Source organism: Oryctolagus cuniculus, chromosome 1 (genome assembly GCF_964237555.1).
Source record: "Oryctolagus cuniculus chromosome 1, mOryCun1.1, whole genome shotgun sequence".
NCBI lineage: Eukaryota > Metazoa > Chordata > Mammalia > Lagomorpha > Leporidae > Oryctolagus > Oryctolagus cuniculus.
In genome coordinates, this window is record NC_091432.1 from 205,692,635 (window position 1) to 205,836,813 (window position 144,179).

At 38.0% G+C, this 144,179-nt stretch overlaps 3 pseudogenes; all 3 read left to right on the forward strand.

Annotated features, from left to right (window-relative positions):
* The first annotated feature begins 3,653 nt into the window (after nucleotides 1-3,653).
* Nucleotides 3,654-55,270, forward strand: LOC103348004 (cyclin-dependent kinase-like 3; annotated as a pseudogene).
* Nucleotides 55,271-92,367: 37,097 nt separating this feature from the next.
* On the forward strand, nucleotides 92,368-92,462 carry LOC127485378 (U2 spliceosomal RNA; annotated as a pseudogene).
* Nucleotides 92,463-93,124: 662 nt separating this feature from the next.
* On the forward strand, nucleotides 93,125-94,457 carry LOC100340717 (L-lactate dehydrogenase A chain-like; annotated as a pseudogene).
* The last annotated feature ends 49,722 nt before the right edge of the window (nucleotides 94,458-144,179 follow it).

A 144,179-nucleotide genomic window follows, 5' to 3' on the forward strand; every position in this document is an offset into this window, starting at 1 on the left:
GAGAAAGGTGTAGGGACAGAGACAGAGAGAGATCTTCAGTCCATTAGGTCACTCCCCAAATGCCCATGACAGCGGGCACTGGGCCAGGTTGAAGCCAGGGGCTCAGAACTCAATCCAGGACTCCCATATGAGTAGCAGGAACCCAAGAACTTGAGCCACAACTGCTGGCTCTCAGGATGTACACTAGCAGGAAACTGAAATCAGTAGCTGAGCTGGGACTCAAACCCAAGCACTCTGACATGGGATGTGGGCATCCTAAGTGGTGTCTTAACCACTCTATAAAATGCTTGCCCCTGAGAAGGTAGCTTTTAAATAAAGACTTATAAGGAAGTGAGGGAGTGATCAATGTAAATATTCAAGAATTTCCAAGCAGAGAAAACAGTAAGTACAATGTGGAATATTTGAGGCATAGTGAGAGATCCAGAGTGGCTGGAACAAAGGAGTTAAGGTATCCAAGGATGAGAGTGGCGGCAGGTCAGGTGGGAAAGGCAATGGAGGTGTGACTGACAATATAAGCCATTGAAAATTTTGGTTTCTACCATGAATGTGTTAGAAAGACATGAGGGCAGGGAGATTGAGTAGAAGAATGATAAGACTAATGCTTTAACAGAGCTACCCTAGCTGTTCTAATAGGAGAAAGTGGATATGAGTAGAAGTCAGAAGATCAGGTGTGAGATTGTTAGAATAATCCATGTGAGAGGTACAATTGGGCCAAATCATAAAAAGCAAATTTATTATGGTAATATTATTGTGATTATTTCCATTCTAAAGAATAGGAAATTGTGTTTAAGAACAAAATGTTATTTGCAACAAGTCATCACATAATGAGTAGCAATGTGGCTTCAGAATTCTCAGTTCATCCAAGCTGCATTGTTTGTAGCAAGAATTAGTCAAATTTTAAAATTGGCCCACCCAGAGAAGATGAAGTTTTTTTTTTTATTACCGGATTCAAAATTAAAACTACTCATCTAAAAATTGTGCTGGAGCTTCAAACAAAAACAAATCCAAATGCTCCATTATTTGAAATGTGCTTTGTGCACATCTGTGCTTTCTGGTACCAGCAATGAGTGGACTAACAGATGCGATATTCTGGAAGGAGCCTAGAGGAAGGCTACAGTGAAGGAGGCTATGGGGATTAAGAAATGGGAGCCTCTTCTCAGCACTGTTTCCCTGTGAGCATGACATTTAAACTCCCAACGCTTGAGCTTCCTCCTTTGTACAGCGCTTGTAGTGACAGCTCTTGGCAGTTGTCTACATAGACATGGCAATGTGCAGCCTTTAGTGAACCTTTTCAAGTTCCATGGGAGTGGTGCGGCTTCTTGTGGTGGCATCAGTTCATTAGAACAGCTTGGCAAACTGTTCTATCCTTCCCCTATATGCTGACATGTTTCAAGTTGTACCCACATTTAGCTTATTTTTTGTAAGTGGCAATAATATTAAATGTCATGTCCCCAATTCTGGGTCAGCCTTTTATATAATCATAACTACTTACATTTTACTAATAGTCGGATGAAAATGTGTTTTTGCCAAGCTAATGCATACTTGTAAGTTCAAATTGTGTTCTCTCACACATCAATTTCTTTGCTTCTATTGCCAGAAAAACAGTTGTTATGGGAATCTTTCTGGAAAAGACAAATAAACAAAAAATATTTGTAACTTTGAGATAATTGATAGTAGCAGAATTATAGGAGGGAATGAGTCCAGAAAAAATCAGATGCATTTAGAGAAATAAACCCTGAAGATTCTTGTATCGAAAGTCAAATTATTCTTTACACATTCTTCCATTTTTTTTAAAGCCTACATTGACTTGCTACTTGGTAACATTGTCCTACATTACACTAATTGGGCATTAATTTTGGCACCAAATACTCTCTTTTAAAATGCAAGCAAGTCTTATGAATATGGGACTGTGAGTCCATCACATGTAATTTTATCCTGATTTTTGTAAAATTAATATCCTGTTGGAAAAGTTTTGGGAAGGGAAGGATAAGAAAGAGTTCATTTTGCATTATAAAGGAATTTGGGGATATAAGAGGTTGTAATGAAGACTTTCAGCAGATGTGCAAGAATTAGGAGATCTTCATTATTCTAGACCTTTCACTTTGAATGATGTCTACATGCCAGGCACATGCAATCCAGGTGGTATTTCACTGAAAAAATTGTGGGTGTCCTGAGGGACTAGAAAAAGTAGAGAAGAAGCACTGGAAACTAACGAAATGGGATAAAGAAAGAGAAGCAAAAATTTGTTCTAACATGTCCAGTTCAAAACCACTGCCTAGACTTTTCACTTTTGTTGGAAAATATAAAGGAAAAAAATTTTGTACAATGTGACAACCTATGCTCAGAAAACTGAATTCAGGCTAAGGATATTATCTATCTATGAATTAGGAACTGCCAATAGTTGTTTACCTTTCAGCTATGAAAAAGGACATTGTGGTGTCCTCATTCTGGTTGTTGTCAAGGGAGTAAGTTATCAGTTATGACATAAGTGCTTGGCCTTTTCAACATCTACCAGGATTATTAGCTGAGTGTTTGGATTTTCTGATTCCTCGCATAAACCACACACTACAGGGAACTCAGATAGGACTTGGAGAGGCTAATATGGAAGTCTCTATCAATTTTTCTCCCTTTTGTCTGATAATCATTCCAATTTACTGTTTATACAAATGGCTTATGGAATAAAATTTGGCCCATCACAGATTGCAACATTTTTAAAGGACTTTTTGGTGCCCAGTTTGTAATAAGTAATTTGATGACTGTTGCCAGAAAAATTTGGGGACTTTCTAAAAGCTATTTGCTTTTGTGAGTCTCTTGCCTTGTTTCTGTAAAGCATTCTGTTTTTAAGAAAAATGACTATTTCTTTAAAGACAATGAAGACTTTCAGAAGATGTTCGAGAAATGTAATCTTTATTGCTCTGTAGGTTTTCCCTTTTGTCTTGAGTGACTTCTATATGCAGACATTTTGTAAGCATGATCTCCTAATTTCATGAGTAGACTGTTAACCTTATTTTATAGATGGTGAAATGAGGGTTGGGGAGGCTATGTCATTTGCTAAGAATTAGGGTGTAAACATACAGTTAATCCTCCTTCTCCAAAATCCGTGGTCATTTCATTTCCACTTCCAACATGAATGGAAGCATTATGATCAGATCTGTCTGAATATAGAACTATTCCGTGGTTGGTGTACAGAGTTAAACATAAGGACAAAGTTGCTTATCTGTTACTTATGAGAATATATGGATGAAAACTCCAAAAGTTTTAATATTTAAAATCATAGGAAATGGTTTTATTACTTTTTAATAGTACACATACATAGGCATAACTCACTATCATTTTCATTCTCTTTTCAGGACACAAAATATCCATCCACCTTTTGTTTATGACATGTGAAAAGATTTCTTCTTGGGCTGCCACTTTTAAATGCCATTGGAAACATGATTTTATTGTTCTGTATCTTTCTTAGGGTCTTTGTGGAACAGCCACAGTCTCAGGATATCAAGGAATATTTTAATATGAAAATATCTGGATGATTTGGGGTGGTGCTTCTGGAATGTTTTCCTTAGAAAAAGTTAAATTCTGGAGATTCTTTAATTTCTATAAAGCAGACTGGAATGTGTCCTCTCATACTCTCATTGATGAGTATCTTGATCAGAATGATGGAAAAATTTGCATGGCAGAATCTGGCTCGATCAAAACTGAGTTTGACTATACTTCATATTGTGATGTGTGAGCTTTTGAGAAACAGAGTTGTTGTCCTTGAATATCCAGATACTACAACTGATGGAGGTAGAAAAAAAATCTTATGAGTTTGCAAAATCTTTTGGGAACTGAAGTATTCTTTGAAATGACAGTCATGTAGATATTGTCATCGAAAGAACATCTTCCTGAATCTGAAATCCTTTCAAATAACCCAGAGCCTTTTTCATCTGGGGTGCCATCACTGATTTTAAAGCCCCACAGTTCTCAGCCCTCCCAATAGTACTGTCATTGCAATATAAACTATTTAGATCAGAAGGAGCAAGACTGAGACAATAGTGGGTATGATTAGCTTATGATCACATGGAGCTCTACCAAGAACTCAGTGGGAAAACATTGTCATCCATTAAAAATGCTGTTATACTAAGAACTGATTTAGATGAAGGAGGATGTAAATAATAATCAGTGTATTCTGAAGTGAGATGACACCTTTCTTTTAAGAGCGTAATGCATCTTTGCAAATTTTTTTTACCTCATTTTCTTTAAGGTAAGAAGACAGTAGAGATATTAATATATTTCTATAGTTTTAAATCAGTAATGAAGAGCTGATGCCTAAGACAGAGTCAATAGATGGACAGCCAAGATTCTATAGCTGATGGTAGATACAATGCTAAAATTCTGTTTCTATTGTAGTAGTCACAACTGGGAGATGACATAGACTACTACTACCACAGATGGAAGAGTGAATGTTCTGTAGGCTTGTCTTTCTTTGTTCTGCTCCTAGGCAAGGCTGACATTTAATATCATTGAGTTGAAGGCTGAGCTTTTCTGATAGTGAAAACACTCCCTGCACACTTGTTTATAATGGTAATATCTGGCTCAACCTTCATTCATGTTTTCAAACTGGGACATTTGCAATTTCCTCCCACCTTGGTCTGGTTTATTCCTGAAGTTCTTCATCTGGTTGGTGGCACAGTCATGCGGGGTTTCAAAAATGGTCTTTGGTGGAAGTAATTTTCCTTTTCTATTGTACTAGCTATTCAATCTTCCTCTTTAAGTCTTTCTATTGGCTCCCTGCTGCTTTCTAAATCAAGCTATGATTTTCTTGGTTTATCAGTCTCTCCATCATGGGGTTTAAATTTTCTATTACCATTTTTTTTACTGGTATCTTTTCCTGTGCCAACATACATCACCTTCACTACAGAAGTGGGTGGCCAGGAATAGGTACAAGGCAGCATCTACAGTTGGGAGTGCAGGCACCAATAGTTGTGTAGGATAGGAAAGGCAGCTCATAGATTTTTTTTTTGCTTTGCACTCACAGGTTTCAAGTGACTTATAACAGCTATAGATTCTGCATATTTCATTTCATTCTGATTTAGCTAATGCTAGCAAGTCTTATATATTTACATAGCCAAGGGATATAGTTTAAAGAAATAAAATTGATATAAGCTTTGGCTCTATTTTTCACAATAACAGAAATTATTATGATAATAAGATCACACAGAATCCTATGAGTGTTTTAGGAGATTTTAATAATGTATTTATGAATATTAAAATAATATATTCATATTATTATGTGTAATGAAAATATAATTTAGCAATATGTACATGCTGAGTTATTATTCTCAACTCTTTATTCCCCTGTAGTAATAATATGACCTTATGCTAAGGGGAACGTGTATCTCCAGTCCTTTTTGTGGAGCTCTGCCAATCCATTGCTGTAACCAGTGGGATTTCAGTGGATATCATGCAAAGAAAGGCTTAAAATTTACATACACAGTTGCACTTGCATTCTTGAGCTCCTGCCGTTCATTCAGAGAACATTATTTGGGTAGCTGTTGGTTCAAGGATCATGAGTTGCCTGTGAATCAGCATTGGATCCAATCTGCACTTAGAGCCAAGTCCAACTGATCTCAGTGAACAACAGCCTGGTGAATGAAAGATTAATTATATATTTTATGTCCTTGAGATTTTGTGGTTATCCACTACGCAGCAAAGTGACATAGGACACTTTGTGAGAAGTGGGAAGAAACTGAGTAGGTACAGCCTGGTCACTTTCAAAGGAATTAATCCAAACATAAATTAGTTTTAAGGGTTAAGAAAAAGCCCTGTAGCCTTTCTAAAATATATGCTCATATCTACAGCCTCATGCAATGAAGATTTACCCTGTTTCTATGACACAGCACAATAAGGATTTTGAATCATCAAGAAATGAACATACTCAGCATGTTGTATTTACTAAAAATCATTCCATACACTTATATGGTGACTATAATAAGTGGTAGTAAGCTTAAGATGAACACATTTTGTCACAAAATAATCTTAAAATAACAAAAACTTTATTTTTGTTTTTCAAACAGCATGAAGAGAGATACATTCACTCAGTAATATTTAATAAATTTGTCTTACATCCATTTTCCTTATTCATTACAACAGCTTTCACATATCTTTCTTTGTTTAGAAAGACTTTCTAGTTTGAAGATTCCATACCCATAGCCTGTGGCCTGCTAGTCTTCCTCTGTTTCTAGCTTTCTTTCTGATTCTAAATAACAAACCTCAAAGAGCAGGTCCTGTCCAATGGACAGCAGACTGATTTCACACCAGAATCTCCAGTGGCCTGGGTTAGGATGAAGGCTGGGAACAATCATTACTTCGTGACTGTTGACATACCACTTTGGGAAACAATGTCAGCCCTATGTTGGGAACATGGTAGATGTTTGGTATAGAAAGCAGAAAAAAATAAAAAGCTTCTTACTTTGAGATTTCCCTAGTGTTGCAGAATTCCTTCATTTTTAACAGAGCATTAAACAAATGTGAGGAATGAAACTTAAAGAAGTTTTCTTGATAGCAGTTGTGCTCTTTGAATGGTTATCAAACATAAAGGAATTGACTGAAGAGTGTCAGATAATAGAAAGTATAGTGTATGCCAGAAAACAGAATATGAAATAATGGGATAAAATAGACCTAAGTAGAATATTTGTATATATATACACACACATATAAATGTATATTTTCTATTTTTCATAGTAAATACATTCGTTTTCACTATATACGATCCTGAAGTCAGTGACATTTTTGATAACAAGGATGTCACTTTTTTATAACAAATTTAATTCAGTTTTCAAGTTTCAATTTCTACTTATGGGAGAAAATTCGAACAGACAATTTTAGGACATTCAGTCCATTTGAATTAAACCCTTAGCATTCTTTCTCTCTCATTCTCCTTCTCATTTTCCAGGATGGCTTTGGGTTATGAATTGTCCTGGTGCTAGAAGAAGGGAGTGCTCTGTGGTTGCTTCTCTCTCTGCCAACACTGGTGGCCCTTGATGTGGGCCTGCATCCACTGTTGACACCTTAAGGGTCACGCCTTCTGCATCTTTCTAGTTCCATCTGCAGGTTTCTTTGGGTCTTTGGCTCTTTCAGCCACTTCTGCACTTCTCTTAGGGAGCTGTGAGAATTTTCTGTCTCATCTTATAACACTGGGAAGTGTAGAACTTAAAAAAATGATTTACTTATTTATTTGAAAGGCAGAGTGAGAAAGAAGAGACAAAGAATGGGAATGTGGAATTTAAGAGGGCTGCCCTCAAACCTCTATCTATGCATCTAAGTTGAAAGATCCATGCTGGATTTGAGACTGCTCCACAAGACTTCCAGTATCATAGGCTAAGCTCCAAATTGATAGAGAATAATTTCTTTTGTTGTGAAATCCTCATAATCTAATTAGCCACTCATATATATATATATATAATTATTAAATTATAAAATATTATATTATATATAATATAACTACTTCCCCCTTGAAACTGTCTTCTTTAAAAGAAAAACTTTATTTATTTAAAAATCACAGTGACAGGGAGAAGGGGAGAGAGAGAGAGAGAGTGAGAGAGAATCTTCCATGCACTGATTCACTCACCAAATACTCACAAAGCTAGGTCTGTGCCAGGCTGAAGGAAGGAGCCAGGAAATCCATCCAGTTCTCCCACATGGGTGGTAGGGGCCAAAGCACTTGGGCTACCATCCAGTGTGTTTCCTTGCACATTGCAGGGAAACTGGATTAGAAGTGGAGCAGCCAGGCCTTGAAATGGCACTCTGATATGGGATATTACAAACAGTGGCATATGAGCCTGTTGTGCCACAAAGCTAACGCCCCCGACCCTGATCCCCATGATTTCAAACCACTGTTAGTTTAGTATGGATGACAATAGCAAGTTATTACAAATTTGGCAACGTGAATTAACATACATGTATCATCAGAGTTTCCATGGGTTAGGAGTTTGCCTGGACCCTCTTCTTAGGGCCTCACAGTCAGTCTATTGTTCAGGCTCTGTTCCCTTCAGAGGTTCAACTGGAGGAGAATCTACTTGCAGGCTCATTCATGTTGTTGGAGGAATTCAGTTTCCTTGGGTCACAAAACTGCGAGTTGGAGCTTTTTGCTGACTGTTGATGTTGGCAGCCCTCAGATCCTAGAGACAGTCACCTGCAGTTCCTTCATGTGGGCTTCTCCAATACATTCACTTATTTCATCACATCCTCAAGTGGAGGCTCTGCTAATATAGAGCCTTATGGAATGTAATATGATCACAGGAGCAACGTTTCATGGCTTTTGCCATAAAATGTAACCGAGGAGAGTGATGTGCTGCTAATTTACCATTTTCTGCAGGTTAGAATCAAGTCATAGGTCCAGCCTCAATGGCATGGACACAGGGAGGTGGGGAATATGGGGGTCACCCTGAAGTCTGTTCAGCACACACCTCCAAATGAAATGAGAACTATGCATTTCAGAGCCCAATGCAGAAAAGTGGTAGTCACATTCCCTCTCTCTCTCCTTTTTTTTTTTTTTTTTTTTTTGTGACAGGCAGAGTGGACAGTGAGAGAGACAGACAGAAAGGTCTTCCTTTTGCCGTTGGTTCACCCTCCAATGGCCGCTGCGCTGCGGCCGGCGCATCGCGCTGATCCGAAGGCAGAAGCCAGGTGCTTCTCCTGGTCTCCCATGGGGTGCAGGGCCCAAGGACTTGGGCCATCCTCCACTGCACTCCCGGGCCACAGCAGAGAGCTGGCCTGGAAGAGGGACAACCGGGACAGAACCAGCGCCCTGACCAGGACTAGAACCTGGTGTGCTGGCGCTGCAGGTGGAGGATTAGCCTATTGAGCCGCGGCGCCGGCCACATTCTCTCTCATTTTCATTCCTTCATTTCCCACCTCATCATGTGTCCTTTTTCAATCTATGTATGGATGAATTTTACAGTATTTCCAAGAATTGGACTCCATGTCTTTTAAGAATTTTAGAATTCCAAAGCAAAACAAAGTAAAAATTTTCTCTCCAAAGGCTGGCTCTTGAAAATCTGGCCTTTAAGACTGATTACCTCCCTTTCTCTCTGTCTCTCTCTTTCTCACTGTCTAACTCTGCCTGTCAAAAACAAACAAAACAAAGAAACAAAAAAGACTGATTACCTCTGCTGTGATCCTGCAGAAGTCTACTCAGGAACGAAGTCAATACGATCCCCTCTGCTTTGTTTCAATAGTGCAGTGGTTGCATAATTAAAAACAAATTAAATATGTAGAATGAAAAGTATGTCAGGTGCGGCAGGTGCCATTGTGCAGTAGGTTAATCCTCCCCCTGTGGCGCCGGCATCCCATATGGGCACCGGTTTTAGTTCTGGTTTCTCCTCTTCCAGTCCAGCTCTCTGCTGTGGCCCGGGAAGGCAGTGGAGGATGGCCCAAGTGCTTGGGCCCTGCACCCGCATAGGAGACCTGGAGGAAGCACCTGGCTCCTGGCTTCGGATCGGCAGCTCCAGCCGTTCACTCCATTTAGGGAGTCAACCAACAGAAGGAAGACCTTTCTCTCTCTCACTGTCTGTAACTCTACCTGTCAAATAAATAAATAAAATCTTTTAAAAAGTTAAAAAAAAGAAAAATATGTCAGGTGATATTTGAAAATATAATTTTGTACATCAGCACAAAAGTAGTAGGGAATGCTATTATTATTTGATGGTTGCTTTTTGTAACTGAAAAAACTTACTTTTATCAAATATACTTGAACAAGATTAACAAGCCAACTATAATAATTTCAGAAAATTCAAGTATGTTTATCATAGTCCTTAAAGTTACATTGTTGATGCTTTTTTTAAAAAAAAAGATTTATTTATTTATTTGAAAAGTAGAGTTACAGAGAGAGAGAGACAGACAGAAAGATCTTCCATCTGCTGGTTCACTTCCCAGATGGCTGCAGCTGGACCAGGCCAAAGCTAGGATCCAGCAACTTCATCCAGATCTTCCACATGGGTGCAGAGGCTCAAGTACTTGGATCATTTTTCGTTGCTTTCCCAGGTGCATTAGCAGGGGGCTGAATCGCAAGTGGAGTAGCCGGGTCACAAACTGGGGTCTATCTGGGATGCTGGTGTCACAGGCTGAGGCTTAACCCGCTATGCCACAACACTGACCCCTGTTGACGTTTGAAGAAGCAGTAATGTGCCTATGCTCTTAAAAAATTCAAGTTATGTGATCATACTGAGGGCCACACAACCGTTGATTCTTTTTTGTAAACTGATCAATTCATGGAAATCAATTCCGTTAAACAGGACAGAAATAGCAAAGACAGAAGGAAAGTGAAAACGAATAAAAGTATACAAAGATATTCATAGCAGCACAATTCAAACATTGGCAGTAACTGGAAAGAAATATAAACACTCAACAGTAGAAGAATAATTATTTATGGTATATTAGTTCTATGTAATGTCATTCAGTCAGTTAAAATGATGAACATGAAAATTTTAGCTTTTGGTAAATTATGCAAAAAAAGCTTGGTTTGTATACCCTTTTATTACAATTTGGTGTATAAGATCTTCATTTATAGATTGTTAGAAATTGGAGATCAGATGGCTGAAGAGCCGATGAGAGTATTTTAGGCATGGAAAGCCAAGACACTCTGGAAAAAAAAAAAAAAAAACCTAAATGGAAGATCTCTGCGAGTGAGATCTCAGTGGAAAGAACAGGGCCATCAAAGAAGGAGGTACCTTTCTCTGAAGGGAGGAGAGAACCTCCACTTTGACTATGACCCTGTCAGAATAAGATCGAAGTCGGTGAACTCAAAAGGTTTCCATAGCCTTGGCAACTCATGACTAGAGCCTAGGGTGATTGCTGATGCCATCAACAAGAGTGTCAAATTGTTAAGTCAACAACAGGAGTCACTGTGTACTTACTTCTCATGTGGGATCTGTCCTTAATGTGTTGTCCAATGTGAAGTAATGCTATAAATAGTACTGAAACAGTATTTTACACTTTGTGTTTCTGTGTGGGTGTAAACTGATGAAATCTTTCCTTAATATACACTGAATTGATCTTCTGTATATAAAGAAAATTGAAAATGAATCTTGATGTGAATGGAATGGGAGAACAAGCGGGAGATGGGAGGGATGTGAGTGGGAGGGAAATTATGGGGGGGGAAGCCATTGTAATCCATTAACTGTACTTTGAAAATTTGTATTCACTAAATAAAAAAGAAAAAAAAGAAATTGGAGATCAGAAGAATACTAACATAAAAATCATGGTTATCATTTTTATATCTTAGCAGGTTAGAAGAGACAATCAGAAGAGAGGAGACACACCTCAGAAATATGTAAAGTAAATATAAAGTTCATAAAATATAAAATATAAAGTTCATTACATGCATTTATTCATTTGATTCATACAAATGCATTGCATTTAAAAAATTAGAGAAGCAGACAGTGAGAGAAACTCCCTTCTATTGATAGATTCCTCAAATGCCTGCAAAGGTCAGATCTGGGCCAAAGAGGGGAGCCAGAAACTCAGTCCAGGTCCCCTGTGTGTGTGGCAGGAATCAAATTACTTGAGTCATCTCTGCTGCCTCATAGGTTTGTATTTGAGTGAGCTGTAATTGGTCAGGAGCCAGAGGCAAGTATGAATCTCAGGTATTTCAATGTGGGATGCAGGTATCTTAACTGACATGTTAACTGCTAGGTTCATTGGAAGTCCTGATTTTTTGTTGTTGTATTCATTGTATGGAAGAATATAAGGATCATCTTCAACAATTCACAGAGAATGCATATTATTTAAAGAATGTGTACATAGGTTTCAAAAATTTTTCCACCAAATCAAACATCTTTTGATACCCATTTTCATGAACTTTTAAAAATATACCTGTCCATGTGGTTAAATAGTTTGAGATCATACAACTTTAACTTGTGTTCTAAATTTAGAATCTTTAATGTCTTCACCTTTGCTGAACCTTCTACGCTGTAAACTGAATGGATAGCTTGCTATCCATTCACTTTAGGATTTGACATTTTATTTCAAGGCAAAACAGATGTAATAATCATGCATTTGTATAATTGTTGGTTTCTTTCTTTTAGAACAATCTTGCTGTTATCAATCTTCACAGATCTCTTAGTTTCCATGGTTTTTACTCCAACCATGGAATAAAAAGCACAACTGGGTTTTTCATATAAAAGTTCCAATTTTGACTCCTGAGAAGCCTAATGAATGGAGATATATAGAATTCTATATGATGCTTCTTTGTTACAATGATTTCAGAAAGAAGAAAAGAGTCTGGAAAAAAAATAGACTTTAAAAGTGTCCATCATGAGAAAAGACTTCTGTGATCTATATTTGACCTGGGTCAAACGGTACTTCTTTGAAATGAGCTTGAGACATATTATTCTTTCTCATGTTGTTTTTCAGCTTCTTGAGGTACTCATGTTTTCTAAGTTTCTTTTGTCCATATTAAATTTTTTTTATGTTACCTGGGATCTACCAAACACTGCTCAGAGAAATAGTTTTAGTGTTAGTAATTTTTTTCAGCACATGTACAATATATCTTTAGCATTTACTTTTTTTTTTTAAAGATTTTATGTATTTATTTGACAGGTAGAGTTACAGACAGTGAGAGAGACAGGCGGAGAGAAAAGACTTCCTTCCGTTGGTTCACTCCTCAAATGGAGTGAACGGCCGGAGCTGCGCCGATCTGAAGCCAGGAGTCAGGTGATTTTTCCTGGTCTCCCACAGGGGTGCAGGGGCCCAAGCACTTGGGCCATCTTCTACTGCTTTCCCAGGCCATAGCAGAGAGCTGGACTGGAAGTGGAGCAACCAGGACTAGAACCGGTGCCCATATGGGATGCCGGCGCCACAGGCGGAGGATTAACCCAGTGCGCCATGGCGCCGGCCTCCCGCATTTACTATTTTAAACACATTGTATTATATTTCTTGCATGTCTTTTTCTTAATAAGTGAACCTTTAAATACAGGAAAACAGATGTGATTATATAAAGAGATAATGGGATTCTTTCTTCATTGGATGATACATAAAACTGTATATACCTCCCTAAACATTTTTACATGGAATACCTTGTGGCAAACTCAGACTTTCCTACTTACAGAAGACTAGGTAATAGCTGAATTAATCATATTTTACCTGTATCTTAGCAATTAGAAAAATAGATTTATCACATGTGAACTGACCAATGAGTAATTACCACTAGAGATTCAGCTCTGTCCCTCCCTTCCATCTTCAAACCTTGATTTGCAGTATATAAATGTGTTTCCTAACACTCACATGCACACATACATGCACACAACAAAACAATAGCAGCAACAACAACAAAACAAAAATCTTCCCCCACAAAAAAGACAAAGAAGCACCTGGTAAAAGCTGCCTGTACTGGAGTCTACGTATGTAGACTTTCTCTACAAAATTACTGCCCTTGTCTTTATGAGGTATTGATGAGTTTATGACTGTGGCCAAATAGACAACTGAACCACAGCTGGTACCTGGCCTTAAGCTGGAATGTTCTATTTATTACATGTCTTTATGTTAAAGTGACAGGTGATCAGGAGTTACTGGTGCCTTTGGCAAATTCAGAAAGAAAAAGTTAGCCCATGTGGTAGGTAAGCCTGAAAGAAGAGTAAAATGTCAAAAGTAGGATCTGGCATCTGAATAGGAGAGAAGACCTGAATTTTTGAATAGAGAAAACTTTCTGAACTCATGAATTGTCATATTGGCACTTAGCATGCTCTCAATTAATACTGACTTCAACAGAAACCATGTGTAACATAAAAACCAATATAATGAACTTTAAATGTATAGGACATCAATATTTAGGAAAACTCTATTACATAACTTAAATTCTTTGAGAGCATCCCTGCATTTCAATGGAATGAGATAGAGGGCAAAGATCAATCTATTTTCTATTTCATTAGATTGAATCACCAAGCTTACACACTTGGATTGTATTACTTATTTCTTTGAAGAATTTCTACATAATAAATTATAGGTAATATTTTATTGTGCTACAACAAAATTTTCATAAACACTTGTTTAAAATAATACTGAAGATTTTCTCTATAACCAAACATAGTCATGCTTATATAACATTTTCTATAAGAAATTCTTTTAGAAATTTATAGAAAAATCCATTTATCCTTTAATAACTTTGATTCTTCCTCCTTTCTGGAGATGATGAATATAATTGATTCTAATTATACCTTTCAGTGTCTTTACCAGGAAGCTCAGTGCCAACTTGGAAAATTATCTAAAACAAGTATGCTGACATTGTTTTCTTCTTTTGCCTCTTTTGTATTAATTTCTTGATTTTGTATTTCACATCTATATATATCCTTCTATTGCATTGCTTGCTTTTCTTTACTGCCAGCTGCCTCAAATCCTTGATGGAAAATAGCACATCAACAAATTTCAACCAACAAATAAATCAATTTCAACATGCCCTATGTGTTATGTGTTAATGACATACTCTACACTTTTCCAAATTTATTAAAATTGGACCCCATGGGAGACCAGGATAAGCACCTGGTTCCTGCCTTTGGATCAGCGCGGTGCGCCGGCCACAGTGCGCCGGCCGCAGCGGCCATTGGAGGGTGAACCAATGGCAAAGGAAGACCTTTCTCTCTCTTTCTCTCTCACTGTCCACTCTGCCTATAAAAAAAAATGATGAAGGAAATACCCAACCAGAATGCAAACAAAGAAGTTTTAAATGTTAGTCTGCTAGGGTTAAAAGCATTTTAGAGGGGTGGGCTTTATGCTGTAGTGGGTTAAGTCACTGTTTGGGACACCCACATCTGAAACTTGAGTACCAGTTTAAGTACCAGCTGCTCTGCTTCCAATCCAATTTCCTGCCAATGCTCCTGGCAAATCAACAGATGATGGCTCAAGTGCTTGGGAATATTCCAAATGGCATGGAAGACTGACTCACAAATGACATTCTTTGCTCCTGGCTTTGGTCTGGCCTCCTCTGGCTTTTGTAGATATTAGGGTGTGAATTAACAGATGGAAGATCTCTATCTCTGTCTCTCTCTTTCCCTCTTGTCTCTCTCTCCCTTTATCTATCTTTCAAATAAATGGAAAATAAATAAACATTAAAAAGAGCTTCAGAGCTGACCAAGTTATATCTTTAATATGATTCTTATCTTTTGCATTCTCATTGACATCATATTTTCTTAAGATTTTGTAGAGATTTTATATCTTGTGAGAAACAGGCATGTTAAAAACAGGTTTATTTAAATTAAGATAGGAATGCCTTAATGATAATGTGCATCACAGTATATCAAGAAATTTTGATTAAAATATTTTGATACTGTTTATTTTTCTTATACACTTATAAATATTCCAAGATTCATTCAAGTCACTTGCTGCTGAATAATTTACAACCATATAAATGCTGGTAAAACTTCTCTTTTATCTAAAGGTTACATCTAGGGGCTGGTGTTGCAGCATAGTGGTAAAGCTGCTGCCTGTCATGCCAGTGTACCATAAGGGAGTCGGTTCCTGTACCAGATGTTCCACTTTCCATTAGGCTCCCTGTTAACAGCCTGGGAAAAGCAGCAGAAGATGGCCTAAGTGTTTGGGCCCCTGCTACCCACGTGGGATACCTGGAAGACTCCCTTTGCTCTTGGCTTTGGCCTGGCCTAGCCCTGGCTGTTATGGTCATTTGGAGAGTGAACCAGTAGATGGAAGATTTCTCTCTCTCTCTCTCTCTCTCTCTCTCTCTCTCTCTCTCTCCCCCCGTGTGTGTGTGTGTGTGTGTGTGAGACTCCCTCTCTCTGTAACTCCAACTTTCAAATAAATTAGTCTTAAAACAAGCAACATCCACTTTGTGCCTTTGTCAACTTCTCTAATATCATCTGCTCTAAAAAATATAAAGCAAATTTCATGAGTAGTTATATTTCAGTCTGAGCTCAAAAATGTAGTAAGTTTTAAAAATTTAGAAACTTGGTCAACAGTTGATCTCAAACACAGGGACCTACGTACCTTAATCGTAAAGAACAGCAAAATTGCATGGAAGTTCTAGTAACTTACAGCCCACCTCCCCTGCCACCCAGTCGAGCTGCAGACAATATGTAAAGATTGGTTACCAGCCCTGCAAAACCTAACTGGGGACACCTGAATCATAAAAGTAGCTGCCAACGAAAATAAAACTGCTGGTTATGGTTGGTTCTGTGATGGAATGGGCAGTCATCACAGCTGGGTTTGTTGGACTGTGTTGAGAAGAGACTCTGTTAATTGCTGTGGTGGAATCCTGCCCTTGAGTCATCCGAGGCCTGGGGGAGCCTCACCAGAGGAGCTGCCTTGTAGGAACACTTCATTTGAAGAAATCTTGAGGTCTGTGTAAATGGTTGTGATGTTCTGTTTCCATAATAGGAAAATGCAGGAAGGCTTCCTTTGTTTATTTTGGGTGGACTTAAACTACTCCCTCAGAGAACTTCTGTGGATTCTCAGAGAACAAACAGCAGAAGTGAGAATCCTTTACAAAATGTTCCTAGTGTATCTCAATTTAAACTTATATCAGTACCAAAAATAGGTTGTTGAGAGATACCCCAAATGCGAGACGATGGGCACTTCTTTATGGGCAAATGACTACCACATGCCTCTGAGGACTGCATCAAGAGATGGCAGTGTGTGTTTGCTCTTTTTGTCCTCTTATGTTTGTAGTTCATTAATATCACTTCAGTACATCACATGTTCAGCTAGTCAATTAATGCAAAAAAACCCCTTTATTGTCATATGTGGAAATGTTTGGATGTAGATAAAAATACACAGGCTTTTTGTTTTCAGAATAATGTCAATACAAGGTCACTCAAAAATTAATATTCCAATCAGGCTTGATAAATTGTTAAAGGAGACAATATCATTTGCCAGAGTGTCAGTTAACCTACATAAATCTTTAGCCATAATTAAGAGAAAATCACTGTTTCTTTTTGATAATCAGACATTGAGTAATACTGAATGTTTTACTCTAGTTAATTCCATTATCTTCTACAAAACTAGTGTACAATCTGATGGTTGTATGTTCTGGACACAGATCACGGAAGCTTAGTTCAGCCAATCCAAAGTATATAAAATATTTGGGCTTCATCAAGATGTAATCTGACAGTAAATTTCTGTTCTAACCATGCAAGTTAGGAATGTTGCAAAATTTACCAACTTTGGGTTAATAAATTGAGTTTTGAAGTTATAAATACAATGGCTGATAATTACACATAAGTCAAACCAAGTCTGTTTCAAAGATGGTGTTCCAATTTAGGCAGCAAAAATAAGAGACAAATGTAAGAACATTTCAAATTGGACTAAATTTTAGATACCCTTGGAAGTACTAATTTTGGCCCACTTAATTTAAAAAAAGATTTATATATTTATTTGAAAATCAGAGTGATAGAAAAAGAGGGAGGGAGGGGGAAGAGAAAGAAAGAGCCGAGAGAGAGAGAGAGAGAGAGAGAGAGAGAGAGAGAATATCTTTCATTTTCTTGTTCCTTGTTCACTCATCAAATGGTCATAATGGCTAGGTCTGGGCCCAGCCAAAGTCAGGAGCCAGAAACTCCATTCAGGTCTCTCCTTTAGATGGCACGGGACCCAAGTACTTGGGCCATTTCAGCAGCCTTCCCAGGGGCATTAGCAGGAGCTGGATCAGACGTGGAAGAACCAGGACTTGGGATGCTGGTGCCACAATTCTGACCCTTGCTTTAAAGTTTTTGATTCTCATTATAGTAGATTAATTGATACTATATTTGTTAGGTAATTTCATATACTCTTACTATCAGTACCTCAATGGGAAGATTTATGACAGAGTCAATACAGAAATAGGAAGATAAAGTTGTGTGTAAGAAATGTATCTGGGTAGGAATGCAACAGGGAAAGAGTGTTAGAAACTGAGTGGGCCCATCATGGGGGAGTCCCACTTTCCATGGTCTGTAAGAGATCTGGGATACAATTCTCAGTGAGAAGCCAAGCAATCATGGTGCAACTAGTAGCTTCTGGAAGCGGGAGGTGTTGTGACATTTTCTTTTATAGTTTTAGGTCAGGTTCTGCAGAAACAGTCTCTGACATGAAAATTTCTGTGCAGGAAGTCCACTGGGAAATATTCTGAAGAACAGCATCGATTGGTGGTGAAGGAAACATGATTGTGCAAAGAGAGAAGGTGATGCAGGTGTAACAGGGGCCTCTGCAGATCCAGCAAAGAGCTCTGAGCAGGGATGGCTTTTCAAAATTGTCCCCAGTTGAGACAAGAGGACAGGGCCTTGGGCTCCCTATTCCTAATCTTCCCTATTAACCAGACACTGGACGTGTGTTGCCTTGAGAGGGCGTGAACCTAGGATAGTGCTGTTCCTTTTAGCAGAGTACATTCTCAGAGAATGACTTGTTCACGAATTATCCGCCATCAACATTCCTGGTAACTGGGTGTGATGGATTGTTCTATATATCAGCTTGAATAGATAATTATCCAAATATTTAAATAATCATTATTTTCAAGTGTGTCTGTGAAGATATTTCATCACAAATGAGATAATCATGTTTTAGAGGCAGAATGGCAGAGACAGAGAGAGAAAGAGAGAGAGGTGGGGGAAAGAGAGAGAGAGAGAGAGAGAGAGAGAGAAGCTCTTCCATCTGCTGGTTCACATTCACTTCCCAAATGACTGCAATAGCCAAGGCTAGGCCAAGCTGAATTCAGGAGCCATCTTAGTCTGCCATGTAGGTGACAGGGACTCAACCATTTGAGCCATTGCTCACTGCCTCCCAAAAACACATGATCAGGAATCCGGATTGGAAGTGCTGTAGTCTGGACAAGCACCAGACATTCTGATATGCGATTTGAGTGTCCCACGTGGTGTCTTAAGCTATCCACAATGCCAGTCTTGAGACCAGTCTGTTAATCAGCAGACTGAGTAAAGCAGATTGCTTCCCCAGTGTTGGTGGGAATCATCCCATCTGTAAGAGCCTGAACAGAAGAAAAAAGGAGAGGAAGGAGAACTTTATTTCTGCTCAATTGCTTGAGCTGGGACACTGGTCTTCTTCTGCCCTCAGATTAGGGCAATTGGCCCTCTAGTTCTTAGGCTTTCAGACTCATACTAAACTCTATCATCAATTTTCTTGGGTCTCCAACTTACAGAAGGAAGAGAGTAGGTCTTCACAGCCTCCATCACCACATGAGTTGATTTTTCATAGTAAATCTGTTTATCTACATATACACTATTTATTATGCTTCCCTGGAGAATGTAATGAATACACTGGGATCATTAATCTCTGTTTTTAAGGGGATTGAGTGTGACCTGAGCACAGAATTCTCTGTGCTTACCATGACCAATTCAATTCAGGGGATACAATTATTATATTATCATGGTTATAATTAATAATCAAAGCTAATGTATTTAGAGATTTATTTATGCATTTTATTGTACTTCTTTATGCATTGAACACTGTAACGAATGCTTTATGAGGTTGACCACTTTAAATATCATCACCCTGTGAAGTAATGCAAAGAACTGGTTACAAATACAGGCTTTGGCATCAAAGAACTTGCATAAAATGCCAGTATATCTTCCTGTCCTCTAGTTGTGCAATCCTGAACAAGACCCTTAAACTTATAGCCATCATCTCACAAGGCATTTGGAATGTTAAATGAGCTTAACTGCATAAATCATTTAGGACATAATAACATATTAACTGTCATGTAATGTATATGAATATACTTAAAAATTTCATGAGAAAATGGAATTAAGAATGCTTATTCTGATGCAAGAAATTGTTTTGAAATACACATATGGATTTTTAATAACACATATTTCCATGAACTTTTTGAAGTACCTTCATACATAGCATGATTTATTTATAATCTTTTTTTAAAAAAATCATTTTACAGATGAGGAAATGAAGGTTCAGAGGGCTAACCTAGGTGCCAACCCACATAAACTCAGACATTTGATGGCTGAGTTCATTATTTTACACTTTTTGAACATTTTAAGTGCTAAATAGGTAGAGGTCCAGGAAGTTGAATATATTGTTCTTCCCATGCCTTCTGGATGAGAAATGCACACCAAAAGAAGATTAACTTCCTAAGATGATATGAGTTCTATTGACATTATATTTAGATTCTAACTTCAGTTTTTCTTAGATTTTAAAAACATTATTTGTAAAGTAGAGTGACAGAGAGAAAGGGAAACAGAGAGAGAGCTTCCATTGTTGACTCCTCAAATGTCTGCAGCAGCTGGGGCTGAAGCCAGTAGCCAGGAGTTCTATCTGAGTCTCCTAATCTCCCAATGGGATTTCAAGGGCCCAAGTGCTTGTGCCATCCTTCATTGCCTTCTCAAGCACATTAGCTGGAGCTGGATTGCAAGCAGAACAGCAAGGACTCAAGCTGGTGCTCCCATAAGGGATGTTGGTGTCAAAATGGCTGCTTAATCCACTGTACCACATGCTGACCCCATTAACCTTAATTATTATTTAATTTATTTGAAAGGAAGAATCAGAGGCAAACAGACAGACAGACACACACAGAGAGAAAGAAAGAGAGAGAAAGAGAGAGAGAGAGAGAGACGGTCTGGCTTGTGCTAGGCTGGAGCCAGGAGTTTGGAATACAGTACAGACTTCCAGTGCAGGCAGGGACCCAACTAAGAGTCTAGATCTCCCATGTTGAAGGCAGGGACTCAGACTACTTGAGCCATTACTGCCTAGCTTCCCATGTGTACATTTGCAGGAAGCTGGGATTGGGAATGAAGCTGGGACTTGAACTCAGGAACTCTGATATGAGATGCAGATGAATCAAGCAGTATCTTAATCCCTGTGCCAGGTACCTTCTTTAGATTCTAAGTTAAAGAGAACATAGTCATTTTTTCATTATTCAATAAAAATCTTAGCAGTTGGGCTATCATATTCTAGGAACTTTCTGGATTTAGGGATAAAGTGGTAAACAGGACAGCCGTTGTTATTATACTTAAGAACTTATGATCAATAAGAAAAGCACATTAAATCTGTGAAAAAGAAATATAAGCTATGTGGGTATGAGAGAAAGATTGAACTTCAGATTTAGTTAATATTTAAATACCTACTAGAGTTATGGTGAAAACTGATACTCTAGTACTCATAACCTACAGGAGTCACTGGTAATCCTATATCCCCTGACCTTTGATGTGGTCTCATAGAATGCAGAAGAATAACATTATATGTGCTCTAAAAAAATTAAAAAGAAAAAAAATTAGTAATACAAGTAAGCCATTTCACTCAATAGCTCTATGCCCTGGAGAAAGCCTGAAATGGAATCTATTACTTTGCTATTCAGTCAGTTGACTTCAGTTTCCATTTACTTCTTATAATATGAGCATTTTATTGGGCATGATTCTTAAGTTAAAGATACTTACTTCTCAAAAACATGCCCTCTAAACATAAACTATTTCATCTTTGCTGAATTGAAAGCAATCTGTTCCAATCCTAAAGGAAACATTTCTGGTGTTAAATTTATTGGTCTCCAACATAGTAGAGAATATGACCACATGCTTGGTAGGTGATTAAGGAGATTTTTAGTGGGAGTTTTGATTATATATAATTTTTGCATTATGTGTTGACTTTAGAACTTAATCTTCAAGTAAGATGGAGCTCTCTATAATTTTGTCGTTACATGAGTGGACCTGGGAGGCAGGTAAACTTGAGATCAAATCACAGTTCCTTCATAACCAGCTGTGTGATATTGGAGAATTCAATTAACTTCATTTTTCTCCTCTGCAAAATGGAGATAATCTGATAACATTGGGTTATTATGAGGATCAAATAAAAATATTTGTGAAGCATTTAGCATAATGATTTATGGAGAAGTAAGAAAAATCTTGTAGATAATAGAACTCTAGAGATGCGGAGGGGGCCCAACAGCTAAAACTTAACTTTGTGCTAATATGTTTATTAGGAGGCAGTAAAACAGAAGAAAGAAGTATACAAAACAGCGATTAGGTGTAGTTTTGTGGTTAGGGTGGTTTGAAATTCTACATATAATTACATTGAAAGTTTGGGAAAGTTATTTAGCTTCGCTATGTTGTTCATTTATAAAATAATGAAACTAGTAATTCATATTTTATAGGGCTATTGTGAAGATGAACTGAAATGATACATGTAATGCACTTTGCTGAGTTCCTGGCACACAGTGGGTACTTCAAAGTTTTAACTTTTGTTACAAGGAAATTTTACATACTTGAATTTTTTTTTTTTTTTTTTTGTTTATTTGACAGGTAGAGTTATAGACAGTGAGAGAGAGAGACAGAGAGAAAGGTCTTCCTTTCGTTGGTTTAATCCCTGAATTCCTGCTACGGTTGGCACTTGCTGATCCAAAGCCAGGAGCCAGGTGTTTCTTCCTGGTCTCCCATGTAGGTGCAGGGGCCCAAACACTTGGGCCGCAGCAGAGAGCTGGACTGGAAGAGGAGCAGCCAGGGCTAGAACCAGTGCCCATATGGGTTGCCAGTGCCGCAGGCAGAGGATTAACCAAGTGAGCCACAGTGTCGGCCCCCCATGATTGAATATTTTAATTCTCCTCATAGTCACTCATATTTTAAATATAAGAAAGGAAGTACAGTGATTTATCTTTCTGGTAAGTGGTGATACTCATCTCAATGATGAAACATTCAACTTTAAATTCCTTACAATCTGCTTCCTGCCCATTCCTCCTCCCACTTCCAGACAAATATGGGTAATATACTGTTAAAATTTATGCTGTTATTATTTTATACCTGCATAGACTTGATACTCAAAATTATTCCTACAACTAAAATCATTCCTACAACTAAAATCCGATTTATAGAACATGTCCTGCAAGGTTGCTACCAGACACAAATATGTCAAATTGTAAGAGGTCACAATACCAGAACAAATGCACAGAAATAATTCAGAAGAGTTCCCTGGTTCCTGAGGCCATTCACATAATGACCGTGGAGCCCCATTTTACTTTGAGGTTAAGCTCTAAAATTGATATATAAGGCAAAAATTGCATATAGTCAAAACTTTTCCTAAAAATTTATTTAATTCAAGCTTAAACATCAAGACTAATTTTGAAAAGAAAACAAAAGGTACCTTTCTGTGAATTCATATTATGAACTATGAGTGGTAGGAAAAGGCAAGTATGCAAACTTTCCATTGTGGTGGTTTAGTTTAGGGAGAATTCATGATTAATTCATTTCATGGTCTAAAGGAACAAGCACTATCTCATATCATTTTCATTGATGTCAGTTCTTTTTTACTAGTTAGAGGAATATTTTATTTATAACTCTAAAATAATTTAAATGTTTACATTTACCCACACAGGGTGGAGCATGTGTAGAAGAAACAAGTTAATGTAGAATATCCATTGGTCAAACTCCTAATAAAACTGAATCTTAGACTATCATTTGACAGAAAGATATGAATACTTAGCATTATATTCTGAGTCATTACAGTCCTTAATTCAGAGTGTTTGGTGCATACCATATCTTTTAGATAAAGGAACAATGTACAAATCCAAGGTAATAATTGTTTTAATCTAATCAGTCTAGGTTATGATCATTCATTGTCTGCTCGATTTAGGTGAAAATTCTGTCTTTTGCTTTTGAGTCTCCTAAGACCAATGCACTCATAAATGTGAGGTATGGATCAGGATTGATGCAGTTACCCTGCTTCCTGTTCTACTACTGCCTGTTCTCATTCTGACTCTGCTCCTGTCCCATTCCTGACAAGGCACTGAGTCTGCTACTCTTTATGTTATGTATGAGGAGCTCCTGACTTTCATGTCACTCTCAAGTATTTTGGCTTAGATGTGTCATTGGCTTTTCCAGCTTTTAATGTCCTGTAGTAGGATATCCAGTCTACTTGGCTTTCCTGCCCCTTACCTACTTAACTACCTGTAGCCCACAAGGATAAATACAGCCAACATGACTGGTTGACAGCAACAGGTAGATTTATTATATATCTTTCTTGGGGATTTCATAATTATTGCTCACCACTCCATTCCCCACTTGCAAAAAGAGAATTTCATATATATTATATAAATTCATATTTATCATTATTATATTATTCATGCACTGCTTTTTTGTTTTACAAATAATTATTTAAAATTTTGCTTATGTTTGCTTGTCAAATAATTGCTGTATGTATTTATGGAACTCAATGTGATGTTTACATTGTAGAAAGAGTCAATCAGTTTTATTAACATATTTGACACCTCACCAATTTTTTTTATAGTGAGAAAAGAACAAATCTCATAGAATAGAGAATATAAAGTTGGTTACCAGATACTGGGGTGGGAGAGATAGGAGCAGGGAAACAGAAGACCTTTGTCAAAGGAAGACCTTAATCAAAGTTTCAGTTAGAGTGGAGGGAGGGATGGTGAGACAGAGGGAGAAAAAGGGAAAAAGAGGGAGGAAAGGGGAGAAAAGGGGAGAGGAAGGGAGGGAGGGAGGGAGGGAGAGGAGAGGGGAGAGAGAGAGAGAGAGAGAGAGAGAGAGAGAGAGAGAATCTTCTATCCTCTGGTTCACTCCCCCAAAACCCAAAATAACTGTTCAGGCCAAAGGTGGAACTGGAATTTGGAAATCAATCTGAGTCTCCTATTTGGGTGGTAGGGATCCAAATATTTGAGCATTCATGTTTTTCCTCTGGAGTATGCATTACCAGGAAGTTGAAATTGGGAGTGGAACTGGCACTTGAACCTTGGGATTCTGATGTGTGAAGGGAGCATCCCAAGTGGTGTCTTAACTGATGGGACAATTGCCTGACCATCTTTCATTGTCTTTTAGATAATAATTACAAAAAAATCTCCGTTCAGATGCACATGTGCAATGAGTAATTTACACACTATTCCTTCTGGAATTTATACTAGTAATTAATAGTTATATAGCACTTATTAGATGACAGGCACTATATCAAGAAATTTATATACATCAAACTCATTTCCTCTTCAAACCAACCCTATTATACAGGTAATACTGTCTCTATTTTACAGATGAGATAACTGAATTGCAGAGATGTAATTTGTCAAAGGTTACCTGAAACACTATTAAATGAAACTTAAACAGAACTCTGTCTTATATTGGTGCATTAAATCTACTAAGTCACTGGTAACATTGATTCTGCTTAGCCCCAGGTGGATAGAACATTCAGTAACACTATGAAAAACATTTGTCTATATTGTTTCTCTTTCCTTTCCTTGAATTCATTTCTCTGTTGAAGCATCATTCTTTCCCTCAAAACTTAGTTCTTTAAATTGTCTTCTCAGGAAAACCAACCTTAATTGAGGATATACAGCAAAAATAACATGCCTCAGAAGGAAAAAAGACAAGTGCTCCAACCATCTGAAAAGATGCCCAATCTTCATTTTTTTTTTTATTTAATGAGCATAAATTTCCAAAGTACAGCTTATGGATTACAATAGCTTCCTCCCCCCCATAACTTCCCTCCCACCCACAATGCTCCCCTCTCCCACTCCCTCTCCTCTTCCCTTCACATCAAGATTAATTTTCAATTATGTTTATATACAGAAGATCAATTTAGCATATATTAAGTAAATATTTCCACATTTTGCTCCCACACAGAAACACAAAGTGTAAAATACTATTTGAGTACTAGTGATAGCATTAATTAAACACCTAAGAGTAATTGTGTATTAATTACAGAGTTCAACCAATAGTTTTAAGTAGAATATAAAATGCAACTTTTGTATTGTTGTGGCTCCCTTCCCCCCAACCTCCCTCACTCCCATGGCCCTCCCCTCTCCCACTCCCACTTCCTCTCCCATCCCGCCCTTCATCACGTTTCATTTTCAATTACCTTCATATACTGAAGATCAACTTAGTATATACTAAGCAGGGATTTCAACAGGCTGCACTCACACAACCGATCCGGGTTTAGGGTATTGTTCGACTAGTAGTGTTGTTTTTGAGTTTCATAGTTAAACACATTAAGGACAGAGATCCTGCGTGGGGAGCATGAACCCAGTGACTCCTGTTGTTGATTTAACAATTGGCACTCTTATTTATGATGTCAGCAATCACCCGAGACTCTTGCTATGAGCTGTCTAGGCTATGGAAGCCCCTTGAGTTCACCAACTCTGAATTTGTTTAGTCAAGGCCATATCACAGTGGAGGTTCCTTCCTCCCTTCAGAGAAAGGCACCTTTCTCCTTGATGGCCTGATCCTTCTGCTGGGGTGTTGTTCACCAGGATCTTTCATTTAGATTGTTTTTTGCCACTGTGTCATGGCTTTCCATGCCTGTGAGACTCTCATGGACCTTTTAGTCAGATCCGAATGTCCCAAGGGTTGATTCTGAGGCAGGAGTGTTGTTTTGGGCGTTTGCCATTCTGTGAGTCTGCTGTGTGTCCTGCTTCCCCCGCAGGATCATACTCTCCCTTTTGATTCTATCTTTCATTATATGCTTTCACTGGTCTTATTTGTGAAATCTCTTCAACACTTACCCTATCTTTTTGATCGGTTGTGTATTTATACTTATCACTTTACCAAGTGTGCTGGCATTGGTACCTGCCTCCTTGGTAAGGTTGAGTTGAAATCCCCTGGCACATTTCTAGTTCCACCATTGGAGGTGGGTCTGAGTGAGTATGTGCCGTCCTATATATCTCCTCCCTCTCTTATTCCCACTCCTATGTTTCACAGAGATCATTTTTCTGTTAATTTTTAAACGCTTAAGAATGGTTGTGCATTGATTGCAGAGTTCAACCAGTGGTCTTGTGTAGAGCAAACCGAGCAACAACAACAACAACAAAAATACTAAAGGAACTAAATAGTATGTTGTTCCTCAACAGTCTAGACAAGGGCTGCTCATGTCATTGGTCTCTCATAGTGTCCATTTCACTTCAATGGGTATCATTTTAGGTGCTCGTTTAGTTGCCATTGATCAGGGAGAACATGTGATATTTGTCCCTTTTGGACTGACTTATTTCACTCAGCATGATGTTTTCCAGCTTCCTCCATTTTGTTGTAAATGCTCGGATTTCATTGTTTTTTACTGCTGTATAGTGTTCCATAGAGTACATATACATTAGTTTCTTTATCCAGTCATCCCTTGAAGGACATTTAGGTTGATTCCATGTCTTAGCTATTGTGAATTGAGCTGCAACAAATATTGAGGTGCAAATGGCTTTTTTCCCCCCTTTAATTCTATTTGGGTATATTCCAAGGAGTGGGATGGCTGGGTCCTGTGGTAGTGCTATATTCAGGTTTCTGAGGATTCTCCAGACTGTCTTCCATAGTGGCTTTACCAGTTTGCATTCCCACCAACAGTGGATTAGTGTCCCTTTTTCTCCACATCCTCTCCAGCATCTGTTGTTGGTTGATTTCTGTATGTAAGCCAATCTAACTGGAGTGAGGTGAAACCTCATGAGGTTTTGATCTGCATTTCCCTGATGGCTAGGGATCCGGAGCATTTTTTCATGTGTCTGTTGGCCGTTTGGATTTTCTCTTTGGAAAAATGTCTGTTAAGGTCCTTGGCCCATTTTTTTTTTATTGGGTTGTTTGTTTTGATTCTGTGGTGTTTTTTGATCATTGTGTAGATTCTAGTTGTTAATCCTTTATCTGTTGTGTGGTTTGCGAATAATGTCTGCCATTCTGTTGGTTGCCTCTTCGCTTTCCTGACTGTTTCCCTTGCTGTTAAGAAACTCTTCAATTTTAGGTAATCCCATTTGTTTAATTTATCTTTGATTACCCGTGCCTGTGGGGTCTTCTCCAGGAATTCTTCACCTATTCCGATATCTTGAAGGGTTTCCCCTATGCTCTCAATTAGTTTCATGGTGTCATGGTGCATCTCTAGTTCTTTGATCCATGTTGAGTGGATTTTTGTATAAGGTGTAAGGTAGGAGTCTTGCTTCATACTGCGACACGTGGACATCCAGTTTTCCCAGCACCATTTGTTGAAGAGGCTGTCCTTGTTCCAGGGGTTGGTTTTAGCTCCTTTGTCGAATATGAGTTGGTTATAGATGTTTGGATCGATCTCCGGTGTTTCTATTCTGTTCCATTGGTCTATCCATCTGTTTTTGTACCAGTACCAGGCTGTTTTGATTCTAACTGCCCTGTAGTATGTCTTGAAGTCTGGAATTGTGATGCCTCCGGCCTTGTTTTTATTGCTTTAGCTATTCTGGGTCTCCTGTTTCTCCATATGAATTTCAACATCGTTTTTTCTAGGTCTTTGAAGAATGACTTTGGTATTTTGATTGGTATTGCATTGAACTTGCAAATTGCTTTTGGGAGAATGGACATTTTGATGATATTGATTCTTCCAATCCATGAGCATGGCAGGTTTTTCCATTTTTTTGTGTCGTCTTCTATTTCTTTCTTTAGTGTTTTGTAATTTTCATCATAGAGGTCTTTGACCTCCTTGGTTAAATTTTTTCCAAGGTACTTTATTGTTTTTGTGGCTATCGTGAATGTGATTGATCTTAGTAGTTCTTCCTTGGCCCTGGCATTGTCTGTGTATACAGAGGCTGTTGATTTCTGAGCATTGACTTTGTATTCTGCTACTTTACCAAACTCTTCTATGAGTTCCAGTAGTCTCTTATAGGAGTTTATCAGGTCCCCTCTATATAGTACCATGTCATCTGCAAATAGTGATAGTTTAACTTCCTCCTTTCCCATTTGTATCCCTTTAATTTCTTTTTCTTGCCTGATGGCTCTGGCTAACACTTCTAGGACTATATTGAATAGCAATGGTGAGAGTGGGCATCCCTGTCTGGTGACAGTTTTCAATGGAAATACCTCCAACTTTTCCCCATTCAATATGATGCTGGCCATTGGTTTATCATAGACTGCCTTAATTGTGTTGAGGAATGTTCCTTCTAACCCCAATTTGCTTGGGGTTTTCATCATGAAAGGGTGTTGTATTTTGTCAAATGCTTTCTCTGCATCTATTGAGATAACCATGTGATTTTTGTTTCTCTATTTATTAATGTGATGTATTACATTGATTGACTTTCGAATATTGAACCATCCCTGCATACCAGGGATAAATCCCACTTGGTCCGGGTGAATGATCTTTCTGATGTGTAGTTGAATTCGGTTTGCCAGAATTTTGTTGAGTATTTTTGCATCTATGTTCATCAGGGAGATAGGTCTGTAGTTTTCTTTCTCTGTTGTGTCTTTTCTGGGCTTAGGAATTAAGGTGATATTGGCTTCGTAGAAGGAATTTGGAAGGATTCCCTCTATTTCAATTGTTTTGAATAATTTGAGAAAAACTGGGGTTAGTTGTTCTCTAAATGTCTGGTAAAATTTGGCAGTGAAGCCATCCGGTCCTGGGCTCTTCTTTTTCGGTAGTGCGTTTATTACTGATTCAATTTCTTCCATGGTTATGGGTCTGTTTAGATTTTCTATATCTTCACGGCTCAGTTTAGGAAGGTTGTATTTGTCCAGGAATCTATCCATTTCTTCCAGGTTCCCCAATTTGTTAGCATACATATCTTTGTAGTAGTTTCTGATGATTCTTTTTATTTCTGTTGTGTCTGTTGTTACATTTCCATTACTATCTTTGATTTTACAGATTTGGGTCTTCTCTCTCCTTTTTTTGGTTAGTTGGGCCAATGGTGTGTCGATTTTGTTTATTTTTTCAAAGAACCAGCTCCTGGTTTTGTTGATCTTTTGTATTGTTTTTTTGGTTTCAATTCTGTTTATTTCTTCTCTGATCTTTAGTATTTCTTTCCTCCTTTTGGATTTGGGCTTGATTTGCTGCTGTTTTTCTAAATCCTTGAGGTGCATGGAGAGTTCATTTGTTTGGTTCCTTTCCAGTTTCTTGATGTAGGCACCAATTGCTATAAACTTTCCTCAGCACTGCTTTTGCTGTGTCCCACAGGTTTTGATAGGTTGTGTTATCATTTTCATTTGTTTCTAGAAATCTTTTGATTTCTCTTTTAATTTCTTTGATGACCCACTGTTCATTTAGGATCATGTTGTCCATTCTTTTGCATATGGTGTAGAGATTCTTGGGTTGTTGATTTCGAGTTTCACTGTGCTATGGTCTGAGAAGCTGCATGGTATAGTTTCAATTTTTTTTGAATTTGTTGAGGCTCCCTTTATGGCCTAGTATATGGTCAATCCTAGAGAATGTTCCATGTACTGGGGAGAAATACATGAACTCTGTGTCTGTGGGGTGGAAGGTTCTGAAGATATCTATTAGGTCTATTTGGTCTATGGCACTAATTAGCTTAGTTGTTTCCTTGTAGAATTTCTGTCTGGTTGATCTGTCCATTGGTGAGAGTGGGGTGTTGAAGTCCCCAGCATATAGATGGATTCTCTTTCTTTATCCAATCAGCTAGTCTATGTCTCTTTGTCGTGGAATTAAGACCATTCACATTCAATGTGATTACTGTTAAGTACTGTCTTTTCCCCTTCATGTTTTCTGAAATGAGCTGTTTATGTATTTTGAACTTTGTTTGTTGGTTACACTACATTAGCTTTTTTTTGCAGTGAAGTTCTTGTTTTTGTATTTCTGTGTGCAGCACGTCTTTGAGCAAGTGTTGTCAGGTTGGACGTGTGGATACAAATTCTTTCAGTTTCTGTTTGTCGTGGAAGATCTTTATTTCCCCTTCATTCATAAATGATAGCTTTGCAGGGTATAATATTCTAGCTTGGCATTGTTTGTCTTTTAAAACTTGAAATATATCATGCCATTATCTCCTTGCCTGTAGGGTTTGCGATGAGAAGTCTGGGGTGAGTCTGATTGACTTATCCCTGAATGTGATTTGTCGCTTTTCTCTGGCACATTTTAGGATTTGTGTGTCACTGAACTGAGTGTTGCCACAATGTGTCATGGTGAATTTCTCTTCTGGTCTACTCTGTTCGGAGTCCTGGCTATCTGTTGTATGTGTGTGTTGTTATCCAGCTGCCTTTGTTAAAGTTTTCTGATATTATTTCGTTGAAGACACTTCCAATCCATTCTCTTTCCACCCCCTCAGGGACTCCTATTATGCAAACATTACACCGTTTGATTGAATCTTGTAGGTCTCCGACCGTATTTTTTAATTTTTTAATTTCTTCTTCTCATTGCGTTTGAACTGACTGTATTATTTCTGGAAGTTTGTCTTTGAATTCTGATATTTGGTCTTCTATTTCATCTGTTCAATTTCCGAGGGATTCCACGGTGTTTTTTATATGGTCAATTGAGTTTTTCAGTTCTAGTATTTCATTCTGGCTTCTCTTTAGGATCTCTAATCCTTGGGCTTGTTTTTCATTCAGCTCTTGACACTGTTTCTCATTATTTCTAAGTATTCTGATTATTAATTTTCTGAATTCTTTTTCTGGCATGGTTTCAACTTCTTCTTCTGCCTCTGTTATGGTTGGTTTAGCCTGCTCCATTGGCAAGTTTATATGTTCTTCTATATTCTTATTGTGGGTTTTTGTTTTGTTTTTTGGCATTCCATCTTGGTGGTTTTTCAGGTTGATTTCCCTCTGCTATAGGCTGCTGTGAGTCTGTACCAATATCCAGTGTAAGCAGGCTGCTCTACACAGCCTGCACGTAAACAGACAGGATGGCTGCTCTCTGCCCGCTGCAGCTCTGATTATGGGTTGGGCGGCTCCTGTTGATCCCTCAGTTCTGGATCCTGCCCTTTTCCTGCAGTAGCTATTCAATTTTTTTTCTTGTAACTTGAGTAGACGGGCATCAGGGCTTTGAGCTGTCCTCCCTTGATGCCCGCCCCTGCGCAAGAAGTGTCCTGTCGCTCCACTCCACCTTTGGGCTCCACCTCCGAAGGTTAGTGCCGAGGCAAAGACAGTTCTCCTTTAAGCCCGAATGTAAACAGACAAAATGGCTGCTTCCCGCCCACTGCAGCTCCGAGGAGGCGCCAAGAGATACTGGCTTACTAGGTCTCTCAATTAGTACCCCTGAATTGCGCACTCTTTCTGCAGGCGCCACTCACTCTGTTCCATTTTCTATTTCCTCTCCCACTCAGTCGTGTGTGTCTCAGTGTCCGTCCCAGGGTGGGTTGGGGGAGGGGTGGCAGTGGCTGTAGCTGTGGTGCTGGGCGAGCGCCCCGTCTCATTTCAGCTTCCAGTGCTGGTGCGTACACACTCGTGCTGGTGTCCTGCGCCTTAGGCATCCGCGTCCTCCTCGTGGATCCACCCTGTCTCCCCCAGTTTCGGGAAGAGCTTCTCATTCCCCAAAACTACAAATTCTCACCCCTGTTTGAACCTTCCCTTCCTGGACCTTCGGTGTGCTCCCTCCCTATTCCGCCATCTTCCCTCCACCTCCCAATCTTCATTATAACCAGGAAAATTCAAATAAAGCAATAACAAATTTTCATCTGAAATTGGAAAATTGATATTTATGAATTTTTAAATGACTGAGAAGTTCCTTTTGTTCTCTACTGTGGATGTATATATTGCTATAGCATTTGGGATAACAATTTGGCAGCATCTAATAAGAATTTGAATATGTGTAATCTTCAAAGCAGCAGTTACACTTCCAGGTAGTCTATTTTAGAGAAATATTCAAATGTGGATGTAGTAAGTAGCAGGATATTTACCAAAGCATTATTTGTAAGAAGAAAATCCATTGACAATCAGTTGTGTCCTGTCTGCATTGGTAAAACAGCATGTATGTGGCAAATCCAAATGATCCAAAAGGTAATCTGAAAAGCCAGTTTTGGAAAAATAAATAAAGGCACAAGTTTACCTAAAAAGAAACACAATATTCACAGTTCTGTATGAACATGCACACGCAAGCCAAATAGAGTAGAGGCTACTTTGGGGCAAGCATCTGGCAAGTGGAGACACTTGTTTCAAGTTTTTATATATACATATGTAATAGGCTCATAGCTTTCTTTTAGCTTGTACATTTTAAAAATCACATAAATGTGTCTTTTTTATAAAAATAATCTTTGTTTTATTTACTTTTAAAGAGGCCTATACAAGAGGATTATTCGTTGATTATTTCTGGGTACTTAGACTATTGTGTCATCAAGGGAGATTAACATCAAGGACTTCCTGGTGCTTATCATATTCAAGGCAATGTGAACTTAAATAATGGAAAACAGCAACAATCATTTAGCACATTTCATTTGAATTTCCCATGCAGCAAGTCCCACCATTCCTGTCTATGTTACTTAGTTGCCCAGTATTGCTGCCTTTTTGGCTCTCTAAATGTTGGTTCTACTTTTTTCTCTTCACCTGGAGATCTCAGTGGAGAGTGAATAGGCTTAGCCAATGGGCTTCAGGTATTCCAATCCTCTTTTCAATCTTTCTCAGTGCTCCCTCAAATAAGTTCATTGATAGCTCCTTTGATTGTCCATGATATGGCATTCCTGATCTCAGACCAAATCACAATCCTAAAATGGAGCAAGAAGATCTCTGAACACTGTACACTTTTAAAAACTATTGGAAAGGACCTCAACTATTTGGAACAGAGTGCCAGTCATCTGAAACTGAGATAGAAGATCAATATTTAAGAAGAAATTTATGTACATTGCATTCTACTCTTTCCTTTCTCTCTCAAAAGCCAATAAGCATGATTTAGGTTCTATAAGCACTGAAATCTGTCTAGGTTCCCCTGAGGATCTAGGATTATGGATGCAGAAGGAAGAGGTGACAGCATCAGTTTAGGCTTGGTGTGAAAAGGGCAGGAAAAGCACTGGCTCTAAACAAAGTAGACTAAAATCTTGGTAGACTAGCAACCTTGGTAGACTTTATGCTGTTTGTCTGCTATACTCAGAGTTTTTTGAAATTCCATACAGCTCAGCTATCCTAAAGAGATTGAAGGGAAGAGTTGCCACTTCCTCCTGAGCCAGACCCTTATTGGGAGAGTACAACCATCTTCAAAGACTGATATGATGGTGACTGTAGGAGTCCAAGAGTGAAATACAAGAAGGAAAGGTAAAACCTAGTTACAATTACTTAGTTCTCTTTGGATATTCTTTATTCAAAGGTAACCTTTGGATGTTCTGGGATTAATTGTGGGGTGAGTTTTCAGATATAGCTATCTTGAGCAACAGTAATTTCTTAACTTTTGTTAAAGGGGCATTTCAACAACTCCTCACTATGTTGTAGAGAACATTCCAAATAAAATAAAAAATACAATGGAAATTCTTAACAACAGACTTGGTGAGTCAGAAGAAATAATATCCAAGTTAGAAGACAAATATACAGAAATTTTATAGTCAGAGGGAAAAAAAAAGGAGAAAAAGAAATTAGAAAACTAAAAATCAATGTTGGAGATTTTTGGGATACTAACAAATGACCCAACATATGGGTTTTAGGAGTTCCTGAAGGTGTGGAAATAGAGAATGGATTAAAAAGCCTTTTTAGTGAAATAATTATAGGAAATTTCCCTTATTTGTAGAAAGAAAGGGATGTCCAAGTACAGGAAGCACATAGAACTCTTAATAGACATGATCAGAAAAGAGCTTTACCATGACACATTGTAGTCAAACTCTCCACAGTAAAGCATAAAGAAAATATTTTAAAATGTGCATGACAGAAACACCAGATTACTTTCAGAGTACCTCTAATTAGACACACAGTTGACTTCTCATCAGAAACCCTACAGTCTAAGAGAGAATGGCAAGATATACTTCAAGTCCTAAGAGAAAAAACCTGTCAACTCAAAATACTGTACCTTGCAAAGCTCTCATTTATGAATTAATTTGAAATAAAGACCTTCCATAACAGACAGAAATTGTAAGAATTTGTCAACACTCATCCAGCCTTACAAAAGATGCTTAAGAATGTGCTACACACAAAAACACAGAAACATGGTCATCACGATGAAAGAAGGTGAAGGCAGAAAATCTCCCAGTAAGTACAAAGCCAATCCAAAGAAAGAAATAGAAATATTTATGGAAAAATGGCAGTGCCAAGTTGTTATTTATCAATAGTCACCATGAATGTAAATAGCCTCAACTCTCCAGTTAAAAGATACAGACTGGCTGAATGTACTAAAGAGCAAAATCCATGGGACTGGCACTGTGGGGTAGTGGGTAAAGCCACTGCTTACAGTGTCAGCATCCCATATGGGTGCCAGTTCAAGTCCTGGCTGCTCCACTTCTGATCCAACTCTCATCTATGGCCTGGGAAATCAGTAGAGGATAGCCCAAGTCCTTGGGCCCCTGCACCCACGTGGGAGACCTGGAAGAAACTCCTGGCTCCTGGCTTCAGATCAGTACAGTTTTGGCTATTGTGTCCAATTGGGGAGTGAATCAGCAGATGGAAGACCTCTCTCTCTCTCTTTCTCTCTCTGCCTCACCTTCTCCCTCTATAAAACAAAACAAAACAAAACAAAATTCATCTATTTGCTGCTTGCAAGAAATATATGTTACCGAAAGACACATACAGACTGAATACTATTACTATTGTTTTGGACTCAATTCAACAGGAAGATGTGACTATATAATAAATATATATGAACACAATTACAGGTCACCTGTCTATTTAAAAGAAATGTTAATGGATCTAAAGGGAGATATAGAGTTCAAAACAATAGTAATGGAGGACCTCAACATTCCACTTTCAGCAATGGACAGATCAAACAGACAGAATATTAGCAAAGAAATGACAGAGTAAATTGACATTGTAGACCAAATGGACCTAACGGATATCTAGAGAACTTTTAATACTACAGTTGCAGAATATACATTCTTCTTATCAGTACATGGAACTTTCTCTAGGATACATGATATTCTAGGTCATAAAAACTCTCAGGAGATTAAAAAAAAATTGAAATCATACCATGCATCTTCTTGGACCACAATGAAATGAAGCTGGCAATCAACAACTCAAGAAGCTGTAGATAATATGCAAATACATGGAGACTGAACAACATGCTCCTGAATGAACAGTGAGTCATTGGAAAAATCAAGAAATTTCTGTCTGGGGCCGTGGCTCACTAGGCTAATCCTTCACCTGCGATGCCGGCACTCTGGTTCTAGTCCCTGTTGGGTTGCTTGGGTACCAGTCCCGGTTACTCCTCTTCCAGTCCAGCTCTCTGCTGTGGCCCAGGAAGGCAGTGGAGGATGGCTCAAGTGCTTGGGCCCCTGCACCTGCATGGGAGACCGGGAGGAGGTATCCGGCTCCTGGCTTCAGATTGGTGTAGCGCCGGCCATAGCAGCCATTAGGGGAGTGAACCAACGGAAGGAAGACCTTTCTCTCTGTCTCTCTCTCACTGTCTATAACTCTCTCTCTGTCTCTCTCACTGTCTAACTCTGCCTGACAAAAAGAAAATTCTGTAAATGAATGAATAAAACAATACAAAATATCAAAACTATGGGATACAATAAAAGCAAAGTTAAGGGGAACATTTATAGCAATTAGTGGCTATATCAAGAAATTGGAAAGACACAAAATATATGAGCTATCACTATATCTCAAGGATCTAGAAAAACAACAAACCCAACCCAAAACTAGTAGGAGAAAAGCAATAATCAAATGTAGAGAAGAAATCAACAAAACTGAAACAAAAGATAAACTACAAAAGATCAGCAAAACAAGGAGTTGGTTTTTTGAAAAAATAAACAAAATTCACACACCATTGACCCAACTAACTGAAAAAAAGAGGGAGAAGACCCATATCAATAAATCTTAGATGAAAATGGAAATGTAGCAACAGACACCACAGAAATAAAAAGAATCATCAGAAATTACAACAAAGAGCTGTATGATAACAAATTGTGAAATCTACAAGAATTGGATAGATTCCTGGACACAACCTACCGAAATGGAGTCATGAATACATAGAAAACCTAAACAAACCAATGACCAAAAAAGAAATTGAATCAGAATTAAGATCCCTCCATCCAAGGCAAAGAAAAATCCCAGGACCAGATGGTTTCACTGATGAATTCTACCAGATATTTAAGAAGGACTAGCTCTAATTCTTCTCAAGATATTCAAAACAATTGAAAAGGAAGGAATCCTCCTAAACTCTTCTTATAAAGCTAGCATCACCTTAATTCCTAAACCTGAAACAGAAAGAGAACTACAGATCAATTTCCCTGATGAACATAGATGCAATAATCTTCAACAAAATACTAGCCAATCAAATACAACACATTAGAAAAAATTATTCATGAAGACCGAGTGGGATTTATCCCAGGTATGCAGGGATTCAATATTTGCAAATCATTCAATGTAATGCATTACATTAACAAATTGAGAAACAAAAACCATATGATTATCTCAATATATGCAGATCTCAATAGATGCTGAGAAAGCATTTGATGAAAACTATTGGTTATAGAGGAACATTCCTTAACACAATCAAGGCAATTTATGACAAACCCACTGCCAGTGTCCTAATGAATGGGGAGAAGTTGGAAGTATTCCCACTGAGATCCAGAACCAGACAAGTATTCCCACTCTCACCATTGCTATTCCATATAGTACTTGAAGTTTTAGCCAGAACCATTAGGTAAGAAAAAAATCAAAGGGATACAAATTGGGAAGGAGGAAGTCGTACTATCCCTATTTGCAGATTATATGATTCTATATATAGGGGATCCAAAAGACTCTACTAAGAGACTATTGGAACTCATAGGAGAGTTCAGTAAAGTAGCAGGATATAAAATCAATAAACAAAAATCAATAGTGTATATACAGATTGATGGAACAAGAACATAAGCTTCAGCTATTCTTGCTCATTGCCCAAAAGATAGATAAACATTGAATTGTATTTCTTGCCCTGAATCACAATTGGGTCCCACACCCTATTGCCTTCATATCCCACCCTGCATTCTTTTCCAGGTTCCCAAGGCCCTGCCCAGTTCCAGGAATTCCCCTCTGCTTGCTGCCCACTACCTCCATCCCCATTGCTAGCCCTCCTTAAAAAGACCAGGCCTCTGGGGGTTGGTGCTTTCTGCCACATATTCCATCAAATGCACATGGGCAGTTGGTCATCCACCTCTATGAATTTATTTTCTCTGAATAAATTTGGTCTGGCTGCAAATGCAAACACTGCCTCCTCTCTATTCAATGACTCTTTTCCTAACATTTTCATGCCCTATGTGAGGAGGCACCAATCAAACTCTTTTCCTAACACAGACAATTCCACAGCTGAGAAGAAAATTTCTAGGACCAATCACATTCACAATAGCCACAAAAAAAATCAAATTCCTTGATGTAAATTTAACCAAGGATGTCAAAATCTCTATGATGAGAATTACAAAACATTAAAGAAACAAATAGAAAAAGACACAAAAATGGGAAAATCTTCCATGTTCACGCATTGGAAGAATCAATAACATCAAAAAGTCCATACTACCAAAAGCACTTTACAGATTCAATGTGATACCAACCAAAATTTCAAGGACATTCTTCTCAGATATAGAAAAAATGATGCTGAAATTCATATGGAAACATAGGAGACCCTGAATAGCTAAAGCAATCTTATGCAACAAGAACAAAGCTAGAGCCATCACAACATCAGATTTCAAGACTTACTGCAGGGCAGTTATAATCAAAATAGCCTAGTACTGGTACAAAAACAGATGGATAGACCAATGGAACAGAATAGAAATGCCAATAATCAATCCAAGCATATGCAGCCAATTTATACTTGACCAAGGAGCTAAAATCAATTCTTGGAGCAAGGACAGTTTCTTCAACAAATGGATCTCCACATGCAGATGTATGAAGCAAGACCCCTACCTTACACCTTACACAAAAATCTACTCAACATGGATCAAACATCTGAATCTACAACCCGATACCATCAAATTATTAGAGAACACTGGGGAAACTCTGCAAGACATTGGCATAGGCAAATAGTTCTTATAAAAGTCCCCTGAGGTTCAGGCAATCAAAGTCGAAATTGAAAAATGGAATTACATCAAATTGAAAAACTTCTGCACTGCAAAAAAAACATTCAGCAAAGTGAAGGGGCAACTGAAAGAATGGAAGAAATTATTTGCAAACTATGAAAGAGATAAAGGATTAATAACCAGAATATATGAAGAAATCAAGAAACTCAACAACGAAACGAGCAGCCCAGTTAAGAAATGGGCAAAGGCCTTAAATAGGTGTTTTTGAAAAAGGCAATCCAAATTGTCTATAGACAAGTATAAGAATTCTCAGGATCACTAGCTGTCAGGGAAATTGAAATCAAAACCACAATGAGGTTTTACCTCACCCCTGTTAGAACAGTTTTCATACAGAAATCAGCACATAACAAATGCTGGTGAGAATCTTGGGAAAAGGTGCCCTAATCCACTGTTGGTGGGAATGTAAACTCCTTCCACTGTGGAAGACAATATGGAAATACCTCAGAGATTTGAATAGAGTCCTATCATATGACCCAGCCATCTCACTCCTGTGAATTTACTCAAGGGAAATAAAATCAGCATATGAAAGACTTATCTAAGCTTATCATTTAATTGACTGATTATTCTGAAAGATTCCAAGAAATCAACTTCTATGGAAGCAATATTTTATTCATATGATGTCTTCTTAATTTTGAAGATTTTATTTTTATTTATAAAAGTTTTTAAAATCATTATATATGGCAATATCCAATAAAGACATTTTTATCCTTTTCACACCAGTAATTTGAGATCATTCATGTATAAAATATCTTGACATTTGTCTGTATAATCTTTAAAATAAGCAAAAGTGTTTAAAATGTTTTGTTTTTCTAGCTGTAGTCATTGAACTTTGCTTTCTTTCTCATTTAAATTTATATGATTTGGCCCAATGCCCAAGTCTCTGGGTTCACATGTTAACATGATTTGGAGGCAATAGAGTGCTTAGAAACTATAGTGATTTGTGTTGTTGAAACAATTTTTTTATAAAGTAATAACAACCCTTGAACTTAAGCTCTACTCTGGCAAAAGCTAGATTAAAAAGAAACCATTTGCAGTTTGAAAATCAACTTATTATTTGTGCTTAAGGATAATGAAAAGGAGCACTCAGCATAACCAACCAACAATCTTCCAAGCTTAATGGAATGCAATGAGAGTGAAACAAGAGTTATTCAATGCATCACATTCTTGGAAATTTAAAAACAAGAAACAGTCATTGTTTTTACAAATATTACTTGTTTGGTCATCTCCTTTTTGTCCTTATTGTTTCTATCATGCATTTACAGGATAATTTTCAAAGGCAATAAGGGGAATATAAATGATTTTGTAACCACTATTAGGAGACATCTTATTTTAGGTCTCATTCGATTACAATGTGAGTCAAATAATTTGCTCTTTGTACATAGTTTGTATAGCAGCTTCCTTAATATACTGTGAAAAGTCCCTAAATGCCTGGCTTGGTTCTTCACTGTGGTGTCATTTTTACTGTCAAAAAACAATAACAACAGCAATAATACTACAAATGATAGCTACCTTCAAGTGTTTGCTTTATACCTATCACTTCCATTAATAGAATACACACATACACACACAGTGTTAGAAGAAAGCTATTGAAGACATGTAGTGTAGTGTTTGAGTATTCAAATTCTTTTTTTCTTTTTGACAGGCAGAGTTAGATAGTGAGAGAGAGAGAGAGAGAGAGAGAGACAGAGAGAAAGGTCTTCCTTCCGTTGGTTCACCCCTCAAATGGTCGCTACGGCCTGCGCGCTGTGCCCATCCAAAGCCAGGAGCCAGGAGCCAGGAGCCAGGTACTTCTTCCTGGTCTGCCATGCAGGTGCAGGGGCCCAAGCACTTGGGCCATCCTCCACTGCTTTCCCGGGCCACAGCAGAGAGCTGGACTGGAAGAGGAGCAACCGGGACAGAATCCAGTGCCCCAACTGGAACTAGAACCCGGGGTGCCAGCTCCGCAGGTGGAGGATTAGCCTAGTGAGCTGCGGAGCTGGCCGAGTATTCAAGTTCTTAATCTGAAAATACTAACTCTTATCTCTGAGGTATTTTACTTGATATTTTGACCTATGCTTCATCATTTTCATGTCCTTTCTGTTCATTCTTTCCAAAATAGATGCCCAGTGGATTGTTATTTTATTTGAACAACTGAGTCTTTGTACTGGCATCTGATTTGACAAAGGTTTTCTCTCTGATATTCCCTTATCCCAATTCCATATAGGACTATATCCCTATCCTGACAGATCTCAGAAATTTGAATTTATTAAACACATATCCATCTTCTGGTAGATGACTGGACTGTGTTGTCTACTGGAAGGAGTAGTGGTAACAAACTAGCCATCCCATACATAGGTAGTTTTTATTGAGGAGGACATAAGCTTATCACTCTATATGGCTATGGATTTTTGTTGTCTATCTTTTGAGATATACCGTAAGTCCTTGTGTGCAAAAACTGTACTATGTTTCTCTGTTGCATATCAAATTTCTGGCATAGTACCTGCCTTTATACTAAATATTTGTCATGTTAATGGTCTAATAGACCATTTATACTAATAGACCTTTATACTAAATATTTGTCATGTTAATTGTCTAATATGTCTGTGTTGTATGTTTTATATATGTATATATACATATATATAAAACAGAAACAAGAAAGGAAGATGATGCTGAAAGAGGAACTGAAGACCATAAGAATTTTCCTTCTCCTTTAATAGGTTACAGCACTATGGTAGAATTCTGTTGCTATATCTTAAATTTTATAATAGTAATGCACATTTTAGTATTAATATTTTAATAATACCTGAACAATTGTATGTGACCTTTAACTTTTTTTTATAATATGTCTCATTTTATAATCATAGTATCTTTTTGAGGGAGGTAATGAGGAAAGTGAAGTAGAGTGTTTTAACAACAAAAGCAGTTCTTTCTTTCTTTTATTTTTTGCCAGGCAGAGTTAGACAGTGAGAGAGACAGAGAGTTATAGACAGTGAAAGAGAGACAGAAAGGTCTTCCTTCCATTGGTTCACTCCCCTAATGGCGGCTGCGGCCAGTGCTGCACTGATCCGAAGCCAGGAGCCAGGTGCTTCCTCCTGGTCTCCCATGCGGGTGGCAGGGCCCAAGCACTTGGGCCATCCTCCACTGTCTTCCTGGGCCACAGCAGAGAGCTGCACTGGAAGAGGAGCAACTGGGACAAGTACCTGGCACCCCAACCAGGACTAGAACGTGGGGTGCTGGTGCAGCAGGCAGAGGATTAGCCAAGTGAGCCATGGCACCGGCCATCTTTCTAAGAAGCTATGTTGTGGATACAATCTATAATGAATAAACAACCACCTGACAGCAATGTTTTTGATATCAATCTGTGTCCTTGGGACACAGGCGATGGGATTAAGGGATGACATTGATCCCAAATCAACCAATAAGTGAATTGGCGTGATGAACAAAGTGAATTGAGCCTGTTAGATACTATATCTGCAGAAAACTAGAGAAAATGGCTGAGTCATGCACAGCCTAAGTTGTGAGGGAGCAGAAGCCATGAGGAGTAGACAGAAGGTAGCAAAGGAAGGAAATGTGGTAGAGGCTGGCAAATCTGGCAGAGAAGTGGGAGAAGAGAGCTGAGTAATATAAAAGGCATGAGGTCCATAACAAGTTCCCTGCTTCTGCTGTTCCTCTGGCCCAGATGTCCAGGTTTCATGCGCCATTCCTGTTGCCTGCAGAAACATGAGTGAATTGCTGTTTCTTAGGTCTCCAGACATCAGAGAAAGAGTGCTCAGCCATGATGCAGAAGTTTGATGACTAACTTAAGGCTCTGCCAGAGCTGAGCTGACCTCAGGTCTAGCAGAATTGGGATTGATGGCAGTTATGATTATAAAGACTCTGGCAATGGAAAAAATAACAGATGACTCATTATTCAAACTGGGATGTGAGATTGAACTTGTGTTGATGGGCATGTGAATAGTGTGAGTCCAGCAGTCAGACCATAATCCTTGACAGTGGACCAGTGAAGTGTGCTCTGGGGCCTCTCATTCTCTTAGACCAAACAGAACAGTGGCTTCCAAACCTGGAAGATTGAAACAACTACTGAGATCTGTCTGGTCCAAATGTATTCTCCAGTCTCATCTCATCTTCCTTACTCTTACTTTTTATACTTTCTGCCATATTAGACTTTTTTAGTGTCTATTTTTCTACTAAAATGGTTTCTTTCTGTTTATTTATGTCTACTCATTCTTCAGAGTTTAGGTTATGTGTCCTGCCCTTTGAATGTCTTCCTTGACTAGTAATTCTAAAAGTATATCACTCTACTTACTTTATTTCAGTGCACTTGTAATTTTTTCTCAGATTTGTTAACATAATTTGTAATTATTTATTTGCATGTTTATATATTAAATACATGTTTTACCTGTGGATTATTACATTCAGGGTTTAAAGTTGGCTTTGTAACTTCTATTTCCCAAAGACAGAGCTTTGTTGGTACAGAATTAGCTTTAAATAATATCTGAAGAGTGAATAAATGCACACATTGGAGTTAAAGATAAGTAGGAATAGAGAGTTGGGCAGATTGTTATTGAACCAAGTGTTTGCTTTCCTTCAATACAAGATCGTTATGGTTATCTAACGATAATTTTCTTATTACAAAATTGTACCTCATTGTTAGTGATCTTAATGTCCCTGAATGCCTTTTTAAAAAGCTTAACATTAGGAAATCTTTTTTTTCTTGGCTGGATTTTCTTGGTGTTATGTGATTAACATGTACTGAGCGATAATGTTAATGACAGTCTTAAATTGTTGTCTTTAAATTAAGTTTTCAAAAAGCTTTCAAAAATAAAGCACAATGTCACTCTTTCCTTGTAAACATTTTATGTTTGTTAATTTCTATTGGATATTTAAGTGTCACAAGCAAGAATGACCCAGACGCTTTTATTCTTTTAGAATTGAGTCTAATCCTGAGAGCTTAGTTTATGTTTGCCTTGTAGAATTCAGCATGTCAGGAAAATTTTATTCACTTTTTAGAAAGATTTATTGAGAGGCAGAGAGAGCGAGAGCTAGAGTGAGAGCAAGAGTGTGCACATGCACACGAGTGAAATTGTCCATCTGCTGATTCACTTCCCAAATGGCCACAATGGCTGGGGCATGACTGGACTGGAGCCAGGAGCTAGGAGCTTCAACTGGGTCTCCAACGTTGGTGGCAGGGGCACAAGTACTTGGGACATTTTCTGCTGCATTTGCAAGTGCATTAGCAGAGAGCTGGATTGAAAGTGTAGCATCCGGCTGGCGCCATGGCTCAATAGGCTAATCCTCCACCTTGCGGTGCTGGCACACCGGGTTCTAGTCCCGGTCAGGGCGCCGGATTCTGTCCCGGTTGCCCCTCTTCCAGGCCAGCTCTCTGCTGTGGCCCGGGAGTACAGTGGAGGATGACCCAAGTTCTTGGGCCCTGCACCCCCAGGAGAAGCACCTGGCTCCTGCCTTTGGATCAGCACAGTGCACTAGCCGCAGCGCGCTGGCTGTGGCGGCCATTGGAGGGTGAACCAACTGCAAAAAAGGAAGATCTTTCTCTCTGTCTCTCTCTCTCACTGTCCACTCTGCCTGCCAAAAAAAAAAAAAAAAAAAAAAAAAAAAAAAAAAAAAAAAAAGAAAGTGTAGCATCCAGGACTTGAAAAAAGTGCCTGACTAGGGTGTAAACATTATAGGCAGTGGTTTAACTGTCTGTGCACCACAACATCAGCCCCTATCCATTTTTAAATATCAGATTCTATACCAAATTCACAGTTGGATCTAGTAAAAGGGAAGACAGAGATGTCAAAGAAACAGATGTTGGCATAGCAAAAGCAGATGTTGTATGCTTAATTTTATATGGCAAAAAAATCCATTATTAAAATTCAACATCTGTCTTTTTAGAGGAATTTTACACTCTCAACCATGTTTAAAGTAAGTCCTAATATTCAATCAGGAATTTTCTCTTGGCTTAGAATGTTACAGATTTGAGAATCAAATCAATAAACCAGACACAAACCCTTTTGAATATTAGAAAGAAGGCCTTCACAGTGGTTATGCCCAAGTAGATTCAGACATCAACATTCTTTTACATGAACTGCACTTCATTTTTGCCTCCTAAAACTCCTTTCTTCCATGAAAGGTCTTGGCAATGTCAGGGATGATGGTGTGAGACTCTCCTGTAGAAGGAAGCACCAACAGGCGGCTTTGGTTTCTGAGGAACCTAAGTCTGAGCCCAGGACTTTTCCTGGGGACACTTTTGATCAGTAATGAAGGGAGATCTATCTAAGCCTGTGCTTTGAAAATCCAAATCCTTGATAAGGTCAAAGATACAGAGCTAGCTGCCCTAGGAACCTAATTAAAGCCTTGACTCTCTGAGAGAAATTAAACATTGGCAGAAAGGAAGGCACCAGCAGCTGTCAGGAAGCCATTTCTTCAAGGACAGCCGCACCTTGACAGCACTTTAAAAGCATGTTCCTCATCAGTTCTGTGAGCTCCTAGAAATCAGCCCTTTCATCTCCGACTTGACAGCTGGCCCTGAACAACTTGGTGAATCTATGATGCTTTGGCTCTGTAGGGAAATGTATTCATCCAAAGGCCTTCTCATTTGTGGCAATTCAAAGTTGGAATGACTGGACAACGAGGCCAGGGATAGCCCATTCATTAGAGGCAAGTGAAGGTAAAGCATGGTATTAATCAGGGTTCCTGAGTTTCCACTGTAACGCTTTTCTAAATTAGACCTTAAGAGTTTCTGCAGCTTTTCACTTGGTTTTGAAAAGAGAGGGTTGGAGAATCCCTTTAACCCCACAGAATCTGGCTGGCAGGAAGGCACTTAGGCACTCAACATGTGTTGATTTGTTTTCAGACATTCTGAAGGCTTAGAGGAAAGGGTGTAATGTCTTGTAGGTTTTCATAATACTTCCCAACATGAGTTCTAGTGACTTCACTGCAATTCCCAACAGGAAACTTCAAGAGGAAATTGCTTTTTATCTGTGGGTTTGGCATCCAGATATTGATGTTTGTAAGAAGGATTAGGGTTTGACAATGGCTAGGGGATGAGAAAATCCACAGGGGAATATTCTGAGGACAAAAAAAGAGATAGAAAAATTATTAAGAAAGGTAAAGAAAGAGTGCATATTTCTATCACTTCTTGCTGAAGACTGAATTAGAAAGTTGGGAAGTACAAATTTTTAAAATATGCCAATCTTCTGCTGTACTTTAAAGAATACACTTAGCAATGACTATAGTGGGGAGACTTTTGCCTCAGATCCACTGGGAGGATTTAATACAATAATTTCTATAAATGTCCAGAATACTATCTGTTACATAATACTGAGACTATGCATTAAAAGCAACAAGAAAAAATTTATTCCACAAGTATTTCTTTCAGTACTTGATAAAGTAGACCTGTCCTCCTGTGTATGATGAGCTTTAGAAAATGTTGTGGCATGTTGGTTTTTACTGAAGTGATTAACTCTTTTTTTTTTTTAAGGGAAATAGTTTATTGGGGAAAACACAGCAGGCCAGAGGGAAGGGGCAAGGAAGGAAAAAGAGGGAGAAGGAGAGCGTAAGAGAAATCAAGAGAGAGAGAAACGGGGGGGGGGGGGAGGAGAGGAGATAGCCAGGAGAGAAGAGAGACAGCAGAAGAGAGGAGCCAAGAGAGAAAGGCGAGGAGTGCCATGTGTTCAGGAACAGCTCCTTTAAAACTTTGCCGGAGGGTGGGCAGGGAAGCAGAAGCAGCAAATCCCATTAGGATGAGGGTGGAGCTTGACACCGGTGGTTGGGCCATGTGGCCACCTGGTTTCCAGCAATGGTGGTAGGGGCTAGAGCCTAGGATGGTGTCAGGGTGTAGATCGTGCCATAGATAGAACTGTGCCATTTTCCTAACATTACCCCTTTTGTTTTTTATAAAGCAGGAGCTGTATGGGATTACGTTAGTCCCAAAAGTCCAGGAGGGGTAGAGGGATGATGATCTGTCTTTAGAGCTACTTCTTGCTGACATGGGGTGATGAGGTACTCTTCACTGGCATGGGGCGATGTCTCAAGCTGCTGTCTCCTGGGTGGGAAGCCGAGTATATCCCTGTAGCAGCATTTGGTTGACTGATGGTTGCTGAAGGCCTTGGTTCGTTCCATTATCATTTACTGTAAACACTTAAACAGACACTGTAGTATAAAAGACAGGGTGAGAATAGTAACCAATGATCCTAAGAGTGGCATTAACCAGGTAAGGAGAGGATTTCATAGAGGAGAGGAAATGAGGGAGGTCTCTGGACCCTTGTGAGGACTGTTTGATGGACGTGGTTTAAAGCTGATCCCAATCAAGACCAGGAGAAAGGCCACTAAACTTTTGTAGAGGAGTTTGTCTGTAGAGAAATTCTGAACAATCATACAACATTAAGTGGGGAAGAGGACCAACAGTACATGCAGGTTGAGAGTAGAGCCATTGAAGTTAGAGTAGAGGCTATGATTATAAAGGAATAAGGCCCAAGTAGGCTAGACAGGGTCTAGAACGAAGAACAGAGTTATTATTAGAGGATCTAAGAAGGATGCTGTCTCAGTCAAATAGAAACTGACTGAAGGGGGCCTGATAACAATCTGGTGGGCTTTAAGGCCTTGTCAGTTATGAGGCCCAGTCCTATCTCTTCACATGGGGTGCATCATAAGGGAGGTGTGACCCTCCTTGGGGAAGGTACCCTGTTGACTTCCATTACCTAACTGGCCTGGGAGGAGAGTTGGCCAGGTAAAGGCAGGTGTCATCTCTGACAGGAAATTTACAGTTCTGTCCGCAATGTTGCTGACCCTATTTGGCCATCCACTCTGCAGCAGTGGTTACTTTGGAAGTGGGCAGAGTGAAGAGTTTTTCAGTTTAGAGCCAGCAAGATCTGTGGCTCTGACCTGGGTGTCCTTTGACTCCAGGGCAACTCCATTTCTAGTGATCCAACTTTTGGCTGGCAGAGCTGCCAGGGCTCTCCATAAGCTGACTTCTGCTGAAGCCTTAGGCTTTCCACATCGAAAGTCACTGCAGTGGACTGGCCTGTTGGGTCTCCTTGAGGGCAGATCATTGTACAGAGCTACATTTAGTAGGCCTGCCACCTATCTTTATGTTTCTTCTGACGTCTAGCTTTCTTTTCCCCCTGGTTTTTGTTAAAGCAGATCAGAGAATGCAAGTCAAGGGGGTGCTCAAGTCCCATCTCTAATCTTTGTGGCCTAAACTAGAAGTCTATAGTCACAGGCATGTTCAGGTAGTGGTTTTCTGAGGTAGACATGCCCATGAGGAAAGTCGTGTCCTCACTTAAAACTTTCTCTCCCTTTGTTTGGTCTGAAAGAGGTTTTGCCTATTTACTGTGCCCATGGCAAAGTAAATCTAGCTGTGAAATTATAATTTAAGCTCTTATTTTGACTATGCTATTACAGAAAACATTAGCCATCCCTTTTATAAGATATAAAGATCAAATTTTGCATCTTGGAGAGTCCTTCAGAATAGAATTAGTGTCCTACCTCAAAGAGAATAGAGAAATGAGAGAATCAGTTGGGCTTAGAAAAGACAACAGCAATATCAAATGAAAACTTAGCAAGCAATTTCAACTATTAGATAACAATTTAGGAAAACATTTACCAGAAGGTCCAATGCCTTCTATAAATTTTAAGAATACATATATTTGGAAACATCTTTAATTATCTAACATGGTGTAGCTTATTTAACCAGCAAATTCAAGCACAAGCATATATAATGGTTTTTGTTTCTTTCTACCAACAGATTTAAAACATCTGATACAAAGATTCAGGTCACTTAAATCAAAATTCATCTTTTATTAATTTTAGCTGTTTAAAAATTATGGGCAATCTTTTATCTAAAACTTAATAAATTTTCCCATGTAGACATACAATATGTATACACATATAACATAACATGCAAGATAGAACACTAAAGCAGATTCAGTAACAGCTTTTTTAAAAATCTGTAACTCCTTTTTGTAAATTGCCAATTGATTACTATGACTTTCTTAGTAACTTCAGTTAATCATACTTTTTCACAATTGATACCTGTAATACATTATTGGCTTCATCTGTTTACAGAGCCATCCCAAAGTACTGAATACAATAGATGTGGCTGGAAAAAGTCCATCGGAACCTATACAAAACTGTGGATGACAAAAGACTTTAAATTGCCATGTTTAAAATTATAAACTTATTATAAAGTCAATAAGAAGCACTTGTTTACTTCACACAGCATTTTTGAAAGCACTTGTAAGATTTTACACAGCATTTAACCTTTAAGGCCTCTGGGCTTCCTCATTAAGATAACCATCATGTCTAGTAACACAAGATCATTAGACTTTTTAATTCTCAGACATTTGTATCAATATCATTTTATACTATAGAAATTTAAAAATTTAGCACCATTTCACGTCTTGACAGTACATCTAATATAATCCAAATAACCTGATTAGTTGGTGTCTCTACAAGATGAGAGACATATATGTGTCCTTCAATTTTTTTCCAGATGGGCCCAAACTGGAAAAACCAAAGTCCAAATTTACTGGAAATTTCAGAGTCCAAATTCTTGGGAACTTTGATTTTTGACTTTTTGAATGCCTCCTTCTTTGATGGCCTATTCCATGAACTTTTTTTTAAAATTTATTTATTTATTTATTTGAGAGATAGAGTTATGACAGTGAGGAGGAAGACAGAGAGAAAGGTTTCCATTCACTTTGTTCACTCCTCAAATGGCTGCAATGGCCAGAGCTGTGCCGATCCGAAGCCAGGAGCCAGGAGCTTCTTCCCAGTCTCCCACACAAGTGCAGGGGCCCAAGGATTTGGGCCATATTTTACTACTTTCCCAGGCCATAGCAGACAGCTGGATTGGAAGAGGAGCAGCTGGGACTAGAAATGGCGTCTCAATGGGATGCTTGGTGCCACATGCAGAGGATTAATCCACTGAGCCACAGCGCTGGCACTTCATTATTTTAACTTCTACATATGAGATAGAGCATATGTAGATTTATTTGTCTTTCTGTGTCTGCTGTGCCTGACTTATTTCACTTAACAGAATAATCTCCAATTTCATCCATTTTGCTGCAAATGTCAGGATTTTATGCTTTTGATGGCAGGATAATACTACATTTTGCAGAAATACCATAATTGCCTTACCCACTCACCTATTGGTGGACACCTAGGCTCTTATGAATAATGCTGCAATGAACATGGGAGGAGTGTAGGCAGTTCCTCCTTTAATCTGTTAGTTTTACTAATTATCTCACTAAAGAATATAAGTTTAACAACAAAAAGAATATTATCTAGCTTTAGGAAATTCCTTGTTATTATAACAGAAATATCACATGTGGTAGGTGTTTCACAAATGTGAAAGGATGAGGGAAGAATGAAAGGACAGATATTTTTATAAAGCTGAAACATAGTGGACATGCCAGGAAATAAAGACTGAGAGGTAGATAGAGACAATGAGAGTTATACACTGTATTAGCGCTTTAGATTTTATTCTGAAAAAGTGCAGAAGGGATTGAATAATATTGACAAAGGTATTCATAATTATGGTTCAGACAATGTTATATAGCTTCTGTATGGAGGGGTGGATTAGGAAACAGTGCTCGGAGTTAAGAAGCTATGTTCCTTTGATACCTTTGAGTTGCGATGATGGGAGGAACTTGCATGGCAGTCGGTTGTGTGACTTGTGAAGCCATACTGTGTGAGTTTGGATAATGGCTTTCTATTCTTTCATCAGTGAAATTTTGGCAAATGACATTCTCCAAGGCAGTTGTGAACACATACCTCTCAGGTCTTTTTGACTGCAGGGTGTGTAACAGCCCCAAATGCTGTGCTCTGAGCTCCTTTACTGAAACTCTGCTGAGGTCACATATCCTGGGGCTGCTACTGGCCCATGACTGGGCATAATGGGGACTAAAGTAGGGACCCTCTGAATAGCGAATTTAGGATGAGGACCCCCAGTTTGCTTTATGAAACTTTCTTAGAATTGCACTGCAGTCTAGGAACTTCCTATTCAAATCCCATTCCTCCCTCCCTGCTTTATGGAAGTTAGAATTGCATCTTGGTCTCTCAGCCTCCTCTGACTCCCATACTGTATTTCCCTCATTGATGTTTTTCCATTAAATCTCTTACCAACCCTGTTTTATGCCTGTTCTTTGGGGACCTGAGTTGACATGCTCTTTCAGTCTTAATTCCCTCATTTATGAAATGTGAGTGATTTATACCCTTATCATAAATTGCTATGAGGATTCAATGAGATAATAGTATGTCAAAGTGCTTAGCACATTTTATTGACTTAAAGCTCAATAAATATTTCTATTGTTGTTTTTATTGTTTGAAAAGCAATTAGAGGGAGAATAGATAGAAGTTGTGATTGCTTGCATGTTTTTAATGAAGCACAAGGAAGAGCTTGTCCCAGAGTTTCTATCACTCAGCTCTCAAGAAACTGAATTGAAGTTGCTATCTTCCACAGACAAGAAATGTGGGAAAGGAAATATTGCATGAAAAAAGGGAGGGATATGGATTGTATTTGGATGTGTTACTCCTGAAGCTCCTTTAGCTCATATTGAGTAAATGCTCTGCCATTTGATGCAAGCACGTGGATCTCAGAGAAGGATTTGGGGTAATGTAGGTTCTACCAGGGTATGATTGATAGTACACACATGGAAACGAATGGCATTGCAGGTGTACAGAGGAAATTCCAGCAAGAAGAGAGAATGCATGGTTTATTGCAAAGTTAGAATTAAGTCCTAAAACTGAGATGCAGATCAGTAACAATAACATGCAAAACTAGGGGAACAGCCTTGATTTATATTTTTTGTGTTAAAGTACAGTAGAATTTATAAAAGCCAAGGAGTCTGGGAAATACTATAATTCAAATTTATACCTCACTTTGTAAACATGGTAAGTAGAGATATGAAATAAGCAGAAAAGTCAAATAAAGAAGATATAGATTACTATCCACTTGGATTGATTAAAGTTGAGAAGAATTAAGGAATTTTAGAGAATTGATACTTTTCAAGCTATTACTTGGAAATACGTAGTCAGACTAAAGTATATAAACATTTTAAACATTTGTAAAATTAAAATTAACATAAAGCAAAATGGAAATCAACAATATTATTAAGTTATGCAAAATGAGACAAAGGATTCACATCAAATTATGCTACAAAATGTTAAAAGTTCAATAAAGAAATTGGCAAAGGAAATAGATAATTCATAAAAAGAGAAATGCAATTATAAACAAGCATATGGAAGATTTCTACTTCATTAGGTATGAAACATATGGTAGAGTGTTCAGCCTCTTTCTTTATCCAGGTATAAAAACCAAACCCAAATTGTATACAGGCTTAATTTTTATATCTACAAAAGTACCAAAATGAAAAAATAACTTTACCATCATTATATATTCCATTTTTTTATTTCTCACTCTTCTCAATCATTAAATGTGTTTACTATTTTAGTAAAAATGTATTAAATGTATACTGTATAATAGATACTACTCTAGGTACTGAGGATTAAGATACACGAAGTCTCCCTATACTATACACGAAGTCTCATATACTGGAGTGTCCCCTCTTTCTTCCCTTGTTAGCATTGCCTTAAAGAATTTGCTCATTCATTGTTCCTTTTTTTTTTTTTTTTGACAGAGTGGACAGTGAAAGAGAGAAAAAGACAGAGAGAAAGGTCTTCCTTTTGCCATTGGTTCACCCTCCAATGGCTGCCGCGGCTGGCGCATTGTGCTGATCCAAAGGCAGGAGCCAGGTGCTTCTCCTGGTCTCCCATGGGGTGCAGGGCCCAAGCACTTGGGCCATCCTCCACTGCACTCCCGGGCCATAGCAGAGACTGGCCTGGAAGAGGAGCAACCGGGACAGAATCCGGCCCCCCGACTGGGACTAGAACCCGGTGTGCCGGTGCCGCAAGGCGGAGGATTAGCCTAGTGAACCGCGGCGCCGGCCCTCATTCATTGTTTCTTACTTATAGTAGTGAGATGCTGAATCCTTGTTCTCATCAGTTCTTTGCATTTCAACAAAGGCAGTTTAAAAAGTAAGATTTTTTTTGAACTTCATAGTACGTATCAATGAGTACATAAGATAGGAAGTTTGGATTTGTGATTTTAATTTGAGATTTATTATTACAAATGAAGTGGAGCTTTTTTTCATAATTATGAGATATTTGGGCTTTTTTGTGAAATGCCTGTTCAACTGTTTTAATGACATCCCCTAACAATTCAGTTATCTTTTTCATAACGATTTGCAGATAATTATATTTCATGGCTACTAATCCTTTAACACTTGTGTGCAAACACACACACATTTTTTCAACCTATCAGAAATTCTTAAATTAATGTAATTAAGTATAGCATTTATGATTTGTGCTTTCTGATCTTTCAATGAATATTATCATACATTCATAAAGATACTTTTATATATTATTTTCTCAACATTGTATGATTTTGCTTGTCATGTTTATTTTTAATACTTCAGGAGTTAATCCTTATGTATGTCATAAGGAAAAGATTCAATTTCATTATTTCCATGTTAATAAGCAGTTGTCCTAGCATCATTTATTAAGTAGTCTATCTTTCTTCTACTGCTTTGTAACACTGCCTCTGTGATAAATCAGTGTGTTTGTTGCGGGGGGAGGTCTGTTGGAAGGCTCTTTATTGTATACCATTGGTCTGTTTCTCTGGCTCTGCTGAAGTACCACACTGCCTTAATATCTACAGCTTTATAATCAAGTATTGGTTTGTCCACAGGGAAAATCCTTTAATCTTGTTTCATTCCCTTAGAATGTCTTGTGTAATTTGGGCTTCTTGCTTTCTCATAAGTTAGAATCAGCTTGCTAAATTCCATGAGAAAAAATCCTGTTGGGATTATAATTGGAATTGTACTGACTCTATAGATCAATTTTAGGGAATTAATATCTTTATGATTTTACATATTGTATCCAAGAATATGGTTTATTATTTCACTTTTCTTGTCTTTAACAGCTTTTATTTCTTTCTTTTCTTTTTTTTTTTTTTTTTTTTTGACAGGCAGAGTGGACAGTGAGAGAGAGACAGAGAGAAAGGTCTTCCTTTTTTGCCGTTGGCTCACCCTCCAATGGCCGCCGCAGCCGGCACGCTGTGGCTGGTGCACCGCGCTGATCCGATGGCAGGAGCCAGGTACTTATCCTGGTCTCCCACGGGGTGCAGGGCCCAAGCACTTGGGCCATCCTCCACTGCACTCCCTGGCCACAGCAGAGAGCTGGCCTGGAAGAGGGGCAACCGGGACAGAATCCGGCGCCCCGACCGGGACTAGAACCTGGTGTGCTGGCGCCGCAAGGCGGAGGATTAACCTAGTGAGCCGTGGCGCCGGCTCATAATGTTTTCTTTTTCTTTTTTATTTACATTTTTAAACATAATATAAAAAGAACAGATTCAATGTAGTTTGTAGACGCATGCTTTAGACATTTATGGTTAAATACATTAATTGATTTCTAATATATATACTAGTTTACTGTCTTAAGGAAAAGAAATTTGATTATGATTAGTAATCCTGGGCAGCCATCATGCTTTGCAGGTCAGGCTGAGAGGGTATAGGGCCGACACCAGCCAGGGAACTACGTTCTCTTAAGTCGCAAGCAATTTGACACCTCACTTGCAGAATGTCTTTTCCAAGAATCCCATTTTTGCTGGTGTGGTCTTTCCTCAAGTTCAACACACCAGAAATGCATGAAAAAAATACCCAGAGCTTAATGGATTGCTGGCAGATATAGTTCATGCTTGTTTACAGATTGATCCTGCTGAGCGGATATCATCTACTGAACTTCTGCATCATGAGTATTTTAGTAGAGATGGATTCAGTGAAAAATTCATACCAGAACTGAGAGCTAAGTTACTACAAGAAGCAAGAGTCAACTCATTCATAAAGCCAAAAACATATTGTAAAGAAAATGAATTTAAGGAAGATGAAAGAAAAATAGTGTATAACAATACATTGCTAAGTAGTTCTTTTTGGGGAAAGGAAATGGAAAAAGAGAAAAAAACCCAAGGAACTCAAAGTCAGAGTTATTAAAGTTAAAAGAGGAAATGGAGATATCTCAGAACCGAAAAAGAGTATGAAGTGGAACATTATCAACAAGATGGAATGGACATCACGCTGTGTCTGAGGACACCAAACCTGTAACCCGCTAACCAGCAAACCCCGTCAATTCCAGCACTAATTCCAGCGGCATGAAAGAAGATGTGCAGTCTGGAGGCTGTGTGACAATGCCACCCATCAGTCTAACTTGCGGTAATTTCATGACTGCAAATCTCAACTCTAATCTCTCCCTCCCCAATCCAAGGTTAGCTGAAAGTGCAAAAAGGAGACATGCTTCTTTACAGTATGTTGGACAAGCTGTGTCTGACAGCAGGCAGGACGATGGAGGTGCCGCGCAATTAAGCAGGTAAAAGTGCTGAAGAGAGATTCAAAGAGAACAGATTCATCTAAAATACAAACTTTACTTCACATGGACCATAAGCAAGAAAAGGAAGAGTTGTGGGCATTCTTTCACTGTGCCATTGACTTGGTTTAAAGACAAGACAGATCAATGCATCAAGGCAACCGATACTCCGATGTGGGGAGACAGCACTGAGACTAGGTAGGGCAGTTGCTTTCAGAATTGTTGGGTCTTTCTTCTTTTCTTTGCTTTGTAGGCTGAACACACTTGGCCTCTGGCTTGAGGAGGATCTCACTGGCAAACAGAGTGGCTGGGGAAGGTGCAGCTCAGGGACCAGCAGTGTATTCTGAGTGCCAAAAAAGAACTCAGATAGTGCCTCTGCTCATGCAGATCCTGGAGGAATAGGAGAGAAAGAAAGGGAAGGAAAAGAAAAGCACATAGACAGAAAAGCCAGCACTGTGCATGGAGTGGGCAGAAGATAGTGGAGGGGAAGGATACGCTTAGGGAGTGATGAACTGACGTGGACCAGGCCACAGGCCGCTCTGCAAGCTGCAGTCTAAAAACACAGCATCTGTGCTGTGCTCTGGGTGATTGCTAAGCATTGCAACTCTTGGACAGCTAGCTCCTCCTGTGAGGAGAACCCCTTGTGATGTGATGCTTCAGGTTCAGGGTTTGGGCATTGAAGCCAGGCTTTCTAAGTATGGACCCCAGCTCCTCTACTGAATCTCTATTTCACTTTAAGCAAGTTGCTTCGTCCCTTTGTGCCTCAGTTCCAGTCCCTGTAAAATGAGGATAGTAATGGTTCCTATCTCATAAGCTGTGAGGAGTAAGTGAATTAGTACACATAAGGCACTTAGATGAGCACCTAACATATTCTGTAAGTGCTTAATAAATGCTGGACCTTATTACCACTAGCTGAAAAAAATTAGCAATCCTTTTTAAGCATTATTGTATTTAGTTTACTAAAATTTAAATTTTTTTTGTTTGTATGCATGTTCCTTATGAAATTTTCTATTTTATCTTCTGTTTCCCTAAGGTTTTAGTGTCAAGTCTATAAAGTGAGTTGAGTTCTCCTTTTCTTTGTGTCTCTGGAATAATTTGTGCAATTTTGGATCATATGTTTTTGCATGTTTGGTAGGCATCACTTGAACGTCTACCTGAACTTCCTATTTTCTCTTTTGAAAATTTATTTATTTGAAAAATAAAGTGACAGAGAAAGAGAGGCAGAGATGGGTCCAGAGAGAGTGGAGGAGGGGGGAGAGAGAAAGAAAGAGAAAGACCCATGTTCCATCTGCTGCTTCACTATACAAATGCCTATAACAGCAGGACTGGCCCAGTCCATAGCCAAAAGCCCAGAGCTCCATCAGGGTCTCCCACATGGGTGACAGGAACCCAATTACTTGGTCTATCATCTGCTGTCTCCTAGGTGCATTAGCAGGAGCTAGATTGGAAACAGAGATGGAACTTGAACTAGGCAGTCAAAAAGGGGTGTAAATGTCCCAAGCAGAAGTTTAAAGCATAGCATCATAAAACCTGTACCCTATTTTCCTATTTTCTTGATAGAAGAATTTTAGTTGATTTGATTTTTTGGTCATAAGATTATTGTGCTATTCTAGTTCTTCTAGAATCAAAGTAGGCAAGTTTTTTTTAAGGAATTCTACCATTTTGTTTATTTTAAAAGAATATTTATTTATTTGAAAGGAGAATTACAGAGAGAGAGAGAGAGAGAGAGAGAGAGAGAGAGAATGAGAGAGAGAAAGAAAGGGAGAGAGATATCTTCCAAGCACTGATTTACTTCCCAAAGGCTATAACATCCAGGGCTGGGCTAGGCTGATGCCAGGTGCCAGGAGCTTCATCTGGATCTCCCACATGGGTGCAGGGGCCCAGGTTTTTGGGCCATCTTCCATTGCTTTAACAGGCACATTAGCAAGGAGCAGGATCAGAAGTGGAGCAGCCAGATTTGAACCAACGTCCACATAGGGTGCCAGCACTGAAGGCACAGCCTTAACCTTCTATGCCATAGTGCTGGCCCTCTGTTTTAAAATATAAATTTAAATTTTTAAATTTTTATTGATATAAATAGAACATATTTGTGTATTTCATAGATACAGTTAAAACATGATAACCATACTTACCTCTCTCTCCTTCTCCTCCCTCTTTCAACCCCCTCCTTCCTTCCTTTTTTAAAAAAAATTTTTTACAAAGACATAATTTCAGTCCCCTCTATGATCACAGGCTTCATGAACTACTAACCATAAATTTCAACAAGCAGAAAGTAGGAAGACCATAGTTCCACAGGATTATAAACAAAGGCTAAAAACAACTATATCACAAAATGTCTGTTTTATTCCTATACAGTTTTTGATATTCTGTGTTAACTGGCAAATATCAGAGAAAACATAGATATTTGTCTTTTTGATTTTTTAAAGATTTATTTATTTATTTGAAAGGCAGAGTTACCGAGAAGCAGAAGCAGAGAGAGAAAGAGAGAGAGAGAGGTCTTCTATCCTCTGGTTTACTCCCCAGATGGCAGGAACAGCTGGAGCTGCGCCAATCCAAAGCCAGGAGCCAGGAGCTTCTTATGCGTCTCCCATGTGGGTGTAGGGCCCCAAGGAATTGAGCCATCCTCTACTGCTATCTCAGGCCGTGGCAGAGAGCTTGATTGGATGTGGAGCAATTGGGACTAGAACCAGCACCGATATGGGATGCTGGCACTGCAGCCAGCAGCTTTACTTTCTACACCACAGCACCAATTCCAATATTTTTCATTTTGATATGAGCTTATTCACTAAACATAATGGTTTCCAGTTGTATCTATTTTGTTACAAAATACAGGATTTCATTCTTTTTTATGGCTGATTAATATTCCATAGTGTATATATATCACATTTTCTTTTTTCAAGCATCAGTTGATAGACATCTGTGTTAATATCATTTCTTAGCTATTGTAGATTGAGCTTCAATGAATATGTGGTACAGAAAACTCTTTTATATGCTCTTTTCATTTTGTTTGGGTAAATTCTCAGAAGTGGATGGCTGGGTCGTATGGTAGGTCTATATTCAGATTTCTGATATATCTCCATAATGTCTTCCACAGAGGCTGTACCATTTTACATTCCCATCAGCAGTGGATTAAGGTAACTTTTCTTCCACATCCTCACCAGCATTTGTTGTTTGTTGATTTTATATGAGAGCCATTCTAACTGGGGTGAAGTGAAACTTCATTGTGGTTTTAATTTGCATTTCCCTGATAACTAGTGATTCTGAGCATTTTTTCAGGTGTTTTTTTGCTATTTGAATTTCTTCTTTGAAAAAAAAGGCCTATACAAGTATTTCACCCATTTCTTAACTGGATTGTTTGTTTTGTTATTGTTGAGTTTCTTGAGCTCTTTATAGGTTCTGAGTATTAATCTTTTGTCGGTTTCATAGATCGCAAATATTTTCTCCCATTCTGTCTGTTGCCTCTTCACTTTGCTGAGTGTTTCTTTTGCAGTGCAGAAGCTTCTCAATTTGATGTAATCCTATTTGTCAATTTTGGCTTTGAATACCTGCACCTCAGGGGTGTTTTTTAAGAACTATTTGTCTCTGCTAATGTATTGCAGAGTTTCCCCAATGTTCTCTGAAAATTTGATTCTATTGGGTTGTAGATATAGATGTTTGATTCATTTTGAGTACATTTTTGCGTAAGAAGTAAAGTATAGGTCTTGCTTCATACTTCTGTACATGGAGATCCAGTTTTCCCAGCACCATTTGTTGAAGAAATTGTCCTTGCTCTAAGGATTGATTTTAGCCTTGTGTCAAAGATAAGTTGGTTGTAGATGCATGGATTGATTTTTGGAATTTCCATTCTGCTCCATTGGTATGTCCATTGTTTTTGTGCCATTACCAGGCTGTTTTGATTATAAGTGCCCTGTACTATTTCTTGAAATCTGATATTGTGATGCCTCTGGCTTTGTTTTTGTTGTATAAGATTGCTTGAGCTATTTGGGGTCTCTTCTGATTTCATATGAAATTTAATGTTGTTTTTTCTAGATCTGAGAAGAATGTCAGTGATATTTGGTTGGGATTGCATTGCATTGCTTTTTGTAGTATGGACATTTTGATGATATTAATTCTTCCAATCTACAAACATGGAAGATTTTTTTTCATTTTTTGTGTCTTCTTCTATTTCTTTCTCTAGTGTTGTGTAATTTTCATTGTAGAGATCTTTGATATGTTGTATTGTCATCTTCATTCATTTCCCAAAATTTTTGATTTCCTTTTTTATTTCTTCTGTGACCCACTGTTTATTCAAAAGTATATTGTTCAGTCTCCATGTATCTGAATCTATTCTAGAAATTCTTGAGTTGTTTATTTTCCAGCTTCATTCCATTTTGGTCAGAAAAGATGCATGGGATGATTTCAGTTTTTTGAATTTGCTTAGCCTTGCTTTATGGCCTAATATATGTTCTATTGTAGAAGAAGTTTCATGCACTGAAGAAAAGAATGTGTACTTGGCAACTGTATAATGAAAGGTTCTGTAGATATCAGTTGTCTATTTGGTTCATAGTGTAGATTAGTTTTGTTGTTTCTTTGTTGATTTTCTCTCTAGTTGATTTGTCCATTGATGAATGTGGGGTGTTGATGTCCAACTTTAATGTTGTATTGGAGTATTTGTATCCTTTTAGATCCATTAACATTTATTATAAGTAACCAGGCATCCTGTAATTGAGTACATATAAATTTATTATGGTCACATCTTCCTGTAGAATTGAACTTTTAATCATTACATAGTTGCCTTCTTTGTGTCTTTTAACAGTTTTTGTGTTAAGTCTATTAGGTTAGGTACACCTTTTGGTTTTGCTTTCCCCTAGCATGGAATACTTTTTTTCATCCTTTCACTTTCAGCCTGCATGTTTCTTGTTGGTGAGTTGTGATTCTTGTAGGCAGCAAATAGGTGGATCTTGTTTTTTAATCCATTCACCTAGTCTGTATCTTTTAACTGCAGAGTTGAGGCCATTTATATTCAGGGTTATTAGTGATAAGTAATTATTTGTCCCCATCATTTTTCTGTAAATATTCGATTGTTTGCTTTAGATTTCCTTTGTACTTTTACTGGGAGAATTTCTGCCTTCATGTTCTTTCATAATGATGACTATCTTTCTGTGTTTCTGTGTGTAGCATATTCTTAAGCATGGTGAGTGGTGACAGATTCTCTCAATTTCTGTTATGGAAGGTATTCATTTCACCTACATTCATAAATGAGAACTTTGCAAGGTACAGTATTCTGGGTTGAGTGTCTTTTTCTTTTAAGACTTGGACTATGTCTTGCCATTCTTTCTTAGCCTATAGGTTTTCTGATGAGGAGTCAGCTGAGAGACTAATTGGGGATCCCTTAAAATAATCTGGGGTTCCTTTTGTGAACATTTTAGAATATTTTCTTTATGTTTTACTGTGGGAAGTTCGACTACAATTTGTTATGATGAAGATCTTTTCTCATCATGTCTACAGGGAGTTATGTGTGCTTCCTGTACTTGGATTTCCCTTTTTTTTCCAAATTGGAGAAGTTTTCTGTAATTATTTCACTGAATATTACTTCTAATCCATTATCTCTTTCCATACCACCAGGAACTTCTAAGACTTGTATATGAATCATTTGGTATTATCTCATAAATCTCCAACACCAATTTTAATTTTTCTAATATCTTCTGTTATGTGTGTGTGTGTGTGTGTGTGTGTGACTGAGATATTTCCAAAGATTTGTCTTCTAGTTCACATATTCTTTCTTCTGCCCCAGCAAGTCTGTTGTTAAGGCTTTCCACTGTGCTTTTTATTTGGCATGTTTTAATCTTCATTTCTAATATTTCAGTTTGATATCTCTTCAAAACGTCAGTCTCATAGGAGATGTTTTCTTCTGTGTCTTGCATGCATTTCTTCATCTGGTGAATTTGCTTCTTTGTAATCTTGTGATTAATCTTTTGAATTCATTTTGAGGCATTTCATTAACCTCTTCATTTTCACATTCTAATATTGAAGTGTTGTGTTCCTTTTTGGGGGAGGAGGTCATGTTGTCTTCCATGTTCTTGTTTCTTGAATTTCTGCATTTACTTTTTTGGCATTTTTTAATTACTTATTGGTTTTATCCTCTGACAGCTTTAATCTTTGAACTATGACTCTGTGACTTAGTGGAGTCTCTGCTCTTTCAGTGACTACCCAGAGGTGTGTCTTGTTGTGGCCAGGGAGCTCTGGTCAGTGCTCCAGGGTTGGGTGAGTATCTGGGATGACACCCAAGTTGGACACAGTAAAATGTTCACTTGTTTGTTATCCAAGTGAAGATAGGAGAAAGGATGTTTAACTCTGCCAAATGTTTGGAGGACTATAATAGATACCTAACTATGAACACTAAATTTAGCAATGGAAGGTCTTCAGTGAGTGACTTAACTAAAAGTAGATTTTGTGGAGGGCTAGAAATGAATGCCAGATAGGACAATTGTAAGAAAATAAGAGAGGGTAAATGAAGAACTTGGTGTGAAGCTTTGCTAGAAACAATTGTTACCATTTGGGGCAATTCCTTTACTCTGGGTACATTTGGCGAAGTATGGAGATATTTTTGATGGTCACATTTAGGGTCAGGGTTTGGTGGTGGCCACTAAATAGTATAAGGATTGGAATGGTGCTAAACATCTTACAATGCATAGGGAAGCCTTCACTGATACATCCATACCCTTCTTCATCTCTCCTTACTAAAACTCAGCTGTAAAGCTATTGTCACCTATCACTAATACCCACTGTGTCTTTATGCTCTGACATCAACATCTCATTACCTTCATTTCTGGAAAATGTCAGCCCTTGGTTCACTGTTATTCTTTCCAACAATTCTGGTCTTAATTTTGTTGATTGCATTTCCAAAAATCCTATTTTGTTTTTGTTTATAACATGCTAGTCATTTTTGAGAGATTTTTACATATTTATTTTGTCTTCAATTCCTTCTTTTTTTCTTTTTCTTTTTTTGACAGGCTGAGTTAGACAGGGAGAGAGAGAGAGAGAGACAAAGAGAAAGGTCTTCCTTTTTCCATTGGTTCACCCCTCAAATGGCCGCCATGGCTGGCACACTGTGGAAGCCAGTGCGAGGTTTTTCCTCCTGGTCTCCCATGCAGGTGCAGGGGCCCAAGCACTTGGGTCATCCTCCACTGCCTTCCTGGGTCACAGCAGAGAGCTGGACTGGAAGAGGAGCAACCGGGACAGAATCCAGCGCCCCTACCAGGACTAGAACCCAGCGCTGCAAGCAGAGGATTAGCCAAGTGAGCCACGGCGCTGGCTCTTCTTTTTTATATTAAACCTAATAATCATGTTAATCTTTTATTTTCTGACAACTTCTATATAGGATGTCTCTTTTATTATATCTACTATTTTTATTTTTTGCTTCTCTTGCTCATAGCATTATCTCTTTGTGCATTTTTGAGGTATTTTACTGTGAGAAATTATTATTTAAATTATTTGTTTAAATTAACATACTGTAAATATAGACATTCCAGACCTGTAAATTGGTGTTATTAGATGGCAATTTTTGGAACCAGTGGATGTTATGTATTCTGTCTGCAAAATTATGTCAAGGCTGACATCTATGAATTCCCAGAGAAAACTTTTTCTCTCCTACTCAGACCTTGAAAGTCAATCTTTCTCGGCCGGCACCGCAACACAATAGGCTAATCCTCCGCCTGTGGCACCGGCACACCGGGTTCTAGTCCCAGATGGGGCACCGGATTCTGTCCCGGTTGCCCCTCTTGCAGGCCAGCTCTCTGCTGTGGCCAGGGAGTGCAGTGGAGGATGGCCCAAGTACTTGGGCCCTGCACCCCATGGGAGACCAGGAGAAGCACCTGGCTCCTGCCTTCGGATCAGCGTGGTGCGCCGGCTGTGGCAGCAATTGGAGGGTGAACCAACGGCGAAGGAAGACCTTTCTCTCTGTCTCTCTCTCACTGTCCACTCTGCCTGTCAAAAATAAAAATATAATGAAAGGACTAAGAGTCAAAGGGAGCACATAAACAAGTCTAGTACCTGCTAACACTAACCTATAGAATAAATAAAGGGGAGAGTGATCCAACATGGGAAGTGAGATACTCAGCAGACTCATAGAATGGCAGATGTCCTAAATAGCACTCTGGCCTCAGAATCAGCCCTAAAGGCATTCGGATCTGGCTGAAAAGCCCATGAGAGTATTTCAGGCATGGAAAGCCAAGACACTCTGGCAAAAGATCTCTGTGAGTGAGATCCCAGTGGAAAGAACAGGTCTTCAAAGAAGGAGGTACCTTTCTCTGAAGGGAGGAGAGAACCTCCACTTTGACTATGACCTTGTCTAAACAAGATAAGGGTTGGAGAACTCAGAGGGCTTCCATAGCCTTGGAAACTCATGACTGGAGCATAGGGAGATTACTGATGCCATAGACAGGAGTGTCAATTGGTAAAGTCAACAACAGGAGTCACTGTGCACTTACTCCTCATGTAGGATCTCTGTCCTTAATGTGCTGTGTATTGAGATTTAATGCTATAACGAGTACTCAAACAATATATTTCACTTTGTGTTTCTATGGGGGTGCAAACTGTTGAAATCTTTACTTAATGCATACTAAACTGATCTTCTGTAAAAAAAAAGAAATTATCAATTCTCAACTTGACTCTCACTGGGATTAAACATGACAATAGGTCTGTTCTGATTTCATCATCATTTAAAAAAATCATCTATTATTTTTCACTTTATGTTTCTGTGTGGGAGCAAACTGTTGAAATCCTTACTTAATGTATACTAGCTGATCTTCTGTATATTAAGATAATCGAAAATGAATCTTGATGTGAATGGAAGGGGAGAGGGAGTGGGAAAGGGGAGGGTTGTGGGTGGGAGGGACGGTATTGGGGAGAAGCCATTGTAATTCATAAATCGTACTTTGGAAATTTATACTCATTAAATAAAAGTTAAAAAAAGAAAAAAAATAAAAATAAAAAAATAAATAAATAGAAAGTCAATCTTTTTTGCTAAACACATATCTCTCACTTGCTTTTTTCCTAGTTCTCTTTGCTAAATAAAACTTACTGGAGGCCATTGTTTTGGATTAAGCTCTTTGTACTTGGTCCCAACAGACCAGACTAAAAATCAAAATGGAGTCACTCATGCTAAAGTTCCACATCAACAAGCTGACACTAAGCTGTTTATCTGACCTTCCCTGGACTCAGGATTAGAGAGATAAGAGCCAAATTTCCAGAGCAGGCTGGTATCACTTTTCATGACAATGGCATTTCCTTTAATTTAATCCCTACACAAAATGTTAACCAATCAGTTATATTTCTATTGTGCTTTTCTCCCTGCTGCCATGGTACAAAGGAAATAACTTTGAAATGACCAATCTGCTTTTTGTTCTTTTGTTTCTGTTTTCTTTAGACCTTTTCTGTTTTCTGCGGTTTAAACCAATATCTTCTGTTTAGTCTGCTGGAATCCTGATTTTGTTTAGTGGAAAGTAGTGCTGCCTGACTCCTGAACTGAAAACAAAGTCAATTAAGATCTCTAAACTAAATTGTTATAATTTATTACTCAGGCATCATTCCCTGAAGGTCTAATTCTTATTGTGAGCTTTATATGAGTTTGTCCAAATTTCTGCCATGTTTGTGTCTGAAGCCTTGTACCTGGTCTGCCCACCAAGGATGTGTATTTTTTTCCAATTTATACCAGTGGCTTGGTGCTGACTTTTTCCTTGATTTGAGTTCCCATTGTGTTCTTAACTTCATCAGGCTTCCTTACCTTCTTTGGACTATATCAATTCTTAAAAAGATTTCTTTCCTCTTTCTCCCCCCCTCCCCAACCTTTATATTCTAGTAAGCATTTTTAGGTGTCAGACTCAGGATACTGTTAATAGCTCTATAACTCCCTATTGCTACCCAGAAATTCTTATAATTAAACTTTAATGAATATTATAAAAATTCTATAAATTGAAAAGAAACACTATAGGACAGTATCAATAAGCTAGGGGCAAGGGCCAAACCAAGGTGGCTGCCTCTTTTTGTACAGCTTGCAAGCTAAGAATGATTTTGATATTTTAAGAAGGAGAAAAACACCAAAGAAAACTAGTATTTCATACCATGTGAAAATGATGTGAAATTCAAAATTCAGTGTCCATAAATACAGTTTCATTGGAAGGCATTCAAAGTTTTACTGGCATCCATTTGAGCCCATTTGTGTGCATGTTGTTTATGGTTGCTTCAACAATATAGCAGGAAAGTTGAGTTGTTGCAACAGAGACAGTACAGTCTACAGATCCTAAGCTATTTACTAGTTGGAGCAAGGCGTTGCATCCTATAATGAAATACCTGGGATCCAGTCTCAGCCCCAGCTTCTGATTCCAGCTTCTTCTTAATGCAGACTCTGGAAGGCAGCAGTGATGGTTTAAACTTGGAGCTCTGCCACTCACACAGGTGACCAAGATTGAGTTTCTGGCTCCCAGCTCCATTCCTGACTCGGCAAAGGCCATTGTATGTATTTAGGGAGCGAACTAGTAATTAGTAGTGTTCTCTATCTTTGACTTTCAGATAAATAGAAAATAATAAAGATAAATTAAAAAATATTTACAATAGACCTCTATTGTAAAGGAATACTTTTCAGGTATATGCAACACAGGGAGTTGAGATTAAAAAAAAGGGCTAAGAAAGGAAGGGTTCCTTTGTGATTCATGAGTGTGTGTGTTTATTTACTCAGTGTTTTTTCTTGTTTATTTTTCAGACTCTCTTTGGCAGGGATGATAAATATTTCATGCTACAAATCACATTATTTTTAATGCTGTGCTCTTCCATATGCGTTTCTGAGATTACCTTTGCTGCAGGGCAACAAACAGAGTTCCGAAATGTCTAACGGTGCTGCTTCTGCCATTTACATTTGCCATTTTTTAAAACGGAAAGTATCTAAGTCCCATAAAGCGTGGGAGTCTCCCATCTACTCTGCAGCAGCTTGTGGCATGGGAAGGAAATAAAGTCTACAGCTAATATACATTAGAGCAGCTTGCTTTATTTCTGGGCGTTAAAACCATTTCGTCAAATAACTTAAAATAACCCTCCTCCGTTGGCAGAAATTGGACTTTGAGCCGCCGCTGGTAAAGCTGTTATCCAAAGGAGGGAATGATCTGTACATTTATTGTGGAACATTCAAAATCACCAGCCCTGTAACAAATGTGCCTGAGATCATCTTCCCTAGTATATATTTTAAATCTTTCACTCAGTCTAGTGAGATTTCGAAGTCAATCTGTGTGAAGAAACTTAAATTAGAGAAATTAAGTCATCACTTCCTCCACACATTTTGGCTTTCCACTACACAATAACAGCAGTGACTGAATAAGTTACTTCTGGTATAGAGATGAGAGACTCGGCAGGGTTTCTGGGAATCTCCCATTCTCCCATACTGTATCAGTTAGCTTTCTTGAATAAAGTAACAAATGTAACACGGGCTACTTTTGAAGAAAGGTTTATATTGGCTTACAATTTGAAGAGTTTACAGTCCAAGATAGGGTGGGCTCCCCTGATTCAACTATCTGATGATGCCAGAGTGTGGCAATTGCAAAGCTACAACATAGCAAGCAATCAGAAAGCACAGAGACAAGGAGCATGCTTCTCCATGTCCATGTGTCTGTCTTTATAAAGCAACTCATGGTGCCCCATCTAGGCAACTTTATCCAATCTAATCACTTTCCAGAGGCTCCACCTTCAAAAAAAAAGTGGCCAAAATAATTGGAATAGGCTCTATCCTTAATCCAATCACTATTAACATAAGACTTTGCAGAGCAAACCCCTAACTGGTGGGACTTTGGAGGAATTTTGTTCAAACTGGAATTAATGCTCAAACTATAATACAAACATTGATTTAGGATTCTGTGTGAAAGTTTAGATGAACTTGTTTGCTTCTAGGCTGACTGGAGTAGTTAAGTACTGGACCAAGTAGAGCCTAGAGTGGGAGAGCCAAGAACAGAAAGAATTTGTAGAAAGAATTGCAAATTTGCATAAAGAATATCATTGCAGATCCAAGTTAAAAGAGGCAAAGACATTTTAGAGACAAAAATAAAACCTCATGGTTGTTTACAGGAAATATTGCAGGTAAAAGTCACATAAATAGTGACATCAGTTGTGGGACATTTTGTGTGGGGGTGAGATCTAATTGTCTACTTTCATTTTTATCTAATCTAAGTGAGATTTATTTTATTAGAATACTGTTTTTGTAAAATATCGTTAACAAAAAGTGAATTATGATGGAATCTCTGATAAAAGTCAGGAGAAGGGACAAGCATAAGGGAGAAAAGTGGGAATCCAGCTGCCAAAACCTCAGAAAGCATTTTTCCTCACGGGAACCATTTCTTCTATTTCCTAATTTAAATTACTTAGCTTTGTTTAGGCCAGTGATTCATATCTCTGGTTGCAGAGCATATTGGAATCACCTGAGGAGCTAGGGGATCCTTTTTTCTTTTTTAGAGATTTATTTATTTATTTAGAAGTCAGAGCTACATAGAAAGAGAAGGAGAGGCAGAGAGAGGGGTCTTCTATCTGCTGGTTCACTCCCCAGCTGGCCACAAGGGCCGGAGCTGCGCTGATCCAAAGCCAGGAGCCAGGAGCTTCTTCCAGGTCTCCCAAGGGGATGCAAAGGCCCAAGGACTTGGGCCATCTTCTACTGCTTTCTCAGGCCATTGCAGAGAGATAGATCAGAAGTGGAGCAACCAGGACTCGAACCCATATGGGATGCCAGCACTGCAGGCAGTGGCCTTACCTGCTGTGCCACTGTGCTGGCCCTGAACCAGGGGATCTTTATAGATGTGTGCCTAGGCCACATTATCATTATAATCATTATCTTCACAATGTGAAGACCACTTAAGTTAGAATTACAAGAGTGAGTATTTGCTGCAGTGGTTAAGCCACCTCCAACTTCTTGTTGGAGTGCCTGGATCTGAGCCCTAGCTCTGGTGCCAGCTCCAGTTTCCTGCTAATACACACCATGGGAGTCATCAGTTATGGCTCAAGTAGTTGGGACCCTGATTCCCAAGTAGGAGACTTGGATTGAGTTCCTGGTACCTGGTTTCAGCTAGGCCCAGCTCTGGCTGCTGCAAGTATTTGAGGAGCAAACCAGGAGATGAGAGGTCTCTGTCTGTCTGGCTGTATATGTCTATCTCTCTGCCAAATAAGAATAAAAGGGATAATAAAAAAGAATAAAAAGGATACCAAGCATTGACATTTTTGTTTCCAAAATAATTCAAATGTGCACATTTGGAGAACTGAGAATATCAGTTTCTCAAAGTTATTGGCATTTTGGGCTGGGTAATTCATTGTTGTAGGGCCTGTCCTGTGCATGTAGGATGTTTAGCAGTATCTCTGATCTCCACCCATCAATTCTGTAGCATCCCCCACTTCCCAAGTTGTGGTAACCAAGCATTTTTCCACGCATTCCCCTGGAGGGTAAAATTGTCCTATTTTGGGAATTATTTAGATTAAATGAAACTAGGAACAAATCAGATAAGTGCTTTGAGATTCATTTTAACTTCTTTAAGGAGGTGATAACTTAAATAAAATGTTTTAATGTATTCAGAAACATTGAATTGTATGAATAGGATGGACTATTTCTTTGTTTTCCTTCTGGTGTTTTTATCTTAACCTATATGTATGTCTTCCTCCTTTGCTTGAAGATATTTCTTTAGGCTTGGCTCATTTAATGTAACATGGGAAAAAAAATTATGAAATATGTACACAATGCCATGCATTTTGTTTATGGTATATTGTTTGGTATTAATAACGAATGAGAATTCCTGTGGGTCAGGTGATCAACTTTGAAACACTTTAAAAAGAAAGCTCAGTAGAGACTGATCAATACAGTAATGAGATAGAATCCCACATTCCACAAGGGTTTTAGAAAGCACAATGGGACATTGTGAAGATAATGATTATAATGATAATGATAAATCCTTTTATTTTCTGTCTAGTACAAGCCTAAACCCTTTATAAGTATCATCTTTTGAAATCACTCAAAAGTAATATACTGATGGGGTTTGTATGATATTCTGCTAATAACTAAGTCCATATTCACAACCATTTTGTTTTGTTTGGGAGACCTGTTGCATAAAGGGAAGAAAACCTTTTGAGTTAGAAAGGCTTGGTTTGAATGCTGTTGTAGATGTGTACTCTCAGACCAGTTCTCTATTTTAAGCTCTGTTTTTAGAATTTGAGTTGAAAGCACTTTGCTTAGTGTGTATGAGAATTAGAAGTCATGCATGGGAGATGCATAATTAGTGTCTGGCAATGTTGACATATATTGAACATTAGAGTTCTTTCTTTTTCCTTTTCACTAAGTGTTAACTGTACATTTTTCTCACTTAGCCCCTGCAATAGCAATGTGAAAAAAATATTGTATTTATTATACACTTGAGTAAACCAGTGTTTGGAGGCAATGAAAAACTTTTTCAAAGACAAATGCTAAGACACAAGGCCAGGACTTGGAATCAGGCAACATCTTGTATCAGAGACTGTTCTATGTTGTAGGGAAGTATCGCCACTGATATTCTCAGTTCTCCAAATGTGCACATTTGAATTATTTTGGAAACAAAAATGTCGATGCTTGGTATCCTTTTTATTCTTTTTTATTATCCCTTTTATTCTTATTTGGCAGAGAGATAGACATATACAGCCAGACAGACAGACCTCCCATCTCCTGGTTTGCTCCTCAAATACTTGCAGCAGCCAGAGCTGGGCCTAGCTGAAACCAGGTACCAGGAACTCAATTCAAATAGGCACATGAATGATCTACTGCTGATCACTACAGCATATTATATAGAAAAATGGTAATAAGTGAGACTTAAAGACATTCAGAACTGTATTCCTTAACCAGTTATAGATTCCAAATAAAATGAGAACTTGATTTTTAGATTCCAAATAAAATGAGAACTTGATTTTTCATAGACTCTTTCTTCACTTTTTAGATCACTGGAAATCCTCTACATCCTTGTTCTTGTAATTTTGTTCTTGTTTTGTTTTGTTTTGTTTTGACAGGCAGAGTGAGACAGTGAGAGAGAGATGAGAGAAAGGTCTTCCTTCTGTTGGTTCACCCCCCAAATGGCCGCTATGGCTGGAGTGCTGCGGCTGGGGTGCTGTGCTGATCTGAAGCCAGGAGCCAGGTTCTTCCTCCTGGTCTCCCAAGCGTGTGCAGGGCCCAAGCACTTGGGCCATCCTCCACTGCCTTCCTGGGCCACAGCAGAGAGCTGGCCTGGAAGAGGAGCAACCAGGACAGAATCCGGCGCCCCAACTGGGACTAGAACCTGGGGTGCCGGTGCGGCAGGCGGAGGATTAGCCAAGTGAGCCGTGGCACTGGCCTGTAATTTTGTTCTTAATGAGGGTAGAACAAACTCCTCAATTTCTCTTTGTTTTTCATTCTCACCAAAATATCTGTTGATGGTTCTTAAAGGAGAGAATAATAAGTATGAAATAATCACAATTAAGGATAGGTTCCATGCTTAATTGAAGTCCCACTTTTTCTTATTTTTTGTAAAAGAGGGGATCAATATGTGTGATTAATATTAGTGATTCAGTTCATCTAAGTCCTGAGAATAATCAAGATGTTGTTTAAAGGTAGAATGATTCCAGAACAGATAATCTCATTATTATGTCATTTAGTGCCAGCGTTCATAAATTGGATATCATAAAATCAGCAGAAGACAGTAAAAGATTCCCACAAAATACCAAACAAACCCAAATGAGAGCAACTTGCCAGAAACCACAAGTAAAAGACAGAGAAGAAAAATAAAATGCCAAAGTATATCATGTCTTTATAGATGATCTCATTGCATTTTATAAACTGTCGTGTGGTCTTTTTTTCTGAGATTGGGACAATCCATTCAACTACGGCACAACCTCCCTGTGCTCCGTAGGTTCAGAATGCAGTGATTACCAGTGAGCTGCATACACCCTCGATTTTCATTTCTCATCAGTAGAGTCCGTAGAGCAATGCTATTTGGCTTCCTGGGCTAATATAGTCTTTTTGAATATTTTGAAAATATTACCATGGATAATAATTGAAATAGGTTGGATTAATGGCAGAAACTACAATCTAAGTTGTAATAATACAAACTTCAAAAAATGTTTTAAATATAATGAGAAATTTTAAACATATTTTAAATAAGGAACTCTCTAGGCATTTGTATATCTTTTTTTTTTTTTTCATTCAGAAAGCAAAATGTAATTCATCATAATTACCTTTGGGGGGAAGAACTGAAAACATGGGTGTTTTTGGAAGGGAGATACATTTTTAAGTCAAAAGGAGAGAATTTGGAAAACATGTTTCTTTTAGAATTTTGTGTTTTCAAATAATAATGATATTATAATTCTTTCATGTTTATGCATAGAAAGGCTTTAGAAATCTTACATTTGCATGTAGTAAAATCTCTCTGAATTTAGATGGATATACATAGTTTTGTATGTTATACCTGTGCAAACAACAGGTATTTTATAATAACTCTCATATTGACTGGAGAAACATCTTGATGAGTTATTTGGGGCAGCAATTTCACATATGGCCTTTGCCCCTTAGTCCCAGTTTTGTTCTGTTGCGTTTAACTGGCAGTTTCATAAAATGATTCCTATTATGTTTATGCTTTGCACTGCTGAAACCGCAACCTGTGCACTGCTGAAGCTGCAACCCTTGCCATGCTAGCAGTCTCGTGTGTTTTTCTCTGTTGATGGGACTTCAAGTTCAAGAACATTACACTGAAACCCATACTTTCATAGCATATTTATGGAAATTACCTTTGGATATTAGTACTTAGAAAAACCTATGGTGACAGTAAGATGCAGTTTTATTCAGTGCTTTTCCAAAATCTTTGGGGTTGTGAAGAAAGGATGTTTTTCACAGTTGCTTAGGAGTGATCTGACAGTGGTATATGAAGGTTAAGAGATTTGGCTTTGGAGTTAGACAGACCTTGGCTCTGTTCTCTATTGACCACTTAGGAGCTGCTTAACCTTGAACGATTTATTTAATCTTCCTGATCCTCAGATTCCCCATCTATAAAATGCAGATAATATACCTTACTTTATAGTGTTGAACTGAAATTAAATGGGCAATTAATTTAAAGCACTTAGTACTCAATTATTATTGGCTGTTAATATTTTCATTGCTCCATACTTTCCTCATATTTATGAAAACTTAGTTCATACATTGAGGAAGTTTGTATAAAAGTACATTATAAACAGCTCAAAAACGCTAATGGCAATAATAATAATAGGCATCATCATTGGACTCTCTCCAAGTACTTTCCTTTCATGATCTCATTAGATTTTTCAGAACATTGGACTTCATCTGGCCAAGATGGACTAAAAAGGATGAGATTTACCTTTCTGCATGAAACAACTGAAAAATTAAAACAAAACAAAACAAAACCCATACATAATGTATGGATGGTTTTCCCAATATTGTGCATGAGGTAGCTGGAGGAGAGGTGACTGACAGATAGGAAATAATTGAGGTGAGCCCTCTTTTTTAAAAATAAATAAATTTCATTTATTTAAAACTCAGAGTTACAGAGAGTGAAAGAGAGAGAGAGAGAAAGATATCTTCTATCCACTGGTTCAATTCCCAGATGCCCTCAACAACCAGGGCCAGGCCAGGCAAAGCCAGGAACCAGAAGCTTCTTCCAGGTTTCCCACGTGGGTGCAGTGGCCCAAGTACTTGGCCCATCTTCTGCTGCTTTTCTAGTTGCTTTAGCAGGAAGCTCAGTCAGAAGTAGAGCAACCAGGACTCTAATGAATGCCCATAAAAGGATGCTCTTGCAGATGGTGGCTTAACCTGGTTGGCCGCAATGTTGGCCCCACCCAGATTTCTTAAGTTGAGAAGCAAGAGATGAGTGAATCCATGGTAGCTGAAGGTCACAGGGCAGAGTATCAGAAGGGAAGAAGCTGTACACAGAACATTGTAGATCTTCAGAAACTCCCTCTTGAGTACTCAGCAGCGCCTGCATATGAGGAAAACTACTGAGAAACTGGGGAGAGAACAAGTTGTAAGGATTAGAAGTGAAGTAGGCAGGCATACAGGTTAAAATTGATTGGATTTGTGAACTGGAAGACCACGCCTTTGCCACACCCCTGTGTGACCACATGCCCCTACCTGATGCCTTTGCCATGTCCCTGTGTGGCCTCATTCCCCTACCTAGCCACACCTGGGTGCCCACCAGCCAATCAGGTTAATTAACCACTCCCCTTTGGAAGTGGATTAAAGCCAGACACGGTGTGGCCCGGCTCTTCTTCCCTGGCCTCTTGTCAGGAGGGAGCTTGCTGTAGCCCTGTGCCTCCAGAGCACATGACCATGTGCCCTAGGCTTCCTGGCCCAGATACAGGCCTAGATGCTCTTCCACGTGGCTGGTTCCTGGTGCTCGGTATGAACCCCTATTCACCTCTCTCCCCTAAATAAGCTCTCACTCTTATGCATCTTTCTCACTAAATAAAAGCTTAAAATGTACCATGCTGCCTCATTTATCTGTGCTGATATTTAGAATTCTTCTCTAAATATTAGGCAAGAACCCTCTTGCACTTATTAATATTGGGGACTTAGTAATAAGCCCTTGGTGAAATCGTATGGCACCCCAAATTCCGGTAGCACATGTGGCACCCCAGATAGCACTTCTGGGAAACTTAAAGGGCCACATTTCAGTGTAGATTTTAGGGGATCTTTTCTGATTTCAGAAGGAATACTAGCTGGTACTCACTCAGGACCAATAGTTGAGCCTGTCTCCATTAGCCAGACTAGAAAACCTCCTAATTCATTGGGCATTGGATAGAGTCCTCTGAAAGATCTGGCTTCAGGGGTGAGGAATTTTTAACCCTACACTACATGCTGCTCTGGTTTTGCTTAACAATGGAAAAAAAACTCAGGAATATTTATTGACATAAAAATATTGGGCACCAGTCAAGATAAAATTCACAAAGTCTATCATCCAATAAGAAAATAGTGAACATTCAAATAGTGGGAAAATACATGCCAGAGCAAGAATAAAAATTACCATATTGAAATCGGCCCAGAACTGGCATAGTTATTAGAATAAGCTGAAAATGATATTATAGTAGTTATAATAGCTGTAGTCCATGTGTTTAAGAAGCTTTCCTGAGTGGCAGGCCCATTTCAAGTGACCCAATATGTGTATAATTGGAGTTTTTGAAAGGAGAGAGGCAGAAAAATATTAAAGCAATAATGTCTGAAAATTCTTCAAGAAACTCAGTGAATCTCTAGCATAAAAAATGTGTAGAAAACTATGCCAAAGCACATAACAAATAAATTTCTCAAAATCAGTAACAAAATGATGGATCTAAAAAGCTGAAAGGGACAAAGGCTCATTATGTACAGAGGAACACAGAAAAAGATAACAGATTTATCATTGGAAGCACTGCCTGTGAGAAGATAGAAAAATAATGTCTAGAAAGAAAAAATCCTGCCAACTTAGAATTCTATAGCAGTGAAAATATCTTTCAATAACAGAGGTGATATAAAGACTAATGTATTCCAAGAATATGGCAGGAAATCTTTCAGGTAGAAGAAAAATGATACCACATGGAAATTTGGAGCAAAATAAAGAAATATTCTAGACACTGAGTTAAGGACAGAAATTGCCAGACTGAATAAAAACATCAAGACCCAAGTATTTATTGCCTAATAACATGCACTTTTAATATAAAGACACAAAATGCTTAAAAGTAAAAGAATGGAAGGGCAAGCATCTTGTGCAGTAGTTAAATTGCTGCTTGGTATACCTGCACCTCATATCAGAGTGCCTGGTTCAAGTTCCAGCTACTCTGCTTCCTATCTGGCTTCCTGTTAATGCTTATCCTGGGAGACAGCAGATGACAGCTCACTGTACTTGGACTCTGTCACCCACATGGGAGACCCAAAAGGAGTTTTGGGTTCCTAGCTTCAGCCATGGCCCAGTCCTGGCTGTCACATGCATTTTCAGAATGAACCAGTTGATAAAAGATGTCTCTCCATATGTTTCTTTGCCTGTTAAATAGAAATGCTAATAAATACACACAAGTTTAAAAAAAATGAAAGGAATGGAAAATGAGAAATGTGAACATATTCATAAGAAAGCTGAAGTGACTGCATTAACATTAAAATAGATTTCAAAGCAAATAATTTCACAACATTCCTATGTGGGTAAGTGAATAAGGGTTCCTCAGAAAAACAGAATAAGACTGTATGTGTTTGTGTGTGTGTGTGTGAGAGAGAGAGAGAGAGAGAGAAAGAGAGAGAGAGATTAAATAATTGGCTCACATGACTGTGGGGCTGGCACGTCTGAAGGTTGGGCCAGCAGTTGGAGCCCCAAGAATCAGTTGGTGTCGCAGTTGTGAGTGTCAGAAGCAGAAATCCTTTCATGTCAGGAGATCTCAATCTTTTCTTTAAAGGTTTTCAACTTATTCATTGAGGCACACTTATATTATGAAGAATAATCTGCCTTCTCAAACTTTACTTGCTTAAATGCTAGTCCCTTCTAAAAAATACCTTACAAAAACATCTAGACTGGTGTCTGACTGAACAATTGGGCATTATAGCCTAGCCAAGTTAATACATAAAATTTGACTATCACAGGTGTGTGATATTTTTAGCTGAGAGCCTGAGACTGAGAGATGGTAAATTGCTTGCACATGGACATATGGCTGATAAGTAGAAAATGGAGATTCAAACTCAGAGAGCCTGTGTCTGTTAAATATGCTCTTTTAATCAACACACTAAATGGGTGAATGAAAATTTATCTTTTTTATTTTTTGATAGGCAGAGTTAGTGAGAGAGAGAGAGAGAGAGAGAGAGAGAGTTATAGACAGTGAGGGAGAGACAGAGAGAAAGGTCTTCCTTCCATTGGTTCACTCCCCTAATGGCCGCCACGGCCGGCACTGCGCCGATCCGTAGCCAGGAGCCAGGTGCTTCCTCCTGGTCTCCCTCGCAGGTACAGGGATCCAAGCACTTGGGCCATCCTCCACTGCCCTCCCAGGCGACAGCAGAGAGCTGGACTGGAAAAGGAGCAATGGGGACTAGTACCCGGTGCCCCAGCTGGGACTATTACCTGGGGTGCCTGCACCTGCAGGCGGAGGATTAGCCAAGTGAGCCACGGCGCCAGCCTGGGTGAATGAAAATTTTGCAATATAGAATTAACCCTTCCTTTGAAAAAACTCCATTGGAAAAAATCATCATTTAGATTATTCTGGTGGTTAAAATTTTAGCATATATATAGAAATATACTGTATATATATTGTGGATGATCTTCATTAAATCTGTATGCATTACACACTTGAGGATTTACTGGCATTTCTTAGATTAAATTTTTCAAGTGAGATCAGACTGTTTTACTATAAGGTTTACTATAGCATTATTCAATGCTTTGCCCATGGATGAATACAGCATAGAGATTAATCCATGGCAATAACAGTATCTTACAGTCACTGTGTATGTATTATGAACAGATAGACTTTCTTTTTTTTTAACTGTTGGATTATTTGCTGGCAGTACTCTATTTGGACATCAGATATTTTTTTCTTTTTCTTTTTTTAAAAATTTATTTATTTATTTGAACGTCAGAGTTACAGAGAGAGAGAGAGAGAGAGAGAGAAGTCTTCCATCTGTTGGTTCATGCTCCAATTGGCCACAATGGCCGGAGCTGCAATGATCCAAAGCCAGGAGCCACGAATTTCTTCCAGGTCTCCCACTCGAGTGCAGGGGCCCAAGGACTTGGGCCATCTTCTGTTTCTTTCCCAGGCCACAGCAGAGAGCTGAATTGGAAGTGGAGCAGCCGAGTCTCGAACTGGCGCCCATATGGGATGCTGGCATTTCAGGCCAGGGCATAAACCCGCTGCGTCACAGTGCCTGCCCCGAAGAGATAGATTTTTCATGCATTATATTATTGAGTTAGACATATTTATTTTCATCATAACTTTATATATCAAATGTTATGAATATATCATCATATACTCTAGCAAAAATATTTCTACTTTTTTAATTTAGTTGAAAGGCAGAGTTACAGAGAGAGGAGGACACACACACACAAAGAGAAAGAGAAAGAGAGAGATTGTTCTTCCATTCTCTGGTTCATTCCTCAAATGGCCTCAACAAATGGCCAGGGATGAGCCAGGCCGAAGCCAGGAGCTAGGATTTTCTTCTGGGTGTCCTATGTGGGTATAGGGACCCAAGCACTTGGGCCATCTTCCTCTGCTTTCCCAGGCAATTAGCAGGGAGCTGGAATGGAAGTGGAGCAGCTAGGAATTGAATCTAACTGGAGCCCATATGGTACACTGGCATCGCAGGCCTGGACTTAACCTCCTACACCACAACTCTGGCTCCCCAAATTATTTCTTCTGAATATTTTGTTGACAGGTTTCTCTTGGTTTTATTTTCTATGTATTCATTTGAGCAGCAAAGTAATGAAATATTTTCAAACAAACTTCATTTAAATATGAGCTACAAGAATGCAATTTTGTATTACTTTCAACCAAGTTGCTCAGGTTTTCATTTGTGCTATGGACTTAAAGAACTTAATCAGCACACTGTAGCCTTGTACCTTTTGTCATATTGGGCCCTAAATAGTTAAACAGGAAAACTCTTGAGGTAATTCATGCAAAGAAAATGTTTAATAATGAGATATTCTAGAAGAATAGTGGTGACCTTATTTCTTCTCAATGTGTTATCCATTTTCAGCTCAGAGCCAAACTTGAATTTCTTCTTCCTGCCAAAAAGAAGTGGGATAACCCCTGTCTATCACACAGCAGAACAGAAGACTGATTCTGCAGAACACAGGCAGTCAGCCAAAGAATAAAGAGAACAGAATCTGCTCAGCCAAATTGGAGAAACCAGAAAGAACTCCTGCGGAAAATACTAATCTGGAGCAGCGATTTATTAGATGGTACTGGAAGGTTTACAAGCACTCTTGCACTTAAAGTTAAGTTTTATCAGGTAGAGGGTGAGGCTGAAGATATTCTGCATTTAGTAATAGGTATCTGGATGCAAGGAAGCATCATCTCATTATGGAATACTACGGAGGACACACAGACCAGAATCAGCTAAAAGTGGCTGAAGGAGCAAAACCCAAAATGAGAACAGAAAGTGTCATTTTAGTCAAACCAGGCTAGGAGTTTCTCTAACTCATTACAAAACATTTGCACAGTAATCACCTTCATTTATTTAATCATTCAGCACAGTTTCTGGGTATCTCTCTGCTTGATGCTGGGGAAGAAATGGAACAAAGCAGATATGGTCCTTGCCTTTTTGGAGATTACTGTCTAAGAAAAGAGTCAGATTAATACAATATTCTAAACACAAATGTGAGAACGCAACTGTGAAATGTCCTCCCATCCTGGGGCGTTTGCTCCAGCTGTTCCCACTGCCTCGAATACACTTCCCTCACTGTCAAATTCTTCCACTGTTTTCAAGTGGTTGCTCAAATCTTGTCTTCCAAATGATGCCTGCCTTGATCATATTAGTTACTCCATCAGTACTACACCATCTCTCTTCACTGGCACTCCCCTTCACTACTTTTTTCTTAGAATTATTGTCTTTTGGCATAGTATGAGACTTCCTGATTTACCACTTTGTTGATGCTGTCTGTCCACTGTTAGAATATAAACTTCTTGAAGGCAGGGACCTTTTCTCTTTTTCGTTAGGTTCATATCATAAGTACCTAGAACAGTGACTTAACTCTATGGTATAATGTTTTCACGTAATTCACCTAGGTTTTTAATTTTCTCAACCAATTTCTTCATGAAATCTCTCTCTCACACACACATGAATAAGCAAAAAGCAAGGTGATCCCTATTTGATTCTTCATTTAATTCTGATATTCAGATTGTGCCAATCAGGGAAGGGACTTCCTTGAAGAATGTTGCCTTAACATGATTTATTTTACTGGAAGTTACCATGTTATAACAACATTATGTACTTAGACATACAAAGGAATTTCACAAAGTTCATGGAAAGTAACATTAAGAGATTTTTATTTTTGTGCAAACTTTTTGAAATCATAAGCAGTTTTGTTTTCATAATAAGTATGTTCCATGAATTTTTTGAAGTTCTCTTATATAAGACAAGGGTGAGTACATGTTGTTTTCAGGATATATCAAAAAGTGCCCTTTGTCTCTAATATCTCATTTTTTTCTGTTTTTAATCTTTTACTGTGTAATTTTATTGCAGTGGTCACTTAGTTGATTACCCCATTACTCTTTTCATAAAATTTCAATTTATGGAACTTCTCCATGGTTTACAGAGGAAAATATTTGAAATCATAGTTTCCTGGAAAATTTAAGCAACATAGGCATAATCCTTGCAAAAGATCTTCAGCATGAAGTCAAGCATTGATTATGTGCCCGTGACTGGGATTTTGAAAAATGAGAAGACATTGAGGGACCTCAAGGAGTTGCCTGGCTCTATTAGCCTTAGAATTGAGCCATTAGAAATGCTTCACTACAGCCTAAGCCCTGGGCCAATCATGTGTAAGTGTTATCATAACTTAAGAAGCCTGATGAAGCTTCTTAAGTTTTTTCCCTCCCTCTTTCTTTAGTGCTCCCTTAGGTCTTAAAACTCGGCAGATGTCGAATCTACATGTAACTGCTTATCTGTATGCATACATCTCTGGTTTATTGATATGGGTTTCCTTAGAAACTGCTATCTTTTACCCCCAGACACTTAATAAGGAAGTCCTGTACCCTTAGATATATGTAGAATTGTAATTGTTCCGAGAGGGTTGTCATTGTCATCTCATCCTCTGGAAATTTACACACAGTGATTCATCATGGTTGGGCATATGTGGTTGGGAGGAATAAGGGATGGGATTGCAGAGTTAACAAGGAGCCAGATCAGAAGAGGAAGCTAAGCTATGCTGGGGCATTTGGAGTTTATCCTTAGAGAAGAAGGATTCCACTGAAATGTTTTATTTTATTTTTAAATCAGAGGATGATACATTTGTATATGTATTTGGACAATCACCTTAGATGTAGAATGAAGAGTAGATTGGAGAGGTGGTAGGATGAGATGCAGGCCAATAGGTTCTAGTGAGAGATTACAAGAGATTACAACAGATTACGAGATTACGAGAAGTTCTAGTGATCTAGATTACAAAAGTGGCAAATTGAGAAGGAAGAAGAATAGAGGTTAGTTTGAGGTGAGTTTGCAGAAATACTAGAGAGGAAAGACCAAAATATGAAATTTATATTTCCGTCTTGAGAATTCGGGTGCCACTATCAGGGTCAAGACTTTATTAGGGGAAAAGATACTGGAATCATGCATGAAATGCTGAGTTTAGATGACTGTGGATTATCAAAATGAATATCTGTGCAGATATTAGGCATGTGCTTTGGAGTCCAAGAGATATATTTGAATATGAGATTAAAAAGTTAGCATTTAATAGCACATAGATAGTATTGAAGTCATAGTCATAGAGTGCAATGAGAGGAAAATAAGCAAACATTCCTGTAACAGGAATATACAAAGAAGATCCTGTAAATAAGGCTGAGATGGTTGCTAGAGAATAAGAAGAAAAAACCATGAGGACTCATATTCATAAGCAATGAATCAATTATAGCCCCTATGAACTATAAGGAAATGTGATACATATGGAAATATCATCTATATGGAAAAGTTACCCAGGAGAAGAGCAGACTAGAGAGGAAGACAGTCATTATCAAAGTCTTCAGATATGAATGATCAGATAGATGATAGCAACTGATGGTGAGGTAGAGGGATGAGTGTGATATGACTGGATAGTGCATGCTTCACAGTGGCAAGAATAGAATTTGGGGTATGGGATCATGGGAAACCTGTATTTAAATATTTTTATTTATTTAATTTTGTTTGAAAGGCAGAGAAATAGACTGATGGAGAGTCATCCTTCATCTCTTGCATGCCCCACATGTCCACACAACTCAGGACTTTGGTATCAAATCAGAGTTAGGTCAGCATACACAGCATAGTTGGGTGATTATAGGTCACCTCCAATCATAAAGTAATGTCAAAGAGGGAAATATTGATTATCTTGGTTTGTTTAGTAAACATTGTAAACATGTATTGAAATGTCAGACTGTAGCCCATAAGTATGTGAAAATATGTTTATAATAAATTAAAATAAATAAGTTCAATTTTAAAAAGTTTGTAGAGATTGGGGGATTTTATAAATTGGGATTGGTATTTAGGAAGATGATTCTGTTAAGCAGAAAACAGTATATTTCATTGTGGAAATGTAGACAATGATAGCGAGCTAAATTTTCCCTGGATATTTTTCTAAGGATGGTGAGGATTTGAGGTAGGTGTGTCTAACTGTTAGTAAAGTTGCTAGATAATCATCTCTGAACTATCTTGTACGTGGCTGGAGTTTGTAGCTAATGTAGTCTTAACCTTTGATAGAAGAATAGATGTAGAAGTGGAACAAATGACCCAATGGCATGAGCTGTGTGAGTGTCTAATTTTCTGCAGGGAGCCCAAGCAATTTTGGGTTCCTTGTGCCAAGCCAAACTCTGAACACCATGAAGTACCTTCCATTCCATGAAGTGCCTCCTTTATCCGTGAGGCATAGTTATGTGACCTTTTAAGTGTGTTGATAGTGTTGTATGTCTTACCCTCATAGAATTTGTTAAAATACATTCTTGCCAGTTTCTATAGTGATCTCCCTCAATAAGCCATACTACTTAAAGGCCAAGAATTTTCTATTTCCAGAGACTGGAATCAGGACTGAAATATCTCCACAGGTACACATATGTAGGTGTATACTTTTGAAAATCTGAAGTGTGTGAACTGGAGAATCCTGCAGGTGCCAACACACTTTCTGTCTATGCTGCACTCAGGGGAAGTTTTCTAAGTTAAGGTGAAGTCTTTGCCTTCAGGTTGGTGAGGAATATGTGGAGTTGAGTTGCTTGTCAGCAGTTCACATTGGTCATGACCAAAAGAGGGCAGCAGAGAGTCACAGATGAGGGGTGATTAGACGGTGCAAAGGAGTGGGTAGAAAGAACAGAAAATTGAGAGTTAGAATTTTGGGTGCCAGAGAGAATGGGGAGGTTAACAAAGGGGAGTTGGGAAACCTCAGGTCTGGAGAAGATGATTAAAGGAAAACCAGAATCTTAAAACTAATGAATGAAGAAGGTAGGAAGGTATTTGCTCCTTGGTCTGGAGGTAATTCATAATGATTGTGTTTTCATTATCAAGAGCAACATTTGAAACCCAGGTCAATCTTCCCTTCTGCTTCTTATCTAATACCAGAATTTGGCCCAGAAAATGTGGCTTGTCTGTCTGGGGATGGAGGGAGGAAGGTTGAGGAAGTTCAGAGGAGAAAAGGAAGGTACAGGAGATTCAGAGAAGTTTCAAAGAAAGGCTGAAATGTCTGCTTTTTATAGATAGATCCAGTTTTACCAAAGTAAAAACACTAGAATTAATGAGTGGGAATGACAGAAAGATCTATTTCTTTCTTTCTTTTTTTTTTTTTTTTTAACAGGCAGAGTGGGCAGTGAGAGAGAGACAGAGAGAAAGGTCTTCCTTTGCCGTTGGTTCACCCTCCAATGGCCGCCGTGGCTGGCGCACTGCACTGATCCAATGGCAGGAGCCAGGTACTTATCCTGGTCTCCCATGGGGTGCAGGGCCCAAGTACTTGGGCCATCCTCCACTGCACTCCCTGGCCACAGCAGAGAGCTGGCCTGGAAGAGGGGCAACCGGCACAGAATCCGGCGCCCCTACCGGGACTAGAACCCGGTGTGCTGGCTCCGCAAGGCGGAGGATTAGCCTAGTGAGCTGTGGTGCTAGCCAGAAAGATCTATTTCAATCTAAAACAATAACTTTCTTCTCTTATCTCACAGTTCTTGGCCCTTGCCTACCTGCTCTAGCTACTGCTTCCTTATGAGTGTGGTTGAATTTTCCTCATCCCTCATAATGACATAAATTTTATATTCTAAGAAAATCCTACTCTGAGCACTTTGTTTTTCTCTGTCACAGCATTAAGTTCACTTGCTGTACCGTGCTCACTGCCATTAATAATTATACATTCATTTGTTTCCCTCCTGTTTATTGTCTGTTTCCCTCTACCAGAGATAAGGACCACATGTGTTTTATTCCTCAAGTGTACCCAGTTTAGTATAATACCCAACTTTTAGTGGTGGTTTAATAAGTATTTGATGGACAAATGTACTGAATAACTTGTCCTTGGATGGAAGATACTTAATATAGACTATATATGTAGTTGACCAAGATGTTATATAAAGATTCAAAGATCAGGATTGTTACTAAAATGACATTTGAAGTCCCTTTCTATCATTCAATTCTGTTACTCTAAGTAATAAGGAGTATAAAATTGATGACTCTAAAATAGAGGCTGTGATGAGTCCATTGCTTATCAATATGAAAAGGAAATAGAATAAATGTGGCTGATTAGAGAGTAATAAAGACCTTGATAAGCCATAAATAAAAGTAGAAAGTATAAGTTATAAGGAGTGTGAACCCTAAACAAGATTGGGGTAAGTTCCTAGGAAAATATTCAATGACTAGTACAAAAGCAGATCTGAAAATAATTACCTTATACTCTTGGTATCTTTAATAACTAGCATACTATCTGACACAGGGTAAATAACCAATAAATGTATGTTGAATAACTAGAAATGTATGTTGAATAATTAGAAACCACACCACCACATTGTCGTAAACCTATTCAGCAATAGGGCCTGCATTTGACAATTTTCCTTTGCATGGTGTTATTTGCTCACTTATGGCTTAACACTCTCCTACTGATAACATACTTGGAACACATTTTTGAAGTGGAGATAAATTATGAAGGTAGTCATACTTCTCACTGATGGATGTGGATGCAGGACTGAATTATTTCTAAGAACATTTTCGGTTTTCTGAAGTTTCTTAGGAACTACTGTTAGGTTTTCTTAAAACTGACATTAAAAACGTATGATAGCAACTAACATTCATTAAGAAGACATGATTTAGAAAAATCAGCTGTTTTTCAGTTTTTTAAATAAAATAATAGTGCTAATAAAATAGATGTTTATTTTAATACTAGATGTTGTGCTGGGCTGATTTTAAGGTGGCCCTAATGATTCTCCCCATGCCTGCCATTCTCCAGCTTTGGTCATCAACACCTCTTGAATGTCAGTGGGATCTGTAGCTCACATATAACTAATAAAATGTGGTAAAGGTGATGGGACACTGTGTCTGTGATTATGTTTTGCTTCATAAGTCTCTGTCTTGCTAAAACACTTGCAGAGTCTCTCTTTTTTTACTGCTAGCTTTGCAAAAGCAATTTTCCCTGAACCATACAGGCACAGCAATGAATTCTGACAACAACTTGAAGAGGAGAGGGAGTGGGAAAGGGGAGGGTTGCGGGTGGGAGGAACGTTATGGGGGGGGGGGGGAAGCCATTGTAATCCATAAGCTGTACTTTGGAAATTTATATTCATTAAATAAAAGTTAAAAAGTTAAAAAAAAAAAAAAAACAAAACTTGATGGAGCCTGGAAGAGAATTCTTCCTTAGCCTCGTCTCCAGAAGAGAACCCGGTCTTTGCCAGTATTCTGTTTGCAGTCTTGCAGAGGTCTCTTATACAATGTACCCAGACTCTTGACCCTCAGGGATGGCGAGTTAAATGTCAGTTATCTTAAATCACTAAGTTTTTGATAATTTGTTACCCAGTGTGGCAAGCAATATAACTATGAGCACATGCAGCAGAATATACAGCAAAACTCCAAAGAAGCTATTTATTTAGTCTTCAAAGCAATGAAGAGATAATACCATATCTTGTTTTAATATCTGAAATAACATAATTTAAGCTGTCTGCAAGATTTTGCTGTACAGGTGTTTCATGTTCATTCAGTATGAAACTTCAGCTTGATGATTTTCTAGAATCGTTCATACATGACAGCTGTATCTCTGCCTAAACATCTTACTGTCTGACAACAATCTCAGGTTGTTATGGAAGTAGAGGTACAATTATTAGTAGTTACCATGAGTCAGATTACATGATAGGCATTTTTATTTCAATTTGTTATTTTTTGCAATAGACCTACAAGACTGCAATTCCTGAACCATGCATCAAGGTGTCTGAGCAAAGGTCAGAGAGCAAGGTCTCTGGCAAACTCATGGAGATACGTTGGGCTATTTTAAATTTTTGAGGGAAACAGCAATAATTGACATCTGTCAGGAACCATGTGAACTACTCGGTAGAGATAGTTTAGTTTCAGCATTGGATTTGCCACAGTACTTCTGACAATGTCCTATCTTTTTTGAAACAGTGATTTTGGGGATTTTTATGACAAAATGTAAGTACTGCTTGGATGTCAACATAGAAAAAGAAATGGGGGTACAGTGTCCAATCCATTTTCAAGGTTTGAGAAGTCATGTAGTATCCATCACTATGGTTAGTAACTGTGGCTATACAAGAATAAAATAAAAGCATTACTTTTCTTTCAGTTTATGTATACATTTTTTCCAAGTGCCTATTAAATATTTAGGACACAAATAATCACTAGGGTATTTGTACCTAACTACTTAATAGATAGAATTGATAGGTATTTCTTCTGGCTCAAGGATGCCTTAAAAATCGTGAGATACTAAGGGTGTTGTGAACTGAGAAAGTTTGGAAGCTATGCAGAGTGTTTAAATAAAAATGCTCCACAATAAAATTTTAGGATTTGTATCTGCTAACAAACTGCATAAATAAGCAAGTCAAATTTTAGTCATTTAAGGATTGTAATATTTATATTGACTCAATTTCTAATACTATTAAAAATGTCATCACTAGTAAAAACAGACAAAGTAGATAAATGGGACAATATCAAATTTGATGAATTTTGTGCACCAAAGTGTATGATCAACAAAGGAACACTTTCAGAAAATACTTTTTTGTTCATCTATTTTAACTACAATTTGGAATAATGTGAAGGAAAGAAACGTCAAAATAGGCCTGGTTATGTAGCAGTGTACTTAGGAATACACACTATTCCTTCCATGACTACCACATCAAATCCAAGAAAATGATAAGGGAAGTAATTTGTGTTTTAGGTCACATGTTTAGTTTAGAACAGATTTCCATAACTCCAGGACTTGATACAATATTCCTAGTAATGCTACTACATATAACCTGTAATTTTAATTATAACATTTTAAGAATTTATTTTACTATATTTAAAAAAAAATATTACTCATTTTCACCTTATTTGAAAGACAGAGGGACACAGAGATACAGAGATATTTTCCATTCTCTGATTCATTCCCCAAATGTCTGCAAACAGTTAAGACTGGGTAAGGCCAAAGACAGGAGCTCTGAACTCAATCTGGACCTCCCACATGGATGGTAGGGACCCAAGTACTTGAGTCCTCACCTGCTATGCTACCTCGTAGGGTTCACATTAGTGGGTAGCTGGAACAGAAGGATACAGACTTGAATTAGGGACTCAGATAACAAAGCGATGTTTTAAGGGCTCTGCCAAATGCCTGTCTCTCCTCCCTCTATCCTTAATAATGCATCATATATATGTATAGATGTGTGTGTAACTTCCAGAACCTTCTCTATGCATTCCCTTCATGTGTGTGTACATATATTAATCTATTTTGTTTGTCTAAAGAGTAACCATGCTGTACCTATAATTCTGGACTTATATTTTTCTCATAACATCACTCTTTGTGACTTTTTCCTTGTCTCTGCAAACAGAGCTACTTAATTCTTGTTCACAGTGGCATTGTATCCAGGCAATAAATGTGTCATAACTTCTTTAGCTAGTGCTATATTGATGGATTTTCCAGTTGCTTGGAAGAAAACTCACCAAGTGCAGGACAGCAGATTAGATACTGGAATGTTTTCTATGAAGTGGAAATTAGGTTGAAAGTTGCTGGAATGTCTTCTAGATGCAGCTTTGAGTATGGAATTCAGCTGTCACTTAAGTGACAAAATGATCAAAGGCAGAAGCAAAATAAAACCTTCTATGATGACAAGAATCAAAGTTCACTAATCTTGTTTGAATGTAACTAAAGAGTGAAAAAGGTCTAAGAATGAATGAAACAGAAGGGGACATTTTGAAGACTTAGAAAATGTATACTTGTAAAAATTTGTACTGTTTTTAACTCAGATAATAGTTTGGTATCAAGAATAAGAGCATAAAGTCAAATAGAAAACAGTTTATATGAAAACAAAGGCTGAATAAATAAGGACTACATATCTGGAATCAAGAACCACAATACATAGGAAATAAAATAATTAAAGGCAATTAGGGTTAGGGTTAGGGTTGGGGTTAGGGTTAAGGTTAGGGTTAGGGTTAAGGTTAGGGTTAGGGTTAGTGGGCTAAGCTTCCACCTGTGGTGCTGGCATCCCATATGGGTGCCAGTTTGAGTCCTGGTAGCTCCTCTTCCAATGTAGCTGCCTGCTATGTATGGCCTGGGAAAGCGGTAGAAGATGGCCCAAGTGCTTGGGTCCCTGCACCCACTTGGGAGACTAAGAAGAAGCTCCCGGTTCCTGGCTTTTGATCGGTGCTGCTCCGGCCATTATAGCAATTTGGGTTAGTGAAACAGCCAACGGAAGACCTTTCTCTGTCTCCTTCTCTCTGTCTGTAACTCTACCTCTCGAATAAATTAATAAAAATCTTTCAAAAAACCAATTAGAACCAATGAGTGAAGATCAGAAAAAAAAAAAAACTAAATTCAATGTGGAATATGGAAGTTACTCAAATAAATTCAAATCAACATCATAAATCTGAGTTATATTTTTGAATTTAGGAGCCATGTAGCTCTTCCCTCACACTTAACACAGTGTCTTGCAGAGTTAAATAATGATTTGTTGAAGAAAAGGAATGACTTAAAATTATTTTGAAATACTTAAGAAAAATTCTTGATAGCTAGAAAATTTGTGTGCAAAAATAATATATTTTTTCAGAAATCTCATAGATATTTGCAAACATGTGCAAAAATTTCCTTAATTAGGCTGCAAAAGTATCAATTTACTTCCTAAACTGAGAATCGTGAAGCCAAAATCTTTGACTATCATGTGCTAAAATTTTAAATTAACAAATATGTATATATACTTCGTACAAACCCCAACCTATCAATGTAAGAAATGAAAAAAAAAAAACCATTCTCACTAAGTGCTGGGTGAGAATTAAAATAAAATGATGACTATAGGCTACTTGTAAACAGTATAGTTCAGAGAAATTCTTTGATATGTGAAGCTGCAATAATTTTTTTTTTGACAGGCAGAGTTAGTGAGAGAGACAGAGAGAAAGGTCCTCCTTCTGTAGGTTCATCCCCCAAATTGCCGCAACAGCCGGCGCTGCGCCCATCCGAAGCCAGGAGCCAGGTGTTTCCTCCCGGTCTTTCATGCGGGTGCAGGGCTCAAGGACCTGAGCCATCCTCCACTGCCTTCCCGGGCCACAGCAGAGAGCTGGCCTGGAAGAGGGGCAACCAGGACAGAATCCGGTGCCCCAACCAGGACTACAATCTGGGATGCCGGCGCTGCAGGTGGAGGATTAACCTAGTGAGCCGCGGCACTGGACGAAGCTGCAATAATTTAAAAGATTTGTTACTGGCCTGAGGACAATCAGATAGGTCAGTGGATCCAAATAAAATATAAATACAGAGTTTGTTAATATTGTATATGGTAAGAAAGGAAACATTATAGGCACCCAATGCACATCTTTTGAGTGGATAAATCACTAGTTTTTCAAATTAGTGAAATTGCAGAACAAATAGTAGTTGAATAAATGATACATTTTTGGAATTGATATAATGTTATTTATTTCAGATTTCATATCAAATAAATTTAATGAGTATAGTTAAGAATAAAAAATTGAATCTATAGAGATGCAGTTTCGATCTTAAGTTAGAGAAGTCCTTTCCAAACATATAATCAAAGAAAAAGTATGTAAATAAATAATGAAATTTTGCTAAAAATATCTTAATAATAAAGCATATGTGCCTACTAAAGGGTCACATGACAAATTTAAATAAGTAATTGGAACATTTCATGAAAGATAGATTTTAACATAATTAAGATAAAACAATGTTGGTAATCAATACAAGAAATATAAATATCCCAATAGAGAAATAGGTTGAGAACATGAGCAAATTATTCACTAGAAGGAAAGAAGCCAAAAAATATGTACACTATCAGAGTAAAATAAATGGACACATGTTACTAGTCCTGAAGCATCAAACTTGCAAGTTTTGAAAAATGGAAGTAGTCAGTTTGGGCTAAAGTACAACCATGGCTCTTCTGTGGGGCAAAATGATCCCTACTGTATGTCAGAGGAGCTTTAAAATCCTTGCACTTCTGGATTGAGTCATTTCTCCTCTAGGAATATATCCTTAAAACACTTAAAGGAAAATGGTGAGGGGCTTATGTACAGGAATCCTCACTGAGGCATCATTTACGATATTGACATATTCAAAACAAACAATGTCTGAGCATAAAATTGGACACAGTGTTGTAAAATGATGAAAGTCACGCTTCATATAATATTTAGTGCTCTTGGAATGTATAAGATATGTTGCTAAATAGAAAGTTTAAGTAGAAAGTAGTATTCAAACAATGCTCTATTTTAAATAACAATCATCAACTATTTTTAAATATAAAGACTTAAATTGTTATTGGTGAATATCTTTGATCTTTGTAGGAGATAGCTGAGAGATTGCAAGTACTCTTATGTTTTTAAAATTTTGTGTAAATATATTTATTTATTTATTTATTTATTTTTCCTCAGAAATCCTTTATTTAAGGTATACCAACTTCATGCATTTTATAAATACAACTTTAGGAACATAGTTGAATCTTCCCATAGGTAAATATAAACATTAACTAATTATTCAAGAAAACAGGATGTGGTAATCATCTTTTTTTTTAAACTTTTATTTAATGAATATAAATTTCCAAAGTACGATTTATGGATTACAATGGCTTCCCCCACATACCGTCCCTCCCACCCACTACCCTCCCCTTTCCCACTCCCTCTCCCCTTCCATTCACATCAAGATTCATTTTTGATTATCTTAATATACAGAAGATCAGCTTAGTATACATTAAGTAAGGATTTCAACAGTTTGCTCTCACACAGAAACATAAAGTGAAAAATAATAGATGATTTTTTTTAAATGAAGATGAAATCAGATCAGACCTATTGTCATGTTTAATCCCAGTGAGAGTCAAGTTGGGAGTTGATAATTTCTTTTTTCTTTCTTTTTTTTTTTTTTTTACAGAGGATCAGTTTAGTATACATTAAGTAAAGATTTCAACAGTTTGCACCCCCATAGAAACACAAAGTGAAATATATTGTTTGAGTACTCGTTATAGCATTAAATCTCAATACACAGCACATTAAGGACAGAGATCCTACATGAGGAGTAAGTGCACAGTGACTCCTGTTGTTGACTTTACCAATTGACACTCCTTTTAAATAGTCATATGTTATCAGATAAAACCTTTGTGTTTAAAAATAAAGTTCTAAGATACAATGAGGATATTAATAAAGATATTAGTGAAAACTCTTTAATATTTTACCATCAACAGCAGCCTGAAAATTCTAACTACTGCAAGCAGGAGAATTTTATCAGCGAATCACATTTATTGAAAACCTATGAACTTAGAATGTTACTGACCACAATTACATAATGCTTTTTTGATATATTTCCTTCTCTTTCTCCTCTTTCTTCTTGGAAAATTCCATGATTATTCTTCAGTTAGTCCCCTAATTGTCTCAGTTTGTGTTGCCTTACAGAATCTTAGCCAGCCAGACCTAAAAGGAGCCCTGGGTCATCCGACTTCATTGTTCTGATTTCCTATTTGAGAGCACAGGGTCTTTATATACTCTCACTGAAACGAAGTCAAAGGCTATGGTAGCATGTTACTCTTCCCTTCTAGAAAGTGTTATGTCCATTAACCTGAAGATGATTCTGCTACTCTAATAATTCTCACAGTTGAGTTCAGCTCTCACAGTTGAATTTATTTTTAGGTATGGACGTATATTTTCTTTGGTTAGAAGAGACCAAGTGACATGTTTTTGCCTAATGGTCTATATGAAAACTGAAATGAATAACATGGCAACACACTTATTTACATCATCTACATAGGACATTCTGATCTACCTGGGCATAGGCATATTTGGGGTTAATGATCCTTTGATACAAATTTTGAAAAATTCTGCTGCAACTACGTTTGATTTAGAATTGTTTCTCATCTATAGTGATATAACAGGACTTCATAGACTATGAAAGCTTTTGATTAAATAAGAATGACTTCCAAGTTGAGTAGAGGAAAATGTTTTGCATATGATGCAGAAGGCATTGGTTCCATGTTCACTCCTATTTTATGTTGTTAAAAAGTCCTAAACCTTAGATAGAAATATTAGAATTTAACTTAAAAGTTTTTATCCATATAAATTATTCTGTTACTTAAATTCTTCACTCTGTACTGATTATATATGCCTTCTAGTAGCTAAGGTGAACATCATTTAGCAAATACAAACTTATACAAAATAAAAATATTGGAAAACAAGCAAATTAAATGTACATGGAGTTCAGAGAGCAAAATGCATTGGCTTCTCAAGTTTATGGTGCTGCAATGTTTACTGGGCAGCCTGGCTACGCTTTACAAGGACCATTTCAGTATATAACCCAGTGATTAGGTTATCAAATTTCAGAGTCTTGGCCTCAGACTTTCAGGCCAGGAATTTGGTGTTATCAGAACTGAGATAATTAGACCTTAGGAAATTGCTTCATTTCAATAAAAAGAGAGGAATATATAAGCTAGAATATCAAATTACTTACTTGTAATGAGAAATATAACTGTAGCTAGGATCGAATCACTCTTATCAACAGATCAGAATATTCTTTCCCTGTAGGCAATAGAAAAGTCTACAAAATTTAATCAAAAGTCTCATTTGATGAAAATGTTTTTTTAATTTTAGGGATTACCTTGTATACATTAAGTTGATACTAAATTAATACCACAAACATGGTCTAGAGAAGAGATAGTGTTGCCCATTGAATATGTTGTGTTAAATCTCCATCCCCTGGATATTCACCAATACCTTTTTTATACTAATTTCATTTTTAGGCTACCATATCTATCTTTCATAACTTCCATATAATATTTTTGGTCTTTTAAAATATTTTAAGTATTAATTCAATGATCCATACTCTAGCACTAGATATACTTGCACAGTCTGATTTCCTCACTGGTCACAGTGTTGTAAATTATTGCCTAAGTAAATGTTTTTGATTGCTTCTTGGCCTTTTGGCTAAGATCAAGTGTAGTATCTGTTTTTATCAGTAAATGTTTTTGAACTGTATACTTTATATATATTTCACTATATACTTTATCTTCCTATGAAAATACAAATCATGCATATGATTTTTAATCAGTTAGGGGGTCACAGTAAATTCCTAAGTGCAGTGACATTTTCATTTTTGGATTTATCTTCACTCATGAGTAAGTTTTCCATTCACCTTATGCGTCCTTGCAAGTATTTTGGGGAGTCTCAAGAAATGTAGTCCTTTCAGTAAAACTGACACCTCTGAAGGCAGTGCTGCATTTCTGAAGGTGCCCCTCAGTAGAAACAGTGTAGCTGCCCTTGTCTGATGTCACAGGTACTGGTTCTTGCCCTCAGGATGCAGTCTTCTGCCGGTTGCATGTGTTCCCCTTTGTGGCAGGCAAGGCTGTGCCTCATTGCTGCAGGAGTTGGGGCTAATGAGTCAAGCTACCGCAAAAGCACTTGGCCGGTCATTTGTACCAATAATGGGGTTAAAGTATATCATGATAACAGTCAATGCCAAAACAAGATATTTCTGAATAAAGTTAAACACTGAGGAAATAGGTCGGCAGGGACTAAGAAAAATCAGTGACAAAGAGTTTGCCTTAGAATAAGTAGTAGATTTTGGGCTGAAGCCACTGCCACTGTGCCTGGAACCCATTGCCATGCTTCTTCCCACACCCACCCGATGTGTGTTCTGGATTCCTTTTGGTTCCAGGTCCAAAATGGCAGCTTTCAAGGATCAGCTTATTCACAACCTTCTGAAGGAAGAATAAGTCCCCTAAAACAAGATCACTATTGTGGGGGTCAGTGCTGTTGGCATGGCCTATGCCATCAGTATCTTAATGAAGGACTTGTCAGTTGAACTTGCTCTTGTTGATGTCATGGAAGACAAACTGAAGGAAGAAATGATGGATCTTCAACATGGCAACCTTTTCCTTAGAACCTGCAAGATTGTCTCTGGCAAAGACTACAGTATGACTGAAAACTCCAAACTGATAATCATCACAGCTGGGGCACATCAAAAGGACGGAGAAAGCTGTCTTAATTTGGTCCATTGTAACATGAACATTTTTTTTCCTTTTTTGTTTAAGATTTATTTTATTTATTTGAAAGGCAGAGTTTCAGAGACAGAGGGAGAGACAGAGAGAGAGTGGTTTCCATCCACCAGTTCACTCCCCAAGTGGTCGCAATGGTTGGGAATGGATATACTGAAGCCAGGAACCATGAACTTCATCCGGGTCTCCCACATGGGTGCAGGGGCCCAAGCACTTGGGTTATCTTCTGTTGCATTCCTAAGCACATTAGCAGGGAGCTGAATCAGAAATGGAGCAGCTGGGATTCAAACTGGTGCCCAAACAGGATCCCAGCATAGGAGGCGGCGGCTTTACCCACTACACCACAATCCTGGCCCCTAAGGTTAACCTCTTTAAATTCAACATTCCTAATGTTGTCTAATACAGCTTCAGCTGCAAGTTGCTTATTTCCAATTCAGTGAATATCCTGACTTATGTGGCTTGGAATATAAGTGGCTTTCCCAAAACCCAGGTAATTAGAAGTGCTTGCAATCTGAAATCAGCCTGATTCCATTGCTTAATGGGGCAAATACCGGGCGTTTACCCATTGAGCTCTCATGTGTGGATCCCCAAGAGTATGGAGATTCAAGTGTGCCTGTATGGAGGGGACTGAATGTTGCTGGTGTCTTGCTAAAGATTGTGCATCCAGATTAGGCACTGATGCAGACAAAGAACAGTGGAAACAGGTTCACAAATAGGTGGTAGATAGTGCTTAGGAGGTGATCAAACTGAAAGGCTATATATCCTTGTCCTTTGGACCAGCTGTGGCAGATCTGACCAACATATGATGAAGAATCTCATGTGGGTGCATCCAATTTCCACCATAATTAAGGGTCTCTATGGAATAAAGGATGATGGCTTCCTTAGTCTTACTTCCATCTTGGGATAAAATAAAATCTCAGATGTTGTGAAAATGATTGACCCCTGATGAAGAGAGAGTACTGATATACTTTGGGGAATACAAAAAGATCTGCAGTATTAAAGTTTTTAATGTCATATCACTTCACCGGCTAGGCTACAACAGGTTGTGCGTGATGTCCTTTTTATCTGATCCAAGATTTAAGCATTGATATTATAATGTCTCAGGGATGGAAGAATCACCAGTTTCCAAGAGTTAGAATGGTTTATAAAATCCTATAGCTACATCCAGATAGCAGATGGTACTTATTTTGTGTCATCCTAAATTGACTAACATAGATAGTTCACTACCCCTGAGGTGCCACTGCCAATGGTGCACATGCTCCAGTTGCCCTTCTAGCTAGATGTGTGTTTACTATGTGCTGTATAACTTCTGATTACTTTACCAAATGTACTTGGTCCAACTTTTTCCCAGTCACATCCTGGGATCCAATATTGCATAAACTCAATATTGCATGTCTTATGCATAATAGTTCTAAGGGATCTTATTCTATGTATTATATGTATGAGTAGTGTACACTGCCATATAATATAAAAACAAAGATTTGCATATAAACAATGCAACCAGTTATCCAAATATCATACCAACTAAGCACCAGAGAAACCTTGAACAGTGAAAAAAAAGAGTAGATTTTGGTGGTGGATGGAAGAAAAAGAGAGAGAACAAAGAGGAGGGAAGTTTAAGTGGAGATGAGTGCAGATAAATTGTTAGCCCATGGGATGCATACAATGACTCAGAAAAAGGCTCCTCTCCTGCCTAGTACAGGCAGTCCCTTCCCAGGATATATAAAAGTAGAATGTAAAGGTATATGAAGAGTAGAATTAGGCCTGGATTTCTTTTTCCTTGCATCCCTTTGATCAAATGCATTTATGGAGGGCAAAAATTACACAACTGTCTAATCAATTGTAGGTATTTAAAAAGATTGTTAAAGAATAGCATAATGAAAGGAAACCAGATTTTTTTATTTTTAAGAGTATAAACTTCTTTGGTATTCACTATTAAATAAGTAACAAGGAATTCTTAGATACCAGTGAAAATAAGAGGGGAAATGGGTTTTAAATACTAAATATAGTTCATATTAGTGCTGGATATCTTCCTGTTGGATTAGTCTAGTGATTTCCACTTCTAAATGAATCATAGTAAGAGTTTCATTGATTCTCTTCACTCAGGCAATGCTGTCTTAAAGCATTTCACACTTGAATGTACTCTATTTTCTCATCTATGATCTCCTCTTTTCTTCCCAACTGAGAGGATGCCTGTCAACCCAGAGTCTGCTCTTATTCAAAGTCAGGAAGGCCTAGCTTCTAGGCAGAATATTCCTGAAAATATTACTTTTCCACCATTTGTGGCTGCTGCTATGTTTATAGGTTATAATAATGATTTTTTCCTCTGAAAACCAGTTGAAATGGAGTTTCTGGATTGCTTCTCTCTAGTTTTCAGTTCCTTATGATTTATAGTGGTTTGAATTTAATCCTGCCCAGAGGTAGAACAAGAAAATACTATAAACCTTTTGATTTTGTCACCTCCTTGAGAGTTTCTAGCATGTGTGTGCATATGTGCATACAAATGCATATTTGTGTTTACAGATGCTTTCTTGACTTTTTAGTGGGTTACATCCCATTAGTGAGTAAATTGAAAATTGCAAATACTACTAAGTTCAAATGTATTCAATATGCCTATCTACTGAACAACATAGCTTAGCTTAGCTTCCCTTAAATATGCTCAGGACGATTGCATTAGCCTACAGTTTGGCAATATCATCTAACACAAGCCTATTTTACAATGAAGTATTAAATGTTTTATATAATGAATAACCCTTTCCAAAAAAAATTATGGGGGCACAGTAGAGTATTGGTTGCTAACTCTTGTAATTGCACAGTTGACTGGGAGTTGCCATATGCCAGCATCGTGAGAGTGTATCATACCAAATATTGCTAGCACAAGAAAAAAATAAAAATTCAAGGTATGATTTCTACTGATTGTGTATTACTTTCACATTATTATAAAGTCAAAACCCATAAGTGAATCTCCAAAAGTTGAGAACCATTTGTGTGTGTGTCTGAATATATATGTGCATATATATACATGTACTTATAAATTGGTATATAGCCATATATATATATATATAAGCTCTATATAGCACATGTACATCAGACTTGCTAGTTTGGTCTCAGAAATTTAAAAAAAGTAAGGTTCCTTATCATCTCTCTATAGATGGTTGGTGGCTTAGGGACAATTAGTCACTGCTTTTCAAATTCAAATTGTGAATGTTTTCATTCCAGGTGAAATCCATTGCTGGTTTTCAGCAGTATATGCTAAGATGTAATATAATGGGGAGGTCATGAAGGGAACTGGGCAATGGAAGAATTTTACCATAGGTTCATGAAATGACCAAGTTTTAAACTGTGGCAGAAAAGCAATGGGACTCATTTCAAATCAATTTCTAAAATTTCCCTTGCCTCATCTTATGGCTGTTCATACTTCCCTGCATGCTCACAATCAAAACTTTTCTGCAGGTAATTCTTACTGCTTTTTTAAATTTAAATCTCGCCGGCGCCGCGGCTCACTAGGCTAATCCTCCACCTTGCGGCGCCTGCACACTGGGTTCTAGTCCCGGTTGGGGCGCCGGTTTCTGTCCCGGTTGCCCCTCTTCCAGGCCAGCTCTCTGCTGTGGCCAGGCAGTGCAGTGGAGGATGGCCCAAGTGCTTGGGCCCTGCACCCCATGGGAGACCAGGATAAGTACCTGGCTCCTGCCATCGGATCAGCGCGGAGTGCCAGCCGCAGCGCGCCAGCTGTGGCGGCCATTGGAGGGTGAACCAATGGCAAAGGAAGACCTTTCTCTCTGTCTCTCTCTCACTGTCCACTCTGCCGGTCAAAATAAATAAATAAATAAATAAAAATAAAAAAATTTTAATTTCTATCTTGTTTTCTTCCTTGTAATGAGTCTATCATCCATTCTAATCCTAGGATGCATGCTTATTCAGGAATTGACCATGAGATGGAAGAGTCTCCCTAGCTTTTCCTTCTTTTCCACTGATATTAACATTTTTATCATATACCAAGAAGCCAGCAACTAGCACTTTTCGGTTTTAATGTCTTAGCTGCTGATTTTACAGAAAAAAAAGAAAAAGAAAAAATAACATCTATGAAGAAGTCATAAAACTCCAAAAATTTAAAAATTCTTGTAGGATAGTTCTTCATTCAGAAATGGTACCCAGTTATCTACATGAGCACCAGATGTCCTATATTTTTTTTTTAACTTTTATTTAATGAATATAAATTTCCAAAGTACAGCTTATGGATTACAATGGCTTCCCCCCCATATCGTCTCTCCCACCTGCATCCCTCCCCTTTCCCACTCCCTCTCCCCTTCCATTCACATGAGGATTCATTTTCGATTCTCTTTATATACAGAAGATCAGTTTAGCATACATTAAGTAAAGATTTCAACAGTTTGCTCCCACACAAACATAAAGTGAAAAATAATAGATGATTTTTTAAATGATGATGAAATCAGATCAGACCTATTGTCATGTTTAATCTCAGTGAGAGTCAAGTTGGGAATTGATAATTTCTTCTTCTTCTTTTTTTTTTTTTTTTACAGAAGATCAGTTTAGTATACATTAAGTAAAGATTTCAACAGTTTGCACCCCCATAGAAACACAAAGCGAAATATACTGTTTGAGTACTCATTATAGCATTAAGTCTCAATGTACAGCACATTAAGGACAGAGATCCTACATGAGGAGTAAGTGCACAGTGACTTCTGCTGCTTTTCCCAGACTATTAGCAGGGAGTTGGATCAGAAAACGAGCATCCAGGACATGTACCAGGGATGCTGACATTGCAGGCAGGGGTTGGTTTTATCTGCTATGCCACAATGCTTGCTCCCATCAGATGTCCTATTACTAACAGCACTCTCACCTCCCTATCACTGTACATAATGATTTTTGACCAATTATCTCCTTAACAAGAACAGAAAAGGTAAGTCTAGAAGCTATTGTTTTTCAATGTAATCTTATGAATTTCACTGTAAATCAATTGGTGTGATGGTTAATTTTAGATAGCATTTTGCAAGAGTTAAAGGAGACTGGGAGAACTGGTAAATGTTTGTGGGTATATCCATGAGGGTATTTGTGGAAGGGATTAGCATTTTAATCAGGAGACTGTGTAAAGAAGATTGGACTTCACCAATGTGGGCAGGCATCATCCAAATCATTGAGGACCTGGATAGAAAAGAAGGCAGAGGAAGAGTGAATTTGCTGTTTCTTGTGGAACTGAAACATTCACTTTCTCCTATCAGAACTCTAGATTTTTTCACTTTCAGACTCCAGGACTTAGGCGAGGAGCACTTCAGGCTTTCAGGCTATCAGGGTCAGACTGAATCAGACCACCAGCTTTTCTGTTTTTCTTGCTCCCAGATACCATATGATGGGACTTCTCAATGTCCATAACATGCAAGCTAATTATTACAATAAAATACCCTCTTACATATCTTTGTCTACATAACCTATTGGCTCTGCTTCTCCGGATAAGTCTGATGAATATAATCGCTATTTTATTGATTTAGAAGCAGGCAATCTTAGATATCCTTGTCCATGTATTGATTTATTCTAGGTCCTTCCTTTTTTTTCTCCCCAACTTCTGAAGCTAGAGTTCAAATGTAGTGACTTTTGTTTTGAATGGAATGATGGGGAAAAAAAAACCTTGATCTGAAACCCTCAAAAACATCTTTTAACATCTATGATCCAATGTGTCAAGTTCATAATTTCCTGTTGATCAAGTTTCTGTCTTCATAATACATTTAACAATAATATTTAATAATACAGATTAGAGCTTGTGTTGCTTATTTCTCTAGTGCCAGACTTACTGAAGTCTATAGCCTACACTGAAATGAAATATTGAACATTTTCCTGACTCTTGGTCAGACTGTAAAATTTTATTCTACTAAGTTCAAACTAATCTATATCATTCATTAACAATGTATGAAAGTCCAACTTTTATATAATCTTCAGCAATAAGATATCACTTGAAAAGAATTTTAATTTTTTTATTATTAAGGATAAATTGTCTAGATAAGAATTGTGACTTTATTTAAAAATGTGTCATCAATGTATAATAGCATTTGAAGTACAAAATGATCATTTCTATTGCTCTCTTCCTCAAGCAATTAAAATGAATGCCAGAGACTTAAAACCACATCACTATTATGAATAAAGTAGGAGGAAATATTACATGATATTAAATAACATAAAATTAGCATGGAGAATAAATTCAAGGTTGATGAAAACTAGATAAGGTAATAATGAGGTTGACTGTATGGCTTCAAAAAACCCATAGGGAGAAAGACCAATGAATCCCAATGACAGAAAAGACTTAGCAGTCCTATAATCTAACCACTCACTATCCTGGAAAGAAAACCACCACAAGAGAGTTCACATGACTTTCCTAAGGCTTGTTGATGGCATCCAGGTATTCTAACTTGACTCTTTCCCCACTTATTATTAAGCTGCTTGTAATCGTGATCCCATCAAAATTTTAGCATCTTTTTTCAGCCTCATCGTTATTACCATGATGTATTTCTGGTGCAGTAAACTGCAAGCACTTAAAAATTTACTTCATTTTGTATACATTTTAAAAATTCTTACAGATAACTTTGTTTCCTTCAGGCCTTTTCTGATACACAAATCCTTGTTATCACAAAATATGAACAGTCTTGAAGGAAAACATTTTGGAGCTCTAGGCTGTTGTCCATGTTACTGCACCATGAGACCATACCTGCTGGTGCATTTTATGGGAGTGCTGTTGGGGAGAGGGAGTCTTATTTTCAATCTATGCTTCTTATTGCCTATGCTCTTGGCTTTCAGAAACTGACCATAGTCAAGGTTAATTCTAAACTCAGAATTCAAGGCTAATTTTAAACTCCAAATTCTCAGAATAATACACATCGTGCTATTGTTGAAAAATAATCTGTTTTGAATCCACCACCTTAAATTTTGTATAGCACTTTGGTTTGCCTATCACTATTAGACAGTGTTTCTATATCAGAATCAATTCAGCTGCTGTTACCATATGTCAGAAAAAAGCAGATGTTATTGCAATATTTTTAAAAAAGCTTATATCTATTTATAGGTGATGTGAAGTATTCATCACATTTATAGCTAATTAATTGTTGTGTTAGTAGTAAAGTTATTGAATTTGATCCTTTTGAGAGGCCTATGTGTGAGGAAGACAAATTTCCTTTTCTAGGATTTAGTTACCAATATGATTTGACTTAGCTTTGAGTTGTTCCCAGTTGAAGATCTAAAAGTCAACATTCAAGAAAAAATGTCCAATTTCCAATTTCCACTGAAATGTGCAAATTGATCATCATGTGTTAGTACTACAGAGTTTTCCTTTACCTTTCTCTATAAAGAGCCTTGTCAATAAGAACTAAATGACATACATCATCTGATATTTTCATTTAAAGTTTACACCCCTAAAAGAGAGTGGCATGTTTAGGATTTCACAGTAAATTACCTTCTTATTCTCTTTTTCCATTTCCTGAGGGTGACTCAGAAACGGTGTAACAGGCAACATGTCTTATCTGCAAACAGAAATATTTGACCAAATTTTGCATTGCTTTAAATATTTACCCTTTCTAGATTTGATAAAGTTATTGAATAAAAACCTAGAGAGTATAGAGTGTGACACTAACTCAACTATCTTTCAGAGTAGAGTAAGGAAAATTCAGATTTGATTTTTGTAATGGGAAAATGAGTACCTCATTGAACCTAACATTTGTGATGGTTATTACACTGAATAAAAGAATTAGTTCACTGATTAGCTCTTGGCAGTTTACCACAATTGATTTTCAACTGTGAGTCAGAACAAATAAATGTAAGGGAAATATTCATGTCTGAGTATATTAGCTGACGTTAAGATTTTGAACATAAAGCATAATTGTATTCTTTTTCTCTTACGTAAGCCTTGTTGGAGTTCATTTCTTATCTTTCACTCAATCCAAGGTCAGTTGTTGTTTCTCCTTTTAATTTTCATTTGTCTGCAGGAAACCTTATCAAGCTGACTTCATGTTTTTTCAGTTTTATTAATCAAGTGGTACAACTACTACTAGAATACCATTGCGTCAGATAGTGGGAGGAATACAAAGACATACAGTATAAGGTTTCTGTCTTGAGGGATTTGGCAACTTAGCTGGAAGGGCGAGAAATGCACACCTAAAGGCTAACATGATAATTAAAAGCAAAATAGAGATTAGTGTGAAATAATTAGATTGGTATTTATCCAGTTTGCAAAAATTGTAAGTAATCTAATTGACACTCCAATTTTGTTTTGGAATTCCTGAGATATAATAGAAGTAGTATATCTTTCTTAGAGACAATAAATTTAGTTTATGTGAATTTAAACACATAGGCAGAGGAAAGAAACACATAGTTAGAGTAAAGAACATATTGGAGTTAGAAAACCTTAATCGTCGATGCATACTCATGGCTGCTTTGTCTTGGGAAAATGATCTAATGTGAAGTATTTATTTCTTCATGTGTGAAATAGTAAAAATAATAATACACAGTTGTTACAGATTTATTACATTAGAGAAATAATTAATGGTGATTTTGAAGCAATGTCTTTTCCCGGACACTGTAACTCTTGGGTTGGTCACATGATTTCCTTTGGCAATTCAGTCACAAATTTGATGAAATTGGCGACTTGAAAAAGTATGTTTGCTCTTTTGCTTTTAACATGGAAACATGCCCAGACAAGGTGATGAGACATGTGGCGCAAGGTCAAAACAGCTCACTTTGTCCAGCTAATACTCAAGACATGTGAAAGAGCCAAGTTAAGGGCATACAAGCTGCCAAATTCCCTGAAACTGATCATAGATGCATAGCTGAGCACTGCTGATCTCAGCTGACCTGTGCAGCCAATGCTATAAACTTTTGAGAAAAATAAACAATTATTGTTTTGTACCACTGAGGTTTTGTGCTGGCTTGTTAGGCGGTAGTAGCTAAACATAAAAATATTTCATTGTTACTGTGGGAATTAAGACACTGAACGAATACATTTTGCAAATTGAAATAAAATACAAATATATATTAAATCCTTAAAATCAATGCATAATTAGACTCAGAACAGTTATAAGATGTAAATTTTGGTTAATTCTAGCCTAATTAAAGTGTCTAGGTTATTCTGTAAATGTTTATTTTGTGATTCAAACTGATATGTATTTGTTCTGGAGACCTATTGACCAAATAGCTTAGAAGTTACCACTTATAAATACTTATTAACTAAAAAATAAAGAGGACAATAGAGGAAAAGCTCCGTAATAAAAACTAGGTGTGAAATAAGGTCATCAGATTATATTTACTTAAATCATTTAAGTACAGAAAATTTTCACTAGCTAGTAGTCAAGACTTTTTTTCCTTGACAAGTTATTAATAGTCTGGCTTGACTGAAGTCAGAATTTAGAAAAAAACCCAAGAAGAAAATCAGGCATTTGATATTAGTTAACATTAGTTATGGAATATTTTTATACTACTAAATTGCAAAAAATCGGAACTGTGAACAAAAATTAAAAACTAATGTTTTATTCTAAATAGACTGTGTTTCAAAAGTTAATTTTTAATGTAAGTTCTTTGAATCTTGGAGCACATTTTTCTAACCGCCACAATAATGTGTTTTGAGGGTAATATACAAAAGCACATTTAACAACAGAGATTTAACAAAACATGGTATGGAAAACTTAGATGGGTTTGGCTTATGTTCCAAGGGCTAGAGATATATTAATGAACAAAAAAATAATATTCATGTCTTCATGGAGTTTATGTACTATAAACAGGGACATGTACTATATATGTATTATAAAGAGGGACAAACTAAGCCAGATACATGAATATGTAATACGGTATCTTGTAGTCAGTGCTAAGGAGAAAAATAATTAAGGGAAAGGATATGGAGTCTGTCAGTGGCGCTGCCATTGTCACTGGGTGGTTTTTACTGCGGTTGCTGAAGAAGTGGGCCAGGAGCTGTGAATGCAGACAGAAAGAGCAGTACTTTGAAGGATTTTGTAGTGGTTTGACATTCCTGATCTGGGTCTGCAAAGGCCCTTAAAGCAGTTCATGGAAAAGCTACATTCAATGGTAAGTTTATTTGTGTGTCATTTAAAAAAAAAATCCATGCACATGAGGAGTATTCACAGAGATCATGGAAAATGGGTAGTCTGCATGAATTAAAAAAAAAAAAATTGCACCACAATGCCTTCCCCGAGGGGAATTTTTTCTATTAAGTTATCAATTTTTGAATTTAAGACTCTGTTTGATTTACTACATCTAACACAGTGTGTTAGGTTGTCATTGTTATGATTTTATATTGTCCAGTATTTGAGAACAAGTATGAAAGATGTTTACCCTCAAATTGAAAGACAACAAGCCATATAAGATCTTTCGTATGTTGATGGTTTCACCCAAAGCAGTCTATGTTACTTGCCCAGAGCTATTTTCTTTTTGTTGCCGACATGCTTGACTGACCAACTGGACAGCAGCTATAAAAACCAGAGGGGGAGAAGTACCTCTGGTAGGGTAAAAGCCAGGAAAGAGTGTTTCCTCTGCTGTGTACTGCAAAGCCGCAGGTGCCGAGGGCTGCTGCTTGTTGCACTCCCTGAGCAGATCTGATAGCCCATAAAGACAAGACAAGTTACAGTGTAGAATTATCAGAAGAAGTTTAAAGGGAGTTATCCAGTGTCAGTTTTAACTCAAATGTTGTGCTTAGGAATGGAAAAAATCATTCATCATTATTTCATTGCTAAAACTGTGATTGGTGCCCAGCTACAATACAAGTTTATGAGACTCATGGAACGCCTACCATTTTTTCTTGTCCACATTGGTAAATGCTGTTTGGAGAAGAATACTCAGAGGTTAAGGTTCATTTTTCAAAAAATCAGAGGCTGATAAATATGTCTGAAAGCACACTGACAGCTCATGACTGCTTAAGGATGGGGCTCAGCCTTCCCTGTATAGTATGGTCATTGTTCCTTTCTCCAAAGGTACAGAGATAATTTTCCAAATGAAATGAATGCCTACATTTCTGGACAAGATCAGGAAGGTTCTTTTCCTGGGAATCAAATGTATGCTTTTACTTTAAAATAAAGTTTTTCCAATTGGATCAGAAATTATGGTGATAAAGTGGACTCGGAAATTAGCTGCTTCCCATAAATTTTTTTCTTACCAGCAAGGTGACGTAGAGGATGGACAAGCTGGTTCACGTGAGAGGCGTTGTACAAAGGTGTTAACTGCGCAGCTTGTGACGAATCTTTAAGACAACCTCAGTTAGCAATTTTGATAATTTAACTTTAAGAGAACGTGAAATTTCGAAAGGGCAAGCAGGAGAACTGACCCCCAACTTTAACTGGAGCAATTCCTTCCTTGCCTATTTTCTTTCCTACTGAATATGAAGCACTTGTATCCCAGCTTCAGCTTGTGCAACTATGTTTGGAACTCTGCAAATGGCTGCCCCCCTTTCCCAGCTGGCTTCTATTAGGCACTATTGTTATGGGTAACTAGGGAGAAATTAGAAAGCAAAGGAGAAAAGGGTCCTACTTTTTATTTATTTATTTATTTATTTGTTTGTTTCCTGACCTTATCAAGGCCACCCCAGTAATGACACTTCACTTTGAACACAGCATTTGTTTCCCTAGCAGCAGGTGGCTCCAGTTTCAAGTTCCCTTTTTATATTCATTATATCAGCCTCATTGTATCGTTCTTGATCATCACCAGTGGCCAGATGGTGCCCCCTCTCAGAAGGCTGAGTCCCAGCGCTATGGGGCCCTGCTCTGAGCTCCTGAGGTCCTGGGGCCAGCCAGCAGCATCCCATCCTAGAGGTGTATGTTCAATTTTTTGGCACTTTTCTTCCAAGCTTCTAGCTCTTAGGATGCTTCTTGGTGCAGTCAGTGGCTGAAGTTACTGCTTCTGTTGCCGGTGAAGCAAAGGGTCCTTGTCTTCACGCAAGAAAGAATTCAGACATGAGACAGAGAGCAGTGGAAAGCAAAATAGCAAGGTTTATTAGGGAAGGGACATCTGTAAGAACAGATGGGCACCTCTCCAGTCAGGACCGGAGAGTGCATAGTTCACATTTAGGCTGGGGTCTTTAAGGGGATGGGTCTTGTCTTCAATCCCCCTCTCCTTCTTCTCCTCCTGGAACAAAGGACTTGTTGGATGTAAATACAAAAAATTCCTTTCTGAGTTTTCCCATTGAAGTTACCAGACAGGGAAGCCTGGCTGGCATTGCCCCGCCTTAGAGGAAGGATGTTTATCAGCTAGAAGGGGCAGGACCTCCTGGAAGGTCATCAGGATCTAGGCAGGATGTTTGAAATGCAGATACTGGGCTGCACCTGGAAGGTTATCAGGATGACTTTGAGATACAGCTGTAGATGTCAATTCCTTAGGCCTTTTTCACACACACGTAAGCTCATTTCTGACTTCCTACCTAACATTTCTGTGGCACCTCATGGTTCACTTTTTGCCTTTTCAACTGCCTTTTTTTTTTTTTAAAGACTTATTTACTTATTTGAAAGGCAGAGTTACAGAGAGGCAGAGGCAGAGAGACAGAGACAGAGACAGAGACAGAGAGAGAGTGGGAGGTCTTCCATCTGCTGGTTCACTCCTCAACTGGCCACAACAGCTGGAGCTGTCCTGATCTGAAGCAAGGAGTCAGAAGCTATCTCCAGGTCTCCCACTCGGGTGCAGGGGCCCAAGGACTTGGGCCATGTTCTATTGTTTTCTCAGGCCATAGTAGAGAGATGGATCAAAAGAGAAGCAGCCGGGACTCTAACCGGTGCCCATTTAGGATGCCAGCACTGCAGGTGGTGGCTTTACCCACAATGCCACAGCGCCGGCCCCCTTTTTACTGCTTTATTCTATTCATTATTTCCTTGTATTAAATCTGTTAAAATCACTGATGAGTGTGACTTTGATGATACATCCTTTTTGTAGTACTGTTTATAGTAGGTCCCAGTGCTACACTGATTTTGCCATGGAAGTGATTCAACTTTTCCTATCATTTCCACATTGAGATACAGTAGGTCCCACTTATTTGTGGTTTCACTTTCTGAGCTTTCAGATAACTGTGGTCAGCCTTAGCCCAGCAATACTTTTGTTGATTCTTCCAAGAGAGAGACCACATAACTTTTTATAACATTATTATTACAATCATTCTATTTTGTTGTTAGTTATTGTTGTGAATCTCTTACTGTGCCTAGTCTATAAATTATACTTTATTATGTGGGTGTGGGGGGGGTATAAGAATTAGGCATATTTTTGTTTTGTTACTATACATGGTTTCATGCATCCTCAGGAGATCTCACAAATCTTGTCACAGTTCTCTTGATAATTAATCAGCTAAGCATGCCAAAAGATGAAAACAGGTAGCATTAAGCAAAAGGGCCATTATTTAACTTGTTCCAACTTCTGGTGCCTATTAAATCTCCAGGGGCCAGCAATTTCTCCCATCAAATTTTATTTATAATCGTTTTACTATTCTCCACCCTTTCATTGGGAATATCTCATGGTATGCTGGCTCATGTGTGCGACTCTGAGAACAGCATTTTATCCTTTATTCCTATTGGAATTCTTCCTCTCATTTAAGGAACAAAGTCAAGTGGAATAAGGATGTAAGGATTGGCATGAATTACCTGGTGATTAGGTTGTGGTGTCATTAAGAAGACATGAGGTAGGATGTCCAGAGCACAGATTAGGGTATCTAATCCATAGAGTGTGTATGCAGGAATTTGTCCTGGAGGAAGTATATGTGTTAAATTGGAAAGATGAGCTGGAGCTAATGAGTTGAAGAGGGAGAGAGGGATAAGTTGTTAAGAGTAATAAGACATACCCAAATAAATACATGGGTAAAAGGAACAAATCTGGAACATCTTGGCAAATTATTGCATAGCAGATGGGAAGGACAAAATCAAATTGATTTTTATGCCATATTTATTTTCCAGGACCAGAAAGACTTCTTGGGACTGAATTTTGTCTGTATCACAAAGGCATTTTTAAGTAGGCATCAGGATATGTACAGTTGTAAGATTGTCAAATCATGTAATTTATATGACCTTGTTTACTAATTAATTTATATATACATATATATATATATTCTTTTCTTGCTTAAATTTTAGGCAGATAATGCTAAATTCTATTTTGTATGTCCCCTCCAAAACCTTACACATAGAATGTATAAATGTAAAAAAAAGTAATGAAACGTTCTAAACATCACTGCGTGCTGTGAAAGTGGTCTACTGAGACAAGTGTTCTATCTAGAAGAGAATATTTTTCCCTTCTGTTATATTGGTCTGTAAAGGTAGGGAATGTATCACCAGATCCATTATTTTCAAAATTTTTCCATAATATCTTCTTAGCATAATGCGAATGTAGATCTAGTTAATGGTTGGATCAGGAATGATTTCCCAAACGTCATTGGAAGACAGTTTTTTTCTTTTTACTTCTCTCATAGAGGGCTATCTTAGTTTGTTTTCATCTGGGTGTTACAGAGGACCACAGATTAGACAATTTATAAGGAAAAGAAATTCGCTTCTCATGTCCTGAGATTGGGAAAACTGATGTCAGCATCTCGTGAGGACTTTCCTGCTGTGTCATTGTATGTAGAGGACATCCTATGATGAGAGGGAGGGCCTGTGCCAACTCAAACCTCTTCTCCCTTCTTATTAAACCACTAACCCAGCATGGGGACCCAATATTAACTCTCAAAGACTACACCTCCAAATATGATAAACATATGAATGTAAGTATTCCATTTCCAACATATGAAGTTTTGGGGGACACATTTAAACCGCAGGAAGGCATTTGATTTACAATGAAATCATTTGGTTACTATTTGCCAGTTAGGCAGTGTTCGGCTTATAACTATGCTTTGCAATGGTCTCCTCATCTTAATTTGGAGACCCCTTACCTGAAGGCAGGGGCTATCTCCTACTGTGGCTGCTAGAGATGTATTTCCTCTCCATCCCAATAGAATTAGATGATAAAACCATGACATAGGCTTGGCAACAGTTGTAGGACTTTGGTTCTTGAGCAAGTTACAGCCTAATACAGTGATGGTTAGTGTTGTGTGATAACCTCTTGCTATCCTGCACACAGGCTTACAGAGCTCAGTTGGTACCTATAGTTTTCAAGCCTGGTCCTCCAGTCATCCACTATCATTCTAATAAGTTCTCTCTCTATTTTTTTTTTTTTTTTGCTTCAGATTAGTAGTTTGCTTTACTGCTGTTTGCAGTCTACTTCCCAGATGATACTGAGGTTGTTTGAAATATAAGAAAACATTACTTTGTATTCTTATTCACACTTCATTGTTTGTAAAGCTAGAATTGTGACCCACAAAAGCAAAACAAAGCAAAACACACTTCTGTCTTCAATTTCAGCCCTCTGTGACAGGTTTACCAATGGACCTAAAGGTTTTTACAGGTATTATAAATGTCTGCAAGATTATTTGTATGTTTGGATGGGGATTTCAGGATTTCCCCAGTGAATGTGAAGAGCTGTCCAGATGGTGGCTTGATAATCATTCTGCAGAGTCCTTTAACGATAACGATGAGCAGCTAATTACATTTAATGCCTTGAAAGGAGTCCAGTTGCATTGTCTGACCAGAAATATATCCCTGGGTGGATCCAGAAGACAGAAAAGAGTCCTGGCATAGCCATATGCATAGTCTTTTTTTTTCTTCTGCACTTGACACTGAAGAGAGTTTAGTAATGTCCATGACTCATTTTGGAGTATGTATTCTGCTTCTGGAAGCTATCTAAAGAATAACTCTGCTGAATCAAAATGTAAGAGTGAGAGAGATTGGCTTTTGTCCCATAAAAGGCAAGAATTGAGCTGGATGAAAATGTTTGAATAGAGAGAACAAGTGAGAAAGCTTGGAAAACATGACCTAGACATTTGTGATGATTCTAGGAGTTAGGACATAGAGAAAACTGTGCCAATAACTTCAACTGATGAATTTAAAGAAACATATGTTGCTTTTTCTTGTAACTTTTTCCATAAACACAATTTATCTGCAAATAGCATGGCATTCAGAATTAGCAGTATAATAAAAATTGATAATTTATAAACTTAGTTTAGAATTCATGACAATGGCAGTTCTCATAAAAACTGGCACAGAGCCTATATTTTTAATTGTATTTACTTTCCTATTCAAGTGGTAACTCTGACCATCTGCCATGTACAAATATAATAATGCCAATTACCTTCTCAGTGGAGACAATTGGACAACATATAGAGATCTTCTATCTAAGAACTATGTTTTGGTGTCACTTTTAATGAAGTCTGATATCTAGACAGTTGAGTCATTCAATTATTCCCCTCTGGAAATGACCCCCAATAAAACAGTGTAGGACCCCTGAAGCCTGAAATGGCATGTCTGTGTTGAACCTCACATTGTTGGTAGAGATAATTGATCCACACTGGGTCAGCTGAACTTTATTTTCTGGAAATATGAATCTCAGAGGAGAGACGCAGAGATGCTAAGTTATGGAGATGAGTCACATTAATGGTAATAGCTTAGAAAGAAGATTCTTCAGGTATATTTTTATGCGCTCTTAAAGCATGATTTTTTATAAAGCATATCTTTGAACATTCTTTTAAAAAGATTTATTTCTTTATTTGAAAGGCAGAGAGAGAGATTTTCCATCTACTCGTTCACTCTTTAAATGCCTGCAACAGCCGGGGCTGGGCCAAGCCAAAATGAGGAGCCAGGGACACCATCTGGATCTCACATGTGAGTGGCAGGACCCCAAGTACCACAGCCATCATCTGCTGCTTTCTCGGGTACATTAGCAGGAAGCTGAGGGAGAAGCAGAACAGAGGAGACCTGAGCCGGTACTCAGATAAGGAATGCTGGTGTCACAAGAGGTGACTTACTGACTGTGTCACAGCACTCGCTAAATCTTGCATTCTGATATGTATTTTAATCTTTTTTGATAAACATGCTACAATTTAAGTTTGAATAACACTAACTTCATGATTATAATCATAATCCTTCAGGGGCTGTGCTGTATTAATGCTCAGAAAAAATCATCGAGAATATTGCCAGTTACTTCAGCACAGCCCTATATACTTCTTTTTGGAATGTATTAGCTAATTTACTCACATGAACATGAATTAAAGGGTGTAGGGAATGCGCCACTCCTGTCTTCTGGAATGGCAAAAATTAGTAGTACTGGAAATTCAAATCTTGATGGGTAGCACTAGCATAACATATCATTTCCAAGATTTTTGGGTTTTGTTTTAGTTATGCTAAGAAACTATTGTCTGTATTCTTCATTCTTTCAAATTTGGAATTGATGCATTTACTTAGTGATGGAACATATGATCAGTTTTGTTACCATTTCATGGATATTTAAAGAAGGCATATTATATACATTCTGGGCCTACACAGGTTTTGTTTGTGCTATTAGTTTTTTTTTTTTTTTAAGATTTATTTATTTGAAAGACAGAGTTACAGAGAGGGGTAGAGACAGAGAGAGGGGTCTTCCATCCACTGGTTCACTCCCCAGATGGCCGCAACAGCTGGAGCTGTGCTGATCCGAAGCCAGGAACCAGGAGCCAGGAGCTTCCTCCGGGTCTCCCACATGAGTGCAGGGGCCCAAGGACTTGGGCCATACTCCACTGCTGTCCCAGGCTATAGCAGAGAGCTGGATTGGAAGAGGAATAGCCAGGACTAGAACTGGTGCCCATATGGGATGCTGGCACATCAGGCCAGGGCTTTAACCCACTGCGCCACAGCGCCTTCCCCTGTGCTATTAGTTTTAAAAATTTTTTCCGTTTGTCATAAATTGAGGGACAAAAATGACAGATAGATAAGCTAATCCATCATATATTTTAAATAAATCATTATTTTTAAATAAAAATATTTATTTATTTGAAAGGCAGAATGGGAGATAGAGGGAGAGACAAAAAGATCTTCCATTTGTGGCTACAGACATGTCTGGGCCTGGTCTCCCATATGAGCAGCAGTGGCCCAAGTACTTGAGCCATCTTCTGCTATATTCCCATGTATACCATTAGGAAGCTCTTTTGGATATGGAGCAGACAGGGCTCAACCATCACCCTGATAGGGAATGCTGGCAACACATACAGTGGTTTAACTCACTATGACACAATTCTGGTTTTTGGTTTATAAATATTATTTAGTAATAATATTATAAAATAAATATATTGTATATAATATTACATATTATTTTATATAGTGATAATTGTTATACTTTCCTTATAAGTTATACCTTCCTTATAAATTGTGCACTTTATAAAAGTTTTATGCACTTTTTCTTGAATTCAAACAGCTGATGTTGAGATCATAATCTATGATTTCTTTTAAACACATACTTATAAAGCATTTTGCACCATTTCTTTTTATTTTTTATATTTTACAGGCAGAGCGGACAGTGAGAGAGAGAGACAGAGAGAAAGGTCTTCCTTTGCCGTTGGTTCACCCTCCAATGGCTGCCGCGGCCGGCGCACTGCAACCGGCGCACCGTGTGCACCATTTCTGATAGGTTACTAATGACCTCCTTTTAACCACACTTATCATTCTCTGTTGCTTAAAAGACCTTTTTTTCTCATCTTCTAAAGAATCACATCATCCATTTTTCCTTCCACCTTAGCAGTTATTATGATTTTTTTCTATCTTTTATGTTGTTTCATTCTTATCTCCTCAATTCAATAAATTAGTTGGACTACTCCAAAGCTCATTGTCTTGAATTTTTTTATTCACTCTTTTGGTCAATGCTTTCTAGTTTTTCACTTAAATGCCACTTACAGCTGCTTCTCAATTTATGATAGGGCTACATCTCAAGACATCCATGATAAATGGAAATCCATATAAAATATGTGTCAAAAATCCTTGTAATACGCCTAACCTCCTGATATCATAGCTTATCAACCCAGTATGCTGTGGAACACAAGTTGTTTACCCTTGTCATGCGTGCCTGACTGGGAGTTGTGGCTCACTGCTGCTGTCCAATGTTGTGAAAAAGAATCAAAGCACATATTGTAAGTATGGGAAAAGATCAAAGTTCGAAATTCAAAGTATGGATTTCTAGTTTGCACCACTGTAAAGCTTAAGAATCACAAGTTGACTAACATACATTGGAGAATAGCTGGATACTGTATCAGTCAGGGTCCAATTGGGGGCAGCAATCATTCTAGTTATTTTAACAGAAAATGTATCTTATTTATGTAAAAATCATTGATTTTAATTTTATTTGAAAGCGAGAGAAGGGGGGTGGAGAGAGAGAGAGAAAGAGAGAGAGAGAATGTGTGTGTGTATGAGAGAGAGAGAGAGAGAGAGAGAGAGAGAGAGAATCTTCAATCTGCTGATTCAATCTCTGAAAGCCTACCACAATTGGGACTTGCCAAAATGAAGCCAGGAGCCCAAACTCAATCCAGGTTTTCTATGAATGTCAAGGACACAGGTATTTGAGCCATCACCTGCTGCCTCCAAAGGTGTGCATTAGCATGATGCTAGAATTGGAAGCAGAGATAGGACTTGAACCCAGAAACTCTGAAATGGGAGTGGGTGTCCAAAACAATATTAATCAATGTGCCAAACACCTGCCACAGAAAAAAAAATTTAAAGAATTGTTGGGGGCCAGCACTGTGGTTAAGCTTATGTCCATGGCAACAACATCCCATATGGGCACCAGTTCAAGTCCTGGTTGTTCCACTTCTGATCTAGCTCCCTGCTGATGGCCTGGGAAACCAGTCAAAGATGGCTCAAGTGCTTGGACCACTGTACCTATGAGAGAGACCTGGGAGAAACTCCTAGCTCCTGGTTTCAGACTGCCTCAGCTCTGGCCATTATGGCGAATTGGGGAGTGAACCAGCAGATGGAAGATCTCTCTTTCTCTGTATCTCCCTCTCTCTCTCTGTAACTTTGCCTCTTAAATAAATAAATGAGTAAATCTTTTAAAAAATGTTAATAGGCTTAAATTTGTTGACTATATCATCAAAAATTAATATGATGATACATTGTATTAGGTAACATTTTCAGCCAGTAGTGTTCTCAAAGGGCTAAGGTTTAGACGTTTTCTGTTGTCATTTCCCATTATGGATTTCCTTTTTCCACAAAGGAGCTTCATTTCTGCCTGAGAAAGCACTGTGTATGTAGACTATACCAGCTATACTACAGGCATTAACACAAATCTTCCTGTTCCTTCTTGTATTTTCCCTTGTTCTTGTGTTATTGGTTGCTCTTTACTTGCATTGGAGAGATATGAGCACAGAGATTTCAGTTTGAACATTAAGGTAGAAAAAAGCAAAGTGCCTTGTTGTGGAATTGTCATAATATATTGGAATGAAATGGACATTTTGAGACTTGATGATTGTATATAGCCCTTGTCTCTTCCATTGAGGAACAGTGTTTTTTTTTTTTTTCTTTATACTATTTGTTGAACTCTTTTACTTAGTGTAGGGTTAACTTTATGATGATTAAGTAAACTGAAAATAGATCTTTGTAAAAATTAAGAGTGGGAATGGGAGAGGAAGGAGGAAGAAGGGTTGGAGCATAGGCTGGAGGGACAGTAGGGTGGGAAGTATAAATAAGTTCCTAAATCTGTGTATATGAAATACATAAAACCTATATAAAATAAATAAAGTTAAGAAAGGGTACCAACAATAAAAACACAGGGATAACAATTCAGGAATAAAGTTAAAGTATTCATTTATATTAAAAAATGAATAAAAACTATATAACCATTTCAATTTAGCTCATTTTGTGTATTTTTTTTTACTTTCTATGTGCCATCAAAATGCAGTTCTCTGCAATTACACGCTCATGTAAGTGTTATTAATTAAAGTATTGGCCCAAGAAACACAGTTGTTTGATATCTGCAGGGGATTAGTTCCAAGATCTCTCTTTGGATACCAAAAATCTGTTATATATAAAATGGCATAGTAGTTACATAAAATGGTATAGCATTTGCATATAACCCATGTATCTCCTTTGTGCTTGAATTCTTCTCTAGATGATTCAGATTACCTAATGTAATGTTATGCTACGTAAATTGTTATCATCTTTTGTAGTTTAGGGAATAATGAGAAGAAAAATTGTCTGTATATGTTCAGTACATATGCAATTTTTCCTCTGATAGTGGTTGAATGCATGGATGTGGAACCCATGGATACAGAGGACTAACTATATAATATTAATAATCATATTATACATACTTTTCTTCTCATTAGAAATGCTTTGTGTTAACTCATTTGGGCCCATTACAATCTTGTGAAATATGTCATCCACTTGATTTCACAAGCAATGGCATTGAGGCTTAAAATGCTAAATGACTTGCTAAAGGTTACAGGTTTTTTTTTTAAAGTATTACATTGTTGAGAGGCCTGAAAACCTCAAGCTTCTCATTAGCAACTTGCATTTTCTTATTCAATTGGATGCTGTAACCTTTGCTGGATAAACTATCTTTATTTCTGAAGCTACAGAATGGAGTTCTACCTACTCAATTGCTTTTATGAAAGTCATGGAGAAATCAAGTTAACTTAGAGACTTGATATGAAAGATCTCTCCACTCTTTTATATATTAGTGACATACGGCAGGCAAGGACCAGAACTTGCCTTTGTACATTGCGAGGTGCAGGGGAGGGATTAATAAACACAGGGAAATGAATTGCCTGCTGGGTATGCTTAGTGTTTGAGAGCTTGCAGTAATTGTCACTGTTTTGGCTTTACTTTCTTCAAGTACACAGTGTACTTTTCCATCTCTATTCATCCTCTGTGAGTGATTATACAACCAAGGTCTCAGGGCCACACTTCTCTAACAGGAGGTGTAAAAGTGAGCATAGAAAAATCACTCACTACCTACAGCTTATCCTTTCTTTATCATTTCTACTCCTGAAATGCCATTGCTTTAAATTCTCTAAGCTGTTGGATTCTGTACTTGCCTTTGGCTTGAAGATTGTTTATCTCTTCAGTCTTGCCTAAAACCATGGACTTAACCCATTTCCTGCTCTCTGATGACCTCAGAGTTCTATCTTAAAATTCTCAATTTGCAAGATTTGTTGGATTCCTGAACTATTGCTTGCTCTGATCTCACATTCATATCTAAATGCTCAAATCAGGTTGGAAGTCAAACTGTTCATTTTTGTTCTCCAATTATTCCTGTTTGTATCAATACTTGTTTAAGATACCTTATGCTTTAATTTGGTTTTTCTACAGTTTTACCAGTGATTCTTCATTGTTCTCTCCAAGAATCATCTGAGCTAGTTGCCTGAGAATGAACATGATATATACAACAAAATCCACCATTACTGGAGAATCATGGGAGTTGTGTGATTATCTGAGTATGAAACACATAATAAAAGATTATTTCTTTTACAGAATGAATATTTTCAGGTGGAATGTATGCCACGTTTGAGTCTAGAAAACATATCTGTTTATCGAAATTAAGAGTGAGATTTCACACTCTCTCATTCCTCATTCAGTATTTATAGTAAGGGAAACCGCATAGGAGCAAAGACGTCACAGCAGAGCTCTGCTCCATTAGGTACCAACTTTCCAAGTCTGGTTGTGCTTCTGATGTTGGGTTTAGAACTCCGGCTCAGTTAACAGTTTCTGAGGCTTCACCTAGCATATTTTATGAGGAGAAATCTGAAATTTTAACAAATTCTCCAAGTTGATTCAGTTGGAATGAGACAATGTTGCAATGATATTTGAAAACCTTTACTCATTGTGACAGGGAATACAGTACATCACAACTGAGAGTAAGAAAAATCTTGTCAGATACATTTGATAAAGATTACATATTGTAGCTCAGCCTGACAAAAGAGAAATTCTGACAGAACGAATTGTAACTATTGTTCAAGTCCTTTATATAAGAAGTTGAGCAACCTCCAGCATTAATTGTTACAGTTTGAAATTTGAAGCAAGAGAATCAATAAATCAAGATGGCCAAATAAAAATTCAGACAGACTATAAGAGACATATTTCTCTTATTCAAAACACCAAACTAATGATTTCATCAATTTCCCAATAATGACGTATTAAAAGTTAAGGTTAGGCTCATGCTATTTTGTAATTTGTGTTTATTATGCTTAAGTTACAATTTTATAGATCCTTCCTTATTGCAAATGTTTCATTGTTAGTGATTCATAATGTCTTTTCATCATGAGTGTCTTCCTTTTAAGAATATGAAGTTCCAAAGAAATGCATCCCTCATCTATTTTTGTAGATAGGGGAATCGTTACTGGATTTATTCTGAGTGATAATTGTAGTCAAGAAGCTGATATTCCAGATGGCAAGAGCAGGAAAACATCTCTTCTTACAAAATTTTAACAAAATTTGAACTTAATAGGACTCACTTCTATCTGGGTATAAGTAAGGATGATATTCAAAATATATAATAACTGCTATGGTAATGTAACTTGCTGTAAAAATAAAAGACATTTAATTTTTTCTACTTTGTAACTTAAATATCTATAAATAAATATATAAATTCATACAACTACTTATTTACTGACGTAAATCATCGACTCATTTTGTAGTTTTTAAATAAGTTAATTTGTTTAGAAACTAGTAGCACGATCTTTGGTTTGCCATGGCTTCTTACTAAGTTTTGCTCTTGCATGATTCATGACTTGGGGAACCACTTAGCACTATTCCAGGGATTCCTTCTTTAAACTGGTGTTGAATACCCTCCTGACACCTTCACTTTTCCAGTGTTGAAGGCACTGGCTGGTCTGTGCATGTCTAGAGAGCCCGAGCTTCAAACAGTGATGAAAATATTGCCACTAGTGCTGATCCTCCATTTCCTCTGACACTTTGCTCCTACAAATCTCAGGATATACTAAAATAGCAGATGGGACCAGAAAAAGCTTCTGGCCATGTTTCTGTTACCAGCTTAATCTACTCAACAGCCATAAGAGGTTGCCCGTGTCTGTAGTAACAAGACAAGCATGCTCAATATCCTGCCTCTGTCAATGCTGTACAACATTATTAGGTTGACTTTGTCTCAATAAACCATACAGAAAAATGTCATACTCTGCTATACTGGTATAAACTGGTTGAATAGAAGTTCTATGTATCAGAATGAAGCTTGCCTACATGTAACAGATACCTTAAACAAGTCAAAAGTTTATTTTTCTGTCTTAGCTAAGATAATGAAGTTGGGCAGTTCAGGGATAGCCTGGTGGCTTTACTGTTTTTAGGAATCTGAGTTCCTTCTCTTCGAGGCTCTGCCATGCCTGGCATTCTGTTCATAGTCCAAAAATAGCTGCTCAAGTGCCATCCATCGTATTCCAGAGACCAGGAAGAAGGAAAGTGGAAGGAAGACAAGTGAGAAGCTTTCCTTTAATAAAACATAGAAGCTCCTTCCTCCACTTTTAAAAAAAATCTTTTTCCCCATCACTTAACTACATAGTCATAAGAGGGAAGAAGAGAAGCTGGGAAATGCATTCTTTAAGTTCAGATGCCATAATCCAGGGGGTAACTAACGACCAGATATTGGAGGTTAGCTTTACTTTGTCATATCACTCTGTGATGCATTCTCCTGTTTCCATAAGGATAGTAGATAAAGCACAAGGAAATAAAGAAACATATGGAAAGCTATTTTTTGAAAGTGTTTTGAATCTGGCTTATGAGCTCTTGAAAATATAGGCTAAGAACAATATTTTCCTATCAATATTGTAAAAGATCTGCATCCTACAGTATTTTCCTCACAGAAATTCTTGATCTGGACTTGGATGCTAATTATAATAATGACAGCACTTTCATTGTGTGTGCTTTTGATGTCATTAGGGGAAAATATACAATTCTGGATACTGATAAGAATGTGTACTTGAGAGAACCAAAATGACAGTCACACTGAGTGTATGTGTGTTGATCCAGATCCATCACTCTCGCTATTTCCAACTGTGAAGATTTTGTAAGGAGAAACTACATTTCCCCAAGGTCTCTTAGTCTGAGGGACAAAATTGACAAGAACAAATTCATATAAGTGAACATGCCAGATATTTTAAGAAGTCTCTGATGATGAATTTAATCCCTTCCTGTTCACACTGATGGGTAGGGGGTTTCCCACCATGGGATTATGGACAAGACTGAGCACTTGACACCTGGTGTGGAAAGATGAAATTTGCAACAGTTTGATAGTGAGACTCCTGGCTTACAGGGCCGGGGAGGAGGGTCATGCAGATTTGGAAACACAGTGAAAAACCAATTGCATTGGAGTGCAGGGTTGTTAGTTTCAAGTAAATGATTCCTGTGGAATGCTGTGACTAGTTTGTCTGAGTAATAATTCTGTAGATTGGCAGGAAATTGAAACCCAATAATTAGGGATAAGCAGAAACTATGCCTTGTGCCTCTCAGAAGGAGAGCTGTTTGTCCAGGGTATCTTATCTGTGGCATTTGGTTTGGGAGGGGAACTTTCAGTTAGCCAGTCACTCGAGAAGCTTCTAATTTTGCCTGAGGTCAAAGCAACACATGGAATTGGCCTGCAATTTTAGATTTTTCATCATGTATTGAAGACAGTTGGCCTGGAATTTTCTTCCAACTCATCATTGGAGATACATTCAAGCAGGGAGAATTGAGTCTTTGTAATGTTTGCTCAAGTACTCTGTTGGCTCAAGTTCTGTGAATATTCAATGGATAACTAAATTTCATTTGCTTTTAAAGTATATTAAATTTATTGGAAAAATCCAGGTTGTGGGATTCATAGGATTGATGCTTCATCAGGTAAAGGACAAATATCAGATGACCTCTCTCTCTCTCTCTCTCTCTCTCTCTCTCTGTCTGTCTCTTTTTCTCTCAAAGGATTGCTAGCAATAAAATAGCCCCATCATGAGACAGGTAGGAATTTTGGTGGCATGTGCCTCTGGCCAAGGAAAAGCAGCTCAGGCAAGTTGACATAGCTCTAGAAACAGTTCACAATGCGGATGGTCATACAACTCAATTACAATGCCTCTAAATGTAGGATGAGTTCACACATTATTTAGTGTTGGCACTTAAATACTTGGGAATAAACATCAATGATTATAGGTGGTTTCCAGACTCAAGTAGGTAGTTGTACTATGACAATGAAAATTAGTCCAGTGGCTTTGGTAAAAGAGAAATGTCCAGTCATGGGTGGGAATTTGACAGAATTTTGTATGGTATCAGAAACAGTGACTTTTACATGGCAGGAAAATTCTAAAAATGCTCAACTATTGGGAATGAGATGATCCAAGTAGCTAAGGAACAAAGAAGTTTAGTGAGACTTTTGGGTGTTCAGGTTTGATTAGAAATTACAATTTTTATTTTAAAAAGAATTGAATGAGGTTTCCCCCATCTTTTATATTTTCCTTTCTTGTATTAGTGGTGAAAAATAGAATTAAGAATTTTTTTTTCTTTCTAGAATTTCATTTTAAAAAATATTTGTCAATTATATGGGCAAAAATATCCATACTTGTTTGAAGACAGAAACTGTGCTAAAATGAGTGAGGCTAATGTCACAACAAATATTAATTAAGCATTTTTATATTTTGAGATTGAACTACATGTTTAAAATCATGCAGAGAAGTACACATGAATTTCCCCTTCCTATGTCCATAAGTTACTGAAAACAGTAGCATACACAAAGTTCCAAGTGAATTGCCCTACAGTAATTTGGAAATAAAGGAGATATACATTGGTCTGACAAAAAAATTCATAGGGGAATCAAACTTAAGATAGGTAGGGCATCTTAAAACATAAAGTTTATTTTTGCACAAAAAAGTGCTCAAAATAAATTATATCTAAATTGTGAAAAAGAAAAATAATCCTAACACTTTTTGAAATCTCCAGATAGCATTTTCATGCATTTAATGTTGTGTTATATGTGACATATAATTTCTCAATTTGAATTTTCCAAAAGATATTAAAAACTTCTAGGATATGGATGGGTGAGTTGGTACAACTGGTTAAGCCACTGCTTGGAATGCCTGTATTCCACATCAGAATACCTGGGATCCAGTTCTACCTCTGCTGCCAACAGTTTCTTGGTAAGGCATGAGGAAGGCAGCAGATGATGGCTCAAGTACTTGGGTTCCTGTCACCTATGTTCCTTTGGTCTGCTCCAGTTCAAGTTTTTGGGTATTTTGGAGAATGACCCAGTGCACAGAAGGTCATTCTCTTTCTTTTTTGTTTTAACTTTTATTTAATGAATATAAATTCCCAAAGTACAGCTTATGGATTACAATGGCTTCCCCCCCATAACGTCCCTCCCACCCGCAACACTCCCCTCTCCCACTCCTGTTCCCCTTTCATTCACATCAAGATTCATTTTCGATTCTCTTAATCTACAGAAGATCAGGTTAGCATACATTAAGTAAAGATTTCAACAGTTTGCTCCCACACAGAAACATAAAGTGAAAAATAATAGATGATTATTTAAATGATGATGAAATCCGATCAGAACTATTGTCATGTTTAATCCCAGTGAGAGTCAAGTTGGGAATTGATAATTTCTTCTTCTTCTTTTTTTTTTTTTTTTTTTTTTTACAGAAGATCAGTTTAGTATACATTAAGTAAAGCTTTCAACAGTTTGCACCCCCATAGAAACACAAAGTGAAATATACTGTTTGAGTACTCGTTATAGCATTAAGTCTCAATGTACAGCACGCTAAGGACAGAGATCCTACATGAGGAGTAAGTGCACAGTGACTCCTGTTGTTGACTTTACAAATTGACACTCTTGTTTATGGCCGCAGTAATCTCCCCATGCTCCAGTCATGAGTTTCCAAGGCTATGGAAGCCCCTTGAGTTCTCCGACTCTTATCTTGTTTAGACAAGGTCATAGTCAAAGTGGAGGTTCTCTCCTCCCTTCAGAGAAAGGTACCTCCTTCTTTGAAGACCTGTTCTTTCCACTGGGATCTCACTCACAGAGATCTTTCATTTAGGGTTTTTTTTTTTTTTTTTTTTTTTTGCCTGAGTGTCTTGGCTTTCCATGCCTAAAATACTCTCATGGGCTTTTCAGCCAGATCAGAATGCCTTTAGGGCTGATTCTGAGGCCAGAGTGCTGTTTAGGACATCCGCCATTCTATGAGTCTGCTGAGTATCTCGCTTCCCATGTTGGATCACTCTCCACTTTATTTATTCTATTGGTTAGTATTAGCAGGTACTAGACTTGTTTATGTGATCCCTTTGACTCTTAGTCCTTTCATTATGATCAATTGTGAACTGAAATTGATCCCTTGGACTAGTGAGATGGCATTGGTACATGCCACCTTGATGGGATTGCATTGGAGTCCCCTGGTATGTTTCTAACTCTACCATTTGGGGCAAGTCAGCTTGAGCATGTCCCAAATTGTACATCTCTTCCCTCTCTTATTCCCACTCTTATGTTTAACAGGGATCACATTTCAGTTAAATTTCAACACTTAAGAATAACTGTGGATTAATTACAGAATTAAACCAGTCATATTAAGTAGAACAGACAAAAAAAAACTACTAAGAGGGATAATGTATTAAGTTGTTCATTAACAGTCAGGGCTATGCTGATCAAGTCACCGTTTCTCATAGTGTCCATTTCACTTCAACAGGTTTCCTTTTTGGTGTTCAGTCAGTTGTCACCGATCAGGGAGAACATATGGTATTTGTCCCTTTGGGACTGGCTTACTTCACTCAGTATGATGTGTTCCAGATTCCTGCATTTTGTTGCAAATGACTGGATTTCATTGTTTCTTACTGCGGTATAGTATTCTAAAGAGTACATATCCCATAATTCTTTATCCAGTCTACCATTGATGGGCATTTAGGTTGGTTCCAGGTCTTGGCTATTGTGAATTGTGCTGCAATAAACATTAGGGTGCAGACCGCTTTTTTGTTTGCCAATTTAAATTCCTTTGGGTAAATCCCAAGGAGTGGGATGGCTGGGTCGAACGGTAGGGTTATCTTCAGGTTTCTGAGGAATCTCCAGACTGACTTCCATAGTGGCTTGACCAGTGTGCATTCCCACCAACAGTGGGTTAGTGTCCCCTTTCCCCCACATCCTCGCCAGCATCTGTTGTTGGTTGATTTCTGTATGTGAGCCATTCTAACCGGGGTGAGGTGAAACCTCATTGTGATTTTGATTTGCATTTCCCTGATTGCTAGTGACCTTGAACATTTTTTCATGTGCCTGTTGGCCATTTGGATTTCCTCTTTTGAAAAATGTCTATTGAGGTCCTTGGCCCATCTCTTAAGTGGGTTGTTGGTTTTGTTTTTGTGGAGTTTCTTGATCTCTTTGTAGATTCTGGTTATTAACCCTTTATCTGTTGCATAGTTTGCAAATATTTTTTCCCATTCTGTCGGTTGTCTCTTCACTCTCCTGACTGTTTCTTTTGCAGTACACAAACTTCTCAATTTGATGCAATCCCAATAGTTAATTTTGGTTTGACTGCCTGTGCCTCCCGGGTCTTTTCCAGAAATTCTTTGCCTGTGCCAATATCTTGAAGGGTTTCTCCAATGTTCTCTAGTAACTTGATGGTGTCAGGTCGTAGATTTAGGTCTTTAATCCACGTTGAGTGGATTTTTGTGTAAGGTGTAAGGAAGGGGTCTTGCTTCATGCTTCTGCACGTGGAAATCCAATTTTCCCAGCACCATTTATTGAATAGACTGTCTTTGCTCCAGGAATTGGTTTTAGATTTTTGATCAAATATAAGTTGGCTGTAGATGTTTGGGTTGATTCTGGTGTTTCAATTCTGTTCCATTGGTCTATCCATCTGTTTCTGTACCAGTACCATGCTGTTTTGATTACAACTGCCCTGTAGTATGTCCTGAAATCTGGTATTGTGATGCCTCCGGCTTTGTTTTTGTTGTACAAGATTGCTTTAGCTATTCGAGGTCTCCTGTGCCTCCATATGAATTTCAGCATCATTTTTTCTAGATCTGCGAAGAATGTCTTTGGTATCTTCATTGGGATTGCATTGAATCTATAAATTGCTTTTGGAAGAATGGACATTTTGATGCTGTTGATTCTTCCAATCCATGAGTATGGAAGATTTTTCCATTTTTTGGTATCCTCTTCTATTTCTTTCTTTAAGATTTTGTAATTCTCATTGTAGAGATCTTTAACGTCCTTGGTTAAGTTTATTCCAAGGTATTTGATTGTTTTTGTAGCTATTGTGAATGGGATTGATCTTAGCAGTTCTTTCTCAGCCATGGCATTGCTTGTGTATACAAAGGCTGTTGATTTTTGTGCATTGATTTTATATCCTGCCACTTTGCCAAACTCCTCTATGAGTTCCAATAGTCTCTTAGTAGAGTTCTTTGGATCCCCTAAGTAAAGAATCATATCATCTGCAAAGAGGGAGAGTTTGAGTTCTTCCTTCTCAATTTGTATTCCTTTAATTTCTTTTTCTTGTCTGATGGCTCTGGCTAAAACTTCCAGAACTATGTTAAATAGAAGTGGAGAGAGTGGGCATCCCTGTCTGTTGCCAGATCTCAGTGGAAATGCTTCCAACTTTTCCCCATTCAATAGGATGCTGGCTGTGGGCTTTTCATAAATTGCTTTGATTATATTGAGGAATGTTCCTTCTATACCCAATTTTCTTAGAGTTTTCATCATGAAATGGTGTTGAATTTTATCGAATGCTTTCTCTGCATCTATTGAGATAATCATATGGTTTTTCTTCTGCAGTCTGTTAATGTGGTGAATCACATTGATTGATTTGCAAATGTTGAACCATCCCTGCATACCAGGGATAAATCCCACTTGGTCTGGGTGGATGATTTTCCTGATGTGTTGTTGTATTCTATTGGCCAGAATTTTATTGAGGATTTTTGCGTCTATGTTCATCAAGGATATTGGTCTATAATTTTCTTTCAGTGCTGCATCTTTCTCTGGCTTAGGGATTAAGGTGATGCTGGCTTCATAGAAAGAATTTGGGAGGATTCCATCTTTTTCGATTGTTCTTAATAGTTTGAGAAGAAATGGAATCAGTTCTTTAAACGTCTGGTAGAATTCAGCAGTGAATCCATCTGGTCCTGGGCTTTTCTTTGTTGGGAGAGCCTTTATTACAGTTTCAATTTCTGTTTCAGTTATGGGTCTATTTAGGTTTTTTATGTCTTCATGGTTCAATTTAGGTAGATTGCATGTGTCCAGGAATCTATCCATTTCTGATAGGTTTCCCTGTTTGCTGGCATACAAGTCCTTGTAGTAATTTCTGATGATTCTTTTTATTTCTGTGGTGTCTGTTGTTATGTTTCCTTTTTCATCTCTGATTTTATTGATTTGGGTATTTTCTCTTCTTTTTTTAGTTAGTTGGGCCAATGGGGTGTCAATTTTGTTTATTTTTTCAAAAAACCAGCTCTTCGCTTGGCTGATTTTTGTAATTTTTTTTTGCATTCAATCCTGTTAACTTCTTCTCTGATTTTAATTATTTCTCTTCTCCTACTAGCTTTGGGTCTGGTTTGCTGCAAATTTTCTAGGTTCTTGAGATGCGCTGAAAGTTCATTTATTTGGTGCCTTTCCAATTTCTTGATATAGGCCCCTATTGCTATAAACTTGCCTCTCAATACTGCTTTTGCCATAACCCATAAGTTTTGATATGTTGTGTTGTTATCCTCATTTACTTCCAGAAAGTTTCTAATTTCTCTTTTGATTTCTTGAATGACCCAGTGTTCATTCAGGAGCATGTTGTTCAGTCTCCATGTGTTTGCATACTTTCTGGGGTTTCCTGAGTTGCTAATTTCCAGCTTCATTCCACTGTGTTCTGAGAAGCTGCATGGTATGATTCTAATTCTTTTAAATTTGCTGAGACTTGCTTTATGACCTAGTATGTGATCGATCCTAGAGAAGGTTCCATGCACTGCTGAGAAGAATGTAAAGTCTTTAGATGTAGGATTGAAAGTTCTGTAGATATCTGTTAGATCCATTTGGGCAATAGTGTCGATTAAATCTGCTGTTTCCTTGTTGATCTTCTGTCTGGATGATCTATCTATTTCCGAGAGTAGAGTATTGAAGTCCCCCAGTACTATTGTATTGGAATCTAAGTCTCCCTCTAAGTCCCTTAACAAATCTTTTAAATAGACCGGTGCCCTGTAATTAGGTGCATATACATTTATAATAGTTACATCTTCTTGTTGAATTGAACCCTTAATCATTATATAGTGCCCCTCTTTGTCTCTCTTAACTGTTTTTGTATTAAATTTATTTTGTCTGATATTAATATGGCTACACCTGCTTTTTTTTGGTTTTTGTTGGCATGGAATATCTTTTTCCAACCTTTCACTTTCAGTCTGCATGCATCTTTGTTAGAGAGATGTGTTTCTTGTAGGCAGCAAATAGTTGGGTGTTGTTCCTTAAGCCAGTCAGCCAGTCTGTGTCTTTTAACTGGACAGTTCAGGCCATTCACGTTTAATGTGACTATTGATACATAGTGACTTTGCCCTGCCATTTTCCCGGAGATATTTTCTAGTATATGCTTTGAGCTTCCCATGCTCTTTTACTGGTAGGTGTTCTTCCTTTCCCTTCTTTCATATTGATGGCCGTGTTTCTGTGTTTCTGAGTGTAGCACATCTTTAAGTATCTTTTGCAGGGCCAGACGAGTGGCCACAAATTCTTTCAATTTCTGTTTGCTATGAAAGGTCTTTATTTCACCTTCATTCACAAATGAGAGCTTAGCATAATATAATATTTTGGCTTGCAATTTTTCTCTCTTAGCACCTGTGCTATGTCTCGCCATTCCCTCCTAGCCTCTAGTGTTTCTGATGAGAAGTCTGCTGTAAGTATGATTGGAGATCCTCTGAGAGTAATCTGACGTTTCTCTCTTGCACATTTTAGGATCTTTTCTTTATGTTTCACTGTGGTGAGTTTAATTACAACATGTCGTGGTGAGGATCTCTTTTGGTCATGTTTACTGGGGGTTCTATGAGCTTCCTGTACTAGGATGTCTCTGTCCTTCTCCAGACCTGGAAAGTTCTCTGCTAGTATCTCACTAAAAAGGCCTTCTAATCCTTTCTCTCTCTCCATGCCTTCAGGAACTCCTAGAACCCGAATGTTGTTTTTTTTAATAGTATCCTGTAGATTCCCAACAATATTTTTTAGATTTCTAATTTCCTCTTCTTTTCTTTGGCTTGACTGTATCCTTTCCTGTTCTCTGTCTTCTAAGTCTGATATTCTCTCTTCTGCTTCACCCATTCTGTTTTTAAGGCTTTCTAATGTGTTTGTCATTTGATCTATTGAGCTCTTCATTTCATTTTGATTTCTCTTCACTATCACACTTTCCTGCTCTACTAGTTTCTGCGCTTCATTTTGATTCTTCCTTAAAACTTCATTTTCACGAGAGAGATTTTCAATCCTGTCCAATAAGGATTTCTGTAGTTCAAGGATTTGCTTTTGAAAACTTCTAATTGTTCTTATCATAAATTTTTTGAAATCCGTATCTTGCATTTCTTCTATCTCATCATCTTCATAATCTTGGCTTGGGGTGTTTTGTTTATTTGGAGGCATCATAATGTCATCATTGATCTTGTTCCCTCGATTTCTGTGTTTATTGCTTGGCATGGTTAATTCTGTTTCCCTCACTGTGAGGTTTTTATTATTATTATTATTATTATTATTATACTATGTCCGTGTTAAGTGGACTGCCTGCTGTTGGAGGAGCCTTGGAGGCTTGAGATGGGTGTGGCCTGAGAGCTCTGCTTGGTTCTTCAGGGTTACAGGTGTGGAAAGGTGACACCCTCAGGTTATGCGTGGTAAATCTCTCTTTATTTATTTATTTATTCTTTTATTTTATTTTATTTTATTTTATTTTTTGTTCAGGAGGTAAGTAATACTGCAAGGCTGAGCAGAATGGATGGTATTTAGCTTCAGCAGGCTTCTACCCAAAGAGTCTGTGCAGGCTCAGTTTCTCCTGTGGACTCCCACTAGGTTGCCTAGGCTACTGGAATGTAGCCTTAAGTCTCCCCTTTTATTATGTATATCCCAGCTCTTTGTCTCTTGCTCACCTTTGCAAGGTTGGCGGAAGAGTGGAACTTGTCTGTACCAGTATGCCCCCACCTTTTTATTTATTTATTTATTTATTTATTTATTTATTTTTCCTTCTCTCCTGTAGTCTGTTGGACTTTCCCGCTTCAAAACCCGCATCCCTCTAAAATTCTGTCCGCTGTTTCCCCGCCAATGTCTCCGGTTACTGAGCTCACCTCTGCTTCCAGCGCCGATGTGTGGACTCGGAGCCCTGGGCGTCTCTCCTCTCCCCGCTGTTGTCTTTGTCACATAGACTCACCTTCCCGCACTGGCACTCAGACTCTGCAGCTCCCGTGGTTCGCCTTCCGCGTGGTGGGCGACCCTGCTCTCCCAGTAGGTCCTTTGAGTCACAGCGAATAGCTCTGGAAGAGTTTCCTCTGCAATTTTTTTCTGATCCTTTTTCTGAGGCTACCGTAACTCCGCTTTTATTAAACTAAATTTTCCTGGACTATTGGTGCGCGCCCTCACTATTCCGCCATCTTGGCTCTGCCCTTGTGTGAATGGTCTCTCTTTCTATCTCTATTTTTCCCTCTCTCTTACATTCTGCATTTAAAATATATAAATAAATAAAAATTTAAAAAATGCTTCTAGGTTATATAGATTCCATAAAATATATGTATCATAATTTAAAACATTGCCTGCTCATATAATTTGAACTTTATATAAATTTCTATAAATATTTATGATTAAATTAATCAAGTGAAAATTTCATTTTTAATGCTATTAATACATATTGCTGAAATAGTGTCTTACAGGCCTTTAAGCCATTGTTAAGCAATTTTTCCATTATATACTTGGAATAATAATAACATTTAATATTTATGAATTTATAGGTTAAAATGTATTATTTAGATGGAATTTATTCTGACCTCAGAATCAGCCCTTAAGGCATTTGGATATGGCTGAAAAGCCCATGAGAGCATTTCAGGCATGGAAAGTCAAGACACTACAGCAAAAAATGTTCTGCATGAAGGATCTTTGTGAGTGAGACCCCAGTGGAAAGAAGGGGCCATCAGAGAAGGATGTACTTTCTTCTGTAGGGAGGAGAGAACTTCCACTTTGCATATGGCCCTGTCTAAATAATATTGGAGTTTGTGGACTCAAAAGGCTTCCATAGCCTTGACAGCTCATGTCAAGAGCCTCGGGAGTTCACTGACATCGTAAGTAAGAGTGTTAATTGTTAAATCAACAACTGGAGTCACTGTACACTTAATCCTCATGTAGGACCTCTGTCCTTACTGAGTTTTACTATGAGAATTAACTGTAACACTTGTTTTCAAACAGTACTTTATACTTTGTGTGTGTGTCTGTGTGTGTGCAAATTGCTGAAATCTTTTGTTAGTATAGAGTTGGTCTTCTGTATATAAAGTTAATTAAAATTGAATCTTAATGAAGAATGGGATGGAAGAGGGAGTAGGAGATGAGATGGGATTGGGGATGGGAGGGCAGGTATGGGGGGAAGAGCCACTATATTCCTAAAGCTGTACCTATGAAAATTGTACTCATTAAATAAAAGTTTTCTTAAAAAAAGAATATGCCTCCATATATTTTTCAATTAATATACTTTTGTTTAACGTGAAATGCATTTTTTGATCTTTTGCACGTTTATTTCTTGTTTGAGTATGCTCATTAAAAATTTCATGAAAAGTAGAATTAAAAGATGTTTATTTTGGTTCAGAAAAATTCAACGAATGCATCGTTTTTTTAATAATACATGTTTTTCATACACTTTTTGAAAACCTTTATATATAAATCCCATCAATTTATTTTTTATCAAATAAAGTTTAGAAGATGATGTTACTTTATTGTAATTATTATATTTCAAAAGACAAATAGAAAAAAAGACTGTAAACTAAAAGCCTTTGGAATAGACCCGTGTTATCATTACTGCTGCCAAAGTTTGGGAAGGTGGTTGGGGACAGTGCTAAGTTATGACTTTAAGCTCAGTAGTGCATTTTTCATTTAAGAATGGGACACTACTGCAGGTTTTAGATGAGAAACATTTTGATAAAAATTACTTTTAGATGGGTTAACTTGTCACTATGTACTGGAATGAACTATATACAGGAATGAACAAACGCATGGGGAAACAAGGTGTATTAGTTTCTTACTACTGCTATAACAAAATACCACAAGTTAGCTTAAAACAATACAACTTCATTATCTTACAATTCTGGAGGTCAGACTTTTGAAATGGCTTTCACTGGGATGAAATTATGGTGTAGTCAGGGTAATGTTTTCCCTGTAGATTCTTGCAGAATCTATTTCTTCACTTTTTTCACTTTCTGGAGGTCACCTGTGTTCCTTGGCTTTCTCTATCTTCAAATGTCACAGCATAACATCCCCAAGTTTTCCTATGATCTGATTCCCTCATCAACCTTTGATTTTGGCCCTCCTGTTTTATGAGGACTCCTGTGATTACAGTAGATCCAGCAGGATAATCCTAGATAATCCACATGTCAAAGTGCCTAACTTAATCACATCCATAGATTCCCTCTTTTCATGAAAAATGATATCTTTACAAGTTCTGGCAATAAGGACATGGACTTCTGGTGGTAGAGGGGGCCATTATTCTGTCCTCCATAGAAGGATATGCTGTTAATGTATGAATGAAGAAATGCACTATTGCTGTGGCAATGTTATGGCTACTCCTCTGCACCTCCCTCCATAACTAATCTGACATAAACATTAATTGTCTCTTTCTGTAAGTCATTCTTTGAAGCTATTAAATTCTTTACTTTTCTTTCCTGCTGTACCATTCTTGAATTTATCATTTGTGCTTTTGCTAAAACTGTTCACTTCTTCTAACGGTAATTTCCTGCCTCTTCTTCTGCCATCCAGATTTTGCTTATTCATTATTAAATTGGATTTCATCTTGTGGTTAAACTGAGATGAACCCTACTGAGGCTGTTTTCTTTCCTGTTCTATAAGACTTCTGCCGAGTTTTTATTGTTTTCTCATTTTTCAGAATGTTAGGCTTCTTTTGCAAACATGGCAGGTGATCAGACTGAGTTTATTTATTATAAATCACACAGGAAATTAATCTAAATGGCCAATTTTATCTTAGAAAAATAGAGCTTCAGAAAACGTATTTACAAATCATACACTTATGCAAAATATAAGCTGTGATTAATTTTTCAATTGTTCCCTGAACCTTTCCTCCCCTCTGCTGAACAAGTCATTTCCATCAAAACAAAAGCAAAGAATCCTACTGCATAACTAGCTACTTACCCTCAATTTAGAAAGGAAAAACTGACGACCGGAGATTTCATGATGAAATCACAGAATCTTGACTCATTTTTGTAATAAAAAAACTCCTGATTACACTACATGGCTTGAAATCTAAATCACAGAAGTAAACCCTCATATGAAGAGGAGTGAATTCATGACAATGTTTACTTTCTACTTTTCAATCATTTGTGGTGGTCTATTAAAAATGTAGAACAGCAATCTGATGAAACATGTCACTTTGTGGTGAGCAAATGCCTTAGGGTGGAGTTGCTAAAAGCAACAATTTGACATCATTCTTCCTCCCACTGACCAGAGTCAAGTGCCAAACTCAATATTTGCTACCGACTGGATTTATCAGAGCAGGTATTTTGGGTAAGTGGAACTCCTTGGCTTTCCTTATCTGCCCTGATATCCAGTGGATCTGTTTGATTCATTCCCCAGTTTCCACAGCCTGACAAATGATCAGATGATGAGACTTTGCTGATTGATAGTATTCTTCCCACTCATTAAAGAAGTTTTGCCAGATGCAGATTTATAGCCCTGCAAATTTGGCAACTGACTTTTTTTTTTTTTTTCGACAGGCAGAGTGGACAGTGAAAGAGAGAGAGAGACAGAGAGAAAGGTCTTCCTTTTGCCATTGGTTCACCCTCCAATGGCTGCCGTGGCCGGCGCATTGTGCTGATCCGAAGCCAGGAGCCAGGTGCTTCTCCTGGTCTCCCATGGGGTGCAGGGCCCAAGCACTTGGGCCATCCTCCACTGCCTTCCCGGGCCACAGCAGAGAGCTGGCCTGGAAGAGGGGCAACCAGCACAGAATGCAGCGCCCCGACCGGGACTAGAACCCGGTGTGCTGGTGCCGCTAGGTGGAGGATTAGCCTATTGAGCCGTCGTGACGGCCGGCAATTGACTTAAAACTGCTGGTCTGAGGTTCAGATAGGGTCAGACTTAAAGGCAAGTATTAGGTGAAAACAAACACGCTGTAAAGTCTAAGGTTTGCACTCTCTTTGAAGAGGCAAAAGTGATAATAAACAGCTAAAAGGGGTTAGCATAAGAGAACATTCACAATTTTTTTAAAGATTTATTTAAATATTGGAAAGTCAGAGTTACAGAGAGAGAGGAAAGACAGAGAGACAGAGAGAGAGAAAGAGAGGTCTTCCATCCGCTGGTTCACTCCCCAAATGACCCCAACAGCCAGGCTGTTCTGAAGCCAGGAACGAGGAGCTTCTTCCTGGTCTCCCATGTGGTGCAGGGACCCAAGGACTTGGACCCTCTTCCACTGTTTTTTCAGGTGCATTAGTAGGGAGCTAGATGGGAAGTGGAGCAGTAGGGACTCAAACCCACACCCATATGGGATGCCTGTGCTGCAGATGGTGGCTTAACCAGTTGCACCACAATGCCAGCCCCCATTCACAATTATTTATTGGCAAATATCTCCTGTAGCATCTACCCAGTCAGGGAAAGCTCAGTAGTGAGGTCCTTAAACATAGTTACCTCTGATTTCTATCTGTATCTTTTGGTAGCACATTTTATTATTTTCTTTTTTGTCTGGAATATTTGCAGTTCCCTGTGACTGGTTTTCAGGTACAAAGGAAAAAGGAAAAAAAAAGTACATATTGCAAGTACTACAACAGATATTCACTTGTGTGTGTGTGTGTGTGTGTGACAGAGAAAACAAGAGAGAAAGAGAGAGAGGGGGGAAAAGGGGGAGAGAGAGAGAAAGAGAGAGAGAGAGAAAGCTCTGAAACAATCGAGTTATTGTAACATGTTTCACTCTTCACAGAAAGGACTGATTTTAGAATATGCCACTTCTTATAAATGTACTAACACTATAGAGTTCAAGAGTACAATTATTATAGCTGGAAACAATGGGTTACTTCGAGTTTTGTTTGGAAAATCTTAAGATTGTAGGTGTCTAAAACTCTGCCTACAAGGAATTTTCACACACCTTCTATCATATCCAGTGAAAGACCAGTTCATCATGAATGGGAACAATCATTCTGATATAGAATGATTGCTTCTCAGTGCACAGTATGAGTGCAGGAATAAACAGGTAAGGGCTAGTAAATCTTCCAGATGGCAGTGCTTTATTGCTCCAAGTACTTACCCTAGGCTAACTTCACTCTAAATCACTGTAGAAAATGACCACAGAAAGTCAAAAGGAACAAAAGCTTACTGAGCATTTCAACACGTATAGCTAACACAGTATTTTAACTGACAAGAGGTTTAAGCATGATAAAGTGTAATTGTGACAGCCCTGCAACTTTGCTATCCACAAATTCTACTCCGGTAAACACAGACCCATTATATGAAATGAAAATATGTGACAATTCAACTGTAGCAGATAAAGCAAGACAATAATGAAGTGATAAACTACAGTGAGGGATGGAAAACTGAATGACCCTGGGAAAACCGAACTGGTGGTACGAAATGGCTCTGGGGAGTCAGGAAACGTGGCCTGGTCATCATCTAAAGTAATTAAGTTATCCTGCTGGCTCCACTAGAGAAGGGTTGGTAAGTTTGATATCTGAGCAGTGGAAGCTGGTTGGAAACCAGTTGGGTGTTGACCTATGCTTCCCAGGGTGGTAGCCTATCACAATTCTTGTGTAACTAGTAAGCTGGTTCTAGTGGTTGTAGAAATTGAAATTAATAATTAATTTGAAATTAAGCTTAGATAAAAGTCTAAAAATTGTGTTTGGCTGAGTTCTGACATATTGCAAGGTTAAACAAGCAAGTGGGTACAACCAAAACCTTGTATATTAAAAATGTATAACTGTAGCACCAGCGCTGTGGTGTAGCAGGTTAAGTCTCCACTTGCAAATCCAGCCAGTATCACATATGGGCCAGTACCGATTCGTGTCCTGGCTGCTCCTCTTCCAATCCAGCTCTCTGCTTATGGCCTGGGAATGCAGCAGAAGATGGCCTGAGTGCTTGTGCCCATGCACCCATGTTGGAGACCCAGAAGAAGCTCCTGGCTCTTGGCTCCAGCTTCAGAATGAAAAACAGCATGCATATGACAGGTCTTCAAAAAGTTCATGAAAAATGTGCATTATGAAAAATTTTGCATGGATTACAAATTTCCAAAAATATTTAGTTATTTGAAAGGCAGAAGACAGGGAGAGAAGCAGAGATAGAAGGAGACAGAGCTTGATCTTTCATCTGCTTGTTCACTTCCCAGATCCCTGTAACAACCAGGACTGTACCAGACCAAAGCCAGAAATTTGAGACTAGAATTCAGTCCAGGTCTCCCACGTGGGTGACAGGAACCAAATGCTTGAGCAATCACCTGCTCTTTCCCAGGGTGTGTATTAGTAGGAAGCTTGAATCAAAAGCAGAGAGAGGACTTGAACCCAGCACTGTGATATGGGATAAGGGTGTCCCTAGAGGTGGTTTAACCACTGTACTTAACACCTACCTCTCAAATTTTTGCACTAGAACTAGCTTATCTTTTAATTCCATTTTCCATATAGTTTTTGAAGCACTCAGGTATGGATTCAGGTGCACACTTGCTGACAAGGTATGAGGACAGTAGACCCCTCCTTAATCCAGCAGAGACAGTAGATTAAATTATTGCTAAATTCTAAAAAAAAAAAAAAAGTCAAGGTGTACAGATAAACCACAGGTTCCATATTAAAAATTAAGTTGCAAAAATTTAAGAGCATACAGGTAGCTATTAGGATAAAATGAAGAACATCAGCTCTTTTCTCCCTGTTATGGGCTGTTTTGACTCGTGGCTTTAAGGATGAGTAAATTGAAAAAGAACACATATTGATAGGATATCTATGAGCAGATCTTGTAGCATAAAAGAACATTCAAATGCAGGTGAAAACATGAAAATAATGCCATGTAGTGCATGGGCTTAACTTTTAAAATTTGTTCTTCTATAATGTCAACAAGGTAATAAAGAGGCAATAAGGCAAATAATTGAGAAGAAAATACAGCCAGACCAGGCAAATAAATATTAATATGTTGTTAACTGCTGATTGAGAATTAAAATATGCATGAGAAATAATAAAGACAGAAACAGATACTGCAGAAAAAGAAATCAGCTATGTGAGGCACACAATACAGAAGCATGGCTAAGATACAGGGGAAAGGATTAGGATAGGAAGATGATGGCAGCAAAGGTCAAACATGAAAGATGCAGGAGAAACAGCATCACAGAGGAGTGAACAGAGATAAGAAAGAAATGGTTTAAAAAATCAGTAATCAAAGTTGTGTCTATATAAAACTTCCCTCACCAGAAGAAAGTGTTGAATCTGCAAAATGAAGGGTCTTGCTGAGAAATAGGCAGTGTTAATACAGCAGAGACAATACTTAGATACATCCTGCTGAGATATCTGAATTTCAAAGGATAAATAAAATTACCCTGCAGAATTCCATGTAAAAAAATCAGACTGTGTGTGTAAGAAAAAAAAAATGTTAATCTAGGATGTCTCCATTACTAGATGGTGGTGCTGGAAGCCATATATATATATATATATATATATATATTGACAGGCAGAGTTAGACAGAGAGAGAGAGACAGAGAAAAAAGTCTTCCTTTTCCATTGGTTCACCCCCCAAATGGCCGCTATGGCCGGTGCCCTGCGGCCAGTGCGCTGCACCGATCTGAAGCCAGGAACCAGGTGTTTCCTCCTGGTCTCCCATGTGGGTGCAGGGGCCCAAGCACTTGGGCCATCCTCCACTGCCTTCCAGGGCCACAGCAGAGAGTTGGACTGGAAGAAGAGCAGCCGGGACAGAACCCGATGTCCCAACCAGGACTAGAACCCCGGGTACCGGCGCCGCAGGCAGAAGATTAGCCAAGTGAGCTGCGGCGCCGGCCTGAAAGCAATATTTAAAAACCATGGGAAAGGCAATGAAAATGCTGTGTCTAAAGACTCCACATAGGGGAGTTGCCTTTGTGTAGTGGCAGCAAAAAGACATTGCACAACATGCACGATTCTGAAGATGCACTGCTCAAACTCCCTTCCTATGATGTTACTCAGGATACCCTCTGATAGATGAAACATAATTAAATAATCCTTTGGGATTGCTGAAGTTGTGTTATAGAAGCACTGGAAGTGAGTAGTAAAGTCAGTTAAATTAATAATAGAAGTAATTATAACATAAATTCCAAAAAGGTTAATAATATATTATTAAAATATAATAATAAAAATCTGAGTATAAAATTTTAGATCAGGCAGTGAATAGGAGACATGGGTAGAAGCATAAACAATAGAATAGTATTGATTTTTATATATATTTTTAGTATCTTATCACCTTGATCGTAACCTTATAAAGTTCATTTACTTATGTTTTTGAATACATAGTCATTTCATCTATAATTGTTCATGATACCGTGTGTTCCTTTACATTAGCTTTAGGTCTTATTTATGCTGTTTGTTTCTCTGTATTTTGAGCAGAAACAGATACCAAGACCTGCTGCTGCTACTGCAACAAACCAGCAAGCTTTGCATTCCAGAACTCCTGGTTATAAAGACTGGCTCATTTTTTCCTTGTTGTTAGGCTCAATCAGTCTCTTATAATTATTCTGGGCAAGACTCTTTCTGTCCTGAAGGATACAGAACACATTTCTAAAGCTTGATTCCCTTAGGACTTTGAAGGTATTCAGATGTAATTGGCTCGTGGTGAGATATTTCCTTTGATTGTTAATTAGTGCCTTGACCTGCCTTAACAACTGCAATCTAGCAAGTGTCAATGTCTTGTTAGGAATGCAACTGTATTCTTCACATACACACGTGTTGGTAATTTTAGAAGCATTTAATGGTCACTGTTACTCTGGTCTGTGAGTGACACAGTCCTAATTAGGAATCAGACTGTGCATTTAAAACAGCAGGAAGAAAACTCACACTGGTCCCAAGGCAATTTTGCAGGGGAAGCAAGATGCCTTTCTTGTTGCACCCTGTCGTCACTGATCAGAGATATCGCCACCCCTGGTATTCTCCATCCTGGGTTCATATTGTGCTTCTTTGCCATCCATGCTACTCCATTTAGCTTTTCTCCCAGCCTGCTATGACTGCTGCTGTCTCTGAACCCACATTTATCTGGGTACCTCAGAGGGTTCATGGAAAAATGGAAATAAAAGATAAGTTTACCTTGATGCAAAAAAAGTTGAAATCCATGCATTTATTTCACTATATGCAACTTTCATGACATTTTAGAAGATACCTTGTGTTCCTGGACTTCAAAAATTTTTTTGTACCAACATAATCCTATCTTTTAATTCCATTTTCCATGAATTTGTTGAAGGAACTTCAAAAGTCATCAAGCTTTTTTCTTTCATCAGTTGTTTAGTTTCTCCATCTTTATTATTCATATCCTTATAGTGGGGACTGACAGAGCAAGGATTTAGGTCATTTGGTTCCTTGCCTGAGAGCAGATCGGATCCCCCTAGCCCATGCATTCTCAGGCCGACTGAATCCCAAGCTCTGTATTCTCCTCCACTCCACCTGCTTCTGCAGTCTTTTCCAACTAACAGGCTAGTAGAGAGGAAGGCCCACTGAGTTCAAAAGGCCCACAGAAAGCTAGCACAGTTCCCACCCCTGCTATGCCCTTACCTGATTTATGCTATATAAACCCAGCCCATAACTACCCTCTTGCTCTCTGTCATGTGCTTACATTGTGGGCATACTGACAGTTAGTCACCTCTGCGAATGTATTTTCCCTAGAATAAATTCATTTTGGCTGGGAGTTCGGATCCTGTCTCCTCTCTGTTCTGGCTCTGTTTCTTTACAAGGACCACTTAGCTTCTAAACTGCAGTGTCAGTCTTACCTATGATTATTAGAGCTAACCTGGTAGAAAGAGTTCTACCTTGATTTTTCCTGATTGCTTTTAATCTGACCCTTCCATATGCCCAAATTCCCTTACCCAGGAGCGTGTTTTCATTACTGGAGTTTTGTTTGGACAATCTTTCATATTTCTTGGGTACCATGGTAGCTATTATGCTTCTGTGCTGTATCAGAAGCCCTGACCCAAGCCCCATATTGGTGGCTAAGCCCTGATTTCCAGACGTTCGATGCTTCCAGGCCTCCCAGGAATCCCTGATCCTTTGCTCTGCCAATCCATGGAGATACTCTGCTAGTTCTCTTTGAAGCTTCTGTTTAAAACACACAGCGGTTGAGGCTTACCATTATATCCTTCTGATCTTGACTGGTTTGTTCCTTGTCCTACAGCAAAGCTTTGGTTCCTCATGTGTACCTTTTGGTGTCACAGTGGAATCAAAGTGGATTTCAGCAAGGTCTCTCCACTTTGCTTATGCCAGAATGTCACAGGCTTGCAGTATTGTGCAATATTTGGCATGTTAGTTCATTTTTTGACTCCAGGGTGACTGGCTGCTGTTAGCCCTTAGGGACTTACCCTTCTCACACATGCAAGCCTGCCTTTTCCAAGGACCTCTGCAGAAAGTGCCTTTCTGGAGTCCTGCTCGGGAAACTCCAGCCACTTCATCACCCTGATCTTCTACCTCTGCTTCCTCAGATCAGCAAGACCACTGCGTTCCGTTGGGGCTTCAACTTCCTTCTTCAAGACTGAAAAATTGCTCCCTGGGAGAAAGGGCGAAGGTGGGAGCTCTCCTTATGCTTTCCTGCTGTCAAGTACCACAGTCCTGCTGTGGTCTAATGACTGAAAACATGTGTTTTGTTCAGTTATATTTTTGTGGGAGACTAAATCTGGATACAGTTATTCTGCCGTGACCAGAACCACAGGATTTTGTGTTTTTTCTTCTATTGGTAGGGAAGAAAACATTCCGGCAGGTTGGTAGCTTATTATTGGTTAGGTCATGCACCTTTGTATAGCTGTCAGATGTGGGGAATTTATATAATTTTGCATATTTACACATCCTGCATAGATGAGCTAAATGTGACTCCAAGCCAATGCCCCCATACCTAGGGCCACAGCTACTCTAATATCACCAGACAAGAGGCAGAGTGTGGAGAGAATCAAAGGGACAGGCAGAAGTCTTAACTGACTGCTCTTAAAATGTCTTGCTTTTGAAAATTTTATAAAAATAAATGATTTTATGAATACAATACTGGCCTCTTGCCCAGACTTTGGAAAGGACCTTGCAAAAGAAGAATCCTTAAATTGCATTTGCTTCCTGACTGGGGAACTGAGATATAATAGTTCCTATACTGTCTTTTTTTTTTTTATAAAGATTTATTTATTTATTTGAAAGAGTTACACAGAGAGAGGAGAGGCAGAGAGAGAGAGAGAGAGAGAGAGAGGTCTTCCATCTGATGGTTCACTCCCCAACTGGACGCGATGGCCAAAGCTGCACCGATCTGAAGCCAGGAGCCAGGAGCCTCCTCCAGGTCTCCCACGTGGGTGCAGGGGCCCAAGGACATGAGTCATCCTCCACTGCTTTACCAGGCCATAACAGAGAGCTGGATCAGAAGTGGAGCAGCTGGGCCTCTAACTTGCGTCCATATGGGATGCTGGCACTGCAGGCAGGGCGTTAACCCACTGTGACACAGCGCACGCCCCTCCTTCTACTGTCTTTTGACTACAAATGTCTGCCTATTATATTGGTCATATCTGTGGAGTCCACCCTCTGTCCAAAACATAAACCTTGAACTTTCTTATTTTAAAAAATTTAGTGTTATTTTCTGTGTTTTTGACATATTTCTTGGCTATATCCTTCCACCGATGACTACATCTAGCTTCTGATATCTCTCTATAACAGTACTTCAAGTGGGTGACCAACTCTCACTCTAGAGTTCTCTAACCCTGCCTTATTAACTGATCCTCTGATTTGATTGCTCAAAACAGATTGCTCAGATTCTGGATATTTAATCACAGGAATAAGAAAGTCTTGCACCATTGTTGGGAACTGACATGTAAAACTGATAGAAACTGTCTTAAGACCTCAGAGTATTTTAATTAAAATGGGATTTTAGGATGCTTTGTAAAAGAAGAGGGTAAACAACCTGGAACATTCCTTTACAAATATAACTATTAAATTATTTTGTCATATTTTTGACACCTATTTGTGTAATTAGAGTTAGTTACTCAAACTTATTTGATTTGAGAAATTGAACATTATCTCTGAGATTAAAATCCAAGGATGGTAAGTATTGAATTTAAAATATAGCCCTGTTCATTCATCATTAACTACAAAGACTGTCACATGGAAATATTTTTTTCAAGTTCAGAGAACTATATTGGTATGCATAAGCAGTTTTTATATTATAAGCTGAGTATGGCATAATAGCCTGACACAGATTTTTATCTACTTGAATTAGTGGAGACATTCCAGGATAAAGATGAAAATATAATTTGTGTCAGATTCCACTTGAAATAGTAAAGATGTAGAAATTCTACTATGGAAAGAGCTCAAATGTATTTAATTAAATCATTGGTAATTGATAGATAACCCAGTGCTTATGGAAAGATAGGTTAGGATAATTTAGATGTGGTTTTAGTTTCCTGTTAGAAATTCAGATTTATGGTGATTAATTCTAAATGTATAGGTGGACCTCTCATGTATCAGACTTGTTTGTAGATCTGAAGAAAGTCTTTGGAGAGCACATTAAAGGCTTACTGTTCTTAATTAGAATGATAAGCAATAAGAACAGTAAGAAATCACTCTATTTCAGCAAAGGTATCCAAAATAAGTTAGAAGGAAAATTAAAATTTTATATTTCCAGATAAATGGGTCTAGATAATACTTCTTAGATTAGTAGCTCATGATTGTGGTGAAATGTTAGCTTTTATTCTCTATTCTATATCTCTACAATCCATGAAAGTTTGTAGAAAGGTTCATCAATAACTGTTACTTTGACCTTGCTTGATTTCAGTTGGCCTGCCTTATTTAAGTTCTCCAAACTTCTCTATTCTCCAAATTTCTGAGGGTTCTTTTGGCAGGGGTTCTGTATCTTGGGATTCTAGGGGGATTTCCTATAGCATTGACTTAATGGTGGATCCTTTGAGGCTTTCAACTACCAACATATTCCCTCCTCATGACCCAATTAGTGTCTTAACCAGAGAGCAACACACTCATGGCATTTCTGTGCCGAGAGGCCTTATTTCTTTTACCTTGGGTGATGTAGTGTGAAGTTGAGAAATTTGGAGCTGCTGCAGCAATTTTGCTGTCATGAAGAGAAAGCCTGGAGCTGCCTGTGGAAAGGAACAAGGATCACTGAATGAAGCAGTTTGGGCCAACATCCTAAAACTGAGATAAAAGATGAAGAGATATGGAATCCTTGATGACATGTCTGTGTTGTTTTAAGGCTTTACTAAAGACAGAAATATCTATGAACTTTGAGATAGTTAAGTCAGTACTTTTCATTTATGATTAATGTCAGTTACAGTTTGTTTTCTATTATTTATTGACAGATGACTTATCACAAAAATAGAATTTGTTGTCAGAATAGGAAGTTGCAAGTGGCAGACTCCCAAATATGTAGTTGATGAAACTAATTGTGGGCGATACCAGCAGTTAGCTGAGTCCAGGCACATTGCTCCCACCTCTGCCTTCTGCTGATCAGGTGAGGACCTTCTGAATGAGGCCCAGGCCCATTAGGACCACTTGAGGAGCCATCCTGACCACCTGACCTTCAAGCTGATTGGATAGGCATATTGGCGCCAGTGTCGGTTCTGTCCTATAGTTAGCATTCCCCAGAGTTAGTTATGCCCCATTTTCAGCAGCCCTTTACAATGTACGTGCCTGTAAATAAACCTGGACATGTTACCTGAAGCCTGTCCCTGGTATCTTTGTGTGGGAAAAGGCTCTGCCGCCCTGCTCATCCTCGACAGTGTGGCTTAGCAGGACCTACTGCAACTAATGTTGAGTAAAAAGCAAAAAGAAAATGAGTAGACTTGATTATAGGTTAACCAAATAAGTTAAATTACCATTTAATTTTATTTATAATGCATACATGTGCTGACAAAGTTATGACTTTAGGAAATTTGAATTATAAATGTTTGAAATACTGAAGAAGGTTATCTACATATTGAAACATGGTCCCTCCCCCAAAAAAAGAGCCAAGGTCAGGGTGAAGCTACTTTGTCTTAGCACAGAAAAGGGGAATAAAAGGGTCTTTCTGTGTGATCCAAGGTGATTATGAGAAATATCAGAAACAGAGAGGGAAGGAAACACAGTAGGAGACATAAGACTTGGAGAAATCCCAGTCCCCAGACTCTACAAAAGTGCCCTGATAGAGAAAGAAAGAAAGAGAGAGAGAGAGAAAGAAAAAAAGCTTGTGGACGAGAGCAGTATTGGGGTTAAGAGATTATTTTGGAGTCAGGTTTCCTTGTTTCGAAGTTGAGATCGATTACTTACTGAATAAGTGACCTTAACAAATTTTCTATGCTCCAGCTTTCGTATCAGTAACATAGAGTTGATAATTTTAGCTTATTTCATAGATAGTAAAAAGTGAGTTAATTTATATGAAATGTTTTGAATAGTGTATGATAGTAAGTGCTACCTAAGTGCTATAGGTTGCTATGACACAAGTGACTATGAATAGATGACAAGGGAAAATAGATACCTCCCACTCCAGCATATTATTTGGAATTGCCCTAAGGGAGGAGCCAAGAAGTAGCTCCTTTACATAAAGTGTGTATGTCAAGGACAGAGAACTATGTCCATCAGCATTAAATCTGCCTAGGAAGTTCTAAACAAAGACCCAAAAAATATGTGGATTTGGTTAAGTAGTTTATAGATTTTTCCAGACATTTTATATATCTTTTACTAATATAAAGAAAATATATTTTATGTATTTCATAGATATGATTCTAAGAAGATAACCATACTTATATCCCTTCCTAATCTTGATTTATAATTGTCAAAGATTACTCAATCCCCTTAGACAAAGATTCCATTCCTGCACAAACAGGAATAGGTTGCTAAGGAGTTACAGTCCTGGAAGGAAACACCTCACTGCAGTGGCCATGGAGGACCATGGACCAGAAATATTCTCTCAGAGATAGAACAGAGGATAGACCAAGACTATCTTCACTGTTATGACTGAGATTTTTTATTATTCCAGCATAGAAGAATATGGTACATGTAATTAACCATTGATCACTATCCATTACCAAACTCAAAGTGTTCCAAAATTTTCAAAGTGGTTTGATAAAACATAGTCAGCCTATTCTATCATGACAGTTGCAATATTAATAAAAGTGGTTGCACATTTCATTGAACCTTAGTTTTGTAGACCAGGAATCATACAGATACTGAGTGAAAAAACTGCATTTTTCCCCAGTCTTGGGACTGAATATAGAGAGTGGATGTGATTTCAGTTAATGTCTTAGGAGAGATGCAGACAGATTTGGAAAATAGGAACATGGGCTTGTGAGGATATTGGCTTGATGTTTGCAGCCCAAGTTACATTTCTCTTGTTTTATGGAATAGTGTCTCTCTTTTGCTTTGGGAAACTTCCTATATGCCATTCTCAGTTATGGGTGAGCTTAAGATCACTGGTATAGTTCCCCTTCTCAGCCCACAGTAATTGCTTCTCAGTTAAGCACATATTCCAATCAACAACAACAAAAAAAGTTTCCTGAGACTTATGGCAAAGAATACATTTTTCTTTGTTGCCTAGAAAGTATCTTGTGAGGATTTGAGTGTGCAATGTCTATAGCAATTTTGAAGGAACAATTGGAAGAAGCATAGTGCTTGAGAGTGGAGTAAATGCTATAGAAGGAAGAACAAGACTGGATTATTAGTAACATTTTTAATCACCAGACAAATCCCCCACAATTTTCAAAAAAAAGGTGCGACAATAAATTCCACATGGTAAAGTGTAGTCGTTAAGAGCGAAGCCCTGGAATCAGAGTACCTGTGTTCCAGATGCAGTGCCACACTTACATAAGGCCTTAGAAAATTATTACCTTTATTTCTTAATTACTTCATCTGTATAGTGGAGATAAAAATACTATCTACTTCATAGAATTCTTGTATAACATGTATCTATTTACTTATCATCTATATAATCTATCATATCATCTGACATGCAGAAAGCAAAAAAATTAGTAATTAGATTTTATTATTGTATAAGTCATTTTGAGTTTTGTCACCTATCACTTTAACAAAGAGTACCAACTGTTACAAACCTTAATTTTATTCCTCTAAAATAGATAATAATACTATAGTTATTATATTTGGATGAAAAGAAAATGTTGGAAAAATACTTTATCAACAACTTCTGAAAGGTACAACAGGAAAATCACACATTTTTATGAGAGTGTAATTTCATCATTATATTCACAGAATATTACCAGCCCAGTGAAACTTCTGTTTTATATACACTCTAAAATTTTATCAGGCACTTACATAAAGGTTCATATTTGTAAAAAGTCAATTGTTTAACATGTTACTTTAATTAAAACATATAAATAATCTACTGGGGCTGGCGCTGTGGCATAGCGGGTAAAGCCGCCGACAGCAATGCCAGCATCCCATATGGGCACCAGTTTGAGTTCTGGCTGCTCCACTTCCAATCCAGCTCTCTGCTATGGTCTGGGAAAGCAGTAGAAAACAGCCCAAGTCCTCAGGTCCCTGCACCCACATGGGAGACCCAGAAGAAGCTCCTGGCTCCTGGCTTCGGATAGGTGCAGCTCCGGCTGTTGCAGACAGCTGGG